Consider the following 144,179-nt stretch of genomic DNA (forward strand, 5'->3'; position numbering starts at 1 on the left):
TTGTTGCAGAGCACGGGCTCTAGGTGTGTGGGCTTCAGTAGTTGTGGCACATGGGCTTAGTTGCTCTGAGGCATGTGGGATCTTCCTGGGCCAGGGCTGGAACCCGTGTCCCCTGCATTGGCAGGTGGATTCTTAACTACTGCACCACCCGGGAAGTCCCTGTTTTCCTCTCTTAATCGTGGCCTGATAAACAGCCCTCTGATATGTCTCTATCAGAGAAGCGAACGAATCAATCCGAGAGTACGTGAATCAGCACGTAATGCCTGGATCCCTCTTGGCCATGCCCATCATCTTTATGGTCAAAAGACTCATCTCACTCGCATGTGTAAATCTCTTAACATCTTAACATTTCAATTAAAAAAAAAAAACACGTTTTCTTGCCTTAATTTCCAGTATAATTGCATTTCTCTTCTTACTACTGTTACTGAACTGAGGTTTGCTGCTCATCCCTGAAGAATCCAATACTGAGAGACAAGTGTCAGGGAAAAGGAAAGAGAGCTTTACGGAGGAAGCCGACAGTCTTGGGGAGAAGGCAGACTCGTGTCCCAAAGATCCAACTCCCCACTGCTGATCAGTGGGAAGAGCTTTTAAGATACATTTTTTTTCATTTTAAATGTTTTTAACTTATTTTTTTCATCTTTTTGGCCATGCCATGCATCATGCGGGACCTTAGTTCTCTGACCAGGGATAGAACCTGTGCCCCCACAGTGGAAGCACAGAGTCCTAAACACTGGACCACCAGTGAGGAGCTTTTATTTTACTTTAATTTTTAATATTTATTTAGTTAGTTAGTTACTTAGTTAATTTATTGGCTGCAGTGGGTCTTTGTAGCTGTGCATGGGCTTTCTCTAGTTGTGGAGATCAGAGGCTACTCTTCACTGCGGTGCGCAGGCTTCTCATCGCAGTGACTTCTCTTGTTGTGGAGCACGGGCTTCAGGTGTGCAGGCTTCAGTAGTCGTAGCACGTGGGCTCAGTAATTGTGGCTTGCAGGCTCTAGAGCACACCCTCAGTAGTTGTGGCACACGGGCTTAGTTGTTCTGTGGCATGTGGGCATCTTCCCAGATCAGGGCTCAAACCCGCATCCCCCGCATTGGCCAGCGGATTCTAAACCCCTGTGCCACCAGGGACGCCTCCAGTGAAGAGCTTTTAAAGGGGTGTTTCAGGGGTGCACGGGCAGAGGGAGGGGGCTACATGCAGAAAGAGCAGAGTCAGCTCTGACAATCGTCTTGAACTTGGTCATGTGGTGGTCTCACCTGTGTCACCTTGATTGTTTTAGATACAGTGAATCTTCAGTTCCAGGGTCTGTTTCCATTATCTTGAGGCCAGTTCTTGGCATTGCGGCAGCTTATATCACGGTTACAGTCTGGTCATCATGTAGTTAACCTCTGCCTCATGGTGGGGGCTTCAGTGTCTGCAGCACAGCTCACAGGACATGGCTCAGAAGGTGATGTCTGTCCACTCCTTGAGGAGGAACTACAGGTCCTTGACTTTGTTTAACGACTAAGCTATGATGATTTAGTCTTGCTTGACGGGTTTCCTTCGTTTTTGGATTTTTTTTTCATTTCTCTGAATAAATGTGTCCGTTGGAACTTGGGGAAGGGCCAAGGAGGCTGAGGTTTTTCTGCAGAGAAGAGGACGGTGGAGGACTTGGTGGGGTGGGCGCGTCTCTCCCAGGAACCTTCCAAAGGGTCCTGCTGGGTTACACTATATCACTGACACTTCCGCTGCTTCTCTGTGGCTCACGTGTGATGGGGCTTACTCAGAAATACATTCCTGGAATCGCAGATAATTATATTTCGTAAGCCACAAAGCCAGACGGAGCATGCAAGTGTGAAGCAGAAGACACCAGAGCGCAGAGAGGCTCGCTGCACAGGGGCTGTGTACCCCTTATTGAACCACCACTGCTGTCGCCATCACGGTTAAATTCACCAGAGCCCACAAACTAAATAACAAACTCACACGCCAGCAGCCTTTACTCCAAAATAAGGGATGGAGGGGACCGAGGTGCCCTCTGTGGCTTGTCTTCCGATGAACAGCCCTTTTCAAAAACAAACAAAGAAAGGCCTGATCTTGTTGACACAGGCCAGACAGCAGCCAGAAATAAACAGAAGGCATTGATGACCGAGCGACCAGGCAGATCTATTCCTACCCCCGGCTCACACCAGATCAATGGAAAACTCCCTTCGGAAAATGGGCTGAAAATTACAAACCAATATATAAAACCATGGCCAGATGACCTGCAAGTCTTGAGTTGATTCTTTCTAATGCGTTCTATCCAAGCAGACGTTCTTTGCTGAAAATGCAGGTTGTGGCACCAGCAGCCTGTGGCCACCACCCTCCCCCTAAATCAGCAGACGGAGACGGTTAGGCAGATACAGAAATCCCTGTTCTCTGCTGATGTGTGTACTTTTTTTTTTTTTTTAGTTTACTCGCTGCCTTGGGTCTTCATTGCTACACATGGGCTTTCTGTAGTTGTGGAGAGCAGGGGGCCTCTCTTCATTGCAGTGCTCAGGCTTATCAGTGCAATGGCTTCTCTTGTTGCAGAGCACAGGCTCTAAATGCGTGAGCTTCGGTAGTTGTAGCCAGTAGGCTCATAGTTGTGGCTCACAGGCTTAGTTGCTCTGAGGATGTGAGATCTTCCTGGACCAGGGATGGAACCCGTGTCCCCTGCATTGGCAGGCAGATTCTTAACCACTGCGCCACCAGGAAAGCCCCAGATGTGTGTACCTTTAATTATAGTCAACGAAAGACCAGTTGGTTCTTACTGGCCTTACCATTCATGGGTCCCGTTGTCAACTCCTAAAATGTTTTACTTGGCACAGCTCAGAAGTATGATCCACATACAGAAGTGTGGATGGTTTGATGATTAATACCAGCATCTGAATTTGAACCGAGTTTTTTTTTTTTTTTTTTTTGGCCACACTGCGAGGCTTGCAGGAACTTAGTTCCCCAATCAGGGATTGAACCTGCATCCCAGGCAGTGAAAGCACAAAACCCCAACCATTGGACCGCCAGGGAATTCGCTGAGTCTTCTGACTTTTAATATAACACACTATGTGTTCCTCATCCTTCCCTGCCAAGATGTCAACTCCTTGATAACTCGGAATATAGCATCATACCTGTGTTCTTCACTGCGGCCGTTCCGGTGCTAGACACTTGTGCACAACAGTAACGGTCCAGGGGCTTCCCTGCTGCTCCAGAGGCTAAGACTTTGCCCCCCAATGAAGGGGGTGCAGGTTCAACCCCTGGTCAGTCTACAAACAGTAAATGCTGGAGGGGGTGTGGAGAAAAGGGACCCCTCCTGCACTGTGGGTGGGAATGTAAGTTGGTACAGCCACTATGGAGAACAGGATGAAGGTTCCTTAAAAAACTACACATAGAACTACCATAGAACCCAGCAATCCCACGCCTGGGCATATACCCAGAGAACATCATCATTCAAAAAGATCCATGCACCCCAGTGTTCACTGCAGCACTGTTTACAATAGCCAGGACATGGACGCAACCTACATGTCCATCCGCAGAGGAATGGACAAAGAAGATGTGGTGCAGATACACAGTGGAATATTACTCAGGCATACAAAGGAATGAAACTGGGACATTTGTAGAGACGTGGATGGACCTAGAGACTGTCATACAGAGTGAAGTAAGTCAAAGAGGAAAGCAAATATTGTATATTAATGCGTATATGCGGGATATAGAAAAATGGTGCAGATCAACTGGTTTGCAAGGCAGAAATAGAGACGCAGATGTAGAGAACAAACGTATGGACACCCAGCGGGGAAAGTGGGGCGGGGGGGTGGTACGTGTTTGGGGTGGGACAAATTGGAAGATTGGGATTGCCATACATACATTACTCTTAAGAAAAAAGTATCCAATTGTACACTTTTAAATATATGCAGCTTATTGCATGTCAAAAAAATGAAAAAAACAACAAGAACAAAAAACTTTCTGGTTGGGGAGCTAAGATCCCACAGGCACTGGGGCTGAAAAACCAAAACATAAAAACAAGCAATGTTGTAACAAATTCAATAAAGACTTTAAAAAAAAAATCACTGGTATAAACCATATATCCAAGTCCATATGTTAAAAAAGTAATAATAATTGTCAAACTAGAAAAAAAGGAAGACCGCTCACTCAGGAACCTCCAGCAGAGAGGCAAAGTATCAGGTTTCCCTCCGGGCGCACCAAGGGTGGCCACGATTCTCCTCTCCCCACGAACGACGACTGGACTCTTTGAGTTTGAACTAGAGGCGAGCGGCTGTCTCATCACCATGGCTGAAGAAGCCCGTCTGAGCGTGCAGTCATCACACAGCACAACAGCAGCAAGTAGCCTTGTTAGCCCTGCCCTGATGTGAGAACCGTCCTGTGGTGCGTTCACACTGGATTGAAAACAACAGCAGGTTGTTTCACAAGTAGAACTGCACGTGCACAGCAGAAACTGGCACAACAGGGTAAAGCAATTATACTCCAATAAAGAGCATAAAAAAGAACTGCACGTGATTTACAGGACAACTCCCCATCTCACAACACGGATCATTATGAACAAATCAAAGGATACTGCATTGTATTCTCTGCAGCACCTAGCAGGCTACCTTATACTGGTGGTTGTTCCACCCACATTTCTTTTGAAATTTTTTAATTTGTTGTTTTTTACTTTTTATTTTTTTAGATCTTTATTGGCATATAGTTGCTTTACAACGTTGTGTTAGTTTCTGCTGTACAACAAAGTGAACCAGCTGTGTTTATACATATATCCCCATATCCCCTCCCTCTTCAGCCTCCCTCCCACCCTCCCCATCCCACCCCTCTAGGTCATCACCCATCACCGAGTTGATCTCCCTGTGCTCTGCAGCAGCTTCCCACTAGCCATCTATGTTACATTTGGTCGTGTGTATATATCAGTGCTACTCTCTCACTTCGTCCCAGCTTCCCCTTCCCTGCCATGTCCTCAAGTCCATTCTCTACCTCTGCGTCTTTATTCTTTCCCTGTCACTGGGTTCATCAGCACCATTTTTTTAGATTCCGTATAGATGAGTTAGCATACGGTATTTGTTTTTCTCTTTCTGGCTTACTTTGCTCTGTATGACAGCCTCTAGGTCCATCCACCTCACTACAAATAACTCAATTTCATTCCTTTTTATGGCTGAGTAATATTCCATTGTATATATGTGCCACATCTTCTTTATCCAGTTGTCTGTCGATGGACATTTCGGTTGCTTCTATGGCCTGACTATTGTAAATACTGCTGCAATGAACATTTCTTTAAAAACTACGGGTCTTTTTATGCTTCTTGGTTTATCTGTTTGTTTAGAACTTAGGGGAGTATAAAACTTCCATGAGAATATTTCCTTCTTTTGAAGAAGTTAGCATTCTCCATCAAAGAATAAAACAATCTGGAAAATTAATTAGACATTAATTGGATGTTAAGTTGTATGGGTATTTCTGAAAAATGAAGTTGTGGATGTGGGCTTCAGTATTTGGGGAAGGCTGTACAGTATAGGGATACTGGTCCTCAAAGTTGCAAAAGTTCATTGGATTTTACCAGGTTGTTCTATGTGGAGGGTGTCGTCGGTTAAATGACGTTTACATCTTAACCGCCAGCCTTTCAGAACGTGACCTTATTTGGAAACGGGGTCTTTACTAATGGGATGATTTCGGTTAGGATGTGGCCATAGTGGAGTAGGATGGGTCCTTATTCCAACGCGACTGGTGTCCTCATAAGAGGAGGGTCATATGAAGAGAGACACGCAGCGCTGTGAAGACAGGGGCAAAAGATGGGAGTGCTGCCTTTTGACTGAAAGATGAACAGACATCAGCAAAAGCCAGGCGGAGGCAAGGAAGGATTCTGTCCTGAGTTGCAGTCCTGCTAGGGGACATGAGTTGCTATCAAGTTTCATACCAAATATGCAGAAGGATGGTATTAATCTAAAGCCGAACCTTGATGGACCTGGAGACTGTCATACTGAGTGAAGTGAGTCTGACAGAGAAAGGCAGATATCATATGATATCACTTATTGGAATCTAAAAAAACGGGTGCAAATGAACTTATCTACAAAGCAGAAATAGACTCACAGATGTAGAAAACAAACTTATGGTTACTGGGGGAAAAGGAGGGGGAGGGAAAAATTGGGAGATTGGGATTGACATGTACTCACTACTATATATAAAGTAGATAACTAGTAAGGACCTACTCTACAGCACAGGGAACTCTACTCAATACTCTGTAATGACCTACATGGGAAAAGACTCTGAAAAAGAGTGGATATACGTCTATGTATAACAGATTCACTTTGCTGTACAGCAGAAACTAACACAACATTGTAAATCAACTATACTCCAATAAAAAGTATTTAAAAAATAAAAATAAAACCAAATCTTAGTTTTTATTAAATTCAATTCAATTTTATTAAAATGTATTAAATTTTATTCAATTGAATTCAACTATATGCCAACATAATTGTTGCCTGTCGTTAAATGATCTGTTTTAACGTAAATTTTTTTTGTATTTTTTAAGCTCTTTATTGGAATATATTTGCTTTACACTCTTGTACCAGTTTTAATGTAAATATTTTTATGTTACTGCTCTAAGCCAAGTTCTAAAGAAAAAATAAATATATTTCCTGGTGGAAATCCTGAAAAATAAAAAAAATCCAGACCTGTCAGCTGCAGAACTGTGAGATGACACACTTTTATTGCTGTAAGCCACCCAGTGGGTAGTCCTTTGTTACAGCAGCCCTAGAAAACTGAAACAGAAAGTGAGCCTAGAAAGGAAATTAAGTCAACAGACCCAGTTCAGTGTGAATCTGAACTTTAGAATCCTAAAAATCAGGCTTCCTGAATCCTGCATTGGAAAGATCTCACTTTTCCTCTTGATCGAGTCTAGATTTGCTTCACCGAATCGAACTCAGATGTCCTGTGAAGAATCAGGTCCTCATCACCCTTACAACCACCGCCCCCGCCCACTGCAAATCTGGGATTCTGATCAACAGCCCTATATCCCATGCATTTTGCGGATGTCTGTTAAACTGCCAATTCTCAAAGGCATTTCTCTTCAGCATCTCAATCAGACTCCCCAGCCTGTGGTGAGAGTTGTAAAAAGTTATTCTCCATGTCTCCACCTCACAGTTCAGTGTGACATTCTTGATGAAAGCATCTCTTCCCTGTCCTCCAAGGCTATCAAAGGGTACTGCAGAACAGCTACTTGAATTTTATGACTGTTTTGACTGAAGCCGGCCAGCCTCTTTCAAATTGTAATCAGGTGAAGGCTGGGGGCAAAAAAGCCATTTAATGCCCACAATTGCCTTTCAGGACAGGGAGACCAAATAACACTTGCATCTTGGGAGGACACAGCCAGATATTTCTTCAGGGACCTAAGTGTAAGCGTAGTCAAATGCTTCCAGCCTTCTCTTTCTGCACTGTCCTCATTCATTAGATTCCATAACCATTACACGTTATACCCTCACTCTCCAATTTAAAATAAACCCTTGCTGGGGGCTTCCCTGGTGGCACAGTAGTTAAGAATCCACCTGCCAATGCAGGGGACGTGGGTTTGAGCCCTGGTCTGCGAAGATTCCACGTGCCACGGAGCAACAAAGCCTGTGAGCCACAACTACTGAGTCTGCGTGCTGCAACTACTAAAGCCCTCGCACATAGAGCCCATGCTCTGCAACAAGAGAAGCCACTGCAGTGAGAAGCCCATGCACTGCAACAAAGAGTAGTCCCCGCGTACCACAACTAGAGAAAGCCCACATACAGCAACGAAAACCCAACACAGCCAAAAAATAAATAAATAAAAAAAGTGAACCCTTCCTCTGTTCTAAGCAGTGAGTTTTGCACTCATTTCCTGGGGTGAAATCACAGGTCAAAAGATCAAAAGTATTTTCCAGGAGAGAGGATGGAAAGAAAAACTGAGGAATATCATTATGGATTGAACTGAGTCCCTGAAACAGATATAGTGAAGTCCTAACCCCCAGTGCCTCTGAATAGGATGTTATTTGGAATTACGTCTTTGTACATGTTATCAAGTTAAGATGAGATTGTGCTGGATGAGGTAGACCCTAATCAAAGGACTGATTTCCCTACAAGAAGGGGGAAATTTGGCTGCAAAGAAGGGAAGAAAGTCTGGAGCAGCTGGGGGAGAGGCCTGGAATAGACTTTTCCTCAGAACCTCCAGAAGGAACCAACCTGCTGATTTCTGGCCTCTAGAACTGTCAGCTGATAAACTTCAGGGTGTCTTTAAGACCCACATGTTGAGATATGACCCAGCAATCCCACTCCTGGGCATGTATGCAGACAAAATCATCATTCAAAAAGGTACATGCACCCCGATGTTCACAGCAGCACTACTCACAATAGCCAGGACATGGAAGCCACCTAAATGTCCTTCGATGGACAAATGGATAAAGAAGAAGTGGTGCATGTACACAATAGAATATGACTCAGCCATGAAAGGAATGAAATAATGCCATTTGCAGCAACATGGATGGACCTCGAGATGATCATACTTAGTGAAGCAAGTCAGACAGAGAAAGAGAAATACCATGTGATGTCACATACGTGGAGTCTAAAATATGACACGGGGACTTCCTTGGTGGTGCAGTGGTTAAGAATGCCCCTGCCAATGCAGGAAACACGAGTTCGAGCCCTGGGCCAGGAAGATCGCACATGCCTCGGAGCAACAAAACCCATGCACCACAACTGCTGAGCCTGCACTCCAGAGCCCATGAGCCACAGCTGCTGAGCCCATGTGCTTCAACAAGAGAAGCCACTGCACTGAGAAGCCCATGCACTGCAACAAAGAGTAACCCCTGCTCACCACAGCTAGAGAAACTCCTCACGCCGCAACAAAGACCCAATGCAGCCAAAAATAAATAAATAAAAAAAATAAATCTTAAAAAAAGATACTCATTGAAATTAAGTATGACACAAATGAACCTCTCTATGAAACAGAAACAAACTCATGGATATAGAGAAGAGACTTGTGGTTGACCGGGGGGGGGGGGGGGGGGGGGGGAGGCATGGATTGGGAGTGTGGGATTAGGAGATGCAAACTATTATCTATAGGATGGATACATAACAAGGTCCTACTGTAGAGCACAGGGAACTCTATTCTATAGCCTGTGGTAAACCATCATGGAAAAGAATGCGAGAAAGAATGTGTACATATGTGTAACTCAGTCACAGTTGCTGTACAGCAGAAATTAATGCAACATTGTAAATCAACTATACTTCAATAACAACAACAACAACAAAAACCCCATAGGATGAGATAGTTTGTTACAGGCTCATGAAACTCATACAGGTAGGGTTAACAAACAATTGTAAAAGAAGTTGATTTAAAAAGATTTTACAGCGTAACAAGATGCATGCCATCCACCTGTTGTATTTAGAGGGAACAGACATCTCACCTGGTTCCCTGCTTTGATTGCCAGCACATCTGTTTCAGAGACAAAAACCTCCATGCACGTTGCATATGACACAGAACATTTTTTTTTTTTTTCAGAAAACTGGACCTTTGCAACACCTAGTAGAGATTTTTAAAACTTTTTAAAAGCTGTTTGGCTGCTGAATTCTGCCCGAAACACTCCATGCCTTGAATAGCACTGTCCAGTAAAACTTCCTGCAATGATAGAAGTGTTCTATAATCTGGGTTTTTAAAAGCATAGCCATTGGTCACGTGTTCCCATTAAAAGAGTAAAACATGGCTGAAGTGACTGAGGAAGTGGGTTTTACATTTGGTTTCACTTTATTTCATGGTAACTAGTGGAGTCACATGTTACTCTCGGCTACCATACTGGACAGAGCAGATCTGTAGCAATTATTCAAGTCAGTAGGAATGTGTTCTACAAAAATCAGGTCATCTTCCAGTGTTTGTAAATTCACTTCACATTCATAGACCATGAACTATGAATATCCGTAAAACAAAAACATTGTAAACAAACGTTTAATAAAGTCATTTTTGGTGGATGAAAATAACTTGTACCTACTTCAGACTGATTGTTTACAGAAAAAAGAAAAAAGAAAAACCAATAGGGTGTGTGTGTGTGCGCACCTGTAGAAACATGAAAGAGCCTCAGTGGGAACGATGGGGTCGTTATTTTTCATTAAGTTCAATATAGTAATCAAATAGATTTAAATGTCTTGCAGATAAAATGTTGTAATAATATGCTCCATATATATGGTAATGGAATGCCCAGTGTTTCTCCCAAATTTCACAGTTTCTAAGGGTGAACAATAAACACAAAAATCTCGGTCCTTGGACGTCCCTGGTGGCGCAGTGGTTAAGAATCCGCCTGCCAATGCAGGAGACACGGGTTCCATCCCTGGTCCGGGAAGATCACACATGCCGCAGAGCAGCTAAGCCTGTGAACCACAACTACTGAGCCTGTGCTCTAGAGCCTGGGAGCCACAACTACTGAGCCCATGTGCCACAACTACTGAAGCCCTCACGCCTAGAGCCCATGCTCCGCAACAAGAGAAGCCCACCCACCGTAACAAGAGAAGCCCACCCACCGCAATAAAGAGTTGTCCCCACTCACTGCAACGAGAGAAAGACTGTGTGCAGCAATGAAGACCCAACGCAGCCAATAAATCAATATGTTTTTTAAAGTAATGTTTAAAAAAAATCTGGGTCCTCTTATGCATATTCTGACAGTCATCATATATATGACACCTTGAGTATGTTCCCCTATGAAATGACCACCCTAGATTCCGAATGCTGCAATATCTTTCTGCCCCAACTCCTCCCACCCCGCCAAATGTCACTTCAAGCAAACTAGCTTGACCACCCCTTTGCAATTATTTCAGTGCCTCGTTCTAGAAGCAGTTTTTAAAAGGGATTTCTAAGTCTTCACAGTTAAAATTAGGGAATCCATGAAAGGACTGTTCTACCGCATAAATAACGAATTTCAAAAGTGCTTCCACCATGTCACAGTGAATGTTAATACAAGAGGACCTTGGGGTTTCTGAGTTTGTGCTTCACAACCGTGCAGGTTTCACTGCAAAATAGACCTGAAAATGAACCAGCACAGCAAGCACCTGTGCACGTGACTATCTGATTGAAACAAAATAGAAGGCGCGATTCCAGTAAGAAAGATTTTTTTTTTTTTGGTCATTTCATTTATACTGTAAGTGTCTGAATGGTTTAACTTAATGGTAAAATGGGTCCACTTTTTTTGGTCTAGGGACAGACTCCCTTGGGGAAGCTATAAGTGTTGATTACCCTTTTAGCTGTTGAATTTGCAAACGGGTAATGAAATACTCTAGGAAAAGAGAGCTTAATTTTTCAGAATGGTTCAAATATAAGTAAAGTGCTATCCATCTCTCTCTCTCTCTCTCTAACTTTCCATATACAAATCTCTCTATCTACCTTGCCTATCTACCTGTCTGTCTACCTATCTGTCATCTATCTATCTGTCATCTATCTATCATCTATCTATCTATCTATCTATCTATCTATCTATCTATCTACCTACCTACCTACCTACCTCTCTACCTGTCTGTCTGTCTGTATATCTACCTACCTACCTACCTATACCTACGTATCTACCTATCTTGTCTATCATCTATCTATCATCTATCTAATCTATCATCTACCTACCTACCTACCTACTTACTTAGTTACCTACCTATATGTCTGTCTATCATCTGTCTATCTATCTATCTATCTATCTATCTATCTATCTATCTAATCTGTCTGTCTATCTGTGTCTATCTACATGTCTATAGATGTGTCTATTTCTGCATATCTGCCTCTATAAATTCTCTCTCTCTCGCTGTCTCTCTAGATGTATCTAGATGAATGCGTGTAGATAGATATAGATATATACACATACAAAAAGGAGAAAAGTGAAGAAAAAATGAAACGCAGTACGGGAAGGCAAAAACCAGTTTCCACTGCATTACACACAAACACACACCTCTAAGGGGAGAATTTACTTACTTATTTATTGTGATAAATGGTTGGTTTCTCAAGTAGAAGGAGATTTACAGTGTATCTCTAGAGCGCACACTTCGGGACTAGAGCACTTCGCCATCCAGCCTGTCTAAATGGTGCATAAAGCACTCTGCGGGGACCCTGTTGATTCGCCTCAATTGTTGTAACACAAAGAATGAGGAGACACCCTAGGAAACTCAGGACCTGTGATGCTGTAGGCAACATCAAAGACGCGTCAACTAAAACTCCTGCAAGGATCTCGCCTCTGGAGGACGAGACAGGCAGCATATCACACTTCTCATACTTCCGTGAATATGCAAAGAAAATTTGTATTTGTGAAAGATGGTCTGGTCTATCAAGGAAGGTAATACACTATCAATACATTATAAAATTACACACATACCCACACACACAGAGACATCATTTTTGGAGAAAAGTCATGACTAAAATTCTGCGTGTTTTAAAATAGAAACTCAATAGCGCAACCTTTTTTTTTTTTTAATGTGAACAATTTTCCAAATTGTTGGCACCAATCACATCTTCTAAAGCAATTCATCCAAAACAGAAACTCACACAGCCGCCATCAGCAGTGCCGCTCCTGTACACCTCACCCCACCCTCTAACTTCCACAATTTTATTTCCTACAAGAAACATACTTTTAAATGTGGGTGCAGTGAGAATAACATGTAAAGTGCGATGTGACGAGTGAGACCGGACACACACACATGTGCACACACAGTCTCAAGTTTCCAAAAATAGTAACTGGTCTTTGTCCCGGTGGAAGTCTTCAAATGCTGCCTTTGACATTTCTGTCTCCTGCACCCTGGAGCACACACACATTCACACAGCACGTTGGTTGTATCATTGGAATCAGTAAAACATGAAGCTATTGGTTGGGAGTAGACATACAAATATATATTTTTAAATTAATTTTTATTGGAGTATAGTTGCTTTACAATGTTGTGTTAGTTTCTACTGTACAGCAAAGTGAATCAGCTCTATGTACCCATATATCCCCTCGTTTTTGGATTTCCTTTCCATTTAGGTCACCACAGAGCACGGAGTAGAGGTCCCTGTGCTATGCAGTAGATTCTCGTCAGTTATCTACTTTACACATAGTATCAACAGTGTACATATGTCAGTACCAGTCTCCCAATTCGTCCCGCCCTAACTCCCTCCCCACCTTTGGTGTCCATACGTTTGTGCTCTATGTCTATGTCTCTATTCCTGTTTTGCAGATAAGATCATTTATACCATTTTTCTAGATTCCACATATATGTGTTAACATACAATATATGTTTTTCTCTCTCTGACTTACTTGACTCTGTATGACAGTCTCTAGGTCCATCTATGTCTCTACAAATGACCCCATTTCATTCCTTTTTATGGCTGAGTAATATTCCATTGTATATATGTACCACATCTTCTTTATCCATTCATCTGTTGATAGACACTTAGGTTGCTTCCATGACCTGGTTATTGTAAATAGTGCTGCAATGAACACTGGGGTGCATGGTGTTTTTTTTGAATTATGGTTTTCTCTGGGTATATACCCAGGAGTAGGATTGTTGGGTCATAGGGTAGCTCTGTTTTTCATTTTTTAAGGAACCTCCATACTGTTTTCTATAGTGGCTGCGCCAATTTCCATTCCCACGAACAGTGCAGGAGGGTTCCCTTTTCTCCACACCCTCCCCAGCATTTGTTGTTTCTAGATTTTTTAATGATGGCCATCTGATGCGTGTGAGGTGGGGTAGGTATATATTTTAAGAAAATCAGTTTTCTGTGGAATTCCTTCCAAAGAAGGACCATGAAATTTCCCTCTGCTTTTTAAGCGCTTATTTAAGTCTGTCAATAAAACTCACTATTTTTTTTCTCTTGCCTGGATGGCCAACAAAGTTGACCACTTCTTCTGTCTTTTGAGAACCCTCTGATAAATGGAATTATATTGGTAATAGTTTAACATACACATATTGAAGACCAACACTTTTCATTAGCACCATAGAAGGTGCCTGAGTGCATGTTCTTTTGAATACACACTTCTAACTAAAAACCATGATGTCACATGGAAGCAAGCTTAGTATCTATTGATGGATGAATGGGTAAATAAATTGTGATTTACACACACACACATATATATATATAATTTATAATAAAAACGAAGGAAAGCCTGTCATTCACAACATGAATGGACCTCGAAGGCATTATGCTAAGTGAACTAAGTCAGAGAAAGACAAATACCACACGATCTCACTTATATGTGGAATCTAAAAATTACGACAGAACAAGGAACTCACCGACACAGAGAACAAAGTGATGCTGTCCAGCGGAGGGGCACGGGGTCGGGGGGGTGGGGCAGAAAGGGTGAAGAGGGTCCAAGGGTACAAATGTCTAGTTATAAAATAAGTAAGTCCTGGAGATAGAACCTACAGAGTGGTAACAGTCATTAGAAATGCTGTGTTGTATATTTGCCTGTTGGTAAGAGAGTAGGTCTTAAAAGTTCCCATCAAGAGGAAAAGAATTTATAACTGTGTGTGGTGACAGATGTTAACTAGACTAACTGTGATGACCATCTCACAGTACATAGGTATCATGTTGTCCACCTGAGGCTAACATAATGTCATAGCCAATTATACCTTTTTTTAAAATTAATATTCTGTTTTTCTTTTTTTTAATTTTTAAAAGAAAATTTTTGGCCGTGCCGCTAAGCATGTCAGATCTTAGTTCCCTAACTAGGGATCGAACCCTTGTTCCCCTGCAGTGGAACCTCGAAGTCTTAACCACTGGGCCACCAGGGAAGTCCCTCCAATTAGATCAATTAAAAAGCATGGTGTCACACTTCCCTGGTGGTCCAATGGCTAAGACTCCGCGCTCGCAATGCTGGGGGCCTGGGTTCAATCCCTGGTCAGGGAACTAGATCCCGCCTACATGCTGCAACTGAGAAGCCCTCACGGTGCAAAAAAGGATTCCTGCCTGCTGCAACCAAGACCTGGCACAGCCAACGTAAATAAATAAATATTTTTTAAAAAGCATGTCACATTATGCTACCTAATATAGAGATACACTTTGAATGGAGGAGACCGGAAAGAGTTTATAAAGGAGAACATGAGATGTGTCTAGAAATACGGGTAACTCTCCAGTGAAAGGGGGTATGTGTGTACCATTTCTGTTCAGTACTTTTTTCTTGGACCTCCAAGATAAAGTTAATTCTCAGCATTTTACAGTGCACTATCATATATGTATTTGTTTCCACTTATACCTGTTTGACCTACCTGATGAAATAAGAATGTATATTTGAAGGCAGGACAAGAGAATGTCAACAAAAAATTCTCTCTCTGCTGGGGTCTCCACCCTCCATCCCTAATGGGCAGGGTACAACTGCGTTACACATTAACCAGACCTCCTCAAAGGTGCGATGCCTGCTTTACTGTAAAGATCATTTTCTCCCTTTCTTCTGACACGAGTAATGCAACTTCTTAAAAGATTAGCATTCTCGGGACTTCCTTGGTGGTGCAGTGCTTAGGAATCCACCTGCCGATGCAGGGGACGCAGGTTCGAGCCCTGGTCCGGGAAGATCCCATGTGCCGCAGAGCAGCTAAGCCCATGTGCCACAACTACTGAGCCTGCATGCTGCAACTACTGAAGCCTGTGCACCTAGAGCCCATGCTCAGCAACAAGAGAAGCCGCCGCAGTGAGAAGCCCACGCACTGCAAGGAAGACCCAACACAGCTAATAAATACATTCGTTAATTTAAAAAAAAAATCAGCTTATAATTAATTACTGAATAGAACAGAGAAAACTGCAGAGAAGGTAGTAAATACAGGTTTTAGAATGAACCACATTTCCCTGGAAGGCCTGAGCAAGGGTGCACTTTGAAGTCGCAGGACAGAAACAGATTAGCCTGGAACCAATGAGCTGCCATGTTCCCTGCCTAGGAACGGAAGGTGATGTTTCCACCACTTATTTAAACATCGGTTGGTCACAGATGGAAACCAGAAACCGGCTAGAACGACTCAGAAATGAAGTTCGCTACAGGGATCCTGCCTCCCTATTTCAGTCTTTGTGCTGGTCTCATCCTTGGATGAGTTCTGTGAGGTGTAAATTTTCCTTGACTTGAGAAGCAAACTCCAGATGTAAACAGAATTTTGAGCAACAGGCACAACCTGATCTGTGGACCCAGTGAACCCACATGAGTTAAAATCAGTGTTGAGAAGCACTTCACTTGTTCACTCCATAAGTTCATCGTAACCTAGAAAATGCTAACCTCCATAACTGGCAAATGCATTTACATTTTACTGTTTATAAAGCAGGTGATTTTATAAGGTAAACTGATTATATGAGCGTGAGTCAAAACTTACCCGCACTCTGGTTATATGAAAACTTCTGTTGGCCGCAGTGTCTTATCAGAGCTTTCCGTCCAAGGCTGCTGTCTCCCCAGTCACTGCTGTGCGGGTGTGAACGTGTTACATCTGCTCATTTGTGACTGCGGTGCCAGCAAATGTGGATGCCCCACTTGTGACGTGGATGGAAGAAGAGCAGCGTGCAGGGATTCGTTGTTTGTGGTCCGAGGGTGTGCACGTCTGCGCACATCTGCCCACCCTGTCGACACTCTGCAAAAACTTCGTTTTCAGGTGTTAAAGCATCCTCCCTCTAGTCCTGATCTTGCTCCATCAGACTTTCGCCTGTTTGGTGCCCTGAAAGCAGCCCTACGAGGACGAAGATTCCCTTCTGATGAAGTGAAGACAGCGGTGCATGCGTGGCTCTCAGCTCAGCCTGAAACACTTTTTTATGAGGGAACATGAAAGCTTGTGGACGGGTGGACAAAGTGTATTGCAAAGCAAGGAGATTATGGCAAAAAATGATGTACTTGTCTTTTCTAAAAGTTAACTAAAATGAATTCTACAGCCAGCGTACGGATTTTTGACTCACCCTCATAGAATGTGTTAGGAAAAATTAAAGAAACAAAACGTTTTCCCATTTCCCTTGATTTGTTGAAAATATTTTTATATGCTCTAAAAGGGATGCTACTCTTAAAATCCAATGCAAGCTTCCTTTTTTTTTCTTCTTAGGATAAAATGCATGCAGGAAATGCACATTATTTGTTACCTAGGAATAAATGGTAAGCAGGTATTCAATTGATTTTTCCAAATAAGTTTTGCAGTTTCAACCCCTTATACCTCTTAAGACGACTACTAATGTGTAATGTAGCTGAAGAACAAGCCTTTTTAAAATCTCAGGCACAAAAATGTTATCTCACGGAAAGTAAGGCTTTATCTCGTTCATTTCTTTCTCACAACTTTTGCAACTGGCCGTCTCTCTATGAAGCATTCATCTCATGAGAGGACACGAATAAGAACGAAATTGGAGAAAGCAAATAGTACATCATTTTTGGAATTGCAGAGCATGGCTATGTTGTATTGTAACCTTAAAAGTGATGCAAACACACAGTCTTGGCACATTTGCAAAGATGGAAGTGATGACCATCTTTTAATATCACAAAGCCTGAAAACATCTATTTATTAAAAACGTTTTTTGCCACTGGATTTTTTTTTTTTTATCTTCCCAGTATCCTAGGGTCAGAGGAGGTCTTATCAGAGGCTTTTTCTGTTTCTGCCTTCCAGAAATCTGCCTTTCTGCGCATCTTGTCCCTAGGACAAGTTCTCCTAGGAAATTCTTCTTCTCACCTGCCACCCGGAGGGACACAGGAGCATCTGTGAAGCAGGAGGTCTCTCTACCCAATTACGCAGAAAGACGGGGGAGAAAGGGAACCCTTCCTTCAGGAAGACATCACAGCGAGCCACCTCTCCAACGGGGAAGGAACCTTTGCAAAGAAAGCTGAAGAACCAGCATGGGAATAAAAACAACTTGGCTTACTGTACCATATACTCTCTTTTGATTAAATCAGGCTGGAAGTAGATGCCACTCATCTTCAGTATTAAGTCAGGGGCCTCTGACACAGGAGGAATGTCTTTTATTTTTTTTAATTGTTTATTTTTATTTTTTGCGATTTCCTTCATGCCCAAGTGATTTAAGCCCCGCTTCTCTTTCTCTCACAGAAATAATCCTTTGAGAGAAATAATCCCTTCAAGAATTATTGATGAAATTTCCTCCGTGCCTTTGGCTAGCGATTTGAAACAGAATTGGATTCAGGTGTTCATTATGTAGTGCAGTGATATATAAATAAGAATAATTATAAATCAGAGCACAGAAGCAACCATACATTGTTTCTATGAACCATAAACCACTATAAGTGCACAGAAAACAGAGCAGACGTTTACCAAATATTTGGAAGGGCAAACGTCCAAAATCTATCCGCTGTAGGAACCGCAAAGCACCAAAAGCAAACAAAAAGCTGTAATTCTGAGGGTCATCATGAAATGGTGACCACAGGAAGTTTAGTGAACATCCATCGTCTCACAGAGGTAGAGAATTAAAGAAAGAAGGCAATTGTTTTTCCTGTGGTGAGAACTCAAAGGATTTACTCTCCTGACACGTTTCAAACATAACACGCAGCAGCGTCCATCACATTCGCCACGCCGTAGGTCGCGCTCCTAGTACTTATTTATTTGATAACTGGACGTTTGTACCTTTTGACCACCTTCAGCCAATTCCTCCTCCTCTCAGCCCCGCCTCTGATGACTGCACATCTGGCCTCTTTTTCTCTGAGTTTGTTTGTTTTTGAGGTGTGATTGACCTATAACGCTATGTTAGTTCCTGACAGACAATACAGAGATTGATAGTTATATGCATTTCAAAATGATCACCACGGTAAGTCTAGTTATCATCTGTCACCGTACAAAGATATTACATAATTAGGTATAGTAAATTTTCAATATAATATGAATATTATATGAATATAGTATTTATAATATTTGATACAGCAGGCATATATTATAGTATTCAGTGTATTATTTACAATACTTACTATAATACTATGTGTAATATTTAATATATTATGTATAATGGAGACAATGCATATAGATAAATATGTTATATATCAATAAACATAATATGTGATTTATTATATAGGAAATATATGTTGTATATATAATGAAATAAAATGTATAAAAATGCAGTATAGTTATAGAAATCATAATATAATATTGTAAATAACATTATAATAAAATATCTCCATTTTGCTTTATTTGAAAACGCTAGATGTTAACTAAACACATTGTGGTGATCATTTCTCAATGTATACGCAAGTGGAACCCTTCTGTTGCACCCCCTAAACTAATGCGATGGTATATGTCAACCACATCTTTGTTTTTTAAGCTCTTTTTTGGAATATAATTGCTTTACACTGTTGTGCCAGTTTCTGCTGTACAACAAAGTGAATCAGCCGTATTTATACATATATCCCCATAGCCCCTCCCTCTTGAGCCTCCCTCCCACCCTCCCCGTCCCACCCCTCTAGGTCATCACCCATCATGGAGCTGATCTCCCTGTGCTCTGCAGCAGCTTCCCACCAGCCATCTATGTTACACTTGGTCGTGTGTATATGTTTATGCTACTCTCTCACTTCGTCCCAGCTTCCCCTTCGCCCCCCGGCCCACCCCATGTTCTCAAGTCTGTTCTCTACATCTGCATCTTTATTCTTGCCCTGTCACTGGCTTCATCAGTACCATTTTTTTAGATTCCATAGATATGCGTTCGCATACGGTATTTGTTTTTCTTTTCTGGCTACTTCACTCTGTATGACAGACTCTAGATCCATCCACCTCACTACAAATAACTCAGTTTCACTCCTTTTTATGGCTGAGTAATATTCCATTGTATATATGTGCCACATCTTCTTTATCCATTCATCTGTGGATGGGCATTTAGGTTGCTTCCATGTCCTGGCTATTGTAAATAGTGCTGCAATGAACATTGTGGTACATGTATCTTTGAATTATGGTTTTCTCAGGGTACATGCCCAGGAGTGGGATTGCTGGGTCATATGGTAGTTCCATTTTTAGTTTTTTAAGGAAACCCCACACTGTTCTCCATAGTGGCTCTACCAACTTACATTCCCACCAACAGTGCAGGAGGGTTCCCTTTTCTCTGCACCCTCTCCAGCAATTATTGTTTCTGCATTTTTTGATGATGGCCATTCTATGTCAATTATATCTTAATGAAACTAACAGAAATTTCTAAATTAAAAAGAAAAGAAACTCTGGCGGCCTGAGAAATCAAAGATTTATTGCTGCATTGTGGCTGTATGCAAGTAAGGGAGAGTTTCCATGCTTTGAAAATCATGATATTTAATATAATATTGTGTATAATAGAGACCATGGACATTTATAAATATGTTATATAAATTCACTACATAATGTATATAAAGTATATGTTGCATATATAATGTAGTATAATACATGTAAATGTTGTATAATTATACAAGTCATAAATCATATTGTAAATAACACATTTCTCTTAATATAATAAAATCCCTTCATTTTACATTATTTTGAAACTCTGGATGTTAACTAAACACATTGGGGTGACCCTTTTGCAATGTATACATTAATCAAATCCTTCTGTTGTACCCCTTAAACTAATGCGATGGTATATGTCAATTATATCTTTATAAAACTAGAACAGAAATTTTTTTTGCTATATTTAAAGGATTTTTTCAACTTCTTCTGAATTTTTTTATTTTATATTGGAGTAGAGTTGGTTAACAATGTTGTGTTAGTTTCTGCTGCACTGCAGGGTGACTCAATTATACACATATATATATATATCCACTCTTTATTAGATTCTTTTCCCATATAGGTTATTACAGAGTATTGAGGAGAGTTCCCTGTGCTCTACAGTGGGTCCTTGTTGCTTATCTTATATATAGTCGTGTGTATCTGCTCATCCCAAGCTCCCAGTCTACCCCTCCTTCCTGTACTTCTGCCCTGGTAACCCTAAGTTTGTTCTCTGTGAGTCTGTTTCTGTTTTGTAACTAAGTAAATTTTAATATTAAAAAAGAAAAAGAAACTCTGGTGACCTGAGAAAGCAAAGATTTACTGCTGCGTGGTGACGCTACCCAAGTCAGGGCGAATTTCCATGCTTTGAAAATCATGTGTGCGTCCTCACTCTTCTCCGTATTCGGTGTTTCTCTTGGCCTGGGGTTGTATCAGTTCATAGCCATGGAGGCCCACGTGCAGACCAATTTTCACATATAGTTCCACCCAACCCTCACCTACAGCATGCACGGATATTTCACAGATGAGAAAACTGAGGTACAGAAGATCCAGCAGTGAATGGCCCAGAGCCGTGTAGACGGCTTGTGGTGGGGTTGCACCTGCAGGCAGTAGGTTTGGACAGGTTGCACTTGCCAGCAGAGACGCTGCTTGTGGTCCCAGCGTGAGGTGTGGGTCACAGGCAGCACGTGCTATTTCAGAGTAAAATACAGACGGACTGGGAACCAGGATGTTGTTCGGGTAACCCCAAGGTTGGGCCAATAGGCATCTTTTTCTTTTCTTTTCTTTTTTAATTTATTTATTTATTGGCTGCATTGGGTCTTCATTGCTGCACACAGGCTTTCTCTAGTTGCGGTGAGTGGGAGCTACTCTAAATTGTAGTGTGTGGGCTTCTCATTGCCGTGGCTTCTCTTGTTGCAGAGCATGAGCTCTAGGCACATGGGCTTCAATAGTTGTGGCACACAGGCTCAATAGTTGTGGCTCATGGGCTCTAGAGTGCAGGCTCAGTAGTCGTGGCGCACGGGCTTAGTTGCTGCATGGCATGTGGGATCTTCCCGGACCAGGGCTCGAACCTGTGTCCCCTGCATTGGCAGGCAGATTCTCAACCGCTGTACCACCTAGGAGATCCTGGGCATCTTTTTAAAGTGATTAAATCCTATCCATTTTTAACCTCAGACATGTAGCTAATTGCACCAAACCCTTGATTTCAACTGTACAAGCAGGCTGATGAGAAAAGCAATGTTACAAGTCATTCTAAACATGACAGACATCATTGTAGAAAAACGCGTTTACCAAGCGGTAGGCATGTCATCTTTTGTCATGTGACAAAAAAAAGAGTGACTTCTCTGTGGAGGGTTTATTGCTCACAAAGATGTTTGTGCCTAAGGCCTGCCCAGAGGCAAGACTCTCGTCTATGACAGGTGTCCATTGCCTGGACATTGATGTGGCCCAGGGTACCATCAGGACCCTGAATCTTTCTACAAAACAGAAGACACACACAGATCTGTGCATGTCCAGTTTGATGGTCTGCAAAGAGGCAAGGCTTACCCCAATAAGGAATGAGGTCACAAGGAAATCTCAGATGTCTTCAAGTTGCCATTTGGGGAAAATGAAAAAGAGCAGCTCATCTTTCAAATCTCACACCACCCTAGGTATGACAGCAAAAAAAGAGCTGAAACACTTCAGAACAGAGTGACTTCCACCAGAAAGAGTGACATATCCTCAGGCTCTTGCCTTTTTCCCCTTTTATTTTTTTTAATTAATTTTTATTGGACTATAGTTGCTTTACAATGTTGTGTTAGTTTCTGCTGTACAGCAAAGTGCATCAGCTCTACGTATACATATATCCCCTCTTTTTTTTATTTCCTTCCCATTTTCCCCCCTTTTTAAAACATACAGTCTCTGTCTCAACGATTTCCTTTTTTAAAAAATTGGAGTATTATTGCTTTACACTGTTGTACCGGTTTCTGTTGTACAACAAAGTGAGTCAGCTGTATGTGTACATATATCCCCATATCCCCTCCCTCCAGCATCTCCCTCCCACCCTCCCTATCCCACCCCTCTAAGTCATCACCCATCACCGCATTGATCTCCCTGTGCTCTGCAGCAGCTTCCCACTAGCCATCTCTCTTACATTTGCTAGTGTGTATATGTCAGTGCTACTCTCTCACTTTGTCCCAGCTTCCCCTTCACCCCCCCACCCCGTGTCCTTAAGTCCGTTCTCTACACCTGCATCTTTATTCTTGCCCTACAATTGGGTTCATCAGTACATTATTTTTAGATTCTTATATACTTGTTAGCATACGGTATTTGTTTTTCTCTTTCTGGCTTACTTTGCGCTGTATGACAGACTCTAGGTCCATCCATGTCTCTGCAAATGGCACTATTTCGTTCCTTTTTACGGCTGAGAAATATTCCGTTGTATATATGTGCCACATCTTCTTTATCAATTCATCTGCTGATGGGCATTTAGGTTGCTTTCATGTCCTGGCTATTGTACATAGTGCTGCAATGAACATTGTGGACATGTTTCTTTTTGGATTATGGTTTTCTCAGGGTATGTGCCCAGGAGTGGGATTGTTGGGTCATAGGGTAGCTCTGTTTTTAGTTTTTTAATCAACTTTTTCCTTTTGTTAGTAGCTTGCGTCTTGCTATCTTTAAATATCTGATCCTCCCTTTAACTGGTAACTGGTCAGGGAAACCATTTCTCTTTTTAGCCCACCCCCAACCACCTTCAAAGACAATCTACGAGGCACAAAACTGTATTTTCAGGCTTCTCCAGAGAAACAAACCCACCAATAGGATATATGTAAATGCAGATATATAGATATAGATGGATATACAAGGGTGAATCAAAAATTATCCACACTCTGCCTGTAGACTTTATAGAAGTTTTGCTTTAACCAGAGTGCAGATAATTTTTCACTCACCCCTGTAGATAACAGATATAGATTTACACACAGATATGGATATAGCTATAACAATAGAAATAAACAGATTTACTACAAGGAATTGGCTCACACAATTACGGGTGCTAAGAAATGCCACCACATTTCTCCCCCTCCCCCCCCAAAACAAGCACCCACGAAAACTCACCAAAGCAAAACCATGTCAGTGAAAACAGGAACAGGATAGGTCTGGTGGACTTGAGTGATGTTTCCCAAGATTCAGTGGCATTGGGAGGACAACCTCTGTTGATTCTACAGGCATACTAATTACGACTGCCAAGTGGAGCAGTGTTTATAGAACCCCCTGATTCAAACACTGCGTCTTCTGCCTCCCAAAATGTGCCAGTACCTCCTGGAAACGGATGCCGGCTTTGCCCCTGGTGCGGACCCCACGGGTAGCCTGTGGATAAGCTCTCGTCACCTCTCCCTGAACTCTGGTTGCTGACCTGTGACCTTCACCCCAATGCTGTGCTTCTCAGAGCCTTCAAAACGCGCACCCCAAAATAGTCACCGACGTGTTCCCTTTCTCTAGTCCCGGCCTTCACGCTGTCTTCTCTCCTTCGCACGGAGAGGCAAGGACGGTTCAAGAAACGATGAGCGCTTTTTCTCTGGCAAGCGGCCCGAGGTGACCTCTTAAAATGGTCTGCTATTCTCTTGACCCAGAAAATCGTACAAAATCATGCACGTTAAGAGGTTCAAATCTTCGTGTTCACTTGAAGAACACACGTGAAACTGCCTAGGCATACCTGAAAAGCCACCGAGTATCTAAAGGATGTCCCTTTACCGAAGCGATGGCTACCATTCTGTCGTTACCGTGGTGGAGTTGCTGGTGTGTCTGGTGGGGCTAGACACAGGGTCGGTGGTCCAGAAAGAGTGCTGAACTTTTCCTGCACGTGCTCACACATGCAGAGAGTGATACTGAACTTAAGGGCTTACGTGTAGATTCTCTGGTCATCAAGCACAGCCAGACGAACAAAGCCCCCCACATGCGGCTCAGGACTTACAGAGCTCATGGTCAGATCCAGCCACACACGAGCTTTCTCTGCTACATTGAGATCATCCCTCGTGAAAAAGAACAGATGTTCCTAAACCAGAAGAGGAGGTTGCACAGGAGAAAAAGATATCCCAGAGGAAACTGAAGAAACAAAAACTTACGGCCTGGGAGTAAATACTGCAAAAAAATAAATGCAAATAAAAGTTTGAAAAAAAAAAAGAAATTATGACCCAGTGACCTCAATAAATGTAAGTCCCTCAAAGATGCAGGAATTATAGCTATATGAAGCATATCGGTCCCTGAAAGTTATTCTAGGCGTGATCATTTTATAACTCCTTGCATATATACTCCACTGGTCTGTCTTCAGATGTGATGACAGGATGTAGATTCTCTTTCATTTTTTCTGACTGTCTTCACATCGTTAAGGTGAAGGGGAAATGATGTGTAATACACTGTAAGCATCTAAAGCAACGTTCATCTACTTTACTGCCTGCACCTAGACACTTGTTAATTCAAATTTTACGGCTTAAGTTGAGAGGGATTTTGAATTAGCAATGATTTTGTCTACCGCTACTTTTTATCACACTGCCGGTGAAGACCCACTTAGGAATGTTGGGGCGTTTGTATCATCTGTCAGGTGTAAGTGGGCGTAGAAACATGGGGAAATGTGGCAAGAACACTCCCATCTCTGTAAACGAGCCAACTTAGCAAGCTGTGCTTGTTGCAGACTGCTCAGCAACCGGTGTAAAGCCAACTGGTTTTGTAGCTAGTGGGCATGTTTTTGCTCTTAAAGTAATGTGAAAACCTATTATCCAAAGAAAGGAAGAAGGCAGTGGTTTGTATCATAGAGAATGCCGTGTTTGGTCAGCTTATTCCAACATACAAGTGGATAAGCCGTTTGGGTTTTGTTTTGTTGTTTTTTTTTAATTAATTAATTAATTAATTTAATTGGCTATGTTAGGTCTTTTTTGCTGTGTGCGGCTTTCTTTTTAGTTGCGGTGAGTTGGGGCTACTCTTTGTTGTGGTGCGCGGGCTCCTCATTGCTGTGGCTTCTCTTGTTGCAGAGCACAGGCTCTAGGCACGTGGGCTTCAGTAGTTGCAGCACATGGGCTCAATAGTTGTGGCTCACGGGCTCTAAAGCGCAGGCTCAATAGTTGTGGCACACGGGCTTAGTTGCTCCGCGGCATGTGAGATCTTCCTGGAGCAGGGATTGAACCCGTGTCCCCTGCATTGGCAGGCGGATTCTCAACCACTGTGCCACCTAGGAAGCCCATTTTGGGGTTTTTTTATTTTTTTGTTTTTTGTTTGTTTTAGAAGAAGCAATTTTTTCCCCCACATCTTGATTGGAGTATAATTGCTTTACAACATTGTGTTAGTTTCTGGTGTACAACAAAGCGAATCAGCTGTATGTATACAAATATCCCCGTATCCCCTCCCTCTTGAGCCTCCCTCCCACCCTCCCTATAGATGAAGCAACATTAAGTTGCTTTAAGCCACATCCTAAGGGACCTGATCCACGCCCTTTGAGAATGGGCATGATGTTGAAACGACCTTGAAGACAGGAAAAGAAGACATCCACACTTCATTGTGCTAGTTTTCCCTTAAGGTTTCTGGGTCCATATACAAAATACATCTTAGCGTTGTAACATGTCAGTGACTAGATCAGTTTTATGGCTAAAGCCATCAGTGCAGTCCTTGTGACCATTTCAATAATCTATGCAGACGGTTAACTATTTATTCAGCCATGGTAATTGGGAACAAGATAAGGTAACAGTGGCAGCGAGAATAAAGCCAAGAAACAGACCCTCGGATGGATGGAGGGAAAGAAGAGGGAAGGCCATGCGGTGGAGGGGCCCTCCTGAAGAAGTGGTTGGATCCATGGGAGCCGTGTTCTCCTCGCCTCTGACGAGGATCTCTCTCTTGGGATGACCAAGGGTCAGGACGGTGGACTCCTCTTAGCAGGATCAGGATGGGATGCAGAGGGGAAGACGTTTGGTGAGGTGGCGGGGTGAGAAACTGGTGATCTTTTACGTCTTTGCTTTAAAAGATCGGATACCATGAACATTCCCATATGATGGGGATATTCCTGGAAACCTTGTTTCGATTACAGCGCTGTTGGTTTATACCTAAGAGACAGACCATCAGTGTGGCTCCTGTTGGCCAAGACCAGGTTTTCTATATTTTTGAACACAGACAGGACCCTCCTCCCGGGAAGGTCTGTCGGACCCCTCTGAGCTCGGCTGCCTGAACCCAGAAAGACCTTCAGATCTCAGTATGGAATCTGAAGGACTGAATTCCCTGTTAAAGTCACAGTTTGTCATCCCATCAACACTCTCCTCCCAACTCGGCTTTTAGAACAAAAGCGAACTTTATTCTGCCCTCCCAAGATGGAAACAGAACTTTATCCACACTCACCATTTCACTTAAGGATGTTAAAATTTAGTCTTCGATAGGTGGAGTTTTTCAAAGAGAATCAACAGTAGAGTTCCTCAACCAGAATCATCTTAAAACACAAAACAATGTCAAATCCATGGGAAGCAAAACATGATAATGTTTTTTGTTTATTTCTCCATCTTTTTTTTTTTTTGGTGGGGGCTAATATAATTGTGCAATGTATAATATATTGTGTGATACATTCCACATGCATTTGTGTTTAATGCACTTTGACAAAGGGATATTGGATAAAATAAAAGAAAGAGTCATCCAATGACAGCCCCCAAACTACAATTACCTACAGGCAATAAGAATGTAAAGTGAGCCCATGTTTGTCAGACAGTGAGTCTGACTGTCAATTTTATTTTGTGGCAGAGCTAATATCCACTCTTAGAATGTGATAAACTTTATTTTCATCATAGTCTAACAAGTACATCATATCATGATCTTTTTATGTAATGGGTATTTTTAATTATTTCTATTGATGTATAGTTGGGGTACAATATTATATGTTTCAGGTGTTCCACATAGTGGTTCACAATGTTCAAACGTTATATTCCATTTAAAGTGATAAAATACTGGCTGTATTCCCTGTGCAGTACAATATGTCCTTGTAGCTTATTTTATACCTAATAGTTTGTACCTCTCGATCTCCCACACCTATGTGGCCCTCCCCCCGGTCACCACTAGTGTGTTCTCTGTATCTGTGAGTCTGCTTCTGTTTTGTTATATTCATTCGTTTTCATAATTGCATTTTTCTGTGTTTCTGACTTGCATCTTCTTTTCCGTGTGTCCTTCTCTTGTTCCCAATCACATATGCGAATTTACATCAGCTTAGTTTTTCCCTAATCTTGCTGCTTTTCTCTTACCAATTTAATTTTTTTTTAATATTTTTAAAAATTTGTTTTATTTAATTTATTTTTTTGGCTGCGTTGGGTCTTTGTTGCTGTGCACAGGCTTTCTCTAGTTGTGGCAAGCGGGGGTCTTTACAGTTTTAACAGGACAAATCCAATCACTCATAACCCAAGTGAGACACAGTGCAGCTTTTCAGAACGCTTAATATAGAAATGTTTATATATGCTTTTAGAAATGATATTAGATTCAATGGGGCTTTTTTTTTCTCGTTCCAACACACCAAACTTAGAAAAAATATTTTTCTCCCATTAATGTAAGAGACCCAAGACCAGCCATGAGGAGCAGAGAAGAGGTAACATCCTCAACCTCAAAAAGACAAAAATAAGATTACTTCAATCTCGGTCATTTGTATCTCCAGGGCATATTAGAATACAAAATCTTTATTTAAAAAATCCACAGGCAGGGACTTCCCTGGTGGCGCAGTGGTAAAGAATCCGCCTGCCAATGCAGGGGACACGGGTTCGAGCCCTGCCCTGGGAAGATTCCACATGCCACGGAGCAACTAAGCCCGTGCACCACAATTATTGAGCCTGCGCTCTAGAGCCCGTGAGCCACAACTACTGAGCCCATGTGCTGCAACTATTGAAGCCCACACGCCTAGGGCCCGTGCTCCACAACAAGAGAAGCCACTACAATGAGGAGCCTGCACACCACAATGAAGAGTAGCCCCCGCTCTCAGCAACTAGAGAAAGCCCGTGTGCAGCAACAAAGACCCAGCACAGCCAATAAATAAATAAAATAAATAAATTAAAAAAAAATCCACAGGCAAATTTTTTTTCCTGAGATGCTGGGTATGCGTACTTTCCAGAAGGTCTGGAATCAAGAAGCGTAAATAATATACAAGAAAATGGTTTCCACGGTCAGAGAGGACAAAGTATCATTTTGCATGGGGGGAATGCATTGTGAATATACTATAAATGCTAACACTTAGGCTTTTAAGACTTGCTTTTATGATGTGGCTATATTATTAGCATTTTTTCAATACCTCTAAGACTCAGGGACTCAGTATTCCACTTCAGTTTATACACTGTACTTAAATTTTCATATTGAATGCTAGCCTTCAATCGAAAACACTGCTTGGCCCATAAAGGTAAAATGCCAGCTAGGACGATGGGGTGCTTCTTATCAAGGGTCGCGACTTCAGGTCTTCGCTTAAGAAAAGTCACATACAGGATGCAGATGCAGAGAACGGACTGGAGGACACGGGGTTGGGGGGGGGGGGTGAAGGGGAAGCTGGGACGAAGTGAGAGAGTAGCATAGACGTATATACACCACCAACTGTAAAATAGATAGCTCGGGGGAAGTTGCTGTATACCAAAGGGAGATCAACTCGATGATGGGTGATGCCTTAGAGGGCCAGGACAGGGAGAGTGGGAGGGAGTCGTGGGAGGGAGGGGATATGGGGATATATGTATAGATACAGCTGATTCACCTTGGTGTACCTCAAAAGCTGGTACAAGACTGTAAAGCAATTCTTTTTCAATAAAGAGCTTGAAAAAAAGAAAGAGGAAGGAAGGAACGAAGGAAGGAAGGAAGGAAGGAAGGAAGGGAGGAAGGAAAGAAGGAAGGAAGGAAGGGAGGGAGGGAAAAAGAAAGGTCACATACAAATGCACTACAATATGCAGGAATTAAAACTCCCAAACCCACCCAAAATACAGAGCACTTTGAAAATTGCATTTTATTCCTCAATCTGAGGAACAGTAAGTTGTGGAATAAGTTACAAAGCTGATGGTCATTGTAGGAATCCTGAAATATTCAGATTCTATGCAGGAGGGCCCTCGTAGTAAACATCATGAATACATTTACATCAAAGTATGTTCTAGAGGATGAACCTTACAAGTGCTTCATCTGAATCGCCTTACGCTCTTTCCAATAATACAAAAGTATTGGGAGTAGAGGGACTTCTCTGGGGGTGCAGTGGTTAAGACTCTGCACTTCCACTGCAGGGGGAGAGGATGAGACCCTGGTGGGGGAATTAAGATCCCACATGCCACGTGGTGGGGCCAAAAGAAAAATGGAAGTAGAGAGTAACTGGAGGAGGTCTTTGGTGCAGAGTGGTCAGGGAAGGCTCCCCTGAAAATGGTACCTTGCAAAGGAAGTGAGGAAGCAAGCCATGCTTGCGGAAGGGAAAATGTTGTCAAAGGTAAGATTCCTGAGGTTTGTGTCTGATGGTGATGCTCTGTGAGCTGCAGAGAAGCAGGCGAGCACGTAGGGGGAGCACAGAACGTGTGGCTGCCGAGATATGGGGAGCAGTGAGCTCAGAGGTGGAGAAAGTTCTCATCGGACTTCTGAGGGCTTGATTTTACCCTGAGGCATGAGTCCCTGGGGGGTTCTGAGAACAAGATAGACTTGCCCTGACTTCATCTAAAATGATCACTCCACCTACAGACGAAGTGCCAATCGAGAGATGAATGGATAAAGAAGACGTGCTACGTATATACAATGGAATATGACTCAGCCATAAAAAGAATGAAAGAATGCCATTTGCAGCAGCCTATAATGAGTATAATCTGTAAAAATTGTGAATCACTACGTTGTACACCTAAAACATATAATACTGTATATGTACAGCAACTATACTTCAATCTAAAAAAGCCCCAGGACTTCCCTGGCGGCACAGTGGTAAAGAATCCGCCTGCCAATGCAGGGGACACGGGTTCAATCCCTGCTCCAGGAAGATCTCACATGCCACAGAGCAACGAAGCCCGTGCGCCACAACTGCTGAGCCTGCGCTCTAGAGCCTGCGAGCCACAACTACTGAGCCCACATGCCGCAACTGCTGAGCCTGCGCTCTAGAGCCCAAAAGCCACTATTGACCTCATGGTCTGCAACTACTGAAGCCTGTGCACCTAGAGCCCATGCTCTGCAAGAAGAGAAGCCACCGCAATGAGAAGCAAGCGAACCTCAAGGAAGAGCAGCCCCCTGGCTCGCCTCAACTAGAGAAAGCCCACGTGCAGCAACGAAGACCCAACACAGCTAAATAAATAAATAAATAAATAAATAAATAAATAAATATTCAATATACACATTGAAGAATTAGTCTAGATGTTTGAGAGGTAATCATTTTTTCAATTTAAATTAATTTGTCCTTTTATGATTTGAAATAAAAATTTTACTTAAAGCATTTAGAGGTCCTAAACCACTACTTTTCTTTCTTTTTTTTTTTAGTGAGGAGAGGGAAATCTCTTCCCTTATTTTCTTTTCTCCATTTAAATTTTTATTCGGGTATATTGATTTACAATGTTGTGTTAGTTTCAGGTGTACGGCAAAGTGAATCACCTTATACATATACGTATATCCACTCTTTTAAAGATTCTTTTCCCATATAGGTCATTACAGAATATTGAGTAGAGTTCCCTGTGCTACACAGTAGGTGCTTATTAGGTACCTATTTTATACATGGCAGTGTGTATATATCAGTCCCGGTCTTCCTACTTATCCCTCCCTGCTGTTGTAATTATTTAGTGAAAAAAAAATTGACATATAAGTGGACATGTGCAGTTCAAACCCAGTTCCAAACCCAAGGGTCAACCGTGCTGTGATCCTATCTACAGATAAGGAAAGGGAGGCATGGAGGTTATTAACTAACCTCTCGTCATGCAACTAGTAAGGAGAACACACCCATCAGTAAACACAGGGAGTTCTTCATCCTGGGGGAAATTGGGAAGGAAAAATTTGAAACCATTTGCTAAACTTTGGGAAGGGAAGTTTGAGATGGCCTCACTGTTTCCTAGTCAATGTGCACCTGTTCTTCATCCACCTCTTTTGTTATTTCACAATGTTTCTTGAAACCTAATATTTTAAATATCAGAAACCCAACTTAGAAATGCTCCTTCTAATTGCATCAATAACCCAAACACATGAAAGTCTGTAAGAACTGAAAAAAAAAAAAAAAAAAAAGAAAAGAAAGAAATACTCATTCTATCCAGGGTTTCTTCAGAATCCCAGATCACACGAGTAGAATTTAATCCATGGTTAGCGATTTATGTAACGCAACTGATGATCTTTTCGCTAACTGGAATTGATTTTCCCAGCACCTCTCTCTGCAGGGCCGTGGTAGATGAATTTTATTAGCTCTGGGCTTTGTTGGCTGCTATTAAATGTGAAACACAATTAAAACCCAAATGCATGAAAAATGGGAGGCTGGATCCAGACACGGAGAATTCCAGAGTGAAGGAGACACCCCCTGGCACCTACTCTGCTCCTCAAAGGGGAGAGATCTTCAGAATAAAACACTGATAATCCTCCAACATTATTTATTGAAGAGGGTAATATTGGTTTACTAAGATCAAGAGACCAAGCAAAGAAAACGCCGGTCATTTAAATGAAAAACCTTTCCAACGGATTTACTCAAAGCTTGTGTACCATGGCTGGGCTAATATTTCGAGGCTTAAGGTCTTAAGAAACAAAGTAAGTCATCAGTTTTTATTGTATTTCTTTCCATCTGGTTGGTGAGAGATTGAACAAAGTTTATTGCAGAGGTCTTTGTTTTAAAGCTCACACCCTGAGCTAATGCTCGACCAAAATGAAGACACATCAGGTTATTACATTTTTGGTGATTATATTTTATAGAGGTTATCCGTCAAAGCCAAGAACTCAGATGCCTTTCTGGGTGAGGGAGATCACAGCAATTTGTGAATCTGGTCAGGATGAGATGGTTAGGAGATGTGGGAACCGCAGAGAACGCCAGTTCTGAAGACTTAAACATTAAAGCACCTATGATCAAAAAATACATAAAGAGGACTTCCTAGTTGGCACAGTGGTTCGGAATCCGCCTGCCAATTCAGGGGACACGGGTTCGAGCCCTGCTCTGGGAAGATTCCACATGCCACGGAGCAACTAAGCCCCTGTGCCACAACTATTGAGCCTGTGCTCTAGAGCCCGTGAGCCGCAACTATTGAGCCCATGTGCCGCAACTATTGAGCCCATGTGCCACAACTATTGAAGCCTACGCGCCTAGAGCCCATGCTCCACAACAAGAGAAGCCGCTACAATGAGGAGCCCGTGCATCACAATGAAGAGTAGCCCCCGCTCTCCGCAACTAGAGAAAGCCCTGCATGCAGCAACGAAGACTCAATACAGCCAATAGCTAAATAAATAAATAAATTTATTTTAAAAATGCATGAAGAGAGACCATGATGCTGGTCTTCATATCACGCCTGGAGTCCATGTGTGACATCCTGTCCTGTACTGGATTATTTATTCCTCTCCTGCAGGAGTGTAAGTCATGTTAGAGACCAGGAAAACTTTTTTCCTACCTTGTCATTCTCAATGTTGGTGAGGTTGGACCATGTTGTGTAACCAAATCTGATCTTCAATTCCTAATCAGTAACAAGGCCTCCAAGATTTACTGCCAAACTTATTTAATCAATAACTGATTCTCTGCATGTCCACACACCTGGAGAGTATACGTCTCAGACTCCTGGGTTGTGGGGTGAGATTGTGTGACTATCCCTCTTAGCAGGGAAATGCATCAGCCTAAGCTGATGTGGCTTTTCCCTTCCTAGATACATTAAGGAGGCCAACTCTTCCAGATTGCTGAGCTACAAAAAAGAAATGTTTCCACCCACATGGTAAAGAGTTCTGAAAAGTTGTCAAGGCCTCAGAAGAATAAGAAATAAACCTGTGCTCTCTTCGGCACTGAAAAGGAGGATACGATTTTTATTACTGCAGTATAGCCTAATTTATTCTGTAGAATAAAATACCAAACTGTCAGAGTGTTTGCTTTTTCTGCTGAGGAATCTTTCCAGAAAACAGAGAGAAGGAAGAGGAAGTGACAGGTAAAGGTGATCAAGGAGCATGAAGTTGGAACAGCTTGTCTCATCTAGGTAAGGGTATCCAGGAGAACAGACAAGAGGTATCAATTAGCAGAGCAATGGTAGCCACAAGGCAAAGCAGAAAAACAACGGATTTAGGTGTTAGCTCAAACACAGCCTAGACAATACATAAATAAAAGAATATGACTGTATTCCAATAACACAGTATTTATTTGCAAACGATGCAACCGACAAGGGATTAATCTCCAAAATTTACAAACAGCTCATGCAGCTCAATATCCAAAAAAAAACCAAAAACGCTATCTAAAAATTGGCAGAAGACCTCAACGGACATCTCTTCAAAGAAGACATACAGATGGCCAACAGGCACATGAAAAGCTGCTCAACATCACTAATTATTAGAGAAGTGCAAATCAAAATTACAATGAGGTACCGCTTCACACTGATCAGAATGGCTGTCATCAAAAAGTCTACAAACAATAAATGCTGGAGAGGGTGTGGAGAAAAGGGAGCCCTCCTGCATGTGGGTGGGAATGTAAATTGGTGCAGCCACTGTGGAAAACAGTATGGAGGTTCCTGAAGAAACTAAAAATAGAGCTACCATATGACCCAGCAATCCCACTTCTGGGCATATACCCAGAAGAAAACATGGTTCAAAATGATACACGCACCCCAATGTTTATAGCAGCACTATTTATAATAGTGAAGACATGGAAACAATCTGTCCATTGACAGACTAATGGATAAAGAAGATGTGGGGTGTGTGTGTGTGTATATATATATATATATATATAAAATAGAATATTACTCAGCCATAAAAAAGAATGAAATAATGCCATTTGCAGCAACGTGGATGGACCTGGAGATGATCATACTAAGTGACGTAAGTCAGACAGAGACAAATATCACATGATATCACTTATATGCAGAATCTAAGAAAAATGATACAAACTTATTTACAAAAGAGAAACAGACTTACAGACATAGAGAATGAATTTATGGTTACCAGAGGGAAGAGTTGAGGGGAAGGATAGTTAGGGAGTTTCGGATGAACATACACACACTACTGTATGTAAAATAGATCACCAACAAGGACCTCCTGGGTAGCACGGGGAACTCTGCTCAATATTATGTAATAACCTAAACGGGAAAAGAATTTTATAAAGCATAGATACATGTATCACTGCTGTACAGCTGAAAGTAGCATAACATTGTTAATCAACTATACTCTGATATAAAAATAAAAAATTAAAAACAAGCAAGTTTGGGGGTCTCACTCCTGACACAATAATGAATCAGAAATCTTAGAGGGGTTGGGGGGAATATACACACACCCAACAGTCTGTGTTTTAACAAGCCCTTCAGGTGATTCTGACGGAAATAAAGTTTGAGAATGCAAAGAAAAGAAAACACACACACACACACACACACACAAACCCCCCCCCCAAAACAGAGCACCAGATTTTGTCTGCAAGCTGTATGCACAGTTTTCCAAACCCTGTATTAGGTCATAAAGAGATGAGAGATGAGAAATAGAGGTAAAAAACACTCCCTGTGGCTGACAGATGAGCCCAGCGTGCTTTATTGGGCAATAGCCATTATGGGATAATAGACCAAAACTAATTCCAACAGAATCAGACCGAGTTAGAGTCCTTGAGTGCCTCCCCCATCGCAAATTGTGGGCGTCTTGTAACTCATTGTAGAACCTCTTTCATTGTCCATTCTCCTACAATCCCAGGAGCCTTTCACTAGAAGCCATTGTTCCAACAGCATCTAGCAAGAGGTGGTAACTGTTGAAATAAAAACCTAAAAGTGAGGTTGAATAATTTTTTTTAATTTATTTATTCGTTTTATTTTTATTTATGGACTGTGTTGGATCTTCATTGCTGCACGCAAACTTTCTCTAGTTCTGGCGAGTGAGGGCTACTCTTCGTTGTGGTGCGTGGGCTTCTCAGAGCGGTGGCTTCTCTTGTGGAGCACAGGCTCTAGGCTGGCAGGATTCAGTAGTTGCGGTGAATGGACTCAGTAGTTGTGGCACATGGGCTCAGTTGCTCCTTGGCATATGGGATCTTCCCAGACCAGGGCTTGAACACGTGACCCCTGCATTGGCAGGTGGATTCTTAACCACTGTGCTACCAGGGAAGCCCGAGGTTGAATAACTTTATTGAGAAGAACAAATAGAACTTATTCCAAAAGATAAAAGCTGCTAAGGAAAGAATGCTGATATGTAACATCCATAGAATATAGAATGCATATTTTCTATTTTTTTAAATTGACATTTTAAAATATTTTTATACACACTATATTTTTACATCTACCTCTTGTTATCAAAAATCAACACATTCCTTGTAAACCGGTACAACCACTATGGAGAACATTATGGCAGTTCCTTAAAAAAAAACTAAAAATAGAGCTACCAGCAATCCCACTCCTGGACATATACCCGGAGAAAACCATAATTAGAAAAGATACATGCACCCCTATGTTTACAGGGGCACTCTTCACAATAGCCAAGACCTGGAAGCATCCCTAAGTGTCCATCAACAGAGAAATGGATAAAGAAGATGTGGTACATATATTACAATAGAATATTACTCAGCCATAAAAAAGAATGAAATCATGCCATTTGCAGCAACATGGATGGACCTAGAGATGATCATACTAAGTGAAGTAAGTCAGACAGAGAAAGACAAATATCATATGATATCACTCATATGTCAGATCTAATTTAGAAAAAAGATACCAAGAACTTATTTACAAAACAGAAGCCGACTTGCAGATATCAAAAACAAACTTACAGTTACCAAAAGGGAAACGTGTGTGTGTGTGTGTGTGTGTGTGTGTGTGTATAGATCAGAAGCTTGGCATGAACACACACACACTACTATATATAAGATAGAGAACCAACAAGGACCTACTGTATAGCACAGGGAACTCCACTCAAATATTTTGTGATAACCTATGTGAGAAAAAAATCTGAAAAAGAATGGATATATGTATATGTATAACCAAATCACTTTGCTGTACACCTGAAAGTAACACAATGCTGTAAACCAATTATAATCCAATAAAGTTAAAAAAAAAAACAATTCAAAATAAAATAATTCTTAAATTATAAGAAACCAAAAAACAAATATCAACACTTTCTTAAAGCTTATAGAGGTTGACATCAGTGACAGCATGGGAGAAAAGTTTTATACTGTTTATACTGTTAAATTATTTATACTGTTCTCTCATGTATGTGTTTATGTGTATAAACTTATAATGAAACCTAACCAGGTAATTAACGGATAAAGCAGAGGTAGGGTTGTAACTTACACATACAAGGCAGAGAATTCCTATTTTCTTGCTTTCTCTTTAGCATAAAATATAACACACAGTCTCTTCAATGTGCTCTGAAATCTGAAGGCCCTTTTGATCTAAACTGGCTTCCCCATGTCTGTCCATGAAGGTCAAGAATGGGCTACTGGTCACCACCTGATTCCTCTTCATCCAATAACGGAGGGTGAATGTTAATTGAAAAGGTACAAGGAAGCAATAAACAGTGTGATCATGAATCTTATGTGTCAACGTGGAGGATGTTTTTGGATGAGATGAACACCTAAATCAATGACCTTTGGGTAAAGCAGATTGCCCTCCACAGTGTGGGTGAGCCTCGCCCAAACAGTTGAAGGCCCGAATAGAACAAAAAGACCAGCCTCTCTGAACATGGGGGGATTCTCCAGTAGACAACCTTCAGACTTCATCTAGACCATCAGCTCCTCCATAATTGTATCAGCCATTTCCTTATAATAAGCCTCATTATACACACACACATCCTACTGGTTCTACTTCTCTGAAAAACCCTGACTAATCCACTGGTAAACACACACGTGCATGCAATTCCATGCTTTCCATGTGTTCACAGATCAGCTTTTAATGGATAAAAGGTGCTGGTACAAACACCGAGACAAAGCATCTTCTGCTTTTCCCTTTGAACACCTACCCATTATAAAAATCAAACAATTCGTAAAACATCAAACAATTCAGTAGCAGAAGTAAGGAAAGCGTAGAAAAAGCACACCTTTCATGACTGCTTGAAAAGTAAAACAGTGTATATCTCACTTTCATTTTTTTCCCCACTGACAAATCACATGTCACTTTCATTCATAGTCAAGGATGAAAATTGCTGGGCATGGTGTTTTATTATTGATTGTTTATTAGAACGGGCTGCCAAACCTTTCCTCATGCAAAGAAGTCAATTTTGCTTCAATGACCTCATCTTTTAGAAAGGATCATGAGCCTTTTTCTAGTTGTTTGAACAATTCACATGGCATGATTACCTCTTAGGTATGAAACTCAAGTGTTTTGGTTACATTAAAATAGACTAAATGGAAGGAGAAGCTGGAACAAAGTGAAAGAGTAGTATTGACTTTTATATACTACCAAGTGTAAAATAGATAGCTAGTGGAAAGCAACTACCTAACGCAGGGAGATCAACTCGATGATTGCTGATGACCTAGAGGGGTGGGATAGGGAGGGCGGGAGGGATGCTCAGGAGGGAAGCTCAAGAGGGAGGAGATATGGGAATATATGTATACACACAGCTGATTCGCTTTGTTATGCAGTGGAAACTGGCACAACAGTGTAAAGCTGTTATACTCCAATAAAGATAAAACAGATTAATAAGATAGACTAAGTACAATTTGGGGGGGGGGGTGGGGTTCATTTGTTAAAGTGTACTTTTACAACCTGGAATCCATAAGGCTGATTGAGTTGAGAAGGAGTGTGTATGGTGGGGTAGTGCAGCAAACAGCATTCTCAATGGTGAAAAGCTGAAAGCATTTCCTCTGGAATTGTGAGCAAGGCAAGGATGTTCACTCTCTCCACTATTATTCAGCGTGGTTTTGGAGGTCCTGGCCATGGCAGTCAGGGGAGGAGGAGAAATGAAGGAAATCCAGATGGGAAAGGAGGAAGTGGGACTGTCGCTGTTTGCAGATGACATGGTGCTGCACACAGAAAGCCCTAAAGATGCCACCAGAAAACTCCTGGAGCTGAGATGAATTTGGTAAAGCTGTAGGATGCAAAATTAATACACAGAAATCTCTTGCATTCCTACACAGTAAAAATGAAAGATCAGAGAGAGAAATTAAGGAAACAACCCCATTTACTGTCACAACAAAAAGAATAAAATACCTAGGAACAAACCTACCTAAGAAGGCAAAGGACCTGTACTCAGAAAACTGTAAGATACTGATGAAAGAAATCAAAGAGGATACAAACAAGTGGAGAGATATACCATGTTCTTGGATTGGAAGAATCAATATTGTGAAAATGACTATACTACCCAAAGCAATCTACAGATTCAGTGCAATACCTATCAAATTACAAAGGGCATTTTTCACAAAATTAGAACACAAAATTTACAATTTCTATGGAAACACAAAAGACCCCGGGTAGCCAAAGCAATCTTCAGAAAGCAAAATGGAGCTGGAGGAATCAGACTCCCTGACTTCAGGCTATACTACAAAGCTATGGTAATCAAGACAGTATGGTAGAGGCACAAAAACAGAAATATAGATCAATGGAACAGGAGAGAAAGTCCAGAGATAAACCCACACACCTATCAGCACCTAATCTGTGACAAAGGAGGAAAGAATATACAATGTGTTTCTTAATAGAAAGAAAATCTTCCTTGGACTTTTAAACTGGAAAGTCAGCAGTTAAAACAGCAGGGCTTCCATTAATTCTCTTCATTTGTGAGGGGGTGGGAGATCTTTAAGGAGAGAAAGAGGACAAGAGATTGAGTCGCATCTCATGGTGGTCCTCCTACTGGCAGACCTCATGGTGAGCAAACCAAGTGCTAACAAGACAATCCTTGTCTATAGCATCTTGTACCATGATGCATCTCAAGGTTCAGGATGGCTTTATGATAAGGGAACCCAGCACCTATTTGAACTTAGGTGGTGTAGCTTCCTAGAAAGTGTGCCCTAAGCCAGCAACTGAGCATAAAAAGAAGATGTTTCATGACCTAAAAATGCTCCTTCTGTGACGGTAAGATGACTGTGCACCTTTGTTAGAAACCTCATGTGACTTTAATTGGAAATAGGGTGTCTGACAATGGAATCAGGTGAAAATGAGGTCATATTGGATTCAGGTGGTCCCCAAATCCAATGACTTAAAAGAGCAGAGGAAACATGGAGATACAGAGATTGGGTGAGGAAGGCTATGTGACCAAAAGGCAGAGGCTGGAGTCATTCAACTGCAAGTTCAGGGACACGAAAGATTGTCTGCAACCACCAAAAGATAAGAAACCGAAACAGAAAAAGGCAAAGACAAAAAAATGGCACAGACAACACCTATTAATCAATCTGTTAAAGAATATGGGGACGTCCCTGGTGGTCCAGTGGGTAAGACTCTGTGCCTCCAATGCAGGGGGCCTGAGTTCAATCCCTGGTTGGGAAACTAGATCTCTCATGCATGCCGCAACTGAGTCCACATGCCACAATTAAGAAGCCCCATGCTGCAACTAAGAAGTCCTCATGTCACAATAAGAAGTCTGCATGCTGCAACTAAAAGATCCCATATGTCACAACGAAGATCATGTGCATAGCAACTTGGCGTAGGAAAGCAATCAATCAATCAATCAAATGAATACCTAACCCAGAAGTTATGACATTTGTTTACAGGGTATAGCAAGTGCCCCATCCTCAGATTCTTCAAAGGAAAAAAAAGGGGTCTATGCATTGTCAGGAAAAAATACAGAATGAAAATGGAAGAAGATTTAAGTCAAAAAGTTTCTGTTTCTTGTAAGTGAAATACCTTCAAACTTCGCCAAAATCATATCTTTTTGGTTTGGAACATCCCTGAGGTTAAGTGAAAGGAACAAAGTCTTAAAATATTTTCTCTCGAGTGTCTTATCTTTTTGGGGGGATTTCCCTCTATTTTTAATCTGAGTATTGTCCTCTTTAATGAGTGTGTTTGTTCACTTGTGACTTTGAATGAGGCTTTATTCCTTTTTATTTCCCTTTTGTAAGGATTCCAGAAATATTAGTGCTGCCTGTATAAAGGAACACAATAAAAATGAGACGTAGAGGAAAAGAAGCAAGGAAGGATTTGCATAATTGTGAGCACAGGTTTATCATCAATACTTTGTCCTGTGTTGTCTCAACTCAAGCCGACATCCTGTGTGGAAAGCAGGAAAATTCTATATTGTGAGGAAAAGAAGGTTTACAACAGAAGTGCACTCATTTGCTGGGTGATCTATTATTCATATTAAAATGGATTGGATATTATTCCCAAATTATCTTAACTCATTTCAACAAGTTTTTATAATCGGTCCTTTCTGTGTACAGAAGTTAAAACTCTGAGCTATTACAGCCCAGTGATTTCTACAGGAGAGACTCCTTCTCCATGTTGTTTGCCTGGTTTTAGGTCTTCTGGTACTTCCATTGAAATTGACTTTATTGGGGCTTCCCTGGGGGCACAGTGGTTAAGAATCCACCTGCCATTGCAGGGGACATGGGTTCGAGAGCTGGTCCAGGAAGATCCCACATGCCTTGGAGCAACTAAGCCCGTGTGCCACAACTACTGAGTCTGTGCTCTAGGGCCCAAGAGCCAGAACTACTAAAGCCCGCACGCCTAGAGCCTGTGCTCCGCAACAAGAGAAGCGATGACACTGAGAAGCCCGCGCACCGCAGTGAAGAGTAGCCCCCGCTCGCCACAACTAGAGAAAGCCTGCGTGCAACAACAAAGACCCAACGCAGCCAATAAATAAACAAATAAACAAATGTTGACTTTATTATTAACAACATACTTTCCCAATCATGTTTGAATAGATGTGATTTTAGAATTTCCAAAGAAAGTTTAGACAGAGGTTTATGGATTTAATAGTTAATCTTACTCAAATTCTAGGACAACACTGGCATTACATTTCAAATTTACAGTTGCTTTTCTATTTCTTTTGCATATTTCATGTCTAGGGGATAAGCAAGTCTACTGAAAGTGTCCATTATTGGGACAAAAAAACCAGGAGGCACATATTCGTAAAGAATGAGGCATTATATTCAAATAACCATAACTGCTCGTTTTTACAGGACACGCACAAATGCCCTGAAAATCTTTGAGACACAGTACAAGCCGTGAACAGGAATTGCAATGCTGTTTCAACAGTATTTGAAAGCTTTCCTGCATCCTGGGTGGGAGTCTCATCAAAGGGCCCCCAGATGGAATACATGTTAGCATGAAGTACCTCTTCTGTGTTGGGGGAAGACACAGCTCTTGAAGGATTCACCATGCATTTTGTTTACAAACACACCATTCTAATTCCAACAGTGGATCATAAGTCTCAAATAACATAACATAATCAAAATGTCAATATATTCTTCTGTCATGCCTCATAAAGCGTTTTTTTGGGGTTAATTACTTTATTTATGGACTGCGTTGGGTCTTTGTTACTGCGTGCAGGCTTTCTCTAGTTGTGGCGAGCAGGGGCTACTCTTTGTTGCAGTGCGCGGGCTTCTCGTGGTGGTTTCTCTCGTTGTGAAGCACGGGATCCTAGGTGCACTGGCTTCAGCAGTTGCAGCATATGGGCTCAATAGTTGTGGCTCATGGGCTCTAGAGCGCAGGCTCAGTAGTTGTGGCACGTGGGCTCCGTAGTTGTGTTGCACAGGCTTAGTTGCTCCACAGCATGTGGGATCTTCCTGGACCAGGGATCGAACCCCGGGTCGCCTGCACTGGCAGGCGGATTCTTAACCACTGCGAATAAAGTCTTCTTTGAATACCCGTGTTACATAGAGTAGAGGTTATGCTGATGTGGCTCTTTGGGATCTGACTTGTTCCACAAGATATCTTGGGAAAGTTTCTTCTATACATACACGTTTCTATTGATGTACAAAACAGCCATCCAGGAAGGAAAACAAACAAATCCCCCCCCCCCCCAAAAAAAAAAAAAAAACCAACAACATGCTTTGTTTTTGAACATGAGCCTGTAACTCATGATTTTATGAGAAAAATAGCATAATGCCTAAAGGAGAAAAATTGCCAGGTCGATAAACTCACTCTTTGGTTATAAAATAAGTATCTTAGTCATTTTGCACTGTGGCCGAGAAGCTATGAGAGGAGATGTTTTGTTAGTACAGAGGCACATTTGGGTTAAGTCGTGGGGATGCTTTTATTCTAGTAAGAGGGATGAATACACCGCGGAATTTCACTTTTATTTTTTTCTGGGCGGCTAGAACCTGGATAATTAATACCAAATGATCAACTTCTTAATATTTTATTAGTTTACAAGGGTGAGTCCAAAATTATCCTCATTCCAGTTATATTAAAATTTCTGTAAATTCTACAGCCAGAGTGTGGATAATTTTTGACTCACGCGCATAATTAACAAATAATACATGATTAATTGTATTTATAAGAAATGTATTGTGAAAGTTAATAAGAATGCATCACTCCATTCATATGAATAGTTTACTGTTATTAATACTTAGTTTTTTCGGTTTTGGTTTTTTTACTTGAAGCTTCCCAAGAACCACTCCAGGGCCATTGGCAGTCAAGTCTTTACTTGTACTTGGTAAAATAAAAGGGGAAAATTGATTGAATTCTCTGTACAGAACGCTTGTGTAATCAGCCAGTTGGTCCTTTGTTGAGAATGGCATCTTTTTTTTTTTTTTTTTTACTTTGAAGTATAGTTGATTTACAATGTGGTACTTTCTGGTGTACACCAAAGTGATTCTCTCTCTCTCTCTCTCTCTCTCTCTATATATATATATATACACACACACACACATATATTCTTTTTCAGATTCTTTTCCAGTATGGTTTATTATAGGATATTAAAGATAGTTCCCTATTAAAGATAGTGCAATACAGTAGGTCCTTGCTGCTTATTTATTTATTTATTTATTTATTTTTATCTATCTTTATTGGGGTATAATTGCTTTACACTGTTGTGTTAGTTTCTGCTGTACAATTAAGCGAATCAGCTGCATATGTACATATATCCCCGTGTCCCCTCCCTTCGGAGCCTCCCTCCCACCCTCCCTATCCCAGCCCTCTAGGTCGTCACCCATCATCGAGCTGATCTCCCTGTGCTCTGCAGCAGCTTCCCACGAGCCATCTATGTTACACTGGGTCGTGTGTATATGTCAGTGCTACTCTCTCACTACATCCCAGCTTCCCCACCCCTCAGTGTCCATATCTGCTAATCCCAATATCCTAATTTATACCCCCCACCACCACGTTTCCCCTTTGGTAACCAAGAGTTTGTTTCCTATGTTTGTGAGTCTTTCTGTTTTGTAAATACATTCATTTGTGTTATATTTCAGATTCCACATATAAGTCATATCATATAATATTTGTCTTTCTCTGTCTGACTTACTTCACTTAGTATGATCATCTCTAGGACCATCCACGTTGCTGGAAATGGCATTACTTCATTCCTTCTTATGTCTGAGTGATATTCTGTTGTATGTATATACATCTTCTTTATCCTTTCATCTGTCGATGGCCATTTAAGTTGCTTCCGTGTCTTGGCTGTTGTAAATAGTGCTGCCATGAACACTGGGGTGCAGGAATCATTTCAAATTATGTTTTCCTCCAGATATGTGCCCAGGAGTGGGATTGCTGGGTCCTATGGTAGCTCTGTGTTTAGTTTTTTAAGGAGCTTCCATGCTGTTCTCCATAGCGGCTGCACCCATTTACATTCCCACCCACAGTGCAGGAGGGCTCCCTTTTCTCCACGCCCTCTCCAGCATGTATAATTTGTAGGCTTTTTGATGATAAATATCCCTAACCCTTGAGCCTGCTCTAAGAGGAAAAAGGAGCAGTTCTATGGAGAAACAGGTTGAATTGCCTTTAAGCCCTCATTAAGGTGGGAGAATGGGGTTCTTTGTGTTGGATGAGTGGAGGGAAGTGGGTGGGCAGGAACTGATGATCCAGTGGACCTGATCGCAATAAAAACATCTCTGAATCATCAAGACACTGCACTGAGCAATCTCCTCATCTCTGATTACGTCTTCTTTGACCTCCGCTGTGTTGACCACTGACTGAGCGTGACAGCAGCCGAGAAACCATGGAGATGGAAAGCAGATTGGCAGCTGCCCAGAGCTGGAGGAAGGGGAGGAATGGGGAGAGACAGCTTCATGAATCCTGGTTTTTTGGGTTTTTGGTTTTTTGTTTTAATTTATTTTTGGTTGCATTGAGTCTTCTCTGCTGCACTGGGGCTTTCTCAAGTTGTGGCGAGCGGGGGGCTACTCTTCATTGTGGTGCGCAGACTTCTCATTGCAGTGGCTTCTCTTGCTGCAGAGCATGGGCTCTAGGTGCCCGGGTTTCAGTAGTTGCACCACGTGGGCTCAATAGTTGTGGCCCGAGAGCTCTAGAGCATACAGGCTTCAGTAGTTGTGGCGCACAGGCTTAGTTGCTCCGCAGCATGTGGGATCCTCCTGGGACCAGGGATTGAACCCATGTCCCCTGCATTGGCAGGCGGAGTCTTAACCACTGTGCCACCAGGGAAGTCCCTGACTACTGGGTTTTTATGGGATGATGAAAACATTCTGACATTAGACAGTGGTGATGATTGTGTGACCCTGTGAGTGCAGCAAAAGCCAACAAATTGTATCCTTTGCAAGAGGAACTTTTATGGTATGTGAATTATACTTTTAAAACCTCTACCACTATGAAGAACTGGATGGAGGTTCCTTAAAAAACTAAAAATAGAGCTACCATATGATCCTGCAGTCTCACTCCTGGGCATAGATCTGGAGAAAACTCTACTTCAAAAAGACACATGCACCCCAATGTTCACAGCAGCAGTACTCACAATAACCAAGACCTGGAAACAACCTAAGTGTCCATCGACAGATGAATGGATAAAGAAGATGTGGTCCATATATACAATGGAATATTACTCAGCCATAAAAAATACCAAAATAATGCCATTTGCAGCAACACGGATGGACCTAGAGATTGTCATACTGAGTGAAGTCAGACAGAGAAAAACAAATATCTTATGATATTGCTTATATGTGGAATCTAAAAAAATGGTACAAATGAACCTATGTGCAAGCAGAAATAGCCCCAGATGCAGAAAACAAACTTCTGGTAACCAAGGGGGAAAGAGTGGGAAGGGATAAATTGGGAGATTGGGATTGACATGTACACGCTACTACATATAAAATAGATAACTAATAAGGACCTACTGTATAGCACAGGGAGCTCTGTTCAGTACTCTGTAATGACCTGTATGGGAATAGAATCTAAAAAAAAAAGTGGATATATGTACATGTATAACTGATTCACTGTGCTATATAACAGAAATGAACACAGCATTGTAAATCAATTTTTCTCCAATTAATTAAAAAAAAAACTCTAAACATTTATATCTAATATGACCAACATACTAAATTGCTAAAATTCATGATACTAAAAATGATTTGTTTAAATTATAGGGGGCAAGGACCTCAAATTTTAAAAATTTAAATATAATTGATTGGCCAATATGCTGTCCTCTAAAAAAATGCTGAGGTCAAAGGAAGTTGTTTGGGGTTATCTATTAAGATAATCACATTTAGAAGATGCCTGGGAAATTCTCCAAAGAGCTTTATGTTAACATTAAATCTTTCCCTAAGAAGGAAAGCCAAACAGAAATTTGAAGGTAGCAGGTCTTGAGTCAGTTTCTAAGAATCAGAATATACTCCCCTAAGAATAAATCTATACATGCATTTTTATAAACGGCTTCAGCTGTCACTGGGCAAATGATATTTCAGAGGCAAGTGGTATAAATCTCACTGTGGGATAAACTCTGTGCAGTCGGAAAGAAATAAAATGTCATGGGTTCTGTTTTTTTTGAACTGTGGTACACTGTATTATACACAATGCTCATAAAACTCTGAACTTCACTGAAAATTATTAAGTCCTACTAATTTTAGTGTGGGCTGAATGGAAATTAAGAGAGTTCATCTATTAATCTTCTATAATATCCCAGGTAGGATGCTATGACTTGGATTTTTCTCCAAATTTAAGTTTGAGGCATATTACACTTAATTTCTCCTAACACTTTATGTCATCCTCTTGGCTAACTTTTTTTTTTTAAGATTTCTTTTATTATTTATTTATTTATTTATTTTTGGCTGCGTTGGGTCTTTGCTGCTACGTCCGGCTTTTCTCTAATTGTGGCGAGCGGGGGCTAGTTTTCATTGCCGTGCACGGACTTCTCATTGCAGTGGCTTCTCTTGTTGCAGAGCATGGGCTCTAAGCGCATGGGCTTCAGTAGTTGTGGCTCACAGGCTTAGTTGCTCCATGGCATGTGGGATCTTCCCAGACCAGGGATGGAACCCGTGTCCCCTGCATTGGCGGGCGAATTCTTAACCACTGTGCCACCAGGGAAGCCCCAGGCTAACTTCTTAATATTTGGAGAGATCGGTAATAGACAAATAACACACCACACACACACAGCCTTATGATATCTTACTTAGCAAACACAACTGCGTTTTGAAGACACAACATACTTATTCTCCTACTAAACAGTGGAAAGCCGAAGACAATTAAATAGGGCATGTCACTGCCCATTCAAATTCCATATCACTTTAAAGTTGCAAAGAGGTCTCGTGCCTACACAATCTCACCTAACCCCCATTTTACAGCTGAGGAAACTGAGGCCCATGGCAGTGACACGCTTTCCTCTACGTTATTTTCAGCAACTCTTCAGCCTTCTGTTCCAGCCACTGACTATAACAGTAGACAATAAATTTAATGAAATATAATTTCTAAAAAGCAGGTACTGTATCTTCCTCTTCCATGAGTCCTCCTCCCTCGGAGCGAGACCTGTGATTTTTTTTTAACAAAAAGAGACTTTGGCAAACATTGACTGATGCGGTGTCAGGACCTGGGAGCCCATGGAACAATCCTCATGGTGGGGATTGGTTGACTTTGCCACGACAGGAGCACGGCTCCGATTTTCCAGTCTGTCTATCAGAAGGCAGCTCTCCATAGATGCAGGGGAAATAAGATGACTTGAAAAAGTACTGTTTCCCACGCTGAACCTAAGAGGCTCTCGGCCACTGTATTTGTAATGTAGCCAGTGCCACTTTCAGCTGCAAGGTGGGAGATGTGGTTGGCGGGGATGCAACCCTCAGAATACAGCCTGACTTGGACAATGCCCATAACATACAGCTTCTCAACAACATACGGCCCGACAGGCCCATCAGGAAAGGGAGATTATCTTCCCAGTACAGTCATTAATGAGAAGTGAATGGATTCTTCTAATACCCAGGAGAGCCACTTGCAAGAAGCCAAGAGGTACCTGCCTGCAGGCTGTCCCTCATCTTGTCCTGACGACATCAACAACAGCCCCACGGCAGGCATCCACCCCAAGGATTGGAAACTGGCTTTTCGTGGGTCTGAGAAGGGCAGGATGAAAGCCTTTTCATCAGAGAGAAGCATGAAGGATACTCTCTCTCTGAGCAGAGAATGGGTTAGCAGAGGGCAGATATAAAAGTTGGGTGTCCATTGGGTTCAAACCAACTCAGTTGAGTACCTCCTGTTGCTTCCCGCCACCAGACTTTGCTCTCCTCTCACACAGCTCTCCTTTTATGATTTTCCTCCCCCACGTAACTCACAGGTGCTCTCAGCTGTCCGGTCTCCCAGGAGGACCTCCTGGTCCCAGTCTCCATTTGGTGTTTCCCTCTGGATCTGCCTTCATTCGCACTTGTGTTGTAAGAAGGTGCGTTGTCTGAACCGTATTACTGTGCATCTCCCCTTTGCTGAAATGATCAGATTACAAGTCCACCTCGTTACAGACCATAAGCCTTGGAGCAGAAAGACTTTCTTCTTACTCAGCCACTGGTGGGCACTCAGCTGCCTGACCCGGAACAGGCTTCCGATGAGAGTCTGCGTAATGATACTGAACAAGGAGAGAATCCTTGCAGAGAGCACACGCACAGCTCTTTGTTTCCATGGGGAAAGCTCTTGCTCACTCAGACACCCACGGGTCTGCAATGATCAGACGCTAAACTTCCGAAAGCTTCCGTCACATTGAAACCAAGCAGGTCCCTGCAGGGGCTTCCCAGGGACAGACGTACCCCCCTTCCCATCCCCCAGGTTCTCTGCCTTTTGTTTGTAGCAAAGGTTTAGCCTCCTAGGTCTTCCCCGAGTTCCAAAGAGCAAATTTAATCAGAGACGTGAGAAACTGCGGAAACAAATATATGTTCCTTTTTCAGACTCTTTTCCATTTTACGTTCTTGCACGGTATTGAGCAGAGTTCCCTGTGCTCTACGGTAGGTCCTTGTTGTTTATTTTATATACAGGAGACTGTATTTGTGAATCCCAAGCTTCTCATTCACCCCACCCCTTCCCCTTTGGTAACCCTAAATTTGTTTTCTATGTCTGTGAGTCTGTTTCCGTTTCATAAATACATTTGTATATATATATATTTTTACATTCCACATATAAATGATATCCTATGATATTTGTCTTTCTCTGTCTACTTAACTTCACTGAGGATGATAAACTCTAGGTCCATCCTCCAATTCAGTTTTAAAATTAGAATTTTCACAGTCTACATTTTTGATAGGTGGCTAAAAAAAAAAAGTCCATAAAAAGCCCTGGGCAGGATGGGGAAACCCTGGAACCCTCACCCATCGCTGATGGAATGTAAGATGTTTCAGCCACTTTGGAAGACAGTCTGGGCGTTTCTCAATGGTTACACCTAGAGTTACCCCATGACCCAACCATTTCACTCCTCTCTGTGTACCAAAGAAAAATGAGGGTCCACACAAAACGTTATATATGAATATGCATAGCAGTGTTATTTATAAGAAGCGAAAGGTGGAAACAAAAGAAATGTCCATCAATGGATGGGTGGATAAGCAAAGGAGGTATATCCACACAATGGAACATTATTCAACCATAAAAAGGAATCAAGGACTGAAACAAGCTACAAGTTTGCTTAACTTAGAAGACATTACTCTGAGCGGAACAATCTAGACAGAGAAGACCACACAGTTTACAATCCAATTTATGGGAAATGTCCAGAAGAAGCAAACATCTGGAGAAAGCAGATTCACGGTCGCCGTGAGTTGAGAGAAGAGGGGATGAAAACTGCCTGCAAGTGGATATAGGGTGATAAAAACATCCTGAAATTAGAAAGTGGTGACAGACACACCACAGTGAGGATACCAAGAGCCATCGAAATGGACACTTTAAAAGTGCAAATGTTGATATGTGAATTGCAACTCCATAAAGTGGTTATTAAAATTAATTATGAGGCAGGGCGTTGTTTGGAAAAAAAAAAAAGATTAACTGTGCTTGAACTGGCTGCAAATGTGGTCACGGATCCACATGGCTTAAACCATTCATTTCCTAATGAGACAAGGTAAAACTACACATGCTTTTTCCGTATCCGAAGCACCATGTCTAACACTGCCATTCAGTTTTTCCTCATTGTTCTGCCACCTGCAGACCTTGGTGGCAGATAAAGCTGAGTGGGATGATGTACTAATCAAGCTGGGATGGATTGGAAAGAAAACTTTATATCGTATTTCCTTGAGGAGACAGCTAATGTGATTTGGAGACCATCCCATTTACCCTTCAAGCCTCCTTATAATTATAGAAGCCAATCAAGGCAAACTGATTGATAAATAAATTTCGGTAATTAAATGAAGGGAGAAATTAAGGGGTCACTAGACAGGCGGCATTGGTCTTCATTAGACTCGAATAAGCTCATAAGTCTTCATAGAACCAGAGGGCAAGGTAGAGACCTTGAGTGGTCAGATGGTGCTATTAGGATTTTTCATCAAGAAAAATCCTCAGACGTGTTTTTCAAAAGGTGAATCTCTCCCTCCCCCATTTCCTCACATGTTCTGCAAAATTCATGAATGTCTGTACTCTTTGAAAGGAGGCAGTGCATTGTTAAAAAAAAATTAGCTGTGACCTCATCTAAAGGAGGGAATAGAAATTTAAAAGTGGGTAACTGAACTGAACAGCAGCACGAGGAGATTACCAGACACATCTGGAGGACGGATGTCTGCAGGAAAACTGATCCAGAGGTTTCAAGGGGACAATGTCAAAGAAAAGGGTCCATGTGGGATGGCGAGTGGACATCATATTATACAATTTTATGCATATAATGTTCACGTGGATTTGCGGTCCTGTTTTGGATTCTGACAAACCAACCGTAATCTTTTGGGAGGCCACTTAGGGGGATTTGAACGTGTTCCAGATAATAGAATGGGGGCATAGAATTGACCAAAGCGAAAAGGTGGATATTATTGAATGAAAAAGAAAAGATCACAAAGCAGGATGGTCAGTGTGATTTCCTTTCTGTAAAAAGATATTTACATCCAATGAAAAGATCTGGAAGGACACATATTTTAAGTGTCACTATTGGTAATCACTGGGTGGTAGGGATGTGATGTATTTCTCTATTTTACTTTCTATTTTTTAAAAATGTTCCATACTGCATATGCATTGCTTCTGTAATACTAAAAGGTTAATTAAGTTCAGGGAAAAAAAGGTGATCGCCATTAGATCAGAGAATCCCACACCAATCTCAGGTGCCGTGGGCGTCCAAGAGATTTACAGATCCTTTATGATATGGTCGTTGCAACTCAATAAAGTTGTTATTAAAATAAATTATGAACGCTAAAGAAACGCATTACTTTTTCTGCTGAACGTTAAAGAAATGCACTCCTCGTGTCCCCCCCACAAGAAAGAAAGCAGTTTTAGTTGATTCCTATTTCATTATCAGCGATCGTTAACCTGATTGCATATAATTACTGCAGAGATACCATCATTCAGTTTGCTTTACATGTAACGTGGTTGTTGCAACCATGGTAGCAAAACATGAGTCTGTGAAGTTGCTCTATATTTTGCTGTCTTCTTTAAATATCTTCCCCTCCACCAATAAAATGGGAACATGAGAACTGTCCTTTCCATGAGGGTTCCCTACGGGAACATGTTAACATTTTCACAACTACGATACTTTTTCTCAGCTGTATTTCTGAGCCAGGTGTTCTCAACCAGGGGTTCTTTTGCCTTCAAGGGGACGTTTGTCGGCGTCTGAAGACACTGTTGGCTGCTTTCGCTGGGAGGTGCTACCGACATCTGGTGGGAGGAGACCAGGGTGCCGCGAAACACTGTACAATGCACAGGACAGCCCCGACCGCAAAGCTTTATCCAGCCCAAGTGTCAATAGCGCTACACAGGGAACACTCAGCTCCGAGCAGCTAATCTACGACATAAGCTCCAACTTCATTTGCCTACAGAGTAAAGATAGCCTCAAGAGCCCCCCGGAATGTCCATGTGCCACTATTTAATCGAGAATGAATGAGCTCAGATTCTATGAACACGTAGACTTTCATATTTGGAAAAGACCCTTGGGGACTGGCCCAACTGTCTAGAGAAGAATCCATCTTTTCTAAGACGAAGGCAAATAGGTGTCATAACATAATTGGCCATCTCTTCCATGATTTATAGCTCTAGGAAAAAAAAAAGAACGCTCAACTCTCAGAACCTGTGATCATCTAAAAATCTGGAAACAGATTTTTTGAGAGCGATGACTGACCTCACGAAAAGGAAACTGAGGAAGAACTCGGGCACAGAAACACACAATCAGGCAAATGTCCCTGATGATAACGCTTGCCTGAGGTTCTTGGTAGGAGCGCAGAATGCTGGTCCGCATTCTCAGGGCACTGGTTTAAAATCGCCGGAGCGGGAGAGTAGAGTCTCGTGTGGCTAGTAAGCCCAGGGGGTTTTCATGTTGAGGCACCTGGTAAACCGTGCCCTAGTGGGAGGAAAGCAGATTCTCTCATGTATATTTGAACCCTGTAAACGGGAGTGATCAGGGATCGTTGCCAATGATGCCAGAGAGCTCGCCAAGCCCATCCTGAAACCGCTAAATATCTGGTGTTACTCAGCCCACGCTTGACATTCATCCAGTCTTAGACCCTAGGAATCATGCCTGCTTAGAAGCATTTATTGACAAAGATGCGTATCATAGAGAAATAAACCTCAACACCAAACCATCTCCCAACTCACAAAATAACCAGGGGCATCCCAGGACAGATTCAGAGATCCTTGACTACAAAGTACAAATATACACACCACCAAATGTAAAATAGACGGCTAGTGGGAAGCTGCTGCATAACACAGGGAGATCAGCTCGATGATGGGTGACGACCTAGAGGGGTGGGATGGGGAGGGTGGGAGGGAGGCTCAAGAGGGAGGGGATATGGGGATATATGTACACATACAGCTGATTCACTTTGGTGTACAGCAGAAACTAACACAACAGTGTAAAGCAGTTATACTCCAATAAAGATACCATTGTGAATGTAAAAAAAAAAAAAAGTTCAAATATATTTTCACTTTAGTATGTATTCATTCATTCTGTACCAAGTAATTTTCAGGACAGTCCTGTTAATTCTTCCCCAAACTTGATGTCTCTATATTTGCATTCTACACATCCCCGGAAAAGGACATATGAACATACATTGATCTTTGAAATAAGAAAGAGCAATTAGAGCGATTACCACCCATAGATCACTGCATGTGGTTAAGCGTTACTTTCTTCTTCTAGACTACCGAATCCCAATCTATTTTTCAAAGTATTCATTCTTTTTAAAGCCCAAGGAAACTTTCTCCCACCTGTTCTTGGATATAACATGTGATTTCCCACCTGCAGTTTTACATAATGTCTTTTAGGGGATATTCATAAATATCTCATGTCAACTCAACTTTGAATACTTTGAGACATTTGTCAAAAAAAGAAATTCGAGCTAGATTTGAAGCGACAGTGCTGCAGAGAATACGAGTGAAAAGAATTTCATGTGTTTATAGAATCCAGTGATGCTAAGATGAAGAGACTTCATGACCCCTAATCCAGTCTTCCCCTTACGTGACTGGGGAACCATGGACTCATGGACTCAAGAACTGAGGAGTCCTTTAACTCTTGTAAAAAAAAAAAAAAACCATCCTTGTCACAAGATCAGGTTAAACCACCTGAAGTGTAACCCCCCACGCCTTTGCCCCAACAACACAAGTCCTCAGTGGGATCAAACATCCCAGGCGTGGAAGGGTTTGTGATCAGACACACAGTCATCTCCGGCTAATCTTCTGCCAACATTCCAGGGTGTCCATTGCCCACGGACAGCCTCCTTCTAACAAGCTAACGTCACCGAATCCTTTTCCTCCTTGACTTCGATGCTTGAATCTCACCCAATCCCGATCCCACCATGATCGCGTGGAATAGCATCACCTCGGAGACCCTAGCCTCTGATCAACACCCCTCCCATCTCCTACTGGTCTCCCTTCCAAGTACACTTAGGATAAGAGCTTAATTTTCCTCTTAGAGTTTCTCATTTAACGGGCCTCGCTGTGAGCCAGAAACAGTCACCGAATTTTTCCCAGGCTACCAGTCTTACAAGGAGTTTTCCCCCAGATCCTTGGCTGAGTACATAAATGACTCTCTCAGCAGACCGAATTCACTATTCTTCTCTCTTTTCTACCTGTACAAAACCCCACCCTGCAGTTTATAAATTTATATTATATATTCATAAATCAATTAAATTATATATAATATATTAAAATATATATACTTGTATAGCTACAGATAGATATAGCTAGAATACTGCTAACAGATAAATCTTTTTATAATATCTATAGGGTTTTTAAGAAATCAAATCGATCCAGAATGGTCCCTTATTAACCAGTAATGTGTATCACAGTGACGTATGGAGCCTTTTGAAAACTCACACCTGGATACTCACCTGGAATTATGATTCATCATGTCCAAGGTGCGGTCAGGTTCCCTGAATCCTTTCAACATCATGTAGGTGAATCTGATATCCACCTGCCTATAGAACCACAGATTTGTACTATATCATAAAACTTCATCTCTCGAACATTTACATAAAGAGTTGAATTGCCTAGGGATTTCCCTGGTGGCGCAGTGGTTAAGAATCCACCTGCCAATGCAGGGGACACGGGTTCCATCCCTGGTCGGGGAAGATCCCACATGCCTTGGAGGAACTAAGCCTGTGAACCACAACTACTGAACCCGCAAGCTGCAACTACTGAAGCGTGTGTGCCTAGAGCCCGTGCTGTGCAACAAAAGAAGCCACCGCAATGAGAAACCCACACATCGCAACGAAGGGTAGCCCCTGCTCTCCGCAACTAGAGAAAGCCTGTGTGCAGCAACGAAGACCCAACGCAGTCAAAACAAACAAACAAACAAACAAACAAACAAAAACCCAAAACCATTGGGGAAAAAAAAGGAGTTGAATTGCCTAAATACGGTGGGAGGGAGCCAACAGTCATTTCTAACAGTCATCGTATGTGGATTCGTTTTCTGTGTTGCGGTGAGGACGCACACTTAGCAGTAGTAGCTCAGCATGACTGTGTGTCAGCTACAACTGGCACTGGCCGTGGGCACTGGCCATCTGCCTCTACAGGGATTAAATCGTGTGCTGCTGCAGCTGCTGACATCCAGCTCCCCTTGAAAGGTGTTCAGGGTGGAGAGCTGAAATGAGGCCCTCTGTGCTCTGCAAAAAACTGGCAGAACAGGTCTTCAGATAGTGAGATATTTTTAGGACCCCCCAATTCTTGCATCTCCTCACATCTAGAAAAACACTGAAATCCTTCATGGTGACAGCTGTGCCTCACGATGCGCAGAAACCTTCTGCAAAACGTATGTGGTTGAGTGCATGTTTTTCCCTTTCACCAAAACCACATCTATACTCACCTTCTCCCCCGCCTCTTTGGAGCCGTTTCTCAGAGCTACCCGGGATGCTGTCTCCCCGGCTGCAGCCCTCATTTTGCCCCAGATGAAACTTAACTTGCAACTCCCACGTTGTGCAATTTTTTTTTTCAGTCGACATCAGAAAACACTGTGAGGACCTAGGGTTCAGAAACGTCAGTAATACGCCCCCATGTATGTAATGGGTATCGTATAAGCAGTACAAGCAGTAAGTATGTAAGATCGTAAACTCAGGGTAATGTTACTACTACAGGGTGGCATAGCTGTTGCTGTAAATTTGTTTTAATTTATAATTGCTATATTCATCTAATTTATTTGTATGGGACCTTTGATTTTTTTAATGGAAACCTTTCATTTCTTATGTAATTTGGGGTGCGATGGAGCCCCCAAATTTATAAACTTGCCTGAATACCAGAGAGCTAATCAGTAAACAGTTCCTCATCTAGTCCTGCACTATTTTCGTGCTGCACCCTCTGCGTGTGTTAACATATGACAGACGTGTTTCCTATTTGATAAACCAGGTTTAAACTCAGGGTGCTTGTGGCTGCACACCCCCTTCTCTGGGGGTGCACAGAGCAAAGGAGGAGGTGCCCACCCCTTCTGCTGTAAGCCAAGGGGATGACTGGAATCTTCCCCCCCTTTGTCATCACCATAGATCTGCCTGAGGATAAGAAAAACTCCAGGAGGCTCAGAAGCGCGGGATGAAGGGGCAGGAAGTGATGGGCTGAATCACACGGACTCTCCTAAGAGAGATTTGCAAGCCCCCTGCTCAGCCGGGAAACAGGGGCCCTCACACCCTCGGCCCCGGTGCCACAGTGAGAATCGGGGACCGCCTTCGGTTTGAAATCAGCGACTTCGTCTAAAACACGGTTCACGTGAATCTGTTTTAGACACAGCCTTTTAGCAAGCAGCTTAATCACGCGGATCAAAACAGTATGATATTGTGTTTAGAGCGGAGCGAGCAGGGAAGAAAATAGAGAGTAAGAGCTATTACGTCCCACTGCAGAGAGAGAGGGTAGACTAGATAGATAGATGATAGATAGATGATAGATAGATAGATAGATATAGATAGATGATAGATAGATGGGTAGATAGATTAGATAGATGGACGGACAGACACAGACAGACAGATACATGATCAATAAATAGATGATATATAGATAGATGACACATCAGTAGATAGATGATCAATAGACCACAGATCGCATAGACAGGTGATGAATAGACCGGTGATAGATTATAGACAAATAAATGGGTAGATGATAGATCTAGGTATGATATCTACCTATCTATATCTCATATAAAATTCGTTAATTATATGACTCAAACATTCTATATCTTTACTAGTATTTTATCTGTTTCAGTTATTTTTTTTTATGAGAGAGGCATTTAAAAATCACGCAGGATTGTGGATTTGTCAATTTGTTCTTGCAATTATGCCAATTTTTTTTTTTTACCTACATCATGAGGTGCTCATAGGTCTGTTAAAATGCACTGGTTCTCTGTACTTAATATGCATTTTTACATGATTTTAACTGTTACTAAAATTCCTATGATAGCTTCCTGTGGTTCAAAAACAAGAGAAGAGCAGGATAAAAACTCACAGAGACAAAATGGCAACAAAATCACTAGAGTTCAGGGACGCAATGAAAATGGAGTTTTTGAGACTAGTAAGAGATTAGCTCAGGATCTAAAATAAAATAACGGATTCATTTATTTTTTAAAGAATGCATTTATTTATTTTATAAATTTATTTCTTAATTTCTTTATTTATTGGCTGTGTTGGGTCTTATTTGCTGCGCGCAGGCTTTCTGTAGTTGCAGAGAGTGTGGGCTTCTCGTGGTGGCTTCTCTTGTTGCAGAGCATAGGCTCATCATTAGTTGTGGCTTGCAGGCTCTAGAGCGCAGGCTCAGTAGTTGTGACACCCGGGCTTAGTTGCTTCGCGGCACATGGGACCTTCCAGGAGCAGGGATGGAACCCGTGTCCCCTGCCTTGGCAGGCGGATTCTTAAGCACTGTGCCACCAGGGAAGCCCAATGCATTTATTTTTTAATCTCCATTTCCTGTCTTCTGTTCACAACATTTTTTACTCTATTTTCCTGGGACATTGCAGGAGACAGTCTATACTCATAAGAACGGAAAGAATCTAAAAGTGTCTTCACGTCTCTTCCGTAGCCCAAGACCCCAAATCCAAATTTCTCTGTGCCCAGGTGGACCCTTTTCCCTTCCTCCTGTCCCTCTCCCCGTTCTCCTCCCTCCCTTCCTCTTGCCAGCCCCTCCTCCCTTCCCTCTCTCCCTCCCTCCCTTCCAAACTCAGAGGGAAATACAGACTTGCAGATCTTATCTCCTCCACCTGTGCTGTCTCATAATTGCTTTTATTATCTCCTAATTTCATCAGTCACACTCTCTTGTCAGTAATTTTATCTTTTTCCTCTCCACCTGCTTTCTTTTCCCAGTGCAATAATATAGGTAAGTTCCTTCCAACTTGAAAAAGAGAAGCTTTGCTTAGCTCACCTAATTGTAATATGAGCCCTTTTCTTAAACACTGTACCAGCTCTGCCTAAGGCTTTGAGAGAGGACAAAAGAAGAAAACCGAAATGTTCCAACCAACTACATGAATTTCCCAAGGAAAGCTCCTAAATTGTATTATCATTTTATTATCACTATTTATACACAAATGCACCTGTATATTTGTATCTACCTACTTACTTATCTAATCTATCATCTATCATCTGTCTGTCTATCCATCTATCTATATATCAAGCTACCTAACACCTATCTAATCTATTATCTATTGCCTATCATCTATCTATCTATCTATCTATCTATCTATCTATCTATCTATCATCTATCTATCTATATCATCTGCCTACCTATCATCTATCATCTATGTATCATCTATCCATCTATCTTATCTATTTATCTATATCTATATATATTGTCTATCATCTATCTATATCTCTATCTTCTTTATCCTATCTATCCATATCGATCAAGTCAAATTATTCCTATTCAATATAATTCACCTTTATACACAAAGTAGTAGCTGTTAGGAACACCACCTTGCTTCCACTTTGTCCTGAGCATATTTCTGCATTATATTAAATTTATGCATTTCCAGGCACACCTCAATCAACATATTACAAGATCCTTGAGGGGGTAAGGGGTGCACACCAGGTTTCATCTTTGAAACCCTGCAGCTAAGCAGCCCATGTTTTTCCATCGGCACTTGCAGAAGTGCACTGAATTATGACTACAGCCTTTATTTTCTCTTCGGCATTTAACATCAGGTGTTTCTGAATGTAATGCAAACTACTGATATTTTGCACCAAAACCTGTAGTTGATCACACTTGGTCCTGATGCTAGACCAGAAGCCCAAATAGCACAGTTCCACCATGACTAGTGCTCTACATCAGGGTTTCTCAACGTTTGTGCTATTGATATTTGGGGCCAGAGAATTCTCCACGGTGGAGACTGTCCTGTGCGTTGTAGGATGTTCAACAGAGTCCCTGTTCCACACCCGTAATGGCCAGCAGCACCCCATCCCCGTGAGGGAAACAAAACGGCCCCACCCCATTTTAGAACCACTGCTCTAGGTATTATAGTCAGCAGATGCCTTTCTGATGACATCACGTCATGGTGAAAGATGTCATTTCGACGTGGGAAAATGAGCCATGAGAGATCTTCAGGGGCTATACCGGGCTCTGGGGTCAATGCAGCCAAAGTGGAAATGTAAAGACCTTGCTTTGCAGGAGACCTCCAGAGAGCATTGTCTGGTATTTGCAGCATAATTGAGCGGATATAACGACTGTTAAAGAGTCGTAAGTATGCACCAGATTTCCTTCAGTGTCACGGTTTTTCCTTGGGGAACAGGAATTCATAACACATCTTGATTTAAGAGTAATGCGTGTCAGCATTTTAGGAGGGCGTTAAACTCTTCATAGCTAGTATATTTTTTTAAAGGCTCACTGTTTCTCACATCAGCTTGGACCTGAGCATCCTTCCAGCATGAAGCTACTTGAGCGATGGGATCCAGTTAGGGCTCTATTACATTTGTGCTTTTCTACCCAGAAATAAGTTGTAACCAGGGACAAATTTATCTCCAAGGCATCTAAGACAACACTTTCTTTTCTGCCCAGAAAAAAAAAGAGCCAGTGAAATGAAAATAAAACAAATAGAAACACAACAGCTCTACATTACTAATTAGAAATACTTTCTATAGAGATGATCACACTAAGTGAAGTAAGTCACACAGAGAAAGACAAATATTGTACGATAGCACTTAGATGTGGAATCTAATTTGTAGAAAAGATACAAATGAACTTATTTACAAAACAGAAACAGACTCAAAGACACAAAACAAACTTATGGTTACCCAAGGGGAAACTTTGGTGGGGGGGGAGTGGAGGGAGGCATAAATTAGGAGTATGGGATTAACATATATACACTACTGTATGTAAAATAGATCATCAACAAGGACCTACTGTAGAACACAGGGAACTCTACTCAATACTCTGTAATAACCTATATGGTACAAGAATCTGAAAAAGAATGAATCTATCATCTATCTATCTATCATCTATCTATCCATCATCTATCTAACTGAATCACTTTGCTGTACACCTGAAACTAACGCAACATTGTAAATCAACTCTACTCTAATAAAAAAAAAAAGAAGAAACTTTCCATGACCCAAGTTTGATACGGGCAGCTGTCATATATAGAAAGAACAGTACAACCCGTTAACATCTGCAAGCCAACTTGGTTTTTTTGCCCCCAAGCAAGCTGGTTTTCTGTAACACCCATTACAGCAGCATCATATAACACATTCGGTTCCAACTGAGTCATGAATCTCTACTTTTTGCTTTCTAATTCTATTTATTTTTCTTTAAATATTTTTAAATTGAAGTATAGTTGCTGTATCATATTATACGTTACAGGTGTACAGTATACTGAGTGACAATTTTTAAAGGTTATACTCCATGTATAGTTATTGCAAAACATTGGGTATGTTCCCTGTGCTGTACAATGTATCCTTGTAACTTATTTTATACCTAGTAGTTTTTGCTACTCCCCTACTCTGGTATTGCCCCTCCCCCTCCCCTCTCCCCACTGGGAGCCCCTAGTTTGTTCTCTGTATCTGTGAGTCTGCTTCTGTTTAGCTTTGCTCACTAGTTTGTTGTATTTTTTAGATTCCACATATAAGTGACATCATAGGATATTTGTCTTTCTCTGTCTGACTGACTTCACTTAGTAGGATCATCTCCAGGTCCACCCATGTGGCTGCCAATGGCATAATTTCATTCTTTTTCATGGCTGAGTAATATTCCATTGTATATCTGCACCACATCTTTATCCATTCCTCTGTGGATGGACATTTAGGTGGTTTCCATATCCTGGCTATTGTGAGTAGTGCCGCTGTGAACATTGGGGTGCAGGTGTCTTTTGCAGTTAGTGCTTTTATTTTTGAAATTCAAAGTTTAACTGGGCATCCCAGTTTGCTCTGCTGCATTCTTTTTAAACACGAAGGCAAAGTGCTCAGAATGCTGTTTGTCACCCGCGATGGGTTCTGAAGAACCCAGAGGTCAGAGGTGCATGGACAGTTGGAGGTTTCAGGGTGCAGTAGCCAAGCAATGTATCAGGGTTCCCGTGAGGGAACAGGAGATGCAGTTATCGACAAAAACAAAAGGCAGGTGAAACCTCTGAGGACCCCCTCCACACACACACACACACACACACACACACACACACACACACACGCACAGAGACCACCGACACCTTAGGGCTGGCTCTGCCTCTTTTCTTAAAGCCAAGAGCTGCCTAGAGTCAATTTACTAGCTGGAAACTTATCTCCGTTTTAGAAGTAACATCTTAGTGATTCCATTAAATGGCTCCAAAAAGTTACATCACATCTGTTAGCAGAATCCGGCAAGTTCTGGAAAAAATTTCCAGCACAAAAGACTCAGTCATGGTACCAATACAAATGACCCCAAAGGACTTGGATGTAAATATCCCCGTTGAGTCAGGCTGTGTCATTTATACCAACTTACCCTGAAGCCAATACAACGGTGTTGATGTATTTACATTAAATTTTTTCTTAATTTTATTTATTTATTTATTTGTTTATTTATCTATTTATTTATTTATTGGCTGCGTTGGGTCTTCATTGCTGCGCACGGGCTTCCACTAGTTGTGGAGTGGGGGCTACTCTTCGTTGTGGTGCATGGGCTCCTCATTGCAGTGGCTTCTCTTGTCGCAGAGCACGGGCTCTAGGCATGAAGGCGTTAGTAGCTGTGGCATGAGGGCTCAGTGGTTGTGGCACATAGGCTTAGTTGCTCCGCAGCATGTGGGATCTTCCTGGACCAGGCATTGAACCCATGTCCCCTGCATTGGCAGGTGGATTCTTAACCACTGTGCCACCAGGGAAGTCGCAACATTAAATCATTTTTAAAAGCAAATCTGGAGAGCCCCGTCTATGGGATTCTGCTTCATGACCTTTTCTTTTCAATATGAACGAAAAACATTTATGACAATCACAGTGCTATTTCGCACACATTGTTTTTTGTTGAATGATATTTACCAAGTATGATCTAGTTCTACTATAAAGCCCTCATTTTGGTGAAAACAATGCCAGGTACTCATGTTCAGGTGATCTATCAAGACAAGGAAATCACATCATTCCCTCTTATTACACCGAGCTACGTATTGCTGCTGTCAGCAATATATCCACACCAGTTTTAGGAACGAGACGTCTCTGTTTGAAATGAGACATTTCTGTTCACACAGTGTACACTCATGATTAGTTTTAAGTCATGCCTCTCTCTACATACTTATACAGCACATTTTAATTCGGAATGAGAACCACTGAGGGAAAGACGTTTAGAAATATGGCTTATTTTGTAGTTTTCCATATATTATCATCATTTGAACGAATGTAGGATAAAAGCGCACATCTCACTTTGCAGCTTATAAAACATTCATGGAGAATCTTGGGAATTTCCTTTCTAATAAATACTAAAGCTGTATTCTCTCTTACTTTACAAAAGCACAGCATGACTAAAACCATTTGAACTGGATATCTCTTATGCAAGCATTTATAGCACAAAAGAAAAATTACCTCTTTTCAGATTTCAGAGAACAAACATCAGTGGTAAAATATTTTAATACTGTAGCATGTTGTTTTTAGCACATTTTCATCCTTTCTGCAGTGGTTTTACTGCCTTCCTTCCCTGCATCTTTTTTTTTTTAATTTGTTTTGTTTTATTTCCAACTTTTTGGGGTATGTTAAACTGTAACTTCCAAGAACCTGCTTCTGCTACGGGTAGGCAAGCTGATTTTAATTCTATTGGCTTTCCTTTGTGTAGTTCCTCATCAGCATGCAAAAACAAGTCTCCATCATGTGGGAAATTTTATAAAAACCTTAAAAAAAAAACTTTACTGTTTTCTAATCCCCATTCTTAGGTTTCCTTTACTTCCTTGCATCTTTATGAAACTCAAGACAGTGCAAGTGTTCCAATGTCTCAAATATGGCTATTTTTATATTCTTCACTATTTTTTAATTACCTCCCAAGAAAATCCTACCAAGTGTATTCTCTCTCCATCATGACGTCTTTCAAGTATTTGGGAGCTGGAAAATGATAGAATTCTACATGAAAGTATATTTTTACCAGAAAAAGTCAATTCCATGTTGCAGAACACCAAGTGTAGACCATTGGAAGCAAAGGCCATCAGGAATGTTCCCTGACCTGACTTTCTCTGACCAGCAGACTCACATTCTCAGAATCCCATTTTTTACGTGATGTAGGATCAGACCATTGAAGCGTCTCTACCTTACAACCTCTTAACCAGTATCTTTATACAAAGCAATACATACAGCTTCTATGCAGAATCTAAAAAAAAAAAAAATGATACAAATGAACTTATTTACAAAACAGAAACAGACTCACTGTCTTAGGAGAACACACTCATGGCAACCAGAGGGGAAGGGCTGGGCGGAGGAATAGATTGGGAGTTTGGGCTTGACACGTACACACTGCTGAACTTAAAATAGATCACCAACAAGGACCTGCTGTAGAGCACAGGGAACTCTGCTCAGTATTCTGTAGTAACCTACATGGGGAAAGAATTTGAAAGAAAAGAATAGAAACATGCATATATGTACCTGCATCACTTTACGGTACACCTGAAACTAATACCACATTGTAAATCAACTATAATCCAATATAAAATAAAAATTGAAAAAAAAAATAAACAAAACAAAGCAACACCCACCAAGGCTTTCATGAGAGTGCTATTAATCGGTGAGCTGTAGGTGATCGATGTGGAGCTGGACACGCCTAAGACGACATCTTAAACATTTTTTGATGATTTGCTGCCATTTGCTGTTTCTTTATCTTCCTACTTTTTTTTTCACATTATTCATTTAATTTTTTCCCAACAGAAAAATGTAAAATGTAACTCTGCAGCCTATTGGATACACCATTAATTTGGTTTATCTCTAGTCTGGAGTAAAGATGAAGGATGTTGCTGTGAGTATTTTCATTGTGTGTCTCTGGGCAAAGATGCCTTCATTCCTTTAGGGTATTATTTATCTTAAAGTGTAATTGCTGAATGATAGGTTATATGCAGTTCCCACTTTACGAAAGAACTGCATTATTAATTTCAAAACATAATTGAAAATTTTAAATGTCAATACGTGACTGCTAGAAGTGTTATTAGAATTTGAAGTGAAATTAGACTTGAAAGTATCTTTTTTTTTTTTATCTTTATTGGAGTATAATTGCTTTACAATGTTGTGTTCGTTTCTGCTGTGCAGCAAAGTGCATCAGCTGTATGTATACATATATCCCCACATCCCCTCCCTCTTGAGCCTCCCTCCCACCCTCCCTCTCCCACCCCTCTAGGTCGTCACCCATCATCGCGCTGATCTCCCTGTGCTCTGCAGCAGCTTCCCACTAGCCATCTATTTTACGTTTGGTTGTGTGTATATGTCAGTGCTTCTCTCTCACTACATCCCAGCATTCCTTCCCCCACCCGGTGTCCTCACAGAAAACTAAGAGAAATTTGATCATACAGGATGCTAAAAGCAAGTATTGAAATTAATCAATGAGTGGTTCACCCATGTAGGGATTTTTTTGGGGGGAGGGGGCCTCCTTCTCCTGTTGCTTTTCATTCACTTCTACTGCATTATACAACACATTTCTTCCGAGGCTGAAACGTTGGTTTTAGTGTGTTCAGGATCACTGATTAAAATTTACAAGTGCAAAAAATAGGCGTTTCCTTTTTCTGATTTTATGGTCAACCGTAGCAGTCACCCCTTTGTACAAGTTCCATTAGATGGATGACATCATGTGTGCGCCCATGGGATTTCCTCAGTAGCAGTGCAAGGTACTTTGTGACTCAGTCACAAACTAGACCCTAATGACAAAGCATCTTTGGGGAAGGGAGATGGATGTGGCTTGGAGAAATCAGGAGAGGCAGGTGTTGAGGGGGCATTTGGAAAGACAGACAGGATTTAAGTAAGGGTGAGGACGGGGTAACGTCATCACAGCTAAGGAGAAGAGAGCGGTTTCCAATCAAGGTAGAAGATGACACGAAAGAATGAATTTGAAAGGAGGGAAAGTGCCCAGCATAGAAGGTAACATGCTAAACGCAGAGACACACACGGGAGAGGCGGATTGTGGAGAACTTCAGGTGCGTTGCCCTTAACGGCCACCAGACTGCCTCTCGATGATTTATATTTGCAGTCATTTATAGTCACAGTACAGTGGTTATAGTATGAGGTATTATTGTATTAAATACCTGGTACATTATTATGACTATTTAAGATCACTTATATTAATAGCGGTGCTTCCCTTTTCGTGAATGTGATGTTTTGTCCCGTTAAGAAGATTTCAGACTTGTGTATGGGGAAGCTTTACATCACTCACGAGATGACTGCACGATGTTTAGTAAACGCTTCTTCAGTTGTTGAATAGATAAGGGGGAACAGAGGTGAGACCATCAGTGTCACCATCATGCCTAATATCATCCCTTACCTCATCACCATCAGCATCATCACCATCACCACAGAAGAGGGTGATCTGTGATGTAGAAAGGAAACAGGAAAGAATGTGTCCCAGAGTCTAAGAGCGAGGTGATCCAGCAGGTAGGAGGGAAAAGATTCTGGTTAAAGGTAGAAGCATTCTATTCTAACTCCCCTTTAGCAACAGCACTTATTGAGTCCTTTCCACGTGCAAAATACGGAATGGAGGTTGATCCAAAAAAAAAATGGTGGACAGAGATCTTGACCATAAGGAGCTTATAAATCCAATGCACATGTTTGTGTTTATATTTTACGCGTTATCCTCCAAGAATATTTGAATGCTCTAAAACTTCCAAGAATCAGTCTGTGAAATGCTGCCTCTTAATTTCATAGGTCCGTGGACCAGGCGGAGCTGCGGGTTGCCAGCACAGTCTGGTCTCACTGCGAACAAATGACTCTTCGCGCTGGGTAATTAGATTAGGCCCAACAGGCCGGGAGATAAAGGCCACCAGATTCCTGGGGCACAAGAGTACGCTTTATTTTTTTTTACCAACTGAAGATGTTCCAGCAGAAATAACCTGGGGGCAGGGGTTGGGGGGGAACTGCTGCAGACAAGAGATTCATCAAAGCAGTAAACAATAATTAGAACTTTCAGTCCTTCCCCACAAGGGAAATTCTAAAGAGGTATGGAGAACTTCACAGTAGAGCATTCTTTTCAACGAACAGATTAATTTAGCAGACATCAGTATTTAACACTGTCTGCTTTTTGTAGATGAATTGAGGTGGAAAGTATGCAATTAACAATAAATGCAGACAGGGACTTCCCTGGTGGTGCAGTGGTTAAGAATCCGCCTGCCAATGCAGGGGACACGGGTTCCAGCCCTGGTCTGGGAAGATCCCACATGCCACAGAGCAACGAAGCCCGTGTGCCACAACTATTGAGCCTGTGCTCTAGAGCCCGTGAGCCACAACTATTGAGCCCATGTGCTGCGACTATTGAAGCCCACGTGCCTAGGGCCCGTGCTCCGCAACAAGAGAAGCCACGGCAATGAGGAGCCCACGCACCACAATGAAGAGTAGCCCCCGGTCTCAGCAACTAGAGAAAGCCCGTGTGCAGCAACGAAGACCCAATGCAGCCAATAAATAAGTAAAATAAATAAATAAATTTTTTTAAAAAACAATCAATGGGGACAATGTGGGCATCTCAACCAGACTGTGCTGGATTTCACAGTTTCCCGTAAAGATATACAAGCAAGACAAGTGAATACTTTTTTTTTTTTTTTGAAATGCAGCATTTTTAATTCAAGAAGGAATTTTTTATCATTTTTTTTACTTAAAGATTCTAATAGGTTATTTGCATGAGTTCAATGGACCTTTCAGCCTAAAATAGTACTTTTTTTCCAGGTTGTTCATATCGTCTTTTCTAAAAAAATTTTTATTGGGGTATAGTTGATTTACGATGTTGTGTTAGTTTCAGGTGTACAGCACAGTGATTCGGTTACACATATACGTATATCTATTCTTTTTCAACTTCTTTTCCCATTTAGGTTATCACAGAGTACTGAGCACCATTCTCTGTGCTACACAGTAGGACCTTATTGTTTATCTATTTCATATATAGCCGTGCATATATATCAATCCCAATCTCCCAATTCATCCCTCCCCGCCTCCTACCCTGGTAAACATACGTTTGCGTTCTACATAGGCGACTCTACTTCTAGTTTTGTAACTAAGTTTATTTGTCCTTTTTTTTAGATTCCACATGTAAGTGATATCGTATGGTATTTGTCTTTGTCTGACTTACTTCACTCGGTATGATCATCTCTCGGTCCATCCGTGTTGCTGCAAATGGCATTATTTTGTTCTTTTTTATGGCTGAGTAATATTCCACTGTATATATATGTACCACATCTTCTTTAGCCATTCCTCTGTTGATGGAAGTTGAATACTCCTCTAATGCAAAATCCCATGTCACTACCAAGACCTAAGATACTAATAGAGACCTTTATAAATTCAGAAGAAAATTAGCGAGAAGAGCAAGGAGTTGTTCCTTGAGTGGGGACAACTTTTGTCCCCCAGGTAGGGTTGCCAGTTAAAAGATTGCAAAGGACCTACTTATGCTAAATAATTATGCATTCCTTATTTAAAATTCAGATTCAACTGGGTGCCCTGTATTTTCACTTGCTAAACCTCAAAACCTTATCTCCACTGGGACATGTAGCAATGTCTGCAGACATTTTTGGTTGTCAAGACTTGGGGTGGGAGGTGCTGCTGGCATCAAATAGGAAGAGGCCAGCAGTGCTCTTAAAACATCCCACAAAGCACAGGACAGCCCCCACCACAACAGAGAATGATCCGGTCCTAAATTGTCGGGGCTGGGCTGGGGCATTGCGAACACCCCATCTCCTGTGTTCTCTGTCTCATAAGAGGATTTGATATGAATCATTTAAAGTCCCATCTCCCTTTTCCCGTACTAGATGCTAAGACTAACCAGCATCATGTCAGTATGGTTTTGTTTATTTCCGTCCCAAAGCACTCAAATATTTTTCAGAAAATAATAACAATAATAAAAATTTGCAGTCAAAATGTACATTATGCCCATTTGGGGGGAAAAAATCAGTCTGCTCACATCAGAAGATAACACACTTGTCTCAAGAAACCAAAGCTTGTTTGGAAAGGATCCTTGCAGAACAGACATTTACACAAGAACATACAGAGCAAACAAAACAAGCCGAAGAAAATACATAATTGCTGACTACTTAGGGCCGATCAGGTGACCCAGAAGTGCCCTGCCCATAAGAAATATAGCGCAGCTTAGATGTTGTCTAATCCTATTACCAGGTAATTAGTGGTTCCAGGAAGATGGATAAAGGATGGAAGGATTCCGTTTCAAGTCTGTTTTCATGATAAGAAACAACACCTAACCTCTTCCAGTCATCTTCCATCAAATGTAAGTATCAATACTTTCCCAAGAAAGTGGCGAATCCAGATCTTGTCCCCAACGGCGACGATAATCTCTACAGAAAATACAGAAGTATTTGCATGATGAACGGGAAGACGAATAGTCATCCCCTAAAACGTCAAGCTGCAGTTTCAGAGCTGTTTTTCTAGTCTCCTCATTGCCATTTTCTACTACCCAAAAGGCATCCTAACCTGGATGACTCATCCTGTCCAAAATGCATCATCTACCCCTCTCTGCCAGCACGCCACTTCTGATCTTTGCTCTCTCAGTGTCCCTTGTCTCAGTTTGGATCCCCGCCAGTCACTTTCCAAGCCAAAGGTCCCTAAGAATCATCTCCTCTGCCGAGATCCCATGAGTCTCAACAGGTCTTGTCAATTCCACTTGGTAAATTCCTCTTGAGCTTGTCCGTTTCTCACTGGTCCTCCCCAGATACACCATACTAGTACCCCATGTCCATTAGCACAACGATAATGTAAATTTCAGATGAAACCGAGATGCATTGGTACACTCAAAAAACAAACAAAATATCACCCAGTCCCTTCTCCCTGGCGCCATCTTGCTTCTCTTTCAAGCCAGTCAACACTCAGTATCCAGAGTTATCCTTCTACAGCAGAAAATAGACCAACCACATCACTACATCACTTCCCAGTTCAGAATCCCAGCATCACGTCCCATTTGAATTGTAAACACCTTCCTGTGTCTTTCTGGCTTTTTAATACCATTCCACCTGCCACCCCCATGTCCTAATTCTCCCATTCCCTTTCTCCCATGCTAAGGACAGGCCATAAGGGACCCACTTTTGCCCTTAAAATGTATTGTGGTTTATCTCATTAAGAAATATTTCTTAGTGTTTAGTAATAGGTTCACCTTTTCCTGTCCATTCAACCTCTACGCAAGGCTACACTCAAACGTTCTCACACTGCTCAGCCATCTTTCCCTCCTGCAAGTCTTCCCGACCCGCCCGATTAGATCAGACCCCCTCTGTCATCAGAATACAGTATGAGGATTGAGCCTCTGACTCTCTCCCTACCTGTAAGCCTTCTGACATCTGAGACTGGGCTACATGTATCTCTCTCCCAGCAATTGGCATGCGTTTCAGGTCTTCTGAATGAGGGCAGAATAAATGAAAGCAAAATTACTTCTGTCCCTATGGGTACATGGAGAATATAGGCGTATATCACCGTAAACGGCAGATCTGTCCCATTTTAAGCACATTTCTGAGATCGTTTCATCGGAAAAACTTGCTACATTGTCCCTTTTGAGCCATTCTTCACTTTGACAAAAAGCATTGTGAGTCAACAAGGGTAGAAAAAAATGAGATGAAACTTTCTGTACTATTCCTCTTCCTCACAGTTTGAAGTGAGTACAGATAAGATATGTGGAGAAAACACCCTACCGTTTATTTCTGACACAACAAAGAGTAAGCCCATGAGGGGATGACTAACCACACCAGATACATTTCCCCAGATTTTATTCTGGAAGTAAAGGCAGGGGAAAAGGTGTTTCTGGCACGAAGCTCACGTATGTCTTAAAAAAACAAAAACAAAACCCTCGTATAAAATGTAAAAGGTTAATATACTTCAATTAATTAATCAACAAGCATCAACTTATTTAATAAAATTAACTTTGCCACGTTCTCTAGTCACCACTCGGGGTGTGTAATCTGTTAAGGTGCTTTGAGAAATACCACGTTATGTTTCAGAACTTGCCCTCAGAGAGCATTTAATATACAATCGGAGTTTCTCAGCCTGGGTGCCAGTGGTATTTTGGACCCGATGGTTCTTTGCTCTGGAGCCTGTCCTGTGCACTGCAGGACTTTTAGCAGCATCCCGGGAATCAACCCACAAGATGCCAGTAGCACCACCCTGCCACCCGTAACAACCAAAACTATTTCCAGACATTGCCTCATATCTCCTACGGGACATAAATCACTCCAAAGTATTTGGTGAACCACTGCCATATAGATGAATTCAACTACATTTTCCCTGCCCTGTTTCAGGCTATATGCCAAACATTAAAAATTAGAGGACTGAATAAGGGAATGAATCAATACATAAACAAACAAAAAATATATAATCTCGAACCACAGCACGTCTCCTAGGCTAAGAGGGAGGTAATCATATGCATATTCAGTGAGACTGTGACATGTACATTCATAGAAATGCTTAAAAAACAGAGACCGTACAGAATCAAGAGAGATTGTCACAGGAATTGATAAAGAGATATAAGAAAAAAAACTTCCCAGAGATGGTGACATGTAGTTGGGGTTTTGGTGGATGAATAGGAGTTTGCTTGGCAATGTGGGAGCATAAGTGTGTGCTCCAGGCAGTGTAAGCAATTATCCATATGCTGGCAACCTGTTAGATAAACTAGAATGCTGAGGATAGTAAGACTGAAGTGTGACAATTTGGTTTAACAGTAATTGCCATATTATCATTTATTGCAAAATCACACAAACCCCAACGTGGCTAAGGGTTCAGAGAAGGTAATAAAGCAGTAGATGTATCCAGTTCATACTTACAAAGAGGTGTGAGAACCCCACCCAGATCTTTATTTTCAGGTTTGATATTAAAGGCTTCAACTGCATGTTTATTTTAGATGGTTTCGTAAGCATGTTGGACCACCTGTGGTCACTTTACAGTTAAAAATATTTCTGAGTACCTATCTGATGCAAAATATTGGCTAAGAGGCATGAGGAAATGGAAAAATATTAGCCAATCTTCTGCATCTCTGGAACAAATCTTGTTTAGCAATTCTCAGTCTCTGGGCCACAGGGTACCTGCTTTATAATTTCTGTTGAACGTACAGATTCCTGGGTTCTACCCAGAGGGATAGAACCAATGCATCTGGAAACGGGGCCACAAAATCTGAATGTTAAAGTCTCCACCCAGTTAATTCTTACAAACTGCAAAATCTGAGAACTACTAGTCTGGTGTAATATTCATAGCAACCTACAATTTAAATATATACAACTCAAATATGTCATTATATGGAGAAAATGAGTATAAAAACAAAACAAGGGATGTGTGTCTTCAAGGGGTTTCCTAAGCATGAGGGTAGAGCAGGTCTTATAGCAAAAGAATGAGGAGACCTTACTTTAGTGCAGAAAATCCCCAGTTGAAGATTAGTAAAAATCTTGACATCAAGATTCTATCAACTGTCAAATCCTTCTCTTTTTCATCTTGTATATTCTTCTATTGAGTAAAGGATATAAGGACCAAGTAGAGATAAGAGGTTTTAGAGGCAGGATATGTATATAGTTAAAAAATAAAACACTTGGCAATTTCTATGCTAACTTTTCCTTCTGTGAGATTTGAAAAATATCATGAATGGGTTGAATGGGTGCAGAAGCTTTCAGTAATATTTTTTTTCTTCTTCTTCTTCTTCTTGAGAGGAAGCATATTATAAACCCATTAAAAACCTGTGCTTTAATTGTGAGGCAGAAGCTCAGCTGAAAGGCATGGCTCCTTGGTGACTTCAATGGGGTTATTTTCAGAGGCAGAAATTAATAGCTTGTGACAAACCTGCAGTCATAAGCGAAGGTGTGGGAGGCAGACAATGAAGCAGCCCAAAGGAGGAGGAATCACAGGAAATAAATGCCATTTTATCAGAGTCGAGAGAGCGCCTACGGAGAGTTGTATAGACTGTCTTCATGCTGGTGGATGCTGCTGTTCCTCACAAAAGTTGCCTTCACGGGGATGCTGTGGTGTCGGCTGCCAAGGGTCATACCTGCCCTTTTGCACAGAATCTTCCTTTGTCTCCACCTCACCTGGAGATGCTTGGAAGTTGACACCACACCACACACACCCGGGGGGCAACTGCTAGGCAGGAATGGCTAAGTGATGCAGGGGTGGACCAGCTCTGTTCTCCTTCTGGGTGAGAAGAACCCTCTGGGGTCACTTATACTCAAAGCTCCCCTGTGATTGGGCAGGAAATGATCTTCAGCTTCTCTACCCATCTTATCCTGCATCCCTTGGTCTCTTATGGGTTCTTCCTGAGAGCACCTGTTCCCTGTACCATAACTCCACAGGAATACTCAAACCAGATTCTGAAACCAAAGAATCAAAATTTTGGACGTATGCGATTTGCATGAATTTTTCCAAATAATATTTGCACAATATTGAGGGTCTATGATGCTTTAAACTTTACATACAATATTTTAAAAAATACCAAGTACTTTAGGCAAAGGTATTTCTCACAAATAAACAGACCATGAGTAGCAGTGTATATTATCATTTGCTATTATTTTGAATTCAAATTCATACCCCAAATAGCCAAAGCAATCTTGAGAAAGGAAAACAGAGCTGGAGGAATCAGGCTTCCTAATTTCAGACTACACTACAAATCTACAGTAATCAAAACACGTGATACTGGTACAAAAACAGAAATATAGATCAGGATAGAAATCCAAGAAATAAATTCAAGCACCTATGGTCAATTAATCTATGACAAAATAGGCAAGACTATACAATGGAGAAAACAGTCTCTTCAATAAATGGTGCTGGGTAAACTGGTCAGCTATATGTAAAAACAAACAAACAAACAAAACCCCCCAAAAACAAAAAACTGAAACTAGAACATTCTTTAATGCCATACACAAAAATAAACTCAAAATATATTAATGACCTAAATGTAAGACAAGATACAATAAAACTCTTAGAGGAAAACATAGGCAGAACGCTCTAACATAACTCACAGCAAGATCTTTTTCCATCCAAGAGTAGTGGAAATAAAAACAAAAATAAACAAATGGGACCCAATTAAACTCAAAAATTCTTGCACAGAAAAGGAAGTCACAAACAAAACAGAAAGACAACACACAGAATAGGAGAAAATATTCACAAATGATGTGACCGAAAAGGGATTAGTCTCCAAAATTTATAAACAGCTCATGCAGCTCAATATCAAAACAAAACAAAAGGAAACAAACAACCCATCCAAAAATGGGCAGAAGACCTAAATAGACATTTCTCCAAAGAAGACATACAGATGGCCAAGAGGCACATGAATATATGCTCAACATCAGTAATTATTAGAGAAAAGCAAATCAAAACTACAATGAGATATCACCTCACACCAGTCAGAATGGCCATCATCAGAAAATCTACAAAAAATAAATACTGGAGAGGGTGTGGAGAAAAGGGAACCCTCCTGCACTGTTGGTGGAAATGTAAACTGGTGCATCCACTATGGAGAATAGTACAGAGATTACTTAAAAACAAACAAACAAACCTGAAAATAGAGTTACGGTAGGATCCAGCAATCCCACTCCTTGGCATATACCCAGAAAAAACCATAATTTGCAATGATTCCTGCACCCCAATGTTCATTGCAGCGCTGTTTACAATAGCCAGGACATGGAAGCAACCTAAATGCCCATCAGCAAATGAATGGATAAAGAAGATGTGGTACATATATACAATGGGATATTACTCAGCCATAAAAAACAAAGAAATGATGCCATTTGCTTCAACATGGATGGACCCAGAGATGATCATACTAAGTGAAGTATGTCAGACAGAGAAACACAAATATATGTAGAACTTAAATGTGGCATATAAGAAAAGATACAAATGAACTTATTTACAAAACAGAAACAGACTCACAGTCTTAGAGAATAAATTTACGATTTTGGGGGGGAAAGGGAGGAGAGGGATAGATTGAGAGTTTGGGATTAACATGTACACACTGCTGTGTTTGAAACAGGTAACCAGGGGACTTCCTTGGTGGCACAGTGATTAAGAATCTGCCTGCCAGTGCAGGGGACACAGGTTCGATTCCTGGTCCAGGAGGATCCCACATGAAATGGAGCAACTAAGCCTGTGTGCCACAACTACTGAGCCTACATTCTAGCACCTGCTCCCCACAACTACTGAGCCTGTGCACCTACAGCCCGTGCTGCACAACAAAAGAAGCCACTGCACTGAGAAGCCCATGCACTGCAACGAAGAGCAGCCCCCACTTGCCACAGCTAGAGAAAGCCCGCATGCAGCAAAGAGCCAATGCAGCCAAAAAATAAAAACTAAAATAAAATTAAAATTAAATATATATATATAACCAACAAGGACCTACTGTAAAAAAAAAAAAAAAAGTCATAAAAATTTAACATTGCTGTGTTTGGCCCTATGAAGTTTGAGTTCAAGGCCAGGGTTAACTGTGCCTATAAGCAGAGTAGGTGTTATTGAATGCAAGCTTGAACTACTTGCCATAGGACAGGTAAATAAATCAAGCCATGAGTTGTTGGGGCAAAGAATAGTGACTTTATTTAGAAAGCCAGCAGACTGAGAAGATGGAGGACTAGTGTCCCAAAGAACCATCATACCTGAGTCAGAATTGAGGCTTTTTTTTTTTTATACTAAAAAGGGAGCGGAATGTAGCTGCTTGTTGGAAACTTCTTGGTGCAAGAATCTTTGGTTCTTGTAGCTGTGCCCGTAGGTCAGAGCACAATGTCCCTGCAAACCTCCAACAAGACAAATGTTATTCTCTGTTCTGCAACTTTTTATCACCATATGAATGAAAAATGTTACACTTTTAAAGGTCAAGCCTGGGAGGCTGAGCCTTGAGAATGGGGCTATTTTGTATATTTTAGGCTACAGGCAACATTCTTTTACAAAAGGTGCAGAGCTGCCTTGACTAAGCACAGGCAACAAAGCAGGTTAGAGCTAAAGGAATAAATGCGGATGGAGTCTGGTTTGTTCTTCTCTGTTACATCAGGAGCTGCGTAGTAGAGGTGATGATAAAAAAAAAATACTAGAACAAAACTTCGACAGCTTGCCACAGAGCCAGAAACTGTATGCAGTGACTGAATTCTACAAACGTAAGTACTGACATTTTCTCCCCCTGGAATACGTATCCAAGACTCCTTTCCGATAGGGAGAGTGTCTGAGAAGGGATGGGTTAGAAGTCAGATGCGTTTGATGGTTTGGAGGTTGGCGAGGAAGCTCTACACTCGCCGTGATAAACCCCAGCTGCAGGTTGGCATACCGTGGGGAAGCTGGGAAAGAAAAGCAATGCCCAGGATTGTCACAGATGGAGAGGAACCGATCCTTAGGGGGGAAACGCCCCCCCAAAGAAATATAGTTTGGGATTGGAGCCTAAGACCCTTCTTACCGAACATTTCCATTGGTTTCCTTGGTGATGCTAATGCCTACATCTGTGAAGGCACGTGGACGTCAAGCTTCTCAGCTGTGAGGACCAGAAAATCTGGATTTAAGCACAACACGATGAAAGGATTCTAGACCATGTCAGAGCAGAAAAAACCCCAGCCCTCCAGGAAAGAAAAGGAGACCAGCTACAGTGGTGGGCGTTCCTAGGACCTGGAGACCAGAGGGTCTCGGCCGAGAGGTAAACTTCAGGGGAGCAGGGATTTTAGAAGAGGCTGAGGCAGTGGTCCTCTGGAAAAAGCAAATGTGAAGAGAACGTGGACCGAAGCTCCTGAGCGTGTGTGTAAATGCAACGGTGAGAGAATAAACAGACTTGATTTGCCGAAGGGCAAGGAGACCAGTTCTTGAATTCTCCACGATTCTCAGTGGAGAATCAAGCGGATGGAGACGTTTCTGGCATTTGAGGGGCGAGGGGTTATTTATTTTTTTCATTTTTTTTAAAGAAAGCTATACAATTTTTAGAAGTTACACATTTACAATTATGACAAAATATTGGCTATATTCCCTGTTGCACAACATATCTTTGTACCTTGCTTATTTTATACATAAGCGTTTGTACCTCTTACTCCCCTACACCTCTCATGTCCCTCCTCCTCCCCTCTCCCCACTGGTCACCACCACTTTGTTCCCTAGATCTGTGAGTCTGCTTCTTTTTTGTGATATTCACTAGTTTGTTGTATATTTTAGATTCCATGTATAAGTGATATTATATGGTATTTGCCTTTCTCTGTCTGACTTACTTCACTTAGTATGATCATCTCTTGGTCCATCCACGTTGCTGCAAATGGCATCATTTCATTCTTTTTTGTGGCTGAGTAATATTCCATTGTATATATGCACCACATCTTCTTTATCCATTCATTTGTTGATGGACACAGGTTGCTTCCATGTCTTGGCTGTTGTAAATGGTGCTTCTACGAACATTGGGGTACATGTATCCTTTCAGACCATGATTTTCTCCAGATATATGCCCAGGAGTGGGATTGCTGAATCATATGGTAATTCTATCTTTAGTTTTAAAAACAAAAACAACAAAAACAAAAAAACCAAAACCCATACTGTTTTCCACTGTGGCTGCACTGATTTACAGGATTTTATTTAATTGCAAGACAGTTTAATAGGCAATGTCAATGAAAGAAATCTCCCTCTTTACCTCAGCTAATCCTTCTTGGGCTGAAGTCTACTTTGTCTGATGTTAATAAAGTTTCTCTATTTTCCTATGATTAATATTTGCATCTGATTTCCTTTCCAGTGGTTTTCTCTTAACCCCTTCTGGGGTTATATTTAAATTGTCCTGCTTGTAGGAAGAGTGTATCGGTTCCTGTTTCATGTGTCCTATTGAACAATCTCTGCCCTAAATGGAGTGTTAGACAATTTATAGTAATACCATCATTACTTTAATTCTACCATCTTCTTATATCTCTTCTATTTGTCCCATATTTTCTGCGCCTTCCACTCTGCCTGCCTTCTCTTGGATGAATTGAGTGTTTTAGTTTGCATTTTGTCTCCCTATTAGCTTACTAGTTATACTTCTTTTTTAAATGAAATAGATATTCCTAGTTTTTTTAATTAATTAAATGAATTAATTGGCTGCATTGGGTCTTCGTTGCTCTGCGTGAGCTTTCTCTTGTTGCGGTGAGTGGGGGCTACTCTTCATTGTGGTGCACGGGCTTCTCATTGCAGTGGCTTCTCTTGTTGCAAAGCACAGGCTCTAGGTGCACAGGCTTCAGTAGTTGTGGCACATGGGCTCAGTAGTTGTAGGTCAGAAGCTCTAGAGCACATGTCAGTAGTTGAGGTGCACGGGCTTAGTTGCTCCAAGGCATGTGGGATCTTCCCAGACCAGGGATCAAACGTGTCCCCTGCATTGACAGGTGGATTCTTAACCACTGTGCCACCAGGGAAGTCCCTAGTTATACTTTTAAAAAATTCATTTCAGTGATTTCCTTAGGCCTGCACCCTTATGACCTAATCACCTCCCACAGACCCCATCTCTAAATATTACCACCCTTGGAGGTTAGGATTTCATTATATGAAGTTTTCAGGGGACACAAACATTCAGTCCGTAGCACAGGGACATACAGATCATCTAAATAAAAGACTGTCCAAGAATAACCCCCCACACATATAGCCAATTAATTTTCAACACAGTTATGAAGGTTATCTAATGGAGAAAAAAAGACTTTTCATTAAATCTTATCTAGATTGCTGAAACATCCAGGTACACACATAAATCTTGACTCATAAGTAACTCACCCCACACATTCTAAAAGTAACTTGAAATTGATCGTTGATCTCAACATAAACCTTAAAGCTATAAAACTTCTAAAAGACATTAGAGAAACCCTTTTTAACCTTGTGGAAGGCAATGATTTCTTAGGACACAAACCATGTAAAAATTAAAATACTGAAATTCACCAAAAATGTAAAGGCTTGTAATTTTCTATAGATACCATTAAGGTAATGGAAAGGAGGTCTCCAGACTGAGGACTGCTTTAACACATAAATCTTACAAAGTGTGTGTAGTCTAAATATATCATTACCCCTTACAACTCGAGAAGTTCAAAAATACATTTTTTAAAATGGGCAAAACTCATAAAAAGGAACGAAATTGAGTTATTTGTAGTGAGCCGGATGGACCTAGAGTCTGTCATACAGAGTGAAGTAAGCGAGAAAGAGAAAAACAAATACTGTATGCTAACTCATATATATGGACTCTAGAAAAATGGTACTGATGAACCTAGTGGCAGGGCAGGAATAGAGATGCAGGTGTAGAAAACAGACTTGAGGACACGGTGGGGGAAGGGGAGGCTGGGACGTAGTGAGAGAGTAGCACTGACGTATACACACGACCAAATGTAAAATAGATGGCTAGTGGGAGGCTGCTGCAGAGCACAGGGAGATCAGCTCGATGATGGGTGATGACCTAGATGGGTGGGACGGGGAGGGTGGGAGGGAGGCTCAAGAGGGAGGGGATATGGGGATATATGTACACATACAGCTGGTTCACTTTGCTATACAGGAGAAACTAACACAATACAGTAAAGCAATTATATTCCAATAAAGATGAAATAATTTTTTTAAAAAGGGCAAAACTATTTGAACAGACACTCCACCAAAGAGGTCATGTGAATGGCCAGTAAGCACATAAAAGATGCTCCAACTTTGTAGATACTAGGAAGATTCTAATTACATCCATAATGAGATATTGCTAAGACACTAGAAAGGCTAAAAGCAAGCAGGAAATCCCAAAATATCAAATGTCGGAGAGGATGTGGAGCAGTTGGAACTCATTTATATTTCTGCTTCTGGAGGTGTAAAATGGTACAGCCACTTGGAAAAACAGATTGGCAGTTTCTTATAAAATCACCTGTTCCTTCCTTTCCTAGGCAACCTAGTTCCATAACTCAGACTGAAGCAGTCCTAAGAGAAATAAACACGTGTGTCCACATAAAGACGTGTACACCAATATCCATGGCAACTTTATTCAAAATAGCCAAATCTGGGGATCGAGTGAACATTCACAGCCAGCGGCAAGAATAAACAACGCATGGTCCGGTCCAATTTGTGATCTAGTCCATCTACTGCCAAAGCATAAAAAAGTCACATAGGGTCACACACAATATCTCAGATGCATCTGGTAAAGAGTCTGGCTTCACTGTTCACGTTTGAACAATGATAGCTTTCCAGTCTCTTTATGCCCCTGCTGCTTTTGCCCTACAATTGGGCAATCCTCTTTTTTTTAATTTATTTTTTTTAATTTTTTTACTTTTACTTTTGACTGTATTGGGTCTTCATTGCTGCATGGGGGCTTTCTCTAGTTGTGGCGAGCGGGATCTACTCTTCGTTGTGGTGTGTGGGCTTCTCAGTGCAGTGGCTTCTCTTGTTGTGGAGCATGGGCTCTAGGTGCCCACGTGGGCTTCAGTAGTTGTGGCGCACAGGCTTAGTTGCTCCAAGGCATGTGGGATCTTCCCGGACCAGGGATGGAACCTGTGTCCTCTACGGGTTCAGGTGACAGAGAAAATGGATAAAATGGACCTGGGCTAAGAGCCAGTGGGGTCAGTGAAAATAGCAGGTGTTCAGTGTTGCTGCTGTTCACGACAATATCATTTTCTGTGCACCGAAAACAAAGTACCACAAATGTAGAGGCTTGAAACAACTCACATTTATTATCTCATAGTGTCTGTGGGTCAGGAGTCCAGACACAGCTTACCTGAGCTTTTGTCAAGGTTGCAGTCAAGAGGTCAGCCAGGGATAAGTGCTCATCTGGGGGCTTAAATGTGGAAAGTTCTGCTTCCAAATTCTATTTGTTGACAGAACACATTTCCTTGCACGGCACTTACATCTTCAAAGCCACTGAGGAGAACAGATGTCAAAGGAGAGTTTGTAAGATGGAGTCATAATATAATATAATATAACATAATATCATACAATAAATACAATGCAATATAATATGATACAATATGATACAATACAATGCAAATAATATAATATATAATACAATACAAATAATATAATATATAATATAATACAATACAAATAATATAACATATAATATCTATAATGTAATGTAATACAATGTAATCTAATAATCATAGGAGTGATATTTTATCACCTTTGCCATATTCTCTAGATTAAAAGCGAATTGAGGGACTTCCCTGGTGATCCAGTGGTTAAGACGTCACCTTCCAAAGCAGGGGGTGCAGATTTGATCCCTGGTCAGGGAGCTAAGATGTCACATGCCTCATGGCCAAAAAACCAAAGCATAAAACAGAAGAAATATTGTAACAAATTCAATAAAGACTTTAAACATAGTCCGCATTAAAAAAAAAAAGAAAAGAAAAAGCGAATCGCACCTGCTACCCTCACTCCAGCAGAAGGGATCGTACAAAGACGTGAACACCAAGAGGCAGAGATCCCTGGGACCGTCGTGACGTGTGTCCACCACCAGAACTCGAGAGTTTACTGTGAAATATTTTAGGGAGCCTACCGGACGTTCTCCAGTGTTCACTCCAGCACAGCAAGAGTGATTCTGATTTTATAGGATTCTTCTTCTGATTATCTTCTCTTATCTCCAAGGTGGACCTTTCTGAAGATGAGAGCCTGCCTTGGTTCAAAATTCTTGTAGGGGGGACTTCCCTGGGGATCCAGTGGTTAAGACATCATGCTTCCAACGCAGGGGGCGTGGGTTCAACCCCTGATCGGGGAACAAAGATCCTGCATGCCACACAGTGTGGCCAAAAAAAAAAAAAAGTAAAGAAAAAGAAAAAATTTTGTAGCAGGGCTATTCATGCCAGTGGGCACTTTTGGAGGTGGTGTTGTGAGGCTACGATTTGTTTAAACAAGATCTTTGGCATTCTGAGTTTACGTAATTATTTTCACATTCTGCACCCCCACTCTGTCCTTTCTGCTCCAAGCATATTCATGAAATCAGCAGGACTCCACGCCTCTTGTCTCTAGCCTAGGAGGGTGTTGAATTTGTTTCCTGTGCACAGAGGGAAGCTCTCAACTGTGTAACTTTCACACATGGCGAAAAGCTTGCTTTGGGTAGTACGGCTTGCTGTTTAATCACTGTTGATCTGTGTGGCTTTGTTTTATAATGTAAACTGCCTCCGGATGGGAGCAGAAGAAACCCGCTCTAAAATACCATTATTGGATCAGATGGCAGTAAATCACAGCAAAGCACAAATATTTGTTCTCGCTTATAATCCAGCTGTGCCCACATTGCCCAAAGTGTGGAAAACAAAAGAAGGAAAACAATCGCCTCGTCCAGTCTCTGTTACCAAATTGCATTTTCTAGAGGAGCCACAAAGGTGGAGATTGTGAGTTCAATGCCATTCTATTCCATTGTAACCTAATGTTCTGCCCTCCCTTTGGTTCTATAATCAAATGCCCCACAAATTGCCCGGTAACTTGGGATAGGTCTAATATACCTGCTTTCTCTTTAAAAACAAAAAAGAAGAAGAAAAGAAAAAAGAAAGAACATTCTGACTTGTCCTTGAAGCTAAAGTCTTTTCCTGTGCCCGCCCTCCAGCAAGATAACCCCTCCGCGAGTGTTCTCATTAATAAGTCATCGTACAGAGGAGGGAAACAACATCTCCTTTTCAGAGGCGAGGTAAACCTATCACATTGTCATCCTGGGTCATCTTCCTATAATTTGATATCCCAATCAGCTCCAATCTGGGTATTTATGGCCATATGTGCCCGGTTCTGCTGCAGCAACTCTGATTTAATGCCGCAGCAACTGCTCCACAACTCAAGAAAAACGACTTCACCCGAAAGAAAAATAGACGACAGTCAAATCCAATCTGCGATGCCCCGTTAAGGAAACACTCAGTGGAAAAAAAATACTCATTTGTTAACTGCGCAGATATTCAAGGCACTGCTTTTAGGGCCCCTGTCCGTTTCCAAGGAGTCTGATTCTAACCCAACACAGGTCTTTCTTCTCTCCAGCTTACATTTTTCTTTTCATTTAAATAAATGTATTTATTTATTTGTTCATTTGTTTATTGACTGCATTGGGTCTTCGTTGCTGCACACGGCCTTTCTCTAGCTGCAGCGAGCAGGGGCTACTCTTCGTTGTAGATCACAGGCTCTAAGTGTGCGGGATCAGTAGTTGTGTGGCACACGGGCTTAGCTGCTCTGTGGCATATGGGATCTTGCCGGCCCAGGGATCGAACCTGTGTCCCCTGCATTGGCAGGTGGATTCTTAACCACTGTGCCACCAGGGAAGCCCCTCTCCGGCTTATATGAACATGATAGTATATCTGACTTTGAAGCACGCATCTAAAAATTAACAAGCATGAGAAGAACCAAGTTAGCAATAGTCTTTCAGTTTTAAGCTCTTCTGACATCTTCACCCAATTAACTCACCAAGGCCAAGGAGATAATTAGGGGAGCACGAGGTCAGACGCTTCTATGGAAGAGAAGGCGGAACCTTCTGGGATCTGAATGTAGATATAATTCCTACAATTTATTCAGTCCAATTAACCATTACCCATATGTCTTGTGCATGGCAAGTGAGACCTTGAATTCACTCTTGGAGGGACAAAGAAAGAAGCAAGGGTAGCATCAGATTCATTTATCACCTATGCAGCCACCAGCATCCCCCACACCCAACCACCAGGAACATTGTCTCATTTGTGACTACCATCTGATTTGCTTTTTTTTTTAATTAACTAATGTATTGACTGTCTTGGGTCTTTATGGCTGCGCGTGGGCTTTCTCTAGTTGCAGTGAGCGGGGGCTACTCTTTGTTGCAGTGCACGGGCTTCTCATTGCGGTGGCTTCTCTTGTGGTGGAGCACAGGCTCTAGGTGCACGCGCTTCAGTAGCTGTGGCACGCGGGCTCAGTTGCTCCATGACACGTGGGATCTTCCCGGACGAGGGATGGAACCCATGTCCCTTGCAATGGCATGCAGATGCTTAACCACTGCACCACCAGGGAAGTCCCTAGCATCTGATCTGAAGCATAGCCTAAGGAAATAGTGTTCTGTTCATTACACAAACGGAGCAGAACATGGGTTCTGTTAACATGTTTTCCTTTGAGTTTCTACCCCACGATCCGTCAAGCATCGTGTTTTTATGTCATGATTGCTGACCCACAATGAAACGATTGACACCCAAAGCGCTCACTTGGACACGATGTAAACTCTTAGACATGCAGACCAGAAAATCCAATAATGCTGTCAAGCCTTCATGCCGTGTGGCTCTGCCCTTCAGCCCTAGATGTGTCTGGAGTCGATGCCAGGATGTGTCTGACACGCAAGAGGAGTATGTGAAACTGACAAGAAGAGGGTCCCTAGAAAGAAATTGACTTAATGAGAAGAAGCTTGGTGAGGTTTAATGCTTCGGTCACGGAGGCCAGCTCTCTCTGGACGGTGATGTCTGACACTTGTTTTGTCCGTGAGTCTTGCATCCAGAGACTCGTAAGTGAGTGTCTCATGGAACTCTAGGATGGAGCGGGACACAGAAAAGGGTACCTCCATGCAAAGCATCAATTTTCATTAATAATCTATAACACGCGGGCATTTTTACAGAGCCACTCTGGTGCCCATATTGGTAAAGGGTAGCTCAGAACAGTGACTGTCATCAATTCTGCATGGACTATAGTATCATTTTGGCAAATAGAAGCTTCTGAAAAAACTCAATAGAAATGGGTCTCATCCAAGGATGCATGTCCTAAGACGGTCCCTGATGGTAGGTAGGTACCCCGCAGGTTCCAAAAGCAATGGCACCCACAAGCCACTCTGCATGTAGAGCAGTCACAGGCTGTCCCCAAAGATTAGCATATGGATAACCTTGAAACATCTTGGTATTGGGTTTTGTCTGTTTGTTTGTTTTTGGCTACACTGGGTCTTTGTGGCTCCACAAGGGCTTTCTCTAGTTGTGTTGAGTGGGGGCTCCTCTTTGTTGCAGTGCGTGGACTTCTCACTGTGGTGGCTTCTCTTGTCACAGAGCACAGGCTCTATGCATGTGGGCTCAGTAGTTGTGGCTCACAGGCTCTAGAGCACAGGCTCAGTCATTGTGGCGCACGGGCTTCGTTGCTCCGTGGCATCTGGGATCTTCCCAGACCAGGGATGGAACCCGTGTCCCCTGCATGGGCAGGCAGATTGTTAACAACTGCACCACCAGCGAAGCCCTGAAAACATCTTTGAATTCCAGTGGAAACAAGTTATGGAACATAACAAAAGCAAGCATTTGATCCCTGGTCGTGGGAATGTGTTTTAAGATCCTATGCCTTGGAGCCTGGGAAACCCAGGTGCAATTAATGGGAAGAATTCCTTCCCCAAGCAACACAGCTTACTTGCTGGTGGACGGGGTACAAGGACCATGCTCTTGACGGACAGGTACACCTTGTGTTCTTGGTCTTAGCGCACTCATGAGGGTTTTGGATACATATCGAATATTGTTGCGTTGAAACCATAGTGTCGGATTGTAGATGTTCTTCTCTACTTCAATGATCTGGCTCTGTCAGTTCAAGCTTCCACCTCAGGTCCATCCCCGCTAACAGGCACTAGACAGGAACATTTACAGAGCTGGGGTAGCAGTCTTAATCCATGCTGCACCATTGGCCTGTAACACCCCCAAGAACAAACTCTGAGGACAGCGGACAGTAGGACAGAGTCTACCAGCAAAGGACATCCCATCTTTAATTACGACCTAGCCGACCTATACGGCACTCCCATAATTCCCAAAATTGAGTCTGCAGTTTCTGCAGCCTCCGTATAACAAAATAATGTTTGTCCTTCACTATAATCCACTTGGGTTTCAGCTACAGAAGAAATCTGATAACTCAACTCATCAAGGGAGGGCAAGGTCACCCTTGGTGCAGATTTCAAAGACCTTTTTTATTATTCACAACGTAAGATGCACTTACTTAGAGGAGAAAAAGAAAACCTGTCTATTGGATAGAAGATTCCTTTGAGGCAAAATAAATAAGACTAGCATTTAAGAATGGCATTCAAGTAACACATGGATGCCAGTCTCTCCCCTTCTGCACGGACTCTTCGGTGCAATAAACAGTGACAATCTCAGTTTATAAACCGCGTATATCAGGCACATCAAAAAATAAGATTTGTTCGCAGAGCTGGGATGCTGCGTGGAATGAAACAAACGAGAGCCTAACACATCAGAGAGGAGGACATGCGATTTGACAGGCCGTCCGCAGAAGAAAAGGAATAGCATTTCCTTACCCGGGACGACGTGCTAAATGAAACCGAAGTGTCGCCGCTTTGATTTTTCTTCCACTACAATGGAGGTTTGCCTGAGTGGCCTTATTCCAAGTTTTGTCAGGTGCGGGGAAGGGAGTGCAGGTGAGAGGTTACTTCAGTTTTCTATTTCCTAGCAATGTGTGGTATATTCTCCCTCACTGGCTAATATAGCGTCCTGGGAAGAAACTCACATGTAAATTGAGAGAAGAATGTGACTCACAGCGTATGATGGGCTGGTGGGATCTTTAGTTCCCCGACCAGGGATTGAACTGGCATCCCCTGCATTGCAAGACGGATTCTTAACCACGGGACCACGAGGGAAATACCTGCCCTCCCCTTTCCTGCAGTTAGAAACTATGCCTTGCTTCCAGCTGAGAGAATGTGGCAAAAAGGATGAAATGCCACCTTATGATTAGATTATGTTATATGAGAGTCTGTTAACAGTCTGAGCAAGAGATTCTCCTACCGGCTTTGGAGGGTGAGGTACTCTCTTGTGAACTGCGTGGAGAGAGCTATGTCATAGCTATGTGCTTTAGGGTGCCAAGAACAGCCCTGATTATATCTCAGTCCTACAATCTCAAGGACCCAAATTCTGTTAACAAGCACATGAGCTTGGAAGGGAATCCTGAGTTGCAGAAAAAGTACACAAAGTCTGGATGGCACCTCAATCGTAGCTTGGTAAGACCCTGAGTAGAGTACTCAGTAAGCCATGCCCAGATTTCTCCCCCACATATGGCAAATGCTTGTTCTTTTAGGTTGCTAAGGTTGGGGTCACTTGTTATACAGCATAGCTAACCTATACAGAACTATTAAGAAGGAGATTACCAGGAGATGATTGAAGAGCCCAAAATACCTCAGTTGGATGGATTCATTCATGATGCAAGACCTAGTCTTGAGTATTTTTTATTTATTTATTTATTTATTTATTTATTTTTATTGGCTGCATTGGGTCTTCGTTGCTGCACGCAGGCTTTCTGTAGTTGTGGAGAGCAGGGGCTACTCTTTGTTGCAGTATACAGGCTTCTCATTGTGGTGGCTTCTCTTGTTGTGAAGCATGGGCTCCAGGCATGTGGGCTTCAGGAGTTGAAGCACATGGGCTCACTAGTTGTGGCTCACAAGCTCTAGAGCACAGGCTCAGTAGTTTTGGCGCACAGGCTTAGTTGCTCCACAGCATGTGGGATCTTCCTGGACCAGGGTTCAAACCCACGTCCCCTGCATTGGCAGGTGGATTCTTAACTGCTGCACCACCAGGGAAGTCCCTGGTCATGAGTCTTTAACTCAAAATTAAGACTGAATAAACCACTCAGCAATGGAGTGACATTAACCAAACTCACATGACTGATGTACAACACAGAAATGTTAATTTGTATTTTGTTTCATTTTTCTTCTTCTGCTCCCCCCATGGGAAATATAACAATTCTGCAGACCAGAAAATGCATATAAGACCTACATGACTATGAACCAACCCAACTGTTGAGAAACACTGGATACAGTCATTGGAAAAATCTTAACTCTGTGTTTGAGTGGCTACAAAGAAAATTCATAGGGCTCAGGCCTGAAAATTCAGTGCTTTGTTAAATATATATATCAATTTTATATAATAAATCAAAGCAAATATCTAAAACTGCTACTTAATTCTGTATAAAAAGTATCTAAATAACTGCTGCCTTAAATTGTGTAATATCGGATACTCGAATTCAAAGATATTCTAGATTTTATTTCTTCTGATTACTGTTTTCTCTTTTAATAGCTAGGATTAGTACACCAAGGTAATTTTTAAATGAATTGGATATTTAAAAAATAAACTGCTTATACCCGATACTAACATAATACTGTAAATCAACTAACTTCAATATATACTTTTTTGTTTTCAAAAAAAAAGAAGACCTATGTGGGAAACCAGTGTAAAACTAGAAGATTTTTAAGTGTCCAAGCTAAATGCCCTTGAAAAAGGGATGGATAAAGAAGATGTGGTGCATGTATACAGTGGAATACTACTCAGCCATTAAAAAAAAAGAATGAAATAATGCCATTTGCAGCACCATGGATGAATTTGGAGGACATTATGCGAAATGAAATATGTCTGAAAGAGAAAGACAAATACTGTATATGTTACTTATGTGAAGAATCTAAAACATACAACAAACAAGTGAATATAACAAAAAAAGAAGCAGACTCACAGATACAGAGAACAAACTAGTGGTGACCAGTGGGGAGAAGGAAGGCGGGAGGGACAAGACAGGGGTAGGGGAGTAAGAGACTCAAACTACCACGTATAAAATAAATAAGCTACAAGGATACGTTATATAGTGCAGGGGATATAGCCAATATTTTACAGTCACTACGAACGGAGTATAACCTTTAAAAATTGTGAATCACTGCATTGTACACCTGTAACTTATATAATAAAGGAACATTTTCAAAACACTTATGATCTTAAAAAAAGTTAAAGAGGCATGATAACACGAAAAAAATTACAATATTACTTTCTGAACACAGAATCAGACCAAGTTAGGATGCATATTCCAGTATCAAGTGATATCAGGGTATTACTCAGCTGCTCACATTCACAGATGTGTAGTGAGGCTGTCTTCCACGTTAGAACAATTCCTACCCCCAAGCAATGTTTTGGATAGATGCTGGGAATCGCCTATTTCTGTGATTCCATCACTGACAACTGTAGATTGTTTTTTTTTTTTTTCCCCTTTAGCTTTTTTTTTTTTTCCATTTCCTCAACTATGAAACATGGAGTTTTTTTTATTGGAATATAATTGCTTTACACTCTTGTACCAGTTTTTGAGGTACACCAAAGTCAATCAGCTGTATTTACAACATAAGACAAGTTAAATTTTCATTTACCCTCCAACTAATCTCTCTCAGGTGAATTTCTCTGACCCCGTAGGTCTTGATGTCGTGCTTAATACATCAGAGACCACTTTCTTCTTTCCTTCTGTTCAAACTCTTTTTTTAATTAATTAAGTAATTTATCTATGTATTGGCTGCATTGGGTCTTTGTTGCTGCACGTGGGCTTTCTCTAGTTGCAGTGAGCAGGGGCTCCTCTTCGTTGTGGTGCGTGGGCTTCTCATTGTGGGGGCTTCTCTTGTTGCAGTGCACAGGCTCTAGGCACACAGGCTTCAGTAGTTGTGGCACAGGGCTCAATAGTTGTGGCTCATCGGCTCTAGAGCTCAGGCTCAGTAGTTGTTGTGCAAGGGCTTAGTTGCCCCAGCCCAGGGCTCAAACCCATGTCCCCTGCATTGGCAGGCAGATTCTTAACCACAGCACCACCAGGGAAGCCCCCAAACTCTTTCAAGAAAATCTCACAACTGTCACCCATACTGCTCACACAGAGCAGGTGAACAAGGAACCTGGGGGCTTCAAGATGGTACATGGTCTGCTTAGGGCCACAAGCTGGTTAGAATGAGAGCTAAAACTAGACTGTGGTCTGTCTTATTACAAAGCCCACACCTGGTCACCTGTATAGTCTGCTGTTCCAAATCCCATCACAATTTAGGAATGTGTTTGAGCCCATACAGGGCCTGGATGCCCAGATACCAGCCTATCCCTCACCCCATCTCTGAGTTCCTTAGCTACATAGCGTTGAAACAGCTAGAAGCTTAGCAGGTTCGTTCTTTCCTGACCCTACATCACTCTCAGTTACAGGGCGGATATGCTTCACACATGAGTTAACCACGCCCCAAGAGGCAGGAGCTCCCCCAAGAGCATTCCTGGAGCTGGTGTCAATCACCCCCTCCCCCTTGCAGCCAACTGTCCTTGGGGGAGGGACAGTCCAGATTAGCAAAAGAGTTCTCAATAATATGCTGGTTTATAAGAGCAATGAAAATCATTTTCTAGCACACACTGTGTTACAGGGAATGCACCCCATGTGTTAGAGAAACCACCACACTTCATTTCTATAGCAACACCAGGAGGCAGGTATGCTTCTCCTTATTTTAAAGATGTGTCAACTGTGGCTCAGAAAAGTGATAAAACTTCAATAACTCCAAAACCACATAGCTGGTGTATTAGTCAGGGTCCTTCAGAGAAACAGAACAGAGGGATGGATGGATGGATGGATATGATAGACTCTATTTAGATGGATGGATATATAGATAATAGATGATAGATGATTGATAGACAGATAGCTGGATAGATATAGATAGATGATAGATAGATATAGATGAGAGAGATAGACATAAATGATAGATAATAGATGAAAAATAAATAGATGATTGATAGATGATAGATATATACTCAATAGATAGATATAGATGATAGGCATATAGGTAGACATAGATTATAGATATAGATAGATGACAGATTAGATAGATAGATGACAGATTAGATAGATAGATGATAGATAGATGATAGATAGATAGATAGATAGATAGATAGATAGATAGATAGATAGATCATAGGTGGATGATAGATAGATAGAGATAGACAGACAGGCAATGCATATATACCACACTCCTTGGTATTTATCCAAAGACGTTGAAAACTTATGTCCACACAAAAACCTACACACAGCCATTTACAGCAACTTTATTCACAATTGCCAAAATGTGGAAGCAACCAAGATGTCCTTCCATGGGTGAGTGGATCTATAAACTGTGGTCCATCCAGACAATGGAATATTATGCAGCACTAAAAAGAAATGAGGGACCAAGCCATGAAATAATATGAGGGAACCTTAAATGCACATGACAACGTGAAAGAAGCCCATCTGAAAGGGCCACACAATGATGATTTCAATGCTATGACATCCTAGAAAAGGAAAACTGTAGAGACAGGAACATGATCAGTGGTTACAATGGCTTGGGCCAGGAGCGATGAACAGGCAGAGCACAGAGGACTTTTAGGGCAGGGAAAATACAGTGCATGATGTTATCATGGTGGCTACACGTCATTATAAATTGGTCCAAATCTATAGAATGTACATCACCGGGACTTCCCTGGTGGCACAGTGGTTAAGAATCCGCCTGCCAGTGCAGGGGACATGAGTTCAGTCCCTGCTCCGGGAAGATCCCACATGCCAAGGAGCAGCTAAGCCTGTGCGCCACAACTACTGAGCCGGCGAGCCACAACTACTGAGCCGGCGAGCCACAACTACTGAAGCCGAGCACCTAGAGCCCATGCTCTGCAACAAGAGAAGCCACCACAGTGAGAAGCCCACACACTGCAACAAAGAGTAGCCCCCCACTTGCCACAACTAGATAAAGCCTGCATGCAACAACAAAGACCCATTGCAGCCAAAAATTAAAAAATTTTTTTAAAAAAAAGAATGTACATCACCAAGAGTGAACCCTAACATAAACTAAGGACTCTGGGTGATGGTGACCTGTCCAGGTAGGTTCATCATATAGGACCTATACGGGAAAAGATTCTAAAAAAGTGTGGATACACAAATATGTATAACTGATTCGCTTTGTAACAGCTGACCCATCTGCTGGGGGATGTGAATAACGGGGTGGGCTGTGCACGTGTGGGGGCAGGGGGTACAAGGGAAACACCTCCACTTTCCCCTCCATTTGCTGTGCCATGGAATACTACTCAGCCATAAAAAAGAACAAAATCCTGTCATTTGCAGCAACATGGATGGACCTAGAGATCATCATATGAAGTGAAGTAAGTCAGAGAAAGACATACCACATGATGTCACTTATGTGCAGAATCCAAAAAACAAACAAAAAAAAACCTCAAAGGGTACACATGAACCTATTTGCAAAACAGAAATAGAGTCACAGACATAGAAAACAAACTTATGGTTACCAAGGGATAAGGGTGTGAGGGATAAATTGGAAGACTGGGATTAACATATACATACTAATATATATATAATAGATCACCAACAAGGACCTACTATACAGCACAGGGAACTCTACTCAATACTCTGCAATGACCTGTATGGGAAAAGAATCTAAAAAAGAGTGGATATACGTGTATGTATAACTGATTCACTTTGCTGTACAGCAGAAACTAACACAACATTGTAAATATACTCCAGTAAAAATTTAAAATAAAATAAAATAAAATCTTAATCAGAAAACATGAAGCAAGGGCTTCCCTGATGGCACAGTGGTTAAGAATCCGCCTGTCAATGCAGGGGACATGGGTTTGATCCCTGGTCTGGGAAGATCCCACATGCTGCAGAGCAACGAAGCCTGTGCGCCACAACTACTGAGCCTGTGCTCTAGAGCCTGCAAGCCACAAGTACTGAGCCCACGTGCCGCAACTACTGAAGCCCACACACCTAGAGCCCGTGCTCCACAACAAGAGAAGCCACCGCAATGAGAAGCCCGCGCACCACAATGAAGAGTAGCCCCCGATCGCTGCAACTAGAGAAAGCTCGTGTGCAGCAACAAAGACCCAATGCAGCCAAAAATAAATAAAAACAAATTTTAAAAATAAATTAATTAAAAATTAAAAAATGAAGCAGGTTATAAAACAGTAGGAACTGATCTGAAATAAGGCATAATCACCATTTAGCTTTGTTTCTCTTCCCCACCTCCTTTGGCCTCCCTGTCTCCCTCCAGAGCCCCCCAACATTGGCCCACACCAGCATTTAGCATAATGCCTACCAAAAGGCCCTCCTGACACCCGTCCCCTAGAGAGCATCTGGGATTCAGAAGCCGGCACTTCAAGTTAATTCTCAGCTATCAGAAGCGCAAGCTTCTTGGAATATCAAGTAGGTCCCGGGTGACAAAATCGAGTGAGGTGTCAAAAGTTTTGGAATTAAGAAACCCGTGACCTTCACTGATGTGCAATTTGAAAGAAAATTGCATCTGTGAAATACATAATAATGCTACCAAAAAACCAAGGGCATGATGCTGGAGGTCAGCCGTGCAGAGGCGATGGACGGAAGATGGTTGCTTGGAGAAATGCAGTCTCACAATCAGCCTGGGAGTTGTGGTTTTATTGGGAAGCAGGGCTCAGCCATGCGTCTCCAGGTGAGAAGAAAATAAATGCATCCAAACTCAGATACGAAGATCTTCTGTAAGTCTCTGTCATCGTGCACTGATGTGCCCGGGCATCCAATAGCACCAGAAACGGTTCTCCGTGCAGAAAGATATGACCCATCCTGTTTTATTCCATGACTGCCAGTTTATTTCCTGAGTGTTATAAATGAGTAGGCATGAAAGCAAGCAGATTCCAAAGTGGATTTTTTAAATGAGTTTTGAGGCTATTGTTGCATCCTTCACAATTACATGTAATTATTTTTTCGTACAAATAGTACATTGAGGGGCTTCCCTGGTGGTGCAGTGGTAAAGAATCCGCCTGCTAATGCAGGGGACATGGGTTCGAGCCCTGGTCTGGGAAGATCCCACAGCCGAGGAGCAACTAAGCCTGTGCGCCACAACTACTGAGCCTGTGTGCCACAACGACTGAAGCCCACGTGCCACAATGACTGAAGCCCATGTGCCACAACAACTGAAGCCTGTGCTCCACAAGAGAAGCCACCGCAATGAGAAGCCTGTGCACTGCAACGAAGAGTAGACCTGCTCACCACAACTAGGAAAAAAAAAAAAAAAAGCTCATGCACAGCAGCGAAGACCCAATGCAGCCAGCAAATAAATAAATAATTTTTTTAAAAAAACAGTGCATTGACAAGATTCATATAGAAATAGCACAGTTTCCTTTGCTACCCAAAATACTTAGACTTAAAGGAGCATCAATGAACTGCCTGTCAAGATCACCCAAGAAGAGAAGTAGCCAGCTACTCATAAGAGGATTTTTAGCCATTTCACTAAGATTTGCATATTCCGAGGGTCTAGGTGCCGTCATGATTTTTGAATCTTTTCTTTTCCCCCAAGAGAAACCCCTCTAACTACACTTCAAAATGAACTTCATTATTACTACTTGGTAGACTAGGTAAATATGTTTTGGGTGAAAGAATGACGCTTTTCAGTGAAGAATTTAGTGAAGAATTACCCTTTAGTGAAGAATTACCTTTTCCTAAAGAGATGTCTGGCGTTTGCTCTGGGAGGTGATCTCTGGATCCCTGGATAGGAGTGCCTCTGATGACCTGTAACCTTGGGCCCAACTGGAAGAGTCTACAACGTGATTCATGACGCAGGCTTTGGGCTGCGCCCTGTAAGTTCTGACCTCCAGAGGAACGGAAGACCACAGGTATTAGCCCCACCTCTGGGGAGGCTGGAGGCTAATGGTCCACTCCAGGGCTGTATGTGATGGGGCTCCAGTGAAGACTCTGGGTACCACGGCTCAGGCCAGCTTCCCTAGTAGCCAGCACTCTGTGTGTCATCATTCATCATACCTGGGAGGAAGCGACAGCATCTGTGACCCGCCTTGGGAAGAGGACAGGGCAAACACCACCTGAGGACCCTTCCTAGGACCGCATCAGCACTGTTGCCCTTGGCTGATTTTAATCATTTACAGTTGACCCTCCGTATCTGTGGATCTCCGTATCTGTGACCCTCCGCTTCTCAGGATTCAACCAACCTCGGACCTATAATATTCAGGGGAAAAAAAACCTCCAGGGACTTCCATAAAGCAAAGCTTGAAGTTGCTGTGTCAGTGATGAGTTAACATAGCATTTCCGTTGGATTTACAACTGTTTACGCGGCGTTTACCTTGTATGAGGTAGAAGTCATCTAAGGATGATTTAAAGTCTGTGGGAGGGTGTGCATAGCTTCTATTCAAATATGATGCCATTTTGTATAAGGGACTTGAGCATTTGTGGGTTTTGGTATCCATGGGGGTCCTGGAACCAATGTTCCATAGACACTGAGAGTCAAATCTATCTACCTACCTGCCTACGTACCTGTCCGTCCGTCCATCCATCCACCCACCCACCTGTCCACTTGGATTTTAAAAAAACAATCGTATTCTCTCACAATTCTGGGGCCTGGAAGTCAGAAATCAAGATGTCGGTAGGGTTGGTTCCTTCTGGAGGTTCTGGGGAAGCACGTGCTCCCTGTCTCTCTCCTAGCTTCTGGTGACAGCTGTCAGTCCTTGACGTGTAGATGTATTTATCCTCTTGGCTGGTTTTAATCTGTGTCCTTTCTCTGCCATAAACCATAGCCCTGAGTTATGCCAGTTTTCAGGGAGTGCTATGAGTCCTTCTAGCAAACTGGTTTTTTTTTCACGTCTTTTTTTAAATTAATTAATTAATTGACTTTATTTATTGGTGGGTCTTCAATGCTGAGCACAGGCTTTCTCTAGTTGTGGCGAGTGGGGGCTACTCTTCATTGTGGTGCATGGGCTTCTCATTGCGGTGGCTTCTCTTGTTGCAGAGCATGGGCTCTGGGTGCAAGGGCTTCAGTAGTTGTGGCACGTGGGCTCAGTAGTTGTGGCTCCCGGGCTCTAGCACGCAGGCTCAGTAGTTGTGGCACACAAGCTTAGCTGCTCTGCGGCATGTGGGATCTTCCCGGACCAGGGATTGAACCCGTGTCCCCTGCATTGGCAGGTGGATTCTCAACCACTGTGCCACCAGGGAAGTCCCATGAGGGTGGTTTTAAAGACCCGCCCCTTGAAGTTGCAATTGGTGTCAAGACAGGAGAACGCTTTTGAGCGGGTGTGCAGCTTCTTCCTTTGTCATTTCCGCAACTTTCTCAATTTCTAAAGAAGTTTCCAGAGAAAACTGTAGAGTCAGATGGGCTGATGTTGACCTTCAGGGGAGTTATCGATCCTGCAAGTGCATGTATTGAAGATCCAGTATGTTCTGTCAACAAGGAGCCACCGTTGTATGACGCTGGCGATCACACAGTCAAGTGTTACCTATGCGCATACCTCTAGGCCATTTCATCTGCAGTGTTATCATTGCCAGTTCACGTGAGAAGACACTGAAGCTCTGATGGCTGTGGGGACTCTTGCAAAATGACACAGTTCAAGTGTGAGAGACAGTTATTCCAATTGCATGTGTTTATTCTCCTGTCTGATAGTTCTGCTAATAGAAGGATAGATGCATATGGTTGAGGTCTATGGGTTACGCATGTAGTTCTCTGCCTTCTACACAACTTAGCCTAAATACACACTTACTATGTTGTGTACCTTTTCCTTTCTTTGTTTTTTCATCTCATTATTATAACTTATAGCTCAGCCCATACCGATATCCTGATTCTGATTTTGGACTCATCTTTTAAATAAATAATTAAATAAATAAATAATTTATTGGCTGCATTGGGTCTTCGTTGCGGCGTGCGGGCTTTCTCTAGTTGTGCCGAACGGGGGCTACTCTTCGTTGCAGTGTGTGGGCTTCTTGCTCTGGTGGCTTCTCTTGTAGCAGAGCACAGGCTCTAGGTGCGCAGGCTTCAGTAGCTGCAGCACGCGGGCTCAGTAGTTGTGGCTCGGGGGCTCAATAGTTGTGGTTCTCAGGCTGTAGAGTGCAGGCTCAGTAGTTGTGGTGCACGGGCTTAGCTGCTCCGTGACATGCGGGATCTTCCCAGACCAGGGCTCGAACCCGTGTCCCCTGCATTGGCAGGCGGATTCTTAACCACTGCGCCACCAGGGAAGTCCAGATTCATAGTATTTCATCTATCCATGTACCATAGTCTTTTGAATCAATCTCCTGAGAGATATTTGGAATACTTCCTGTTTTGAGATTACAAATATTCCAGCTATGACTAATGCTGCCCAAAGAGATGCACTATTTTTGCCTACTTATCTTTGGGCTGGATTCACAGGTGTAGGATTGCTTAATCAAAGGTTAACTGGATATGGGTATCAGCAAATTACCATCCTATAAGTGGTCCAATTTTGTATTTCCACCAACAAATACATAGAGCCTATTTTTCCACTGCCTGGCCAGCAGGGTTTCTTTGCCAAACTTCTACAGTTTTCCAATCTGATTGGTGAGAAGTGGTATCTGTACCTGATGTCAATTTCTAACTCCCTTATTATGAAGTGGGGTATATTTTCATTTAGTTAAAGTTTGTCCATTGCTTCTTTTCAGGGTCATCTGTTCATTTCCCTTGCACATTCCTGAAATTTAAAAAAAAATCTTGATTGTAATAGAGACATCCCTTTTTGTGCGATACACAGTGCAGACATGTTTTCATGGTTTGCCTTGTATCTTTAAACTCTGCTTATGGCTGATTGAGAGAAGCAAGAATTTGTTGCTTCTACGCAGTGAGTTCACTCGTGTTTAACTTTATTGCTTCAGGAATTTGAGCAATGGCAGGTTTATTTCTAGTACATAATGGGTTACACGTTTTCCTAGGTATATCCTTGAAGCATTTTTACTTACTGTGGTGTACGGTTTGCTATGCATCCCATTTTATCTCTTTTTTTTGCAGTTCTCAAACGTCCATCCCGTTGTCCCAACAACATCTAGTAAAATGTCCCTTTGTCCTTGCTGACGTATGATGCCACGTGTATTAAATATGATATTGTCACGTGCACTTGGGTCTTATTTTGGAATTTCTCTTGTTTCCTATTGGTCAGTCATGAACCATGACCACCATTTTAACTATAGATCCACTACTATGTTTTGTGGTCTTTTTGCAGTCAATATAAATTTTTCAAGTTTTATTTTACTGACGTGTAGTCGATTTACAATGTTAATTTCTGCTGTACAGCAAAGCGATTTAGATATACATATATATATATATACACTCTTTCAGATTCTTTTCCATTACACTTTATCACAGCATACTGAATAGAGTTCCCTGTGCTCTACAGTAGGTCCTTGTTGTTTATCCATTCTGTATGTACTAGTTTGCATCTGCTCATCCCCAACTCCCACTCCATCCCTCCCCCTCCCCCTCCCCCCTGGCAACCACATATCTGTTCTCTATGTCTGTGAGTCTGTTTCATAGATAAGTTCATTTGTGTCATATTTCAGATTCCACATATAAGTGATATCATATGGTATTTGCTTTTCTCTGACTTACTTCGCTCAGTATGACAGTCGCTAGGTCCATGCCTGTTGCTGCAAATGGCATTCTTTCATTCTTTTTCACGGCTGAGTAGTATTTCATTGTCCAATACAATGTTTTAATGTGTCATACCTCTACCTCCCCTTGACATCAGTCATTTTAATTGTAGTGCCCTGAACCTTGTTACGTGTACATTTTTCAATAGTAACTTCCAGGTCATTGTGTCGAGGTCCGTAAAACGTTACGTGGGCATTTTTATCGAGATGGCATTGAGATCCTCAATGAACTTGCTGACTCTGCTTGCTGGCAGAATTCAGGTCCTTGGGGTTCTACTGATAACCACGTTCCTTGCTGGTGGTCACTGGGGGGCAGCCCTGAACTCCTAGAGGCCTCTCTCTGGTCCGTGCACGTGTCCCCTGCACCTTGGAAGCAGCAATGCCAGGTAGATTTTTTTCCCACACTTGGAATCTCTCTGACTTCCCCTTCTGCTGTATCTCTCCTTAAAAAGTTCTCTATTAAAGGCTTATGGAATTAGATGAGACCTACCTTGTTCATTACGATAATTTCCCTTTTTTGAGGTCTGTGACGTAAATGACACAGGCAGAGTCCACTGTGGTATGTACCAGACCAGATTCAGTTCCTGCAGTTCAATTCTATGTATACACCAAAATACCATTCCCCTTCCTCAAATCTCCCTGCAGGGTCTGGGTAACATTTTTATCCCATCCACATTTACGTATAGACACAACGGCTTGCCAATTCCATCTACGCTGCCCAGGGCCAGAAGCAGAGAAAAAATAGCAAAAATTGTGTTAATGATTTACTTCCCATTAATGAATCTATGAATATCTGCTCCAAATGTAGCCGGTGATTACACGCTATGTTTCAAAACTTGTTCCAGAGTGAGCAAGTTCATTGAGGATCTCAATACCATCTCAATAAAAATCAGGTAAAATATTTGTTGGGCTCTACCTTGGAAATATTTCCTCAAGAAAAGAAAGTAAGTAGAACGTTTAAAAATTCTCTCATCTCTTAGAAGCAAAAATATCCCTCTCTTCCCAAAGAGCTTAGCTTGTGATACATCAGCAAGACGCATCCAAGTTCTAAAATGGATTGAAACTCTTCCTTGCTTCCAATTTTGGTCATGGGTTGCCTTGAGAATCAGGTGGCATTAACAGACCTGTGGGCTTCTGGAGCTCAGGGCATCTGCGTACACGGCCGCATGAGCGTGTCACCTGCCAGGAAAGAGCACAGCATCCTCTGTCCTCCACTGATCACTCTGGACAGGACACCGTTTCCAAGAGACACTTTCTATCAGCACACGGACGCAATTTCTCCAAAGCTATTTGCGGGTGTCGAGTTGTCATTTTCAAGGTGGTCTGGGACAGGAAGGAGGATCCCAAACGCTGAGTTGAGATGAGCAGAAAGTGTCATGTTCCCATAACAACAGGCATTATCATCTTGCAGAAACATAAAGCATTGGACAACGTCCTTAATGAGAGCAGATGCTTTGTAAGACGTGTTCGTGCTTGGAAAGCAGCCTATAGGACCTTCTCTGTGATCGGCTAAAGAAAAGACCGATTTCAAGACACATACAGCATCTAAGCTGACCCCAAAAATGAGTGCAATTGTCCCATCTTGTTGAGAGCTTAAAGTCTCAATGTTGGCAGGTTATGGAAATACTTTAAATAAAATCATAAATTCAAATTGAACATATCCAGAGGAACCCAAAGCAATTTCAAAGAGATTTTGCTTGGGAAAACAGTTCTGGTTGAGATGAAAGCATATATGAGATTTACCCATTTAGAGATGGAGAAATTAGTAGTCTTAAGAGTTTCAATGACCTGCTTTGGAACACACAGTAAACAAAACTGGACTTTGGTATAAAAACGCCTCCCAATCTCAGACCAATTTATGCATGGTTAAAATCAACCGAGAGGCCTTCCCTGGTGGCACAGTGGTTAAGAATCCAATGCAGGGGACACAGGTTACATCCCTGACCTGGGAAGATCCCACATGTCACAGAGCAGCTAAGCCCGTGCACCACAACTACTGAGCCTGTGCTCTAGAGCCCATGAGCCACAACTATTGAGCCCATGTGCCACAATTACTGAAGCCCACGCACCTAGAGCCTATGCTCTGCAACAAGAGAAGCCACTGCACTGAGAAGCCCAGTCACAGCAACGAAGAGTAGCCCCCGCTCACCACAACTAGAGAAAGCCCGCACACAGCAAGGAAGAGCCAATGCAGCCAAAAATAAATAAATATATAAACAACTATATATATATATGTATATATGAAAGATAACAACAGCATGCTGGTCCGCTCATGGATTAGAAACACTTTAGGTTTAAATAAGACTGTTATTAGGGTCCTCCAGAGAAACAGAGCCAAGAAATCTGTATATTTAGAGAAAGAGATTTATTATGGAAATTGGCTGAGGTCATCACAGAGGCTGAGAAATTCCGTAATCTACCATCTGGAAGCTGAAGGACCTGGCAAGACAGTGGTGTCAATTCTACTCTAGCTTCAAAGACCTGAGATTTCAGTCCAAGGCAAGAAGAAAATCTATGCCCTAGCTCAACCAGTCAGGTAGAGAGAGGTAGAGACACACCTAGAAATAGAGACAGAGACAGAGATAGATAGATAGATGATAGATAGATGATATAGATAGATAGATAGATGATAGATAATTGATAGACATAGATGATTGATATAAGATAGACATAGATAGATAATGGATGGATGGATGGATGGACAGGTAGATAATAGACAGATGATAGATAGATGATAGATAGATAGATAGATAGATAGATAGATAGATAGATGATAGATAGATGATATAGATAGATAGATAATTGATAGACATAGATGATTGATATAAGATAGACATAGATAATGGATGGATGGATGGATGGACAGGTAGATAATAGACAGATGATAGATAGATAGATGATAGATAGATAGATAGATGGATAGATAGATAATTGATAGATAGATGATACAGACATGGAGAACAGATTTGTGGTTGCCAAGGGGGTTGGGGGAGGGAAGGATTGAGAGTTTGGGGTTAGCAGATGCAAACTATTATATATAGAATGCATAAACAACAAGATTCTACTGTAGAGCACAAGAAACCATACTCAATATACTGTGATAAACGTGATATATGTATATATATACACATATAATATAACTGAATCACTTTGTTATATAGCAGAAATTAACGCAACATTGTAAATCAACTATCCTTTAGTTAACTTAAAAAAAAAAATAGGTGACAGAGAATTTTCCCTTCCTCCACGTTTTTGTTATAGTTCAGTCTTCAACTGATTAGATGAGGCCCACCCACATCGGAAGAGCAATCTGGTTTATTCAGTCCACCAAATTGAATCTTCATCTTATGCAGAAACATCCTTTCAGACACACCCATAAATAATGTTTAGCTAACTCTCGGGGCCCCCTCTGACCCATTCATGCTGACACGTAAAATTAACTATGAGAGCTATTTATCGAAACATCTACACCCAATCATGGTGGACTAAAACAGGTAGCCAACATTGTCAGACACGTGTGCATACATCAGGGTTTCTCAGCCACAGTGCTATGGACATTTGGGGGCCAGAAAATCCTTTGTGGTGGGGGCTGTCTTGTGTATCGTAGGAGGTTGGGCAGCATCCCTGGTCTTCAGCAACTAGATGCAAGTAGCACCCTCTACCCTCCAAGGTAGCATCCAAAAATGTCTGCAGACGCCGCCAAATGCCGCCTGGAGATGAAGATCATTCCCGGTGGAAAACCACTGCCATAGATGAAGGAAGCAAGAACAGCAACAACAACAAAATAGTTTAAAAAATTACGTCTGCCTGGCAGGTTTTGGACAGTTTTTATTTTGTCCTATGTGTCTGTGATGAACTCATGAAATGTTGTTGTTTAAAATGGGTAAACGAATAAGGGCACCTTTCATTATGTAATCACCTGAAGCCAATTAAGTAATACGATCATAGAATCACTTAATTTGGGCACCATTCCTGAATGAGTATAAAACAGTTGCTTAATTGTCTTACAACCAGGCTGAGTAGAAAAGATGTTTATTCTCTGAACATCTTACAGAATCCTCTCAGTTTCAGCAAATGGGGGCTTGAGATTGTTTCGATTCCAAAACCCCTTGCTTTTATTACGTTTTTCCAACTCAAGTACGTCCACCTGCCTGATAATTAATCCGTAGCATTACAATAATGGTAGTAACAGCAGTCATTTTCCCACGGACGGCATCTTGCAGTCTCTGTCACTGATTCACTTTTTTCTTTCTTTTTTTTTTATAAATTTATTTATTAATTTATTGGCTGCGTTGGGTCTTCGTTGCTGCACACGGGCTTTCTCTAGCTGCAGCGAGCCGGGGCTACTCTTCATCGTGGTGCGTGGGCTTCTCAGTGCAGTGTCTTCTCTGGTTGCGGAGCACGGGCTCTAGGCGCATGGGCTTCAGTAGTTGTGGCTCATGGGCCCTAGAGCACAAGCTCAGTAGTTGTGGCACACGGGCTTCATTGCTCGACAGCCTGTGGGATCTTCCCAGACCAGGGATCAAACCCGTGTCCCCTGCATCGGCAGGTGGATTCTTAACCACTGTGCCACCAGGGGAAGTCCTGCCCCACCTTCTTTATCTACATTTGAGCATCCCAGGACATGGTGAAGATGTCTGCAGCCCTGATTTGTAGAAGGGGAAACAAAGACACAAAGAGAGACCCTGATGTCACACACTCACATAGCAATTAAGGGGGGATTTACAGAATGGAAACGCAAGTCTTTCTCATCTAAACATAGTACTCCCTTATGCTTTTTGCCCTACCCTTCACTCCAGCTTCCTGAATGTTCTTCCATTGCAAGAAACAGAAAAGAAACAAATTTAATTCTGCCGTGTGTGTGTATGCCAATCGCCTTTCTCTTTCTAAACACAATCCGTTTCCCCATGGCTTCACTAACTCACCCAAGCCTCCTGCCCTCGCTTCTGATCAATATTTTGACTGGGTCAGCGTGAAATGAAATTCACTGCGAATCATTTCTAGAGCAGCCACTGGAAGCAGGGGACTGCCTGTTAAAAGGCTTCAACGTTTAAAAAAAGAAGAAGGTAAAGGACGTCATCTTGTAGTGGAGTGCTCTGCTCCCATCCCAGTGACCGTCGGTTCTCCCAAAGCAATGAATGCTTGGACGTCAGGAGACCCACGGACTCCTTGAGATGATCTGCGATGCTTTGTGATATATGCTTTTTGCTTGGAAGAGGGTCTTTATCTTTCATCAGATTCTCAAAGCTGTCAAAGACCTTAAAATGTTCTTTCATCAGATTCCTAAAGGTGTCAAAGTCCTTAAAATGTTAAGCTTCATTCCTTCACCCACCTGCAGCCTCATTTGTTAAGAAGTCATTGTTAATAGAAAAGAATCTGAAAAAAATACATACATATATATTTCCATTAACAATGACTCCTTGGGACTTCCTAGGTGGCACTGTGGTTAAGCATCTCCCTGCCAATACAGGGGACATGGGTTCAAGCCCTGGTCCAGGAAGATCCCACATGCTGCAGAGCAACTAAGCCCGTGCGCCACAACTGCTGAGCCTGTGCTCTAGTGCCTGTGCCCCGCAACAAGAGAAGCCACCACAATGAGAAGACTGCGCACCACAATAAAGAGTAGTCCCCACTCGGCACAACTAGAGAAAGCCCATGTGCAGCAACGAAGACCCAATGAAGACAATAAATAAATAAATAAATAAATTTTTTAAAAAACACAAACAACAATGACTTCTTGTTACTGGAACAGGGAATTGTACAGGAACAATATTCTACATTCTGTGATAAGCCACAATGGAAAAGAATATGGAAAAGAATGTATACACACACACACATACACACATAAATGTATAACTGAAACACTTTGCTTTGCTGTACACCAGAAATTAACATAAAATTGCAATTCAACTATATTTCAATAAAATACATTTTCAAAAAATGAGTTCTTAATGAACAAATGTGCAGATGGAGGAATGTATATATTTACATATAAATATATATAAAATATGTAAATATATCTATAACTGTATCACTTTGCTGTACACCTGAAACTAACACAACATGGAAAATCAACTACACTTCAATAAAATAAATGTTTACAAAATGACTTCTTAATGAACAACTGTGCAGACGCAGGAATGTATATAATTATATATATAAATATATATAAAAATATGTAAATATATACATATAACTGAATCACTTTGCTGTATACCTGAAACTAACACAACATGGAAAATCAACTACACGTCAATAAAATAAATGTTTAAAAAAATGACTTCTTAATGAACAAGTGTGCAGATGGATGGATGTATATATTTATACATATAAATATATATAAAATATGTAAATACATATGTATGTGTATCTATATATATATTAAACTGAATCACTTTGTTGTACACCTGAAACTAACACAACTTTGTAAATTGACTCTACGTCAATTTAAAAATAAGAAAATTGGTACCTGGGTTAAAAGATTTTTTTTCAAAAGGCCTTGTTCACCTATTGTTTGTTGGACAGGAAATGGAGAATCCTGCAAGTCCAAACAACCTGCAGTGTCCTAGGAAATTAACAGCCAGCCACGGAGAGGGAATATGTTTCCGGGAGGGGGATGCGGTGGGGGTGGTACCAGAAGGTAAAGAAGGGAGAACGCTTGGACCAGGGCATGAAGACCCCCGAGTGGTGCATTAAACCGTTTGAACCTGATCTTGAACGTCCCTTGGAAGTCACTAAGCACGTTGAGATCTGTCATAAATGAAGCAGGCGTTGTCTTCTTTATAAAGATGGTCAGTCCGTGAGCAGACAACTTCAGAGGCAGCTCAGCTGTTGCAGTCCTGCCTTCACTGTGGGGCAAAGGTTGCTTGCTATCTTATTTTCCTCCAATTTCCCCCCTACTTTATAAAAACAGCCACAGCTATCTTGCAACATGAGGCAAACACTGTGACCATCTAGGTCATGATGGCCCAGGCACTCACTTGAATTCACAGGAAACCTGGGCCCTGTGACGCCAAGGAAGAGGCAGCGTTTTCTGTTTCCTGCCTCCCTGCCCTCCGCAGCCTCGCTCCGTGAACCAGCCCTAGAGGCCTCCGTCCTCCCCTTAGAGGTGTGCAGCCTCCACCTTCGTTTCTCAGGATGGAGAGCAGCAGTGGCTCCAAGGCCGCATTCACTGTGGGAGAGAAATGTAAACTGGTACGGAGGATCGGGTCTGGCTCCTTCGGGGACATTTATCTGGCGACCGACATCACCAAGGGCGAGGACGTGGCAGTGAAGCTAGAATCTCAGGAGGCCAGGCATCCCCCGTTGCTCTACGAGAGCAAACTCTCTAAGACGCTTCAAGATGGGGTTGGCAGCCCCCACATACGGTGGTATGATCAAGATCATCTTGGACTGAGCCTCGAAGACCTCTTAAATTTCTGTTCGAGAAGGTTCCCTTGGCGCAGCACATCAACGCACATCTTGGTATTGAACAGGGTCGCCGAGATGACATGGAATCATCAGGATACGTGTTGGTGTATTTTAGTAGAACCAGCCTGCCATGGCAAGGACGAAAGGCTGCAACACAGCAGCAAAACTATGAAAAAATTGGGGAAAGTGGGGAGGGTTGGGGGGGGGAATGATTTGGGAGATGGGGATACCAAATTGTATACTCTAAATATATGCTGTTTATTGTCTGTTAACTGTATCGCAATAAAAGTTCTTTAAAAAGTATATGAAAAAATGAGCGAAAAGAAGCTCTCCACACCTGTTGAAGTTTTAGGTAAGGGATTTCCTGCAGAACTTAATTTCGGGATAAACTGTCTCTGGGCTGCATTGGGGATGCTGTATCCCGAGTTGTAGCCGCGGTAATTGTGAATATTCACTGAGATAGTGAAACGTGGTGTCCCGTTTGCTACGGCATTTTTTTTCAAGTGGAAAAGTTAACTAAATGGTTGACCCACCCATTGGTGGAGAAACTGTGAGTATGCCAATTTTTTGCTAACATCTTTTATTTTGAACGATGCTGCTTTAAGATCTCGTTTCAGAAGAACAGCATGAACCGTCTTCAGCCACAGTTGTGACGGTTATAAATGCTCACAAGTGTGCATTCTTAGGGTTTATCCTTCCCTGGGGTTTGCAAGTTGTTCACATAAAACATTCTTAAAATGGTTGGCTTCTTGTTTGCAAGCCAGCTGATATGATACCAACCAAAGATTCCAGGGTTTGAGCATATGAAAGACTGCCTGCTAGAAATAACAGCATCTAAAGTGAAGACATAAGAAAAACTTAGTGACTACTAGATTATCCTTAGGACTCTGCATTAACTCTATAATGTTCTTGGTATTTTAAAAAAAGTGTATTTGTCACAGAAATTTAGTTAACATCTTACAACTGAACATGTACGGATGCTGCTTAGGTAAATGTAATCACTGTAAACATCTATATGATCTGGGATTCAGCTTTCATTTTGAAATGGGAGCTTTTTTTGTTTACCAGTTCATTAAAAATTATAAACTGTTAAAAAAATATGAGAAAGAAATGGAAAATTTTATTGGAGCCAAACTGAGGATTATAACCCAGGTAGAGCTTTTTAGAACGCTCTGAGAACTATTCCATCTGCTAGAAATCAAGGGACCGTTATGTGAGGGTTTTTTGTTTTTGTTTTTGTTTTGAGACACAGGGCTGTACATCAAATGACGTATTAGTGATGGTTTACACAATCGAGATCTGAGCATCACTCTGGTCGCTTTCAAGGTCAAGAAGGAATATTGTCTTTTAAGGAGCTGTCTTGTCGATGCTGGGAGAATGCCGCTCTCTGTGGTTGAGCAGGTATTTCTGCCGATGGGGATGCCTAATGCAGATACAGGATGCACAGTGTGGGGACAGAGGAGGCCAAAGGGCAGAGAAGACTCTGTATGTTTTTTCTTGTCTTGCCGTAAAACACGGCATTTTTTCACATCCATTTTAGATCGTTATAAGATAATGGGCTGTAACTGATTCACTTTGCTGTACAGCAGAGACTAACACAACATGTTGCATCCACTACACTCCAATAAAAATTGTTTAAAAAGAAGGAAATAAAACTACTATGTTCTCTTTCAAACATTTTTTAAAGTTTTTAAAAATATTATAAGGTAATGGGTATAATTCTCTGTGCTATATGATATATCCTTACTGCTTATCTGTTTTACGACGAGTAGTTTCTTTCTGTTAATCCCATACTCCTAATCTCCCCCTCCCCGCTCCCTCTCCCCACTGGTAACCACCAGTTTGTTCTCCGTATCTGTGAGTCTTCTTTTCTGTTCACTAGTGTGTTGCATCTTTTAGATCCCACATATACGTGATATCCTACAGTACGTGTCTTCCTCTGACTTATCTCACGAAGCATCACATTCTCTAGGTCCATCCACGTTGCTGTCAATGGCAGAATTCCATTTTAGGAATGCCTTTGAGGAGCTCTGCCGAATTGCAAAACTCAAAAGCCAGCATTTCTGCAGTGACCCACAGGCAAGGTGTGAAATGCATCTCTTTCACCAACATTAAAAGGTCCTTGGTGAGAAACGCAACTAACAGCTGCATTATCTTACCGGCCAAGAGAGTTAAACTTTCTAACTGCTTTGAAGGAAACCCAGGACATGAAGGGATCATTCTTCTAATGACACCTCTCTCTCTCTCTCTCTCTTCTTTTATTGAAGTAGAGTTGATTTACAATGCTGTGTTAGTTTCTGGTGTGCAGCAAAGTGATTCAGTTACACATGTACACATATCTATTCTTTTTTAGATTCTTTTCCCATATAGGTCATTACAGGGGATTCAGTAGAGTTCCCTGTGCTACACAGTAGGTCCTTGTTTTCTATCTATTTTATATATAATGTAAATATGTTCATCCCAAACTCCTAACTTATCCCCTCCCCCACTTCTTTTCCCTTTGGTAACCATAAGTTGTTTTTTTTTTTTTTTCCTCTGAGACCTCTCTTTTTTATTCCCTTGGAAAATTTTTCAAAAGTTTACAGTTGTACTAAATAACAACTCTCCTTGAGACTATTTTGTTTCAAACAGTCATGTTTACTCATTAAGAGAAGTCACTCTTCTAATTTTCTTAAAAAAAAAAAAAAAGCTACATTAGGACTTCCTAGGTGGCGCAGGGGTTAAGAATCCGCCTGCCAATGCAGGGGACACAGGTTCGAGCCCTGCTTGGGGAAGATCCCACATGCCACGGAGCAACTAAGCCGGTGCGCCACAACTATTGAGCCTGTGCTCTAGAGCCCATGAGCCACAACTACTGAACCCGTGTGCTGCAACTACTGAGGCCCACATGCCCAGAGCCCGTGCTCCGCAACAAGAGAAGCCACCGCAATGAGGAGCCCATGCACCACAATGAAGAGTAGCCCCCGCTCACCGCAACTAGAGAAAGCCTGTGTGCAGCAACAAAGACCCAACACAGCCAATAAATAAATTAAATAAATAAATAAATTTATTAGAAAAAAAAGCTACATTATGCTCTCTCTTAATTAAGGTGAATTCCACAACACAGAAAATCAGTCATTTTAAAGTGCACCCAGCACCTCCATCTGATTCCAAAACATTTGCATCAACTGATTCTCCTTGGATAACACACATCGTCCTACGAATACATCACCTTACAAACCTGCATTCCATGTGAACCCAGAAAGGAACCATGCCGTCCGTCTCTTCCATGAAGACACAGAAGAGAAGTGCTCATATATCCTCCCCCCCGCTCTCTCCTTCTCTATTTGCCGCAGCCTCTTTTGTGCAAACCAGAAGTCTCGCTGCGCACATGTCATTCGGACCGCAGGGAGCCAAGGGGCCAGGGCTGGCTGAAGATCATTCCATCATTTAATACTGCTTCCGAGATCATCTTTTCTACTGCCGTTTTCTAGGGAGAATCCTCAAAAGCCAAACCTGAGCAGAACAGATGCCCGCCTTTATTCACCAAGGGGCGCCATCAGTTAAGTGACTTCTACTTTCTTCCGAGCGGACCCTGATGGGCAGCCTCTCATATCACAGTCACACAAACGCTGTCTTGCTGAGAGCTTTCAAAGAGTGTCTCTCCCTGTCCTTGCAACATCCTACGGTCCATCCAGGAGAGAAAAATAGGAGGCTGGTGTCACATAGACAAAACAGACAAAGACTCACAGACACAGAAAACAAACTTACGGTTTCCAAAGGGGAAAGGGGGAGGGAGGGATACATTAGGAGCTCGGCATTCACAGATGCACACCACTGTATATAAAACAGACAGACAAGGACCTGCTGTAGAGCACAGGGAATTATATTAAGATTTCGTAATAACCTATAAGGGAAAAGAATCTGAAAAAAAATAGACATGTATGTGCACGTATCACTGAATGACTACCTTGCTCCCCTCAAACTAATACAACATTGTAAATCAACCCTACTTCAACTAAAATAGATAAATAAAACTTAAAAAAAAATCACTAATGGTGCTCTGTGCTGGATGACTGATACCAAAAGATGGTTTGGGGGTGGGGAATAAAACTACGGTGAACGCGATCCTGTTTGTTTACGATTTCAAGTTGATCTAGAACGTTTCCTGTGAACTCAAGCAAGTGGCATAGTCACAGCTTCCACACCTGGGGCATCATTACCTGGGGGTCCCAGTGTTTGCAGGAGTGGCGGTACTGCAGGACAGATTGGAAATTCATCACAGAAGAAGGCATCACCGGGGCTTGCCTGGTGGCGCAGTGGTTAAGAATCCACCTGCCAGTGCAGGGGACGTGGGTTCACGCCCTGGGCTGGGAGGATACCACATGCGGTGGAGCAACGAAGCCCTTGCACCACAACCACTGAGCCTGTGCTCTAGAGCCTGTGCACTACAACTACTGAGGCCACAGGCCACAACTCCTGAAGCCCCTGCACCTAGAGCCTGTGTGCCGCAACAAGAGAAGCCGCGGCAACGAGAAGCCCAAGCACCGCAGCAAAGAGTAGCCCCCACTCGCCACAACTAAAAAAAGCCCGTGCACACCAACAAAGACCCAATGCAGCCGATAAATAAATAATTAATTAAAGAAATCTTAAAGAGAGAGAGAGAGAGAAGAAAGATGATCCTGGTCACAGTTTGGTGAATCTGTTAGATGGAGCTGAGAGGAAGGATAGAAGATTTAAGCATCCTTTCCACGCATAAATTTTTTTTTCTCCGCATCTCTTATTTTTTGGCCAAAGTCAAACCCAACTACTTGATGGTGACTTTAAACAGCATATCAGGTAGTTCTGTATGAGGGAAAATGGGAAGGACCCCGCCAGTAGTTCTGTAATGCGAGGTGAAATCAGCATCTCTCTTGAGATATGTGTCTTTCACAGTCAGTAGACTATCTCCCATTGTAATAGTTTGATACAGAAAAATCCCCAAGACTTGGCAATCCCTCACATTCTGTGATGTCCTCAAACATCTGCTCTCAGTGAATCTAGCATTAGGACAGAGGGTTGAACTACGTCCCCCAGTGGGTCCAAATGTTAACCTCCAGAACGTCTCAGTGTGACCGAATTGGAAATCGTCTTTGCAGAGGTAACTCATGCAATGATTCCAGATGAGGTCCTCCTGGATGAGGGGAGCCCTACATCCAATGACAGCATCCTTCTAAGACACAGAAGAGGAGAGACACAGACACAGAGGAGAAGCCCCGTGAAGATGGAGGCAGGGACGGGAGGGAGGCGGCCACCAGCCCAGGGACGCCTGGAGCCCCCAGACGCTGGAAGAGGCAAGAGGGACCCTCCCCTGGAGCCTCCGGAGGGAACACAGCCCTGAGACACCTTAACCTCAGATGTCTAATCTCCAGAATTGAAGAGAACAGATTTCTGTTTTCAAGCCAGCCAGTCTGTGGAGACTGTTACAGCAGCCATAGCAAACTCATGCAATAGCTACATGTGGTATCCCACATGAAGCTTTGCAAAGTATTCTGAATTTGAACTTAAAACAATTCAAAAGATCTGAAGTCATGTGAATATGGCTAATATCTTATTTTTTAAAAATAAAATCAGTTGGTGAGGATTTATAAGGGTGGGACGGGGAGGATGCGAGGGAGTCACGGGAGGGAGGGGATATGGGGATATATGTATACATATGGCTGACTCTTTCTTGTACAGCGGAAACCGGTACAACATTATAAAGCAGTTATACTCCAACAAAGAGCTTAAAAATAAAAAAATAAAATAAAGAATAAAAAATAAAATAAAGTCGGATTCAAGATGACACAAAATAATAGTAAAACATGAAAGTAATTGCAAAAGATGCAATCAGTTATCACCTTTCCTCCTGCAAAGATTTTTCAGATACAAATACCAAGAATAGCTTCCTATGGCACCCGAACTCTGTCAAAATAAATTAAACAAGGAAATGCACAAGAAAACGTATTTTAAACGAAGCAACAAAAATTTACGGTGTGAGAGAATCCAGTGAAGGTCACCGGTCCTCCATTTGCCTTGTTCACATTTGGAGGAGCCAAAGAAAATTACAAGTCATCGCCGTGGGGGACAGAGGTAATCACCGTGGAGACAGAAATGTTGTCAAAATGAAGGAAGCATAGACTGTGCTTTTGTCTGTCTGCTTCCCTGACAGTGGCCCATGCCTGGCTGAAGCCTCGGCATTGGTGGGGATGGAGGCATCGGCCACAAGAGTGGAGCGGGCAAGACCAAGATCGGTGGGGACCTGAGATGAGTGTCATCACTGGGCTTCTATGCAGGGGATGGAGAGGGGGGCGGACAGTCTGGGAGAATGATGCTTAAGGGTGAAGAGGCTCTAGAACACCTCAAGGAAAGACCATGAACGGTAAGGACTGAAAAATAAAAAGGACAGATGAAGACAAGAATGACACTGACAGCAGTGGACCATCCAAATACATACACAAGAACCACACACATCTGACAAAGTAAAACGCCTATTTTCTATTTCTCGGCAAGGATACCCCTGTATTCAGCCATCAGCCTAAAACATATCTTTTTGCAAATTCACCTTACTCAGGAAGGAGTTTGTAAATAAAGTAATTAAAAAAGAAAACTTCCTTAAAAGAAAAAGAAAAGGGGACTTCCCTGGTGGCGAAATGGTTAAGAATCCACCTGCCAATGTAGGGGACACAGGTTCCATCCCTGGTTCGGGAAGATCCTTCGTGCCGCAGAACAACGAAGCCCGTGCACCACAACTACGGAGCCTGTGCTCTAGAGCCCGAGAGCCACAACTACTGAGCCCATGTGCCGCAACTACGGAAGCCTGTGAGCCTAGAGCCTGTGCTCTGCAGCAGGAGAAGCCACCGCAATGAGAAGGCCACACACCGCAGCAGAGTAGCCCCTGCTTGCCCCAACTAGAGAAAGCCCACACATAGCAACAAAGACCCAACACACCTGAAATAAATAAATTAAATTAATTATTTAAAAAAAAAAACTTCCTTTAAAAAAAAAAAGAAATAAAAGAGTTTGGGGGTGTTGGGGGGGATGAATTTGGGAGATTGGGATTGCCATAGATACATTACTAATAAAAAAATATCAAATTATACACTTTAAATATATACAGTTTATTGTATGTCAATTTTATCTCAATAAAAGTTCTGGGGGAAAAAAAAGAAAGAGGTTAACATACTTTGTTGTAATCATCCAGTCCTGCTAAAAATATCACTTGACTACAATTCCGGCTGTTTTAGGCACACGAATCCTTTGCATTATTGAAAGGAGTGGTTCTCAAGAGGTGGCCTCAGAGCAGCCACATTGCCTACGAGATAGTGACAAAGGCTGCTGGGGAAGCCCTAATCACACATCTACCGGGTCAGAAGCTCTGGGGCCGGATCCAACGAGTTGTAGTATCTGCCGCCCTCCGGGTGATTCCCAGGTGTGCTGAACTTTGAGAACAGTCACTCCAGAATGTGGCTCTTTTCCGCTTTCCTTAGTGTATAGATGAACGTGTGGCCATCTTTTTACGACATGTAGGTGTGGCAGATTACATGCTGTGAGAGTTTCCTGCAGCTGCTATAACAAATCATCAATAACTTACTGGTTTAAAACAACAGGAATTCATCCTTCTCCAGTCCTAGAGGCAAGACATCTGAGGTCAAGGGGTCCCAGGGCTGGGTTCCCTCCAGAGGCTCCAGGGGAGGGTCCCTGCTGCCTCTTCCAGCGTCTGGGGGCTCCAGGCGTCCCTGGGCTGGTGGCCGCCTCCCTCCCGTCTCTGCCTCCGTCTTCACGGGGCTTCTCCTCTGTGTCTGTGTCTCTCCTCTTCTGTGTCTTAGAAGGACCCTGTCATTGGATGTAGGGTCCCCCTCATCCAGGAGGACCTCATCTCAGACCCTTCATGTCGTCATGTCTGCAAAGACCCTATTTCCAAACAATGTCTCATTCAGAGATTCTGAGAAGATGTGAATTTGGGTGGGGTCAGTGGGGGGCAGGGACACACTGTTCTATCCATCACAGAAAAGATTCATTTGACAGTTTGATTTATGCTGACTAGGAAGGGAATCGCCAAGAGAAGATGGGAACAGGCAGAGAACACCGTTAACTGCCTTTTAAGGCTTCGACAGCATAGACAATTGACTCCAAGTATGTTTGTTCGTCGAAAGCCCCTGGAAATGATATTTACAATACAAGTGCCTGGACCCATCTCCAGGGAGAGTTAAACAGAAAACCAGGGAAAAAACAGCGATGGATGGCGAGACATCACAATTTCGAACGAGTTGACATTAAGTAGTGCCAAAATATTGAGCAACGCACAGATGAGGACTGGGGACAGAAACGCACCTGACCTTGAGAAAGTCGCTGCCATGGGGAAAGGGGAGCATCTTACTATGTCTACACCTGCACCACAACAGATTCCACCCTGGGAGATCCCTTAAAATGTGCCCCTCTCGGACTTCCCTGGTGGTGCAGTGGTTAAGAATCTGCCTCCCAATGCAGGGGACAGAGGTTCGATCCCTGGTCCGGGAAGATCCCACATGCCGAGGAGCAACTAAGTTTGTGCACCACAACTGCTGAGGCTGTGTGCCACAACCACTGAAGCCTGTGTGCCTAGAGCCCGTGCTCTGAAACAAGAAAAGCCACAGCAATGAGAAGCCCGCACACCGCAGTGAAGAGTAGCCCACAACAAGAGAAAGCCCACGAAGCAACGGAGACCCAATGCAGCCAAAAATTAATTAATTTTTTAAAAAAGGTGCCACTCTCACTTCAGCTGTGCCTCTTACTACCTTGACACAGACGGGGTGTCCACCCACACACAGAACATCACACTGAGTGATGCTAACATCTACCTAAAGCCTTTAAAGCGAGTAGAACAAGCAAAGGATGAAGCGATCCAATATAAGGAAGCTCAAAATTCTGATGTCTAAATGTCAGGCTTTAGAGAAACAGAGAAGAAAGAAAACAAGCGAGTCCCATATACTCTCAGCTCCCCTTCAGTTTACAGGAATCACTGTACACCCAGCATGAAATGGCATGTTGGTATTTACTCTGTCTCTTAAGGGCTTAAAACGCAGCTTGGCGGATCACAGCCCAGCAAGTTGGGAAATGGACGTTTCCATCCTGCCCTGCCAAATATCAAGCGGGAAATTATTTCGCCTCACTGGTCCTCTGCAAAAGGAAGGGGGAGCAGGTGGTTTGTGCGGATGCTGCCAGGCAAGGCTTGGTCTCCTCTGAAAGAGGAATGCCACACCGGGTATCACTTAAAAAGAAACTGGTCGGCATGAGGCCAAGACTCACATGCCTGTACACACATGCTCAAAGCTATTCACAATCACCAAGTGGAAACAGCTCAGATGTCTTACATGTGGAATCTGAAAAGAAAAGATACAAATGGACTTATTTACAGAACAGAAACAGACTCACAGACATAGAAAGCAAACATGATCACCAACGGGCAAGGGGGCAGCATATAAATTAGGAGTTCAGCACTAACAGATACAAACTACTATATATCAAATAAACAACAAGGACCTGCTATACAGCACAGGGAACTCTACTCAATATTCTGTAATAATCTCTGTGGCAAAAGAATTAGAAAAAGAATAGATACACGTATATGTATAACTGAGTCACTTTGCTGTACACCTGAAACGAACCCAACGTTGCAAATCAACCATACTCCAACAAAAAATAACGTTTTATGCTGAAACGTCCATCCCTAGAGACTGTCATACAGAGTGAGGTGAGTCAGAAAGAGAAAAACAAATATCGTGTATTAACGCATATATGAGGAATATAGAAAAATGGTACAGATGAACCAGTTTGCAAGGCAGAAATAGAGACAGACATAGAGAACAAATGTATGGACACCAAGGGGGGAAAGCGGGGAGGGTTGGGGGGGGATGAATTGGGAGATTGGGATTGCCATATATACATTACTAAGAAGAAAAAAATATCAAATTGTACACTTTAAATATATGCAGTTTATTGTATGTCAATTATTTCTCAATAAAGTTCTTAAAAATAAAGATAATGAACTTTTTAAAAAAAAGAAAGAAAGAAACATCCATCAATGGATGAACGGGTAAACAAACTGGTAGGTCCGTACAGTGGAAAATCATTCACCAATGAAAAGGCGTGAAGCTCTAACACAGGCTACAACACGTATGAACCTAGAAAACATGATGCTCGCTGAAAACAAAGCCAGACACCAAAGACCACACGTTCTATTGTTCCATGTCTACGAAATGTCTTGAACAGGCAGATCTACAGAGAGAGAAAGTGTATGAGTGTTTCTCAGGGTCTGCGGTCGGGGTAGGCAGGAATGACGGGTGACTGCTTCGTAGGTGTGGGGTCCAGTTTGGGGATGAAAAAAATATTTTGGAACCAAACAGTCGTGGTGCTGACATAACATTGTGAATGAGCTAAGGCCCCCCGAGTCGCCATCTCAATGGGTAATTATATGCCATTTGAAATTCACCTCCTAAAAAGCAAAACAAATCATAAAAGAGTTCTGCTAAAAAAAAAAGAAAATACTGAAACCTATGGCATGAATCGCTAAAATTCAGCTCCAAAGGTTCTTGATGATGTACAGTGATACTGTGACTACCGCTGAGTTATTTAAATTCACTTTCGTCTCCAACCTCAAAGAAGGCTGGAAGGAAAGCAATAAGCTGAATGAAAATTGTTCTATGAGCGAGTGACAAAAGTCAAAGTCCCCAGGAGGATGCTCTTGGGAAACGTCACCTGTCAAAGGTGAGTTCTGGGACCAGCCTCAGCATTGCCTGGGAGCAGGTTACAAATGCAAACCCTTAACCCCGCCTCCCCGCCAGGGCTCCAGCCCAGACCTCCTGATTCAGAAACTGCCTTTTAACAAAATCTCCAGATGATGGTGGATGCAATAACATTGGACAAGTGCCGGTCTAAGTGTATTTGGGTTACAAGCTCTGGTAAGGATCTGAAAGAAATCTGCTCACCCAGAGAGTTAATTCATCACTTGGTCCTTATTTTGTCTTCTAATGCAATGCCCCCAACACCTCCTTCTATCATTCATTGTCTTATCACTTTTTAAAATAAATTTATTTATTCATTTATTTATTGGCTGCATTGGGTCTTTGTTGGCTTTCTCTAGTTGTGGTGAGCCAGGTGGGGGGCTACTCTTCGCTGCGGTGCACGGGCTTCTCATTGCGGTGGCTTCTCTTGGTGCAGAGCACGGGCTCTAGGCATGCTGGCTTCAATAGTTGTGGTGCATGGGCTCAGTAGTTGTGACACTCGGGCTCAATAGTTGTGTCTCACAGGCTCTAGAGCACAGGCTCCGTAGTTGTGGTGCAAGGGCTTACTTGCTCTGCGTCATGTGGGATCTTCGTGGACCAGGGATGGAACCCATGTCCCCTGCATTGGCAGGCGGATTCTTAACCACTGCACCATCAGGGAAGTGCTCTCGTCACTTTTTAAAATGTAAACAGACTCTTTTTGAAGACAAATATGTCACCATTTAAATACAGAAAGCCTCTCAGCACCACTAACGCAAATCCAAACAGAGTGAAAGTAAAACGCTGAAGATCCTTTATCATAAATGCCTATGTCATTCACAGCAGAGATATTATAAGCCCTCTCATGAGACATAGATTTACCTTCAGGAAGATGGACAGATAAACAGATTATATCCTAACATCCAGAATAAGTCTTTCTTTTTAATCCTGTTAATCCATCTCCGCCTTTTCTTAAGACCATTCATGAAGATCTTTTTAATTCAGAGAAAGGATCAACTTGAGTTTAGTCTGACACGGTTCCTTAAATAATTAAGTAATTTAATTTCTTGTTTGTTTTCCCTCTGCATCCTGAAAAATGTTCTTTAATATTCACTTGAGAATGAAAGCAATTAATGCATTTAACATTTCACAGCATCAGGCTAAAATGAAGACAACAAAACCAGGAACGTATTCAAATCTTTAATGTTTAAGAATATGTTCTCCAGTGACAGGGCAAGAATAAAGATGCAGATGTAGAGAACGGACTTGAGGACACAGGGTGGGAGTCGTGGGGGAAGGGGAAGCTGGGATGAAGTGAGACAGTAGCACTGACATATACACAATACCAAATGTAAAATAGATGGCTAGTGGGAAGCTGCTGCATAACACAGGGAGATCAGCTCTATGAGGGGTGATGACTTAGAGGGCTGGGATAGGGAGGGTGGGAGGGAGTCGCGGGAGGGAGGGGACATGGGGATATATGTATACATACAGCTGATTCACTTTGTTGTACAGCAGAAACTGGCACAAGAGTGTAAAGCGATTATACCCCAACAAAGAGCCTGAAAAAGAAAAAAGAAAAAAAGAAAGAACATGTTCTACTGAACACCCAGAAAGGATTAATTTCAATAGTTGTGGCTCGCAGACTCTAGAGCACAGGCTCAGTATTTGTGGTGCAAGGGCTTACTTGCAGATAACCAGAATATGCAAAACCCTCCGTTACATGCTTTGGCATCAACCACGAAGGGACGATGGTTAAATACAATTTCTCACCCTGCTCTATGAACAAAACTTGAAACTGTCTGGCAGTGTTCAAGGTGGTGGGAAGTACAGCAATCCAAAAAATAAAGCACTGGTGCTGGGATCAGAAATGGACCACCCGTTCTGGAAACCAATTTGACACCACCTATGTGGTTTGAAGAGGCATCTACAATCCAGACATTCTGAAGTCTCTGGGAGACACATGTGAGAATTTTCCCAATAGCTCTGTTTCTAATAACAAAACAAAAGGAACAACCCAAGTGTCCATAGATGACAGGATGATGGACAAACATTTTTTAAATTAATTATTTATTTATTGGCTGTATTGAGCCTTTGTTGCTGCACACAGGCTTTCTCCAGTTGTGGCGAGTGGGGGCTACTCTTCATTGTAGTGTGCAGGCTTCTCATTGTGGTGGCTTCTCTTGTTGTGGAGCGCAGGCTCTAGGTGCATGGGCTTCAGTAGTTGTGGCACATGGGCTCAGTAGTTGAGGCTCCTGGGCTCTAGAGTGCAGGCTCAGTAGTTGTGGTGCATGGACTTAGCTGCTCCTTGGCATGTGAGATCTTCCCAGCCCAGGGCTCGAGTCTGTGTCCCTTGCATTGGCAGGCAGATTCTTAACCACTGGGCCACCAGGGAAGTCCAAAGATGTTGTCTAGACATTGTATACACTGTGCTGGAGAGGGTTACATGTGAAAGATTTCCTACAGACTATACTACAAAGCTACAGTCATCAAGACAGTATGGTACTGGCACAAAAACAGAAATATAGATCAATGGAACAGGATAGAAAGTCCAGAGATAAACCCAGGCACCTATGGCCACCTAATCTATGACAAAGGAGGGAAGGATATACAATGAAGAAAAGGCAGCCTCTTCAATAAGTGGTTCTGGGAAAACTGGACAGTTACATGTAAAAGAATGAAATTATGACACTTCCTAACACCATACACAAAAATAAAGTCAAAATGGATTAAAGGCCTAACTGTAAGGCCAGACACTATAAAACTCCTAGAGGAAAACATAGGTAGAACACTCTATGACATACATCACAGCAAGATCCTTTTTGACTCACCTCCTAGAGTAATGGAAATAAAAACAAACAAATGGAACCTAATGAAACTAAAAGCTTTTGCCTGTTGCGTGATAATATTTCTCCATCCTTGGGAATCTGATCCAAAGAAAGCTTAGTTCTATAAGACCCACAGAGTATCTTGTAATAACCTATACTAGAAAAGAATCTGAAAAAGAATATATATGTGTGTGTCTGTGTATAACTGAATCACTTCACTGTACACCTGAAACGAATACAACATTATAAATAAAATATACCTCCATACCACAATTTTTTTTAAAGAACCACAGAAAATGATCCTATTTATATAAAGCCAAAAGCACTAAAAATCCAATATATACTGTATTGATGGAGTGATGCAAGGTAACACTCAAAGTAAAACAATTAAAAATACAAAACTTGGTAAAAACGCTACCTCTAGTCTTGCCTTCTTAGAACATAGAAGGTAATTGCATCAAGAAGTCAAATTAACACTTTAAAAACCAAGTTTGCTTCCATGTACTTTGCAACATTGTGCCCTATTTATATTTTATCAAGTTGCTTTTCTATTTTAAATATTTTTTTTATTGGTAACGTTTACATGGTACTATTTGGGGTGTATTGCATTAAATAAAATATATTATTAAAATTTCATCTGTTCCTTTTTTACTTTTTGACATTTCAGTTACTTATTTTTGTTGAAGGACAGTTGCTGTGCAATATAACTTACAGGTGTACAATATAATGACACAATTTTTAAAGGTTATACTGTATTTATAGTTATTATGAAATATTGGCTATATCCCCCGTGCTGTGTAATATATCCCTGTAACGTGTTTATTTGATACATGGTAGTTTCTACCTCTTCCTCCCCTCCCCCATCTTGCTCCTCCCCTTCCACCTCCCCACTGGTCACCACAGGTTCATTCTCTGCATCTGTGAGTCTGTTTCTGTTTTGTTATAGTCACTGGTTTGTTGTATGCAATTTTAAAATGTCTAACAAAGCAAAAAAAGAATGGAGATGGACTATTTGGACATCCAACAAACCGACCAAATAATTCCTTTGAATATGTTTATAAAACTCAGCCACATACCAGAATCTAAGGGGCGTTCAATGCATTTCAAAGACTCAATAGCCTACACATGCTCTCTCTGATCACAGTGCAATTCAGTGAGACACCAGCAAGGAAAAAAGATAATTTTTTCAAAAAGCAGATTAAAAAAAAATGTATATTTGGAAAAGTAAAATATGCAATCCTAATTCTTTCATGGTTTGCAAAGAAAAGAAGCCCTCCGATTCTGCTCAGTGTATGACCTCAAAATTAAGTTACTTAAATCAATCCTGATTTTACTTGGTTATTTTTCTACCCATCAACAGATTGGCTTGGATTCAGCTGGGTGGTTCTTTTGTTGGTTTCTCAGCAGCCTGCAAACACCTGCCAGCCCCACGGGGACAGGATGCGTCAGTCCAGACTCCTTCCCAAGGGGTCTCAGGTTCCAGGAAAGCAAGAGAGGGACCTGCCAGGCTCCTTAAGCCCTCAATCCAGGGCTCCCACCTTGATGCACAGCTGACAATCTCTTGGTCAAAGTCAGTCCCAGGACAAGACCAAAGTCAAGGGGATGAGGAAGTAGATTCCAGCTCTTGATGCAAAGGGCAACAAAATCTCAGCACAAAGAGTTGCATTTAGAGGAATGGGAGGAATTTCTGGCCAGTTTTTTGCTACTGACCCTACTGAAGAGCTGTTTAAGTACCACATATTTACACACCGAGATGCTCTTGGAAGGAAGGACTTATAGGAGAGACACAGACATAAACATAGATGATAAAGCTATAATACAGATGTAGATGTAGATAAATAGATGAATAGATTAGGTGATTGATAGATGATAGATAAAATGATAGATGAGTGATAGATTATATAGATGACTAATAGGTGATAGATTAGTGATTGATAGATGATTGATAGATTAGTGATTGATAGACAATAGATAAAATAGGTGATAGGTGAGATAGATACATGGATAGCCAACAGACAGATCTCCCAAAGCATATATGAACATGTAGCCTATAATTACTTTTTTTTAACGTAACTTAAAAATTCAGTTATAGAGGTTGGTGAAAGAGCAGGAGAGCAATCCTCAGATAAGTTTAAAGGAACAATAAACATCAGAACAAAAATGAATGAAAGAGGAAAGATCCATATCACAGGCAAAAAAATACATTCTCATGTACCTAAAGGTAATATTTACCTTAATCACGCAGACGTGATCAATGAAAATAGGTCCACTCTGAATATGGCGTGTCAGGGATTTGCGGCAAGGCTGGGCACAGTGTTAATTCAGCAGGTGTTCAGAGTAGAGCTGTGTAGATTTGACAGTCATCTACTGAACTGTCTATTTAAAGCCACAGGGTTATATGAGACCACTCAAACAGAGACAGGGAAAACAAATCCTTTCAGTAAAATAGAAGGAAGGTAGGAAGGAAGGGAAGGAGAGAGGGAGGTAGGGGGAGAGAGAGAGAGAGAAAGAAAGAAACGAAGGAAGGAAGGAAAAGAGAAAAAGAAAGAGGGGAAAAGTCTGCCTTCTGATAAATCCCTTAGCGCCTTCCCCTCAACAGAAATTTTCGTAGCTGCAATCATTCTTATCCGAGATAAAACCTTTCAGTCATCAGCATTTATTCCGGAATCCAAGCCAGCGAGCCACAGGGTAACCTGAAAGACTTCTTTAGGGCAGGTGAAGCAGTATTTTTAAGTGACCATTACATTTGAAGCTGATTAAGCAAAACTATTTTCCTTTCATTTTGCAAGTCAGCATGTGAGCTCCACGAGAAGACCTGTATCATTTCAGCTGCAGTGAAAGTGCGTATTTTACAATTTAGAACAAAACCCAAAGCTAAAAGGAAAATGGAAGCATACCTCACATAAAAGAAAGTTGTCTCTTTGGGAAAAAAGCAATATTTAAAGTCATAGGGAAAGAAAAATCAAAATCTTCAAGTCTAATGTTCTCAAAAAGGAAACTCTTGGATACCATTTCTGAAAAGTCGCTAAATCAACTGGACGTCCAATCACCGTTACGTTCCATTTGAAAATGTTTCTCTTCTAAGACAAATATAGGGATATTTGCAATCATTTATTGAAGTTCCAAGTATTTTCCATATTTATTCCTGACATCAAGATGCTTCGGATAGACATTAATCCTGCTGTACTGACAGATTTGGATTCAACAGTTTTTTATTTTGATTTTTCAGAAATTCGCTATATTAAAGAAAGATTAAAGAACAACAAAAAAAATGCAGAATGCAGGTTGCAAAAGTTTAAAACTTTCCAAGTAGCGCCGTGGAGGTGAAATTCTCTTTAGCTAGTGTATATTACCACGTCCGTGGCAGTGGTGATTCTCTGAATCTAAAAAAGAAATAAGAACCACTTTGCAGTTCAATGGCAATGATTACATAGCTTATCTCAGTTTCTGATTTTGACTTTTTTTTTTGACTGTCCTCCTGAAAATGATAGAGTATTTTAGGGTTTTGTAAAAAAAAAAAATGAAGTACACCAGAGAAATAATCTTGACACAGCTAGAGATATGCTTTTGTGTAAATCGTTTTGCGTTATTGGACGCCAGTAATCTCATATGAATAATAAATAGATTCACATATAGAATCTCCAGGACAATCCTCATGCTTAAGATAATTCTAAGATAAACGAAAACTTTAGAGTGGAGGTCAGAGAGAAAATAGCCAAAATTTCTTTATATTTAGTGCTTGAATACATGCTCCTCCCAATTCTTGAAGCTCTTCTCCATTCTGTGTCTTTTTACAACAATATGAAATTTAATTGCGTACGTGCCCTACTTTCATGATTTAGGTCAATACTTCTCAGGTGAGAGCACGTTTGCCAAGCACATTTTCCCTCCAGGATACACTGGGTAACTTCTGGAAACATTTTTGAGTATCTGAGATCAAAAGGCTGTGGAGTGCGACTGGCATCTAGTGGGTACAGGTCAGGATGCTGCAAACATCCTACAGTGACTGGACAGCCCCCACCCCCAAGAATTATCCATCCCTGAATCTCAGTGCTGCCAAGGTTCACAAACTCTAGCTTAGTGAAAGAAAATTTAAAGCTTACACTGAAAAGAAAAAAATGGAACCAATTTAACTCCCAATGACAGTAAGATACACGTCCCACTTGTATTAAAATCTTGTTTTGCCTCTCTCCCCAATAATCTCTCAATGGCTTGAAATATTACTACACATATATAAGCACGCAGTAAAGATGTAAGTCTAAATTAATGTTTAAGAAATTGTTAATTCTTCAAAGAAGACATGTGGATGGCCAGTAAGTGCATGAAAAGATACTCAACATTGCTAGTTATGAGGGAAGTGCAAATCTAAACTTCAGTGAGGTACCACCTCACACTGGTCAGAATGGCCATCACTAAAAAGTCTACAAACAATAAATGCTGGAGAGGGTGAGGAGAAAATGGAACCCTCCTGCACTGTTGGTGGGAATGTAAGTTGGTGCAACTACTAAGGAAAACAGTATAGAGGTTCCTCAAAAAACTAAAAATTGAACTACCATATGACCCAGCAATTCCACACCTGGGCATATATCCAGACTAAACTATAATTCAAAAAGATACATGCACCCCTATGGTCACAGCAGCCCTGTTTACAATAGCCAAGACAGAAGCAACCTAAATGTCCATCGACAGATGAATGGATAAAGAAGATATGGTACATACATACAATGGGATGTTAGCCATAAAAAGGAATGGAATAACACCATTTACAGCAGCAAGGATGGACCTAGAGATGATCATACTAAGTGAAGTTAGACACAGAAAGGCAAGTATCATATGATATCCGTTTTATGTGGAATCTTGAAAAAAGATACAAATGAACTTACAAAAGAGAAATAGACTCAGACATAGAAAACAAACTTATGGTTATCAAAGGGGAAAGGGGTGGGTACGGATAAATTAGGAGTTTGGGATTAAAAGATACACACTATTATATATAAAATAGATAAACAACAAGGACCTACTGTAGAGCACAGGGAACTGTATTCAATATCTTGTAATAACCTATAATGGAAAATATCTGAAAAAGAATGTATATGTGTGTAACTGAATCACTCTGCTGTACACCTGAAACAACATCAGGAGTTAACTATGCTTCAATTAAAAAGTAAATAGGGGCTTCCCTGGTGGCGCAGTGGTTAAGAATCTGCCTGCCAATGCAGTGGACACGGGTTCGATCCCCGCTCCAGGAAGATCCCACATGCTGCAGAGCAACTAAGCCTGTGTGCCACAACTGTTGAGCCTGAGCTTCAGAGCACATGAGCCACAACTATTGAGCCCATGTGCTGCAACTACTGAAGCCTGTGTGCCTAGAGCCCGTGCTCTGCAACAAGAGAAGCCACGGCAATGAGGAGCCCGCGCACCACAACGAAGAGTAGCCCCCACTCGCCACAACTATATGAAAGCCTGTGCACAAAAAAAAAAAGAAAAAAAGACCCAACACAGCTAATAAAATTAATTAATTAATTAATTAAAAAAAAACAGATGTAAGTTATTCTACATAGAATGGATAAACATCAAGGTCCTACTGTAGAGCACAATCTCCTGTGATAAACCATAATGGAAAAAATTTTTTAAAAAAAGGAAAAAGTTTTAAGTAGTTTTAAATTGGCGAGTACATTTCTTTTTCTTTTTCTTTTTCCTTCTCTTTTTTTTTTTTTTGATGCCAATGCACACTGAATCAACTATAGGATCATGTCACCATAACTTTTCTATGCACTGGGCAACCAAAACATTCATGTGACTCACTTTACTGAGATATTCAGTATATTGGGGTGGTCTGGAACCAAACGTGCGGTATGTGCAAGGTGTGCCTGTAATTAGCTGCGACCGATAACCTCTCCCATCCCAGAGCAGCACCTCTGGGCTTTGCAGAAATCATAAACCTTGCCAACCTGAGGGCCATACCACCCCCCTCCCTCCCCCCTCCCCCACCCCCGACTGTGGCTCCCGCTTTGCTGTGTCCAAACTCCACCATCCCCTGCAGCAGTCACCAGGGACTCACTTTGGGCAGCTCCAAGGCTGCTAGGGTAGACTGATGGAAAAGTGCACCCCCCTACCCCGGATCCATACTCCTCCCTGTTGCGCCCTAAAGACTCCATCTCTTCATCCTCCCGTGAGGGTGCGAGGTCCGTCTCCCCACCCCTGGAGTCTGGGCTGTGAGTTGATCTGACCCACAGCGCGCGGCTGAAGTTTCTATGCACCAGTTCTGAGGCCAGGCCCAAGGGGGCCCTGCAGCGGTCAGTTTCTCTTGGCTCACAAACCTGGGCCAACCTACTGGCAGATGACACACCCCGTAGAGAAGAGGCCAGCCGTCCCAGCCAGGGCCGTGCAAGACCAGCCTACAGCCAGCTGACCCCAAACTGTTGACCTGTAGACCCGTGGGCAATATGGTTAGGGCTTGTGATTTTCAGCCACAGAGTTTGCAGTGGTTTAAGCATAAGGTTGCAGGACACGTAGTTAACTTTGAATTTCAGAGCAACTGCAGAAAAAAGTGTGTTGCTTATCTGAAATTCAGATTTCACTGAGTGTCCTGTGTTTCTCCTACCCTCCCTCTCCCAGCCCTCTAGGTCATCACCCCTCATCGAGTTGATCTCCCTGTGTTATGCAGGCTTTATTTTTGATTCGTGGCTTGGATGGCATGCAATTAGCAGATGCAAAGGAGATGGACTGAAGGACTTTTACAGGCGAAAGGAGTGGGAAGGAGGAGTTACACAGGCAGAAAAGAGGGTTGGTTATGGGCAGGTCGCTGCCTTTTAGGGGAGACAGGGGCCTCCAGGCAGGTGCCAATGGTCTCATTTAAGACCCCATATCTGGGCAAGCCAAGAGCGTGTCTGTGTCTAAGTTTGGTGACGTGGGGCTTTGCATAAAAGACTGCGTTTGGAGCCTGTTGTCTTGTCTTTAGCAATCCAGGTACTGCCCTGTGCCTCTCTCTTCTTTCGAGTTTTCCTTGGCCATCTCCTTTTATGATTAATCCGTAATCTCGTAGGTAACATGTTTCTCTGAGTTCTGTGAGCCACGCTAGCAAATTAACCAAACTCGAGGAGGGAGGTTGTGGGAACCTCCAATCTGAAGCCGGCGTCGGGACAGAAGGGCAGGTGACAACCTGGACTTGTGACTGGGGTCAGGGGTCAGGGGGCATCTCGTGGGACTGAGCCTTTAACCTGACGTCCCCTCCAGGTAGAGAGTGTCGGAATGGAGCTGAGTTGCAGGACCCACGGCTGGTGTTGGAGAACTGTTTGGTGGTGTGTTACAAAAGCACAGACATGGAATTGCTACCAGAATTGTAGGGATATTTAATATACCTGCGTTCATTCCTTCTTGCCCTATTGACGTAAATATTTAAGGCTATGAATTCTCCTCTGAGGAAAATTAGCTGCAATGCACTGCTTTTCGTCTCTCTGGATATTCCAAATGTGGGTTTTGATTTCTTTTTTTGATCCAAATGTTGCTTAAGGGAGAGTCTTAAAATGTCTAGGCAGGGACTTCTCTGGCGGTCCAGTGGTTAAGACTTTGCCTTCCAACACAGGTGGGGTGCGAGTTTCATCCCTGCTCGGGGAGCTAAGATCCCACACTGCCTCGTGGCCAAAAAAACCAAAACATAAAAACAGAAGCCATATTGTAGCAAATTCAACAAAGACTTGAAAATGGTCCACATCGAAAAAAATCTTTAAAAAAAAATTGTCTAGGTAAAAGGGACTTTCCGTTTGATCTCTTTTTATCGAATTGTGAAGAGAGACTTTTTCTGCACTTATTTTTCAACCCTATAACATGTGTATAGCTTAACATTTAAGATTGTAGCCGATCCAGCTTGGATCAAAGATCTTGTGCCCTGTCCTACCCAGGTCCCCTCCCTTGTGGTAAAAACTCTTTTCCGTCTTTTCAGATGTATGTCCTTCTGGGTCTCAAGAACACACCTGCTAATTCTGGACACTGGGGCATTAGGCATTGTCTGCTGAGGTCACCTTGACAGCGTCAGGGTGCAGCTTCTTCTGTCCTGCTGCTTCATGCACGTCTCCCATTTTGTGTCCTGCCCTGTGGCCACATCACAATTTCCGGTTAAAGCCATGTCCTGAGTTTGTGTTGCTCTGGGTGTGTGTATGTGGTCCCAGCTGAGTCACGTGGTTTTCTTCTGCCATTTTCCCACGTGAAGAGACTCACACAGCGTGACACCTTTTGTGGCTGGTTGTCTCGTGGATCAGAAGCCTGTGTGTTCATTGCCAAGCACGATTCCACCTTGCGGGTGGACCACTGTCTGTTTCGCCACTCCCCCCCTTTTTTTTTAAGTTTAAATTTTATTTATTTATTGAATACTTATTCCTTAATAGTTACAAATTCGCAGGATGTGGTCAAGAGAGAAAAATAGAGGAAGGTGCTGTGTCACGTACCCTTCACCCTTGTTTCCTCCAATGGGTAATATCTTGCAAAATTACAGTACAGTATCAAAGTAGGAAAGTGACATTGATACAATCCACATAGCTTATCCAGATGTCATCAGTTCTATGTGCATTTATTTGGCATGAGTGTATGTGTGTGTGCGTGTGTTACTCTCTGAAAATTTATCATAGATGTAGATTTGTGTAACTACCACCATAATGAACATACAGAAATGTTCCTTCCCCATAAGTCTCCCTCTAACTATTCTTTTATTTTTTTATTTTATTTTCTAAGAGCTTTTACTGAGATGTAATTGACATACAATAAACTGCGTATATGTGAAGTGTAATCATTCCCCTTTTGAAGGACATCTGACTGGTCTCAGTTTCTGATGACCGTAAAGAAGGCTGCCGTGAATATTCGTATCCAGGTTGTCCCAGGAACTTAAGTGTTCGTTTCTCTGTGACAAATGCTGAAGAGGGCTGTTCCTGATCGCTGCGTGTCTTCTGAGAAATGGCCAGACTATTTTCCTGAAAGCCCGCGCCACGTCACGGCCAGGGAAAAGCTATAGAGTTTCTCTGCATCCTCACCAGCATTTGGTACTCTTGCTGTTTGAAATGTTAGCCATTCTGACGAGGGTCTCTCACGGCAGTTTTCACCTGCGTTTCCGGTGATGGTGGTGCGGGACATCTTTTTGTGTCCTTATCTGCCATCCGTTTACCTTTGTCGGTGAAATGCCTGTTCACATCTTTCGCCCATTTTCTAGCTGGATTATTTGGTTTTTTACTGCTAAGCCTTGAGAATTCTTTATGTAGTCTACATACTAGTACTGTGTTGGAAATATGGTTTGCAGATATTTCTCCCAATCTCCAGTCTTTCTTTTCATTCTGTTAATATGGTCCTTTGCAAGCAAAACTTTTGAATTTCGATGACTTCCAATGTGTCACTTTTCCCTTTTATCTGTGTTTTTTGGTGTGAAGTCTAAGAACTCTTTGCCTCGCTCTGGATCCTGAAGGTTCTCTTGTCTGCTTCCAAAAAGTTGTATTGTGTTATGCTTTACAATAAATTCCATGATCCCTTTGGAGTCCATTTGTATATCACAGGTGAGTCCGAAGTTCAATTTTTTGCCCCTATCATCTGAAAAAAGGTACTAGGTTTATCTTTTAGAAGAGTTTTACATTTACAGGGAAAAGTGAGTCAATTGTATACAGAGTCCTATATAATCTGCACGCTGGAGGAAATTACCATCAACACAATGGCAAGGCCCAGGTCGACACAGGTGTGTGAGGGGAGAGATGTTGGACACGCCTCGGGGAGCCATCACGTAACAGTGCAGGGGTCACCCACTCCAAGGGCGCCCTCTGCGTCTTCCCTCTCTATGCAGAGGAATACAATGCATTTCATCAAATTCAGCGCAGTCTTTACGCGCTCCAGGAGCCTCAGGGAACTTAACATTTACACGTATCTTACCATTTAATGTACGCGAGTGAGTCAAAAATTATCTGCACGCAGGCGGTAGAACTTACAGAAGATTTAATATAACTGGAGTGCAGAAAATTTTTGACTCACCCTCGTATCTTAACATTTAAAACCTACCTAACAAACCACGGAGACCAACTGTTCTCAATAAACATGCATCCCAGGTCACTGAACAATCCAGATTGTTTTTACATTTTTTTCTTTAATGTTATTTTTATTTGTTTATTTATTTATATTTATTGGTTGCATTGGGTCTTCGTTGCTGCGTATGGGCTTTCTGCAGTTGCAGGGGTAGGGGGGCTACTTTTCATTGCGCTGCATGGGCTTTTCATTGTGGTGGCTTCTCTTGTTGCGGAGCCCGGGCTCTAGGTGTACAGGCTTCAGTAATTGCAGCACATGGGCTTAGTAGTTGTGATCTGCAGGTTCCTGAGTGCAGGCTCAGTAGTTGTGGTGCAAGGGCTTCGTTGCTCCGTGGCATGTGGGATCTTCCCAGACCAGGGCTCGAACCCACGTCCCCTGCACTGGCAGGTGGATTCTTAACCACTGCGCCACCAGGGAAGCCCAACAGTCCAGCTTTAAGCCACAGTTGAATTCATTTTTTAGGACTTAACAGGGCTTACTTATCAATAAACCACACGTTATAAGAAAAAAATAGGACTTCCCTGGTGGTGCAGTGGTTAAGAATCCACCTGCCAATGCGGGGGATGAAGGTTTGATCCTTGGTCTGGGAAAATCCCACATGCAATGGGGTTGCTAAGCCCATGAGCCACAAATATTGAGCCTGCACTCTAAAGCCCGTGAGCCATAACTATTGAGCCTGTGTGCCACAGCTACTGAAGCCCTTGCGTGCCTAGAGCCTGTGTTCCACAAGAAGAGAAGTCACCACAATGAAAAGCCCGTGCACCAGAACAAAGAGTAGCCCCCACTCACTGCAACTAGAGAAAGCCCGTGTGCAGCGACGAAGATCCAACACAGCCAATAAATAAATAAATAAATAAATAAATAAATAAATAAAAATTTAAAAAAGAAAAGAAAAAATATACATATTTATATCATACAGTAGGAACTCAATAAACAACATCTTATAGGAAAAAATCGTGCGTATTTCTAAATCAACTCCATTCATAATGTTATTTTAACTGAAAGGAAGCGGAACTAAATGCCGGATTTATTTTTAGGGAATGTTTTTATCTCCCATACTCCATCTCATTTCAAAAGGGTTTAAGGTGGTTTGTTAACTGGTCAATATCCAGTTCTGCACATGAAGATGTTACAAATACGTGATCTTCTTGTATGTTTTTCTTTCCTGGAGGTAAAATCGTTACCGCCTTTCCTTGAGTCAGACTGAGTACCATCTAACAGCACATTGCATAAGAAATGCATGAGAACCAGGGCAAAGAAAAACAATGACTATCTTTTTACATCGGGGAATTAACACTTTATCTACATTTGGGGTTCCCTTAGGAAGTAAAAAGCTTTGGGGGGAAATTGTGGCCACTCCTGCCTAGATTAAGAAGATGCAAAGCAAATTGTCATGATTTTCTTTCCCCCAAGGTTTAGAGTATCATAGCATTGGTGGACAGGTAGTCTACAGGAAGATGACATAGCCCACAGGTAAATGTGAAACTCAGAGCAGGGCCAGTGAGCAGATAACCTTCCCCACAGGTAAATCTCCTCTCCTTGCTGATGGCTTTACCGGAATAGGGAGATGATTCTTTATATTAGCGGAATGAGGTTTGGATTCAGGAAAGTACCTGGAGGGGGTTGGGGGGGAATGACTTGGGAGATTAAGATTGCCACACATACCTTACTAATAAGAAAACAAAATCACAGTGTACACTTCAGATATATGCAGTTTGTTGTATGTCAATTGTATCTCAATACAAGTTCTTAAAGGGAAAAAAAGAAAAGATACTATTTGGAAAAGATCCAAGGGGCCCAGTCCAAGCTCAACAGAAATGGCAACCAAATCTCTCATCAGAAAAGGCAGATGAGGTGTCCTGAAACAGTGAGCACCATCTCTCTGTGCAGCTCATTTTAGTCGCACAGAATCGTAAAGCCGCGTGAAAACAACCTACCCTACTTTGCTTCTGGCCTCTATCATTTTAGAGCCTGAGGTTAGCTACTTTGCCTGAGGTCTCCTAGCCAAAGACTATTCCATTTGGGGTTGAACTCTACCTAACTGCAAAGGTCAGGTAATAGCAAGAATCCCATGTGATTTACCTAAGAATCAGAAAGAGGCTCATACCTGTGACATATGAGGAAACATCAAAAACAAAAACAAAAACAAAAAGGAAGGGCGTCCAAGACAAACTCACGTATTCGACAAAGGTGCTAAGGGCTGAGTTGTCCTGAAAAGGCTGCAGTTTCCTGTTCCCCAGGCAGATAAGGAACGTTTGCAGCAGATTCTCTGACTTACATCGAGTCCACTACGACCAAGATAAGAACTTTTATGCAACTTTACCCATTTATCTTCATTTCCATCTTTAGAAACGCATTGACGGAGCAGACGTGTTCATAGCTTAAAAAATTGCTTCATGGCGACGTGCATAGAGAACCATAATGTCTCATTTAATGAGCAGTGGAATTAAAATTCAGGAATGCACAAGAACAAAGCGAAACACTTTCCCAAGTGAAGTGCACAAGATTCATGTTCTAAACACTACATAAATCCCTCTTTAGTCAAAGGTTATCATTAGGAGGTATTCTCCCCACTGGCGTTGGAGTCAGATTCCTGCAGTTATCCAATGCCTCACGATCCACACGAAATCTTTTTTTATATATAAATTTATTTATTTATTTATTTATTTATTTATTTATTGGCTGCATTGGGTCTTTGTTGCTGCACACAGGCTTTCTCTAGTTGCAGAGAGCGGGGGCTACTCTTCATTGTGGTACCTGGGCTCCTCATTGTGGTGGCTTCTCTTGTTGTGGGGCACAGGCTCTAGGCATGCAGGCTTCAGTAGTTGCAGCACACAGGCTCAGTAGTTGTGGCTCACAGGCTCTAGAGTGCAGGCTCACTAGTTGTGGCACACAGGCTTAGTTGCTCTGCAGCATGTGGGATCTTCCCAGACCAGGGCTTGAACCCACATCCCCTGCATTGGCAGGTGGATTCTTAACCACTGTGCCACCTGGGAAGTTCCACACACAAAATCTTATAATTCAACTTTGTCCAGAAAATCTTACATGTCATGTGAAATGCTTCGAGAAATATGGAAATTGTAGGGTAATAAGTGCAATATTGTATTAATCAGGATTCTCCAGAGAGAAGGGAACCAACAGGGTGTCGCAGTAGATATGGAGACAGACAGAAACAAAAAGGCAGACACAGAGAAAGACAGATTGTGGGGGCTGTCAAGTCCTAAATCTGCAGGATAGACCAGTAGGCTGCAAATCCTGGGAAGAGTTAATGTTGCAACTTGAGTGCAAAGGCCGTCTGGAGGCAGAAATTCCTCTTCCTCGGGGAGGAGGTTAGTCTTTGCAGGAAAGCCTTCAACTGATTGGATGAGGCAATCTGCTCTATTCAATGTCTACTCATTTAAATGTTAATCTCATCTTTAAAAAATGCCTTCACAGGGGCATTTAGACTGGTCTTTGATGAAATCTCTGGGTACCACGGGCTAGCCAAATTAACCATCACAGGGACGTCCCTGGTGGTTCAGCGGCTAAGACTCTACACTCCCAATGCAGGGGGCTCAGGTTCGATCCCTGGTCAGGGAGCTCGATCCCACATGCATGCCACAACTAAGAAGCCCACAATGCCCCAACGAAGCATGCCACAGTGAAGATCCCACATGCCACAAGGAAGACCCAGCACAGCCTAAATAAATAAATAAACAAATTTTTTTTAATTAACTATCACAATTATATACCTAGCATTTGTATCATAAATGAATTTCTATCCTGGTTCAGGGATGAAGCTTTGGAGCCCACTGGACTCGAGCAAGTAAGGAGCAGGATTCTTCCAGGGAAGATGGGGAGACGCAAAATGAAGATGTTTTCTTCTCTCTTCCCACGGGTGACATGGCAGAGGGCTCGAAGTAGCCGTCTTCACCACGAAGAGAAACTCCTTACGCAGGATGAATTAAATCCCGCCTGGAAGGAGAGCTGGGAGATGGAGAGAGAATCGGAGCATTGACAATACGGTTTGAGGGGCTGTATCCAGATGTGTCTGAACCGAACCTAAGTCAACTGAGGGCAGTTTGCTTCTGTTTCTGCTTACGCTGGTTTCAGTCTGGTTTCTGCCACCACTTTCAACGGAAAGAGACCTGATAAACACAGACTGAGGTTTTGGGGGGTTTTTTTGTATTTTATTTTTGTTTTTGTTTTTGTTTTTAGAGAAGCAGAGGGGTTTCCCTGGTGGCACAGTGGTTAAGAATCCGCCTGCCAATGCAGGGGACACGGGTTCCATCCCCGGTCTGGGAAGATCCCACCTGCCGAGGAGCAACTAAGTCCATGTGCCACAACTACTGGGCCTATGCTCTAGGGCCCTGAGCCGCAACTACTGAGCCCGTGTGCTGCAGCTACTGAAGCCTGCATGCCTAGAGCCCATGCTCTGCAACAAGAGAAGCCACCGCACTGAGAAGCCCGTGCACCACAAGGAAGAGTAGCCTCCGCTCCCCGCAACTGGAGAAAGCTGGCGCACAGCAACAGAGACCCAACACAGCCAAAAACTAAATAAATATTTTTAAGAGTGCATCACCCCTAAAAAAAACAGAGAAAATTAGTTAGATAAAATACTGTAAAATAACGTATCATATGCATGAAAATCCACTAAGATAATTGCCTCAAAGCCACTGCAGTAAAATGATACTGACATTCCCATGAAATAGGAGTGGGATTTGTATGAGATGTATTTACTACATTACCTCCGTGCTGTGTGGTTGACTTTTGTTTGTTGGCAGTAGATGACATGGGAAAACTGCACAGCAGAGGTAAAACCAAGAAAACCACTAATTTCCTTTAAAAGGGCCTGAGATTTCGCCACTGCCTTTTACTCTGTGTAAATAGAAGAACGCTGTTGCTTAACAGATGTTCAGCTCCTTCTTTCACTTAATTCAAGCAGGCACCAAAATAACAAGAAAAATGCAGTACCCACCACAAACGCAGCAACTAAAATCACAAATGCTTCATGGCATAGTAAGTTCAAAAACTAATTCTGGGACTTGCCTGGTGGTGCAGTGGTTAAGAACCCACCTCCAGTGCCGGGGACGTGGGTTCGATCCCTGGTCCGGGAAGATCCCACATGCCGTGGAGCAACGAAGCCCATACACCACAACCACTGAGCCTATCCTCTAGAGCCCACAAGCCACAACTATTGAGCCCTCGTGCCACAACTACTGAAGCCTGCTTGCCTTGAGCCCATTCTCCACAACAAAAGAAGCCACCTTAATAAGAATCCCGCACACTGCAACAAAGAGTAGCCCCCACTCACCGCAGCTAGAGAAAGCCTGCACGGAGCAACAAAGACCCAACACAGCCAAAATAAATAAATAAATAAAATTAAAACAAAAACAAAAACAAATACGCTTATAGCCATGACCACCATCGAGATCGTAATCCCAGGTCGTCTTTGGAGTTGGAGAGCAGGTGGTATCATGGGATGGTCTGCACTCTGATTCTGGAATAAAGCTTCATGGGGTCACATTCTGCCTCTGCCCGTTACTGGCTGTGTTGTCTCATTTTTTAACCTCCCTGCACCTCAGTTTCCCAAGCTGTAGAATGGGTCTAATAGTCACTGACCGAGAAGTTTCTGATGGGGATGACGTTAACTGCTGCCTCTGAGATGCCCGGAGCAATGACGGAGGCGTCGTAAATACTCAATAAGCACTGAATGGGCCATTTTTTTGTCAAAGCCAGATGGACGGTTCAACTTGACCCTTGAGCAATGTCTGTAATTTATGGCCGGACTCCCCACCCCCACATCTGTGCTTTCTCCATATCCCTGGATTCCGCCAGCTCCCGACCGTGGCATACTGTCGTGGTTCCTATTGAAAAATATCCACGTGTTGACTGAAAACAAATGCACACGTCAAAAGTTAAGGTTTATGTTTTATTTGGAGAGCTTTCCGAGAGCTTAAAGCCCAGGAGACGGGACTCTCATGTAGCTCTGAGGGACAGCTCCGAAGAGGTAAAGGGTGAGGTGGGGTATACAGGAGTTTTTGCAGCAAAGGCCAAACGTCTAACCGACAGAAGTAGGGTGTCCACAGCCTTCTCCAGATCTAGAAAATCTTCCTAAAGAACCCTCACTCCTTGTCTCCTCCCACAAAGCCACATGTTGAAAGTTCTGTCCTAGTTGATCAGCCTCAAAGCCTGGAACCTTGTTGGATCTCAAGAGCAGCATTGCTCACATCAGAAAAGTCCCTTGGGGCCACAACTACTGAGCCCACGTGCTGCAACTACTGAAGCCCATGCTGTAACTACTGAAGCCCGTGCTCTACAACAAGAGAAGCACATGCACCGCAATGAAGAGTAGCCCTACTCGCCGCAACGTGAGAAAGCCGCTGTGCAGCAATGAAGACCCAATGCAGCCAAAAACAATAAATAAACAAATATATAAATATATAAATAAATATATTTAGTGAATAATTTCATTAATTAATATATTTATTTAAAAAAAGAAAAAAAATTCCTTTTACTTGAGCCAACACTTCCTAAAAAATAAGTAACACATTCTACCTTATTTAATTAAGATGCACCGCTTGATGACTGTCTAGTCATTTAATAATTTTGTTTTTGCCATTCGATGGATTTCTTTACTTCCATTTAATTGCTTTAATTTGTTTTGCAATACACTCTCTGACACATCAATAATGCCTTCAGCTGGAACAGACGCTTGGACTCCTAAATCGAGCCAACACAGACCTATCATAACAATGCTTTTCTTTTGCTACTCAAAGATGACAGTGACTCAGGAGAAATTTGTTAAAACCGTAAATAAGTCTTCAGAAAGGAAAAAGATAAGTAGGAGCCAGAGGAGTGCTAAATTTCCAACATGCTTTCTTAATTTCAGGCTACACACTTTAATATATACCCTGAGGCAATAAAGACATCTTTCCTTGTTTGATGCCAGAAAAAAAAATCAGCTGAGCACACATGATTTTTCACACCCTGAATTACAGAGATCACTCAAAGAAAAACTACAGAAATGACAGGTTCTATGCTGCTCCTATTAGCCAAAAAAACTACTAATTGAGAAAAATGTATGATTGCCCTTCCAGAAAAAAAAAAAAAAAACCCTGGAAGATAATGGGTATTTTGAGTCTGAAGAGCTTTAAAATCTCAACAAAGAATGAGCACATGCATTCATCGATTGAAATAGATACTAGGGATTATTTAGTATTTACTCTGTGTCAAGCCTTCTTTGAGGAAGAAAGCTACGATGAATCAAGCTCGTGGTTTCATGGAATTTAGTTTCTACTGGGAGGCTCAGTGTATGTGTATATACTGGGCAGGGTGGTGATATTATAAAGAAATAATAAATACATCAGAGGGAGAGACACACACAAGACAAGCAAATAATAAAACAGGGAAACGAGATCCCTGGAGATTAAGAGCCTTCTCTAGATTTGCTCAGAGAAACCAAAACGTAAACTTACAGCTCTGCCTTTCATCCTATAGATACTCTGCTAGTAATTCTCTCTCCATTCCATTTGACTCCCCCCACATTTTTTTTTCCAAAATATTATACTCAGAAATGAAAATCCAGATAACAGAGAGCAAAGCCCCCCAATGGGTTTTCTTTCTTTTTTAAAAAAACATGTTTCATCTTTATTGGAGTGTAATTGTCAGGTGCGTTTCCAGCCTGCAGCGCCTGCCTTGACTAAACCTCCCTTTAGGAACGTGGGAATAGAGAAAGCTCACAGCTCAGAAGCCCGCACAGCCCTTCACCGCTGCTGGTGGTGGTGGGAGGTGGGTGTGGGGGGTACCCACGGTCATTCTGTCTTCTCCATCCCCACACGAGCCCTCCCATCCACTCTTCTTGTAGGATGCCCTCGAGAGCAGAGCCATCGGTAAAGGGTTCAGACAGCTGGGCTCAAGCCCCGCCTTTCCTCCCGCCCACTCTTTCTTGTCTGGGTAGAAACCTTCCCTAGACTCAGCTTTCCCTGACGTAACCTGAAGACAGTGACACCCACCTTTCAGCGCTGTTGTGACCACCGGATGCAGTCCCGCCGACAAAGACCTGAACACAGGACCTGCGGCGTCCCTGTAGTCAAGACACCGCGTCTCTTGAACCTACACGCCTTTATTTTTTACTCCATTCTTACATCCTTCATGCTCTTATGCGATTTTACCCCAAGGCAGGATCTCGAGGGATACAGTGTCTCTTTCCTGCTTGAGATGAAGTTTTTAAAGGCTCTGTATCTTGAATGGGAGAGTTTCATGCTCCAGGGGAGGCTGTGATGACCATGGGATGACATGATTCTTTTTATTTTTATTTTTTAAGCTCTTTATTGGAATATAATTGCTTTACACTCTTGTGCCAGTTTCTGTACACCAAAGTGAATCAGCTGTATTTATACATATATCTCCATGTCCCCTCCCTCCCGCGACTCCCTCCCACCCTCCCTATCCCAGCCCTCTAAGTCATCACCCATCATCGAGTTGATCTCCCTGTGCTCTGCAGCAGCTTCCCGCTAGCCATCTATGTTACATTTGGTCGTGTGTATGTGTCAGCGCTGCTCTCTCACTTCATCCCAGCTTCCCCTCCCCACCCTCCCCGTGTCCTCAAGTGCGTTCTCTACGTCTGCATCTCTATTCCTGCCCTGTCACTGGGTTCATCAGTACCATTTTTCTACATTCCATATATATGCATTAGCATCCGGTATTTGTTTTAATTTTTATTGAATTATCTCATTGGTTAGTTTTTGGTTTTTTGTCTGTTTGTTTTTGGCTGCATTGTAGTTGTGGCACATGGCATCTTCATTGTGGGATGTGGAATCTCCGTTGTGGCATGCAGGATCTATCGTTGTGGTGTGTGGGCGTCTCCTTAGTTGTGGCATGCGGGTTTCCTCTCTCATCAACATCTAAACACTCTGCTTTTCTCTTGCTAGACAAAAGGATGCTTGGGCCCTCCCTCCTTTTTCTCTGCTTCCCTCTCCTTTCTCCCCCACCTGCCCTGTTCCTCTCCTTCTCACCTCCTCTTCCCTCTCCTCTGTCCCTCTCTCTCTCCCCCACCTCTCTCTCTGTCTTTCTCTCTCACACACACACACGTACACACACACACACACTTACGTTAGGCGAGCATCTAATGTACAATTGTATATAAAACAAGTCATTAACCACCACAGAGGTAAGCTTCGCAACAAACCTATTTCAGTTCCACGTGACACAGATAAGGGACACTGTTGACCCTGTTACCAGGTGCAGAACTGAGGTGTAGAAAAGTCACACTTTCCTGGAACCAGGGAACCAATTGGTGTACAGTAGGGACTGGTGTCCATTTCTCCCAGAGAGTTGTGTCTTATAGAAAGTTCATACCAACTGTCTGTGAGCGGTACAGCATGAGAGATGGGAGACCATGGATTTCATTCTTGAGAGCATCCAATAGCACTACTAGGATTCAAACACTCTCTTTTCTTTTATTGACATATAGTTGATTTACAATACTGTGTTAGTTTCAGGTGTACAACAAACTGATTCAGTTACATGTAAATATGAATATACAATACACACAGCATTGTAAAGAAATTATAGTTCAATAAACATGTATGAAAATATTTTTTTAAAAAAAAGAATCTAACACCCACCTCTAGAATATATGTGACACCTAAAAGGAAGGCGGAACTTAATAAATAGTCATTTATATAAGGAAAAAAATATATATTTATATAATTTTAAATGTACATATTCTTTTATATATTATAAATATATCTATTTCAGATTCTTTTCCGTTTTAGCTGATTTCAAGATATTGAATATAGTTCCCTGTGCTATACAGGAGGTCCTTGTTGGTGATCTATTTTATATACAGTCGTGTGTATCTGTTCATCTCCAACTCCTAATTTATCCCTCCCCCCCGCTTCCCTTTGGTAACCATACGTTGGTTTTCCGCGTCTGTGAGTCGCACACTGTCTGTTTTCAATGCCTCATTTGCTGCCGTCAACAGAAATGCCACCTAAAAGAGAGATCAGCTATCTCCAGGACCCCAACGCAAAGCCACAGATGATAAGGCCCGTTCTCGTACAATCACTCTGCTCTCGCAGTTTAAAGAAGATGAAAGTGGAAGTCGCAAGCATATAGAGAAAAACCATTCTCCCTTGATCCTTTCAGAGGGGGTGCAGGAATATCGGTGTTTTTCATGCCTTCTTTCTCTTTTGCATAGAGGTTTATTCAGTTTATTCCTTTCCTAGGACTGTCACTTCGGAGGACCACAAACTGAGTGTTTTAAAGCCACCGAAATGTATTGTGCCACCGTTCTGAGGACCACAAGTCCGAAATCAAGGTGTCATCAGCGTTGCTTCCTTCTGGAGGCTCCAGGGGAGGGTCCTTCCTGCCTCTTCCAGCGTCTGGGGGCTCCAGGCCTCCCTGAGTCTGTGGCCGCCTCCCTCCCGTCTCTGCCTCTGTCTTCACGGGGCATCTCTGTGTCTGTGTCTCTCCTCTTCTGTCTCTTATGAGGACCCTGTCATGGGATGTAGGGCCACCCTCATCCAGGAGGACCTCATCTCAGATCCTTCGCTTCATCATGTCTGAAAAGACCCTGTTTCAAATGAAGGTCCTGTTCTCAGGTCACAGTGTCTCAGGGCTGTGCTCCCTCCAGAGGCTCCAGGGGAGGGTCTTTCTGCCTCTTCCAGCGTCTGGGGGCTCCAGGCATCCCTGGGCTTATGGCTTCATCCCTCTGGTGTCTGCCTGCATCTTCATGTGGCTTCTCCTCTGCGTCTGTGTCTTCTCTTTTGATGAGGACACCTGTCATACTGGATTAGGGCCCATCCTAACATCTTCATGTGGATCACATCTGCAGAGATCTAGGTATTTCCAAATAAGGCCACATTCTCAGTTACCTGGCATTCGGACTTCTACACATCTTTTGTTGAAACAAGGTTCAATCCATGAGAAAAAGTAAGAAAGGATTCATAGAAGCAAATCTGTAGAATCCATGGTCCATTGAAAGGGTCCTAGAGGTAGAAGGAAAAATAGAAGATTGACACCTGCATGATTCCTGTCTTTAGCTCTACAGCTGGGGGTTGCAACCCAAGCTCACTCCACTCAGTGCTTGCAGAGGGCTCCCAGCCCAACCTCAGGGTCACGCAGACCCAGAAAGAACCAAGAAGGGCCCCCAGTCAGCACAGGAAGTTGCTGTTGTTTCCCAGAGCACCTCCTAGGATGAGAAAACAGTCTCCAGCCTTCGATGTCGGTGTGGACAGTGCGGCTGGGACCAGCGTTCCCCCACTGGTTTCCAGACCTTACGAGCTCAGCCTAGCTCCCTACAAAGCAGAAAACAAGGGGACACTGGAGTCGCCTGCCCCTCCCCCCCACCTACATTCACACAAAAGCCACTTTGAGAGAGAACACAGCGAAAGGAAACCCAAAACCTACAGCACAGACTGGGTTCACCTCCAGGACAGGTGACGTTTTCAGTTTTCAAAATGATGACCTCATACAAAAGGAAAGAACAGGTTGGGAACGATAAAAAACTTGCATTTCTTTTTCTTTTTTTATTCTATTTTTTTAAGAACTTTTATTGAGATACAGTCAACATACAATAAACTGCATATATTGAGAGTGTACAATTTGGTATTTTTTTTTCTTATTAGTAATGTATATATGGCAATCCCAATCTCCCAGTTCATTTCCCCCCAACCCTCCCTGCTTTCCCCACGTGGTATCCATATGTTTGTTCAAGAACGTGCATTTCTTTGTACCTGCATTTGGTCGGAGCAAACGTCCATCCTACTACAGGCGTAAAAATATCAACAGATTTCAGGATACACGCCCCTTGCTGTCCCGTGATTTAGTACCTCTCATTCTTTGAATCTTTTTAAAATTAATTAATTAATTTATTTATTGGCTGCGTTGGTTCTTTGTTGCTGCACAGGGGCTTTCTCTAGCTGCGGCGAGCGGGGGCTACTCTTCGTGGCGGTGCGTGGGCTTCTCATTGCTGTGGCTTCTCTTGTTTCGGAGCACAGGCTCTAGGCACATGGGCTTCAGTTGTAGTGGCACTCGGGCTCAGTAGCTGTGACTCTCGGACTCTAGAGCGCAGGCTCAGTAGTTGTGGCGCACGGGCTTAGTTGCTCTGCGGCATGTGGGATCTTCCCGGACCAGGGCTCGAACCCGAGTCCCCTGCGTTGGCAGGTGGCTTCTTAACCACCGAGCCACCAGGGAAGCCTGCATTCCTTGAATCTTACATTTATTATATTTTGTTCAACTTGCCCTTCTAGAAAGCAGTGTTCTAGCTAAACAAGTATCAATAACGGATCCTGTGGCGTGGATAAAAATCCAATTATTGATATGCTCAGAGCTCAAAGAGAAATTATACCGATCGTTTGCATTTCACCTAAGTGTAATGACTATAGTTTTGTACCATCAATAGCATCCTTCAGTATTTCTGCCGGAGCACGGTTTGCAAACAATTATCCCGTGGAATTTCTACTCCATGAAGGCTTTATGTCTGTAACCTCACAATATTCAAATGTTCTAATGTATATTGAAATTCCAAAATACTTTACAATTTCTTCTCCTAATTTAAGCATGTGAAAGTCTATGCTTATTTTAATTTTTCAACTTGTTTATGTGCCTTACACAATATTCATATGTCTTTTAAATAACACTCTGTGTCCTTAAATACAATGGATAAGAAAGCCTTTCATCCATCTAAACTCATTGTGAATTTTACATTTAAGCTCAATAAGCTATTAAACAATATTCATTTTAATACTGGAGAAAAGAAGACCTTGACAAATTTATTAATGAATGTAAGTTCATTAAAATAATTCTGTAGCTACATAATTTATGAAGTAATTAATTCTGACAAACAATTATTTACTTGAGACTCAAATTTGCACGGAAATTCAAAGTAATGTTTCCTTGGCCCGACATAATAAACTTCTTATATAATTACTAATTAGTCTCAAGCATGACAAATGTTCTAATTAAAGTCACCAAAACAGTTAAGCATTTATTATTCTTTTTTCATCTTTCACTTCATTCACTCTAGATTAACTGTTTAACAGTCACCAAAAGCCTGGAGGTAACCTGGAGATCCGTTCACCGATGGCAGGACTTTTCTGGTCGCTTAGAAGTGAAAAACAAAGCCTTCTTCTTTCAAATATTTTACAGTATATTCCTGGAGCTCCTAAGAAGGGCTGAGATGCTTACTCCGTACCAGAAAGGCAGACTGCACCTGAGCCACTACAGTTGAGTGGTGTCCAAAAGGATATCTCAAATATAGCGAGATCCAAAAACCACCAGGAAATTGTTTTCATATCCTGTAACTCTTGCAATCAACACTTGATTTTATAGGGAACCCTCCTACACTGTGTGTGGGCATGTAAATTGGTGCAGCCACTATGGAGAACAGGGTGGAGGGTCCTTAAAAAACTGAACGTAGAATTACCATATGATCCAGCAATCCCACTTCTGGGCATATAGCTGGAGAAAACCATAATTTGAAAAGATACACATGCCCCAGTGTTCACAGCAGTACTATTTACAATAGTCAAGACATGGCAGCAACCTAAGTGCCCACGGACCGAGGAGTGGATAAAGAAGGTGTGGTGCAGGTATACAACGGAATATTACTCAGCCATAAGAAGGAATGAAATAATACCATTCACAGCAGCATGGATGGACCTAGAGATGATCCTACTAAGTGAAGTAAGTCAGACAGAGAAACACAATATCATATGATATCACTTCTATGTGGAATCTAATATAGGACACAAATGAACTTATCTATAAAACAGAAACAGACTCACAAACATAGAGAACAGACGTGTGGTTGCCAAGGGGGAGAGGGTGGGGGAGGGATGGAGTGGGAGGTTGGGGTGAGCAGATGCAAACTGTTATCTATAGGATGGATACACAACAAGGTCCTCCTGTAGAGCACAGGGAACTCTATTCAATATCCTGTCATAAACCATAATGGAAAAGAATATGATATATATGTGTGTCACTGAGTCACTTTGCTGTACAGGAGAAACTAACACAGCACTGTAAATCAACTATACTTTAAGAAAATAAAATTAAAAAAAAAAAATAAAAGATCTCCTTCTATACCCTCAAGAGCCTGGGTCCTGCACGCCAGTCTTGCATGGGGTGAAATGGCTCTGGTCCACCTCTGCCCTGGCCAGGAGATGGGTGTGTCATCCAAGGTCCTTAGCTGTTGGACACTGTTTGTGCCCATAGTCTGAGTCAATTATGAAGTAAACGGAGGTTCAGAGCCGCATTGGCCGCGTCCACACTGGTGGTTCCTGGACGATGCTGTGCGGACGGCTGCCAGGTGGGTCCTCATCGGGTACCAACCTCATCCCCAGTGGAGACTGGGCATCCACGCAGCTCCCTGGCATCCCTTTCTTGTGGTCTTGGTCTCTTTCCTCCCTCCCGGCCCTCCAGCTTCCCAGCTTAGCGAAAATGCTTGCCTTGGTCTTTTCTTCTTTTCTTTTCCCTTTTTATTTATTTTTCAGACTTAAATACAGAACCAAATCTGGAATTTATCCTAGTCACATACTCCCTTACCTCCGCATCAAATCAATCAAAACTTTGCCTATACCGATTCCCAAATATTTTTCAAATCCATACTTTCCTCTTCATTCCCCTCGCTCTGGCAAAAGACTTACTATAAAAAATAATAAATAAATAAATAAATAAATAAATAAATAAATTTTTAAATGATTAAAAAAAATTATCCCTGTAAAAGGTAGGACAGATGTGAATTTTTCTTTTTCTTTTTTTTCTTTTTGATTTTTCTCATCCTTAACTTGAAAATGGATAGCATAAAGCGCTAGTCATTCTGGTCTGTCTGATTTCACTGTGTTTTGTCAGGACACCTGTCTAGACACAAAACACGTTAAAAAAAAAAGATGGTAATCATCTATCTCAATAGCAGTAGTCAAAGGGAAAAAACTAACATTTGCTTTTGGTTGTTTGGGGGTTTTTCTTCTGGGTTTCTTAACTCACTGACAGAAATGCTGCTTCCAAATGATTATCTGAGCATCAAGTTTTACATTTGGGACAATTTGCTGTACACAGCAAAACGGTTTTGCCTGACTTTTTTTTTTTTCTGTTTTTCCATGAGAATCTCCCTTGACAGCATATGTAATTTCCTTGAAAAACCGAAGCCTGTTAGAACCATGCCATGCTGCTTTCTTCTCTTCCACAGGCAGGATGCCATGACTTCAGTGCCTGGGGAATTAGCCTTATCTCAGAATTAGCCATGGTTCACGCTTAACCCTTCACATGCTGTTTTTTTTTTTTAACTTTTACCTGTCTCCATTTCACATCCTAGAATTCCAAGGCATTCTGTAGCTACTTTTGAGGCTGGAAATAGCGTATTCCTTGAAATTTTAAGTTTGTGTAAATATTTGAAGAGGGAAAATAACAAAAAAAGAAACTAGAGTATTTCACACTCAAGATTTCAAAATTTGGTGGTCATCCTTCGGAAAGGAAATCATCTTACAAAGCAGATCACCCATGTTTTCAGTATATAGAACAAAGGACCAAAAGCACCAAGTCTCTACTTAACCACTAATTGTAACTTCCAAGTATATTTTTGAGTTTAATTTTATCACATCTTGACTCTCTCAATGGTGTAACTCTGTTAATTGTTTTTTTTTTTTAAGTTTTTTTGACATGGACCATTTTCAAAGTCTTTATTGTAAATTTCTCACACTATTGCCTCCCCTTTTTTATGCTTTTTTTTGGGGGGGGGAAGCCAAGAGGCATGTGGGATCTTAGCTCCCCAACCACGGATCGAACCTGCACCCCCACATTAGATGGTGAAGTCTCAACCACTGGACCACCAGGGACATCCCTGATTCTTTAATTGTCTCCTATCTATACGGTTTCCAGAATTGGCCAACAGAAAAGAATTCAAGAGGAAAGAATGTAGTTAGGAAGAAAACAGTCAATAGAATTATAAATTCTGTTTGCAACACACACACACACACACACACACACAGGCTTCTGAACTCTCTTGAG

The sequence above is a fragment of the Hippopotamus amphibius genome, chromosome X, assembly GCF_030028045.1.
Source record: "Hippopotamus amphibius kiboko isolate mHipAmp2 chromosome X, mHipAmp2.hap2, whole genome shotgun sequence".
Taxonomy (NCBI): Eukaryota; Metazoa; Chordata; class Mammalia; order Artiodactyla; family Hippopotamidae; genus Hippopotamus; species Hippopotamus amphibius.